This window comes from Cornus florida, unplaced genomic scaffold (genome assembly GCF_030987335.1).
Source record: "Cornus florida cultivar Cherokee Brave unplaced genomic scaffold, ASM3098733v1 CherokeeBrave_3.0.0_Hap2_Chr03, whole genome shotgun sequence".
Taxonomy (NCBI): Eukaryota; Viridiplantae; Streptophyta; class Magnoliopsida; order Cornales; family Cornaceae; genus Cornus; species Cornus florida.
In genome coordinates, this window is record NW_026775573.1 from 43,023,690 (window position 1) to 43,167,868 (window position 144,179).

Consider the following 144,179-nt stretch of genomic DNA (forward strand, 5'->3'; position numbering starts at 1 on the left):
ACTTTGTTCTTCATTTTTGACCCACCACACTTGAGAACTGGACTCCCATTAAAACATGATATACTTAGATCTTTGAGTTAGCTTTCCAAATCATTAAATGGTTTGTCATTTGGAGTTTAGAGCAAAGAGTTATGTCATTTTTACCCCAGGGTGTGCAATGCTGAAATTTATAGCCTAGCAGTAGTGAAGTTCGACTTTGTTTCTTCATTTTTGACCTACAAAACTTGATAATTGGACTTCTATTCAAACATGACATACTTAGATCTTTGAGTTAGCTTTCCAAATTATCAAACAGTTTCTCATTTGGAGTTTGGAGGAGGGAGTTAAGGCCTTTTTATCAAAGGTGCACAGAGTTGAGGAACAACCGCGGGCACCTGCAAGGAACCTGCGGGTGCCCGCTGTTTTGGGCAGAATCTTCGAGCTTCTGCGGGCACCCCCCTTGCGCATGCGGGCGCCCGCCACTTCGCAGACATGTGAGCATGGTCTGCATTGTTTCCTTCAAGGCTGTCCCTTGACTCATTTTGTGTGGTGCTGCACTCTCCTAAGGATTATGGACCACAAAATTGGAGTGGTTAGGAGCCTATGGTGGCATATAGAAAGGCTAGGAGGGTGGTATTTTGGGGGGATCTCATATCTCACATTTTGCAAGTTTTAGAGAGAGAAATATTGTGAGTTTAGAGGGTTTGTGTGTCTTGAAGCTCCTAGGTGCGAAAATGGAGGGTGAGACCACTTCTTCTCTTTCCTCCTTTGCATCCATGGGCAACTAACTCCCTATCTAGGGAGGTGATGAAACCCTCTCTAGTAAGCATGTTCTAGCTTTTGATTTATTTTGGGGAGAATGACGTACATATGTGATTGCTCCATAATTTAGAGCTTAAACTTGATGTAATGAACTGAATTTGATATAAATGATCATGTTAAATCTATTATCTTGTCTTAGAATGTATGTTCTCATGGTTGTATTGCTTGATTTTTCATAGTGACAATGAAAATAAGATTGTGGAATGGTTTTAATGGCATGTTGTATGAGAACCTTGTTAGTCCATGGCTTAGGATTTCCTTTTGATGGATTAATCTTGATTTTTAACTTCATCTCCTCTTATCATTTAATTAAACGCTTGATAATCTCTAGCTTAGTGAGCATGTCTAAGGCTACACCCTAGTTTAGGTAGTTAAAGCATGTAAACCTTTGATAGGTTATTCTTGCCTATCGATTTTATGAACTTCTTGAGGGTAATGTGGCAATTTTGTGTTGTTGCATTCCATGATTACATATATATATATTGTTTCCCCAAGTTAATATCAACTAGCATTTTAATAGGGTAGGTAATGGATTCACGTCCCTTGTCCTCTCTACCTAGATTTCTTTTCTCTAAATTTCTTACAAATTATTATTTTTATGCAATTTTAATTCCTAATTCTAGTGACAAACCAAACCAAAACTCTATACCCCTTTCATCAAACTAAAAGTGAATTTAAAGACCTTAGTTGCCATAAACTAGCAGTCCCAGTGGTTCGACTTACCTGTCTAATAGCTCTATTTTTCAATGATTTATGCTGTTGCAAAAGGTTGATTTATTATAGATCGAATCTTAATCGATCAATTTTTGGCACCGTTGCCGGGGATTGCAAACGGTTTTGTGACCGAGGTTTTAAAGATTACCTTTTGTTTGATTGTGAATATTTTGTTTTATGTATATTTTTTTTGTTTTTGTGTTTTTGTGTTTTGTGTGTTTCTGTGTGATCCTAGGAACTCAAAACTCGCTAAGGAGAAGCTGAAAATTTGAAATCTTAAGGACTCCGGGTAAGTGTGTGATGTTCTAGTTTTACATTCATTTTTGTGTTGTAAATATTTTATGTGAAGTTACCTTAATGTATCTAAGCAAGTGGCTGAATTAGTCCTAGATGGAGGGTAATTATCTTCCAACTCAATTTTACACACCACATGAGTTTTGTGCATTTTGTTCTAGTCATACACATCATAGAAGAGATTGTCCTCCACCGGGACAATTCTCAGATATTTATCTAGAGCAACCAACTGAAAATTTCTTTGAATCGGGTAATGATCCATACTTCAATGGTTATGACTCGGGTTGGGGAGATCATCAAAACTTCTTGTGGCATGACATAGGAAATTCAGCCCCACAATCTTATGGGTAACATTTTCAAGCCAATTTCCAACCCAATGATCATTATTTCCAGCCCTCTTCTTTTTTTCCACCGTCTCAATTGGATGAGTTTATTGCTGCCAACAAACAAATGATGGAGTTTATCAGCACGCAAATGATGGATTCTAACAAGCAAATGTTGGATGACACTGTTAACATGCAATCCACCACCTATTCTCATTCCTAATCTAAAGTTGAGCTAGATGACCAAATAGCCCAAATTCAATAAATGGTTAATGCTCAAAATCATAAAAAGGAAGAAGAATTTCCCATTGAACTTGTGGCCAATCCAAAAGAAAATTCTATGAATGATGAGATTACTTCCAGTAACTTTCATCATAAGAATAGTCAAATGGTTATCACATGTGAAAATGAAGAAATGGTGGTTGAAGATCAAATTGTTGCCACACAAAAAATTGAATAATTTGTGGTTCAAAATGAGGAAAATAATGATGAAGAGATTGTCTCCCCTAATCCAAATAGCCCTAAATAATCCTTTGCTTGATACACCTCCTTCAATGGAGGATCCTCTGAAAGTTTGCTTGGCTCATTTCAATTGTGAGGATTTTGATGTTGACAATTCTATTTGGGAGGTAAATTATTTGCTCGATATTCCTCCATCCATTCACTCTCCTCATTGGGCAACATTAAATGTATCTCTCTCTTGGGAGCTTGCACCTCCTCCCATCCTTCACTTGAGTTATCTCAAGATGTTGAGCCCGAACCACTGGATAAGTGTGAGGAGAATATTGAAAGTTTGAAGTATAACTTTTCGGGCAATCCCGTGCTAAATATGATCTTTCACAAACCTTTGCTTGATGTGCCCTCACTTGATCCACCTTCCCAAAATCCAAAACAACCCCATAATCTAAAGTTCTTCATTGAGGATGAAGAGTGGGTTGGGTCTTTCCGTTACCTCTTTTCAAATTTTATCTTCAAGCTCTTTTTCCTCCGCTTTTAAAAGAACTTTGTTATTTGGGGAAGTATAACTCTCTAGAGAGACTTGGTGTAGGGTAAACCCTACTTTAAGATTCGTCTAGCTATCGACGTTAAATTTAGCACTCATGGGAATCAATTCTTCCAATTTTCAAGCTTCCCTCCTTTAAGTTGCCTTGGCTAAGAATTTTTTGAAAATTCGCTAAGTATAGCCAAAATGTGACCTCTTACAGAATTGTCTCGAATTGCATTCCAAAAGTCACATGTGGTTTTCTTAGTTATTTTAAGGTCTCAGTGCCATTTTCGGAATTTTTCAAGGTCATTCCGGTAATTTTCTCAACAAATCTGAAAACCACGGGAAGTTCCGACCTAAAACATATCGCTTTTGTAAAATGAGTTTTGATTCTCGTTGCGAAGGTTCTATAAGGTATCTAGGGTCTATCAGAGTGTAAATTTCAAATTTGAGAATTTTTTGACCTCGACCCAGGCTCCGTTAGGCCAAAAATTCAATTCAGAAAGTTTTCTGCCCCAGCACTCGCGGGCGCCTGCCAAAATAGGCAGTAGACTTTTCAAGGTCACGGGGCCCCGCCAATCCTTGCGGGGGCTCGGTGAGTGCCCACGGGGCCAAGCCTGACAAGGCGCGGGTGCCCGCCGCCCTTCGTAGATTCATTAAAATGCGCCATTTCAAGCCCATTTTTAAATTCTAACTCTCCCCTTATCTCAACCTGCGACCCCAAACCCTTCAACCCTTCAATTCCATTCTTCCTCTCCTCTTTTTCTTCCTCACTTCTTCCTCTCCCTTATCCATCTCCATCATCTCTCATCCATATTCCTCATCATCCCATCCTTTTGCACCAACAAGGGAGCTTTTAGTTCTTCAACTTGGGGTAAGTCTTCTTCTCCCTTTCTTTCAATTTATGGATCAATGGAGGACGGGATTGATTATGTGGAGGATTTGTAATTGTTTGGGGTTATGTTTTGTTGATTGTAGGGTAAAATTTTTGGGTTTTCAAGTTTATAATCCACATTTGGCTCTCTTCCATTTTGTCTAGCACACCAGGTGTTCGACGAATTGCCTAAGCCAACTTTATCTCTCTAAATGGCACCACTTTTGGCATTATTTTGCTATCCGTTTTAAACTTATGGCTGATTTCGTTATATACGGATTTGTGTTTTATATGGATTTTTATCTTTCAATAAAATTCATGTTTGTGTTATTAATTCTGTTTTAGTTTTTCTTAAGAGACCTATGCTTTTATATGTGTATATTAGTTGTGTTTTGACAGGGCTTCATGTCCAAGTTTGGGGGAAGATCATTTTGGCATCTCTTCATGGGATTGTATGCGGCTCCAATGCCAGAGTTGCCCCACTCACTTGGTATTATTATTCCTTTTACCCCCTATGCTCTTTACTTATGCATCTTTGTCTTCACACATTGAGGATAATATGTCATTCAAGTTTGGGGGTATTGTGTGTTATATAGTGTTTGCATTTATATTGTGTATTGTATAGTGTGTGCATTGTGTAGTGTTTGCATTTGCTATTTTGTTTCAAATAGATTGGTATAAAACTGAAAAAAAAAAAAATGGAAGCAATGATTTTGTAGTCTTGGAATTTGTTGAGGGTTGAAGCGTGTATTGAATACTTTGTGTATAGAGGTAAATGATAGTTTTGAATTGAGAAAAATCTGAAATGAGTATGTGGATTCAAAATGGTTGTATAAATGCTTCAATTAGATTATCTTCGAGTATCATTTTCTTCTATGCTTCACACTTCACATATGCACACTGGAAACTTAATTGTGAGGCATGCAACCCGATTTACCATGACCATGACTTAGTTGATTTGAAATGATGACCCTAATGAATGGATATCTTTGGCATTGATCTAATATATATATATATATATATATATATATATATATATATATATATATATATATATATATGAATAAGGATAATGACTAGTTTAAGTTCATAGCCATGCTAACTCAAGTTATTAAGTCCTAGGAGTGTCTTTACACTTATCACTCTAAAGCCGTCCGATTTGGGAGTTGCTGGCCTGACGCTTGTTACATGGGTTGGTTAGAAAGCTTAAGGGACTTAGGCATTGCACGGTCATTCACAACAATAAAAATAAATAAATATGGTTCGCTAGAGTTCGTAGCCTTGCCAACTCGAGTTATTAAGCCCTTGGAGTGTCTTTACACTTAGCACTCTAAAGCCATCCGGTTTGGGAGTTGTTGGCCTAACACTTGCTATATGGGTCGGTTAAAAAGCTTAAGGGACTTCGGCATTGCACGACCATAATATGTATTTTTTTTTTATTTAAAAAAAAGCAACAAAAGTTGTGTTTTGAATAAAATCATACCTTGGAGACCTCATTTAAAAGGAAATTCAATGAATTGAAAACTTGTGTTCTTGAAATTGGAATAAGAGGGTAAAAGCTGCATATTGGGAATCTGGTTCACTTTAAATGAAGCTAAAGATGATTTCTATTATAGATATGACAATTGAAGTATTTATATAGACTATGATGTTAATACGTGAGAGTTAAAAGATGATTAGCCATTTTGTTCTTTCAATGCTTCATATACACAAGGTAATCTTCATAATGATTCCATCTCCAATGTTCTCTATGTTATAAGTTTGCAAATGAGCTTTGTGCATCTTCATGCACCTTGTTGATGTTTGTGGGTAACATTCCTATTAAACACTCACGAGACTTCCCTCGTCCTCTTGGGATGCCTAGGGGTTTAAAAAGCTTGTTGCATATGCTAAATGCAACCGTCACTCCAATGAAAGAGGAGAGTTGTTGTCATTTCATTAAGTAATTTCATTCTAGTTTTGCTATGGGACTAGCAAAATGTAAGTTTGGGGGTGTAATAAGCGCCGAATATTGCATATTCAAGCACCCTTATTTGCATCAGTTAGGTCCATTCATTGATCATATTATACATATTAGCTTCATTTGCATGTTTTTGTTCATTTTCAGGTTGGTGCCCCAAAGATAGATAAAAGCGCTGCTTTGTTGAGTTTTTGAAGAATCAAAGCATGCCGTTGCTGGGGACTTTCACTTTGGCCAAGCCAGTGACCCATTAATCTCATGTTTTCCTTGCAAAAAGCACTAAGGAGGACGCTTGCCAAAGCGGATCGAGCCCAAAAGCAACCTGGCAGCAGTGAAGTTTGACTTTATTCTTCATTTTTGACCCACCACACTTAAGAATTGGACTCCCATTAAAACATGATGTACTTATATCTTTGAGTTAGCTTTCCAAATCATTAAACGGTTCATCATTTGGAGTTTGGATCAAAGAGTTATGTCATTTTTACCCCAGGTGTGCAATGCTGAAATTTATAGCCTGACGGCAGTGAAGTTCGACTTTGTTCCTCATTTTTGACCCACCAAACTTGAGAATTGGACATCCATTAACATGACATACTTATATCTTTGAGTTAGATTTTCAAATCATCAAACGGTTCATCATTTGGAGTTCGGAGCAGGGAGTTATGGCCTTTTTACCAAAGGTACGTAGAGCTGAGGAACAACTGCGGGCACCCGCGGGGCTGAGGAACAACCGCGGGCGCCCGCAAGGAACCCGCGGGCACCCGCCGTTTTGGGTAGAATCTTCTAGCTTTCGCAGGCGCCCGCCTCTTAACAGACATGTGAGCATGGTCTGTATTATTTCTTTTAAGGCTGTCCCCTTGACCCATTTTATGTGGTGCTGCACTCTCCTAGGGATTATGGACCACAAAATTGGAGTGGTTAGGAGTCTATGGTGGCATATAGAAAGGCTAGGAGGGTGATATTTTGGGGGGATCTCATATCTCATATTTTGTAAGTTTTAGAGAGAGAAATACTGTGAGTTTAGAGGGTTTGTGTGTCTTGGAGCTCCTAGGTGTGAAAATGGAGGGTGAGACCACTTCTTCCCCTCCCTCCCTTGCATCCATGGGCAACTAACTCCCTATCTAAGGAGGTGATCAAACCCTCTCTAGTAAGCATGTTCTAGTTTTTGATTTATTTTGGGGAGAATGATGTATATATGTGATTGCTCCATAATTTAGAGCTTACACTTGATGTAATGAACTGAATTTGATATAAATGATCATGTTGAATCTATTATCTTGTCTTAGAATGTATGTTCTCATGGTTGTATTGCTTAATTTTTCATAGTGACAATGAAAATGAGATTGTGGAATGGTTTTAATGGCATGTTGTATGAGAACCTTGTTAGTCCATGGCTTAGGATTTCCCTTTGATGGATTAATCTTGATTTTTAATTTCATGTGCTCCTATCATTTAATTGAAGGCTTGATAATCTTTAGCTTAGTGAGCATGTTTAAGGCTACACCCTAGTTTAGGTAGTTAAAGTATGTAAACCTTTGATAGGTTATTCTTGCCTATCGATTTCATGAACTTCTTGAGGGTAATGTGGCAATTTTGTGTTGTTGTATTCCATGATTACATATATATATTGTTTCCCCAAGTTAATATCAACTAGCATGTTAATGGGGTAGGTAGTGGATTCACTTCCCTAGTCCTCTCTACCTAGATTTCTTTTCTCTAAATTTCTTGCAAATTATTGTTTTTATGCAATTTTAATTCCTAATTCTAGTGACAAACCAAACCAAAAGTCTATACCCTTTTCATCAAACTAAAAGTGAATTTAAAGACCTTAGTTGCCATAAACTAGCAGTCCCAGTGGTTCGACTTACCCGTCCAATAGCCCTATTTTACAATGATTTATGCTATTGCAAATGGTTGATTTATTATAGATCGAATCTTGACTGATTAATAGCATGTTTAATGTATACATTTGCACATGGGGGTGTTTTCATCATTTCTAGGGTCAAAGTGGACCCACCTTGACCAAGCCATATACATATGACCACATGACCACATTTTTTTTTTTTTTTTGTCACTTTTCTTCCTTCCTTCAACCAAAATAGGCTCTCCCTATATACTCTTTCTCTCTCTAAAATCATAGCTTTTAAGGCTTGATTTCATTTACTTCCTTCTTGAATTGAACTTTGCCATAAAAGGCAAAGTTTGCAACTTTGAAAAGGGTTATGATTTGATCAGAGCCGATTTTCAATTAGACAACCTTGGGATTTTCAAATTTGGGGCTAATTGGGGTTTTTTCCTCAATTATTGAGGTAGGGGTTTCTAAAGTCCATTATCTTTGATTTTTTATGAATCAATTTCTTATAATAATGCTTTACTTGTATAAATGTTGATTATGAAACCTGATAGTTATGGTAGTTATTGTAATAGTAGTATATATATGCCTTATGTGCCAAAATGTGTTGAATTTTATGCTTATGTGAACTATTGAGGGATTATGTGATTTATTGACATTGCTTTATGATTTATATGTTTAAGATGCCATGATCATGAAGTTGGTTGTGTTGGAATTATACTATCAATTTGTTGCCTAAGCTTGTGAGTATGATATAATGTATTGTGAACCTTATGTTGACATGATTATATAATGCATGACACCTTCATATACTTGGCATTGGGTGAGTTTGGAAATTATTTTTGAAAAGAGAAATTGATTTGGGAAGAGTTTTGAAAAGAAGTTTGCAAAAATTGGGTGGTCAGAAGTTACCTCAGGTCAGGGATAGTCTCCTCTCGTGGTGTCTGGGAGTCACCTCGGGTTGGGTTACATTAATGGTTTGACAGTTATAGTGTTGGACCGGTTTAAGGATTAAGTTGGTTTCTTCAACCACAAGTGGACCAAAGTGGTTTGTATTGAGTGTTAAGACATTATTATGGTCTTTAGTATGCCGTATTGGTCAAATAGACCATTTTACCTTTGGGTGGTTTCGGGTCGGGTCATGACCTAGTTAAAGTTTAGGTCATTACACAAATAAACCTTGTGGGATCATGATTTTTTAACAAGTTGTTCACCTACCATGTCTAGAATTTGCAAGCTCAATATTGTCACATAAGAGTTTACAATGTTCACAAAATTCTAAGTAATAGCAAGGTTACAAATACTTTAATTTCTCAAGATGTCCATTAACGTGAAAACACATCCACATAATGCTTTCATGATGAATTTCCAATTGGATGTTAAACTCACATATGATAGGATCATATCCCATTTAAAAAAAAATTCGAATTTATCGTACATATGTGTAATACCCCTATATTTTAAAGGATTTATTTTATTATATTTAATTAGTTTATTTATTTTATTTATAATTAATTAGCTTGTTTAATTTATGTTAGACCATGAGGGGAGGGGGGTGAATTGGTTTAAGTGAATTCCAATCCACTTTTCTTGATCCTTCTTCCCAATTCAAAGCATACTTAAGAACATAAAAATAGTCAAAACATAATTACACAATGTTTACAAGGAAAACTCTCTCAACAGGGAAAAACCTTGGTTCTTGGCCTCAGCCAATATAATTTTCACTAGTTGTATGCAAGTAGTTACACACTCAGCCTTTTCACACTCTGCACACATCCATGCATAAGTTAAAACCTTACTTTTCACAGCCTCTACACACACACTAGCTCAACACAATGCTCACAAGCAGTCCCTCTGTCTTAAGCACCATTGCTTGGACCCTATGAGCTCTCACAACTCATTCAATATAAAAATAAAGGTGTCAACATACCAAGTACATCCTACTTAAGCTGTTACACAAGATAAGAATGAATACACATCTCTAAGTGCAAAGAACTAGAACCCTAACTCACACTGCTCTGCAATCAATGGGATATAACTGTCAAACTTCAATGCATCTGCAATGATAGCTCAAACTAGGTTTCCACATCCTTGTCTTAACCTTATACATTTGCTTCAATGAAGTACATAATTAGATAAGGAAGGTAACACAATATTAGAACTCAATAGACTTAAAACACAAATATGAAGGTATAATAGTCACTTCATAATGTACTTCCAGTTCAGATTTGCAATTGACTTCCATGGGCTTGTATCACCAACATACATTTGCTCAGTTAATGAAGACAATTCAAATAGTAAGGTATAACAATACAAACACTGAAAAGGCTTAAATTCAACAAACCATAGATTTCAAAGAATCAAGGTGTCATTCTGCAATGTAGCTTCAAAGAGGAACCAAACTTTAATTTCACATTCTTCAATAGCCAAGATACACTTGCTCAAATGAAACTCATACTAAACTTAGCAAGGTACAACATTATAAGAATTCAACAAACTTGTATTCTGCCAAAAACCCTAGATTCAAGCTCTGAAGGGTAAAATTGGAAATTCACCTGAAACCTGAGCTAAACAAGGTTTCTCATAGACTTGATACAACAAAACATTCTTTCTTAAATGATGGTCAACATAAGTACAACAAGATATCAACATTTGATTTGTAAATCAATAGTACAAAGGCTAAAACCTTAGCTTTTAAGGTATTACAAACCCAGCCTTGGAATACTTCAAAATCTTCTCAATCAATGACTCTCACAACATCAAATCAATGAATTACACTTGCTCAGATGAATAGTTAAGATACACACGCAATGATGAAATAATGTAGCTCAAAACAGTAACCAATAGTATACAATAAGTTCTGTTTTGCTATAAGTGAAATATCACCGGTCTGAGGGTATAAAAGGAATTATTTAATATCTAAGGCCTAAACAATGCTCTCACAGTCTTGAATCATCATTATACACAAGCTCGGATGTCAAGCACAATTAGGGCTGCAAATGAACCGAGCTGTTCATGAACATCTCGGGCTCGGCTTGCTAAGGGCTCAGCTCGGGCTCATTGGTTAAGCAAATGAGCCGACCTTGAGTCAATTTATAGGCTCGTTTACTAAATGAGTTGAGCCCGAGTAGTGTTGAGCTCGGCTCGTATAGGCTCGTGAACATAAGCTCGTTTTAGGCTCGTTTGTGTTCGTGAACACAAGCTCATATAAGGCTCGTATACATTGTAAATTACTAACTCTTATGAATATATAGATTACTAAAAGCCATCAACTTATTTTTAAAACATAAAAAAAATAACAATATACAAGTCAAATTTGAAAGCCTTATCTTTAAAAAACCGTGCCACCTTATCTCTTTGTAATCTCTTTGCTATATCCTTATAATGACATGTGTCCATGTTTATTCCTACTTGGTAATCTAGCAAATGAAGCATCAAACTAACCCATCACTTTACCAACTTATCATAGAGACTTTCACATTCTCTCTCTCGTCTCTCTAGCCAAGACCAGTTGTTAGGGCAGTAAGCTTGGTATTTGGTAATGCCATGAGATCTCTCAATCACAGATCCACTTAATCTATGGGTGATTGATGCGATAAACTTGCTTCGACAACAACTCCTTCTTTGAGACATGTTTTCATCTTTCTCAACCATGTTTTTTTTTCTTCATACCCAATTTTTTTCTTCTTTTGATGGAGTTATGAGTCGGTGAAGAATATAGATTGGTTTATAGAGATGACGATGATAAAGTAAACTGATTTGTAGAGATGATTTGTAGAAATGACGATGATTAAGAAGAAAATTTCTAAAATGCGAGCTTGAACCGAGCCGAGCCTGAGCTCGTTCAAATATTGGCAAGCCAAGCTCGAGGTTACCTAAGTCAAGCTCGGATGAGCCTGAGCCGAGCCCGAACACCATTCTAAACTTGGCGAGCCCAGCCCGAGCAAGCCAAAGCTCGGCTCGGCTCGGCTCGGCTCAGTTCATTTGCACCCCTAAGCACAATGATGTAAACATAATATATAAGATTCACTTCACAAATCTCATAAATTAGGCTGAAAACCCTAATAAGTAAGGTTCACAATACCAAAAATTGAAATGGTCACTTTCTTGGTAAAGTCTCAAATTGATTAGCTTCAAATCATTAAATCAAACATGCTCAGATGATGGACAATCAATGTATAACATGATTCTAATATGATAAGCTCATATTTAAAGTCATAAACCAGAAAATCAAGTTTTAGTAGTTTTAAGACATTAAAACTTATTGCAGCTCACTTGTGAATATTAAAGTACCTTCTACAATTCTGAGATGGATAAATAAAATTGCTAAAACCTTGGTCTAGCTCCAGAATCAACCACTACAATTTTGGATCTCCAAAATCAGAAAATAACACCAAAAAACTATCTCAAATTAGCCTTTTTCTTGAATAGCTATGGGATATACTTTGTGACGTTTTCGATTTTTTTCTATTTTCTATTTTATGGGATTTTTTTGATTTTTTGAGAATTATTTTAGAATTTTCTCGTTTTGAGTGCCGGACATCGGGGGGTGTGGTGGGTGAGTTCTGAGAGTTGTTTGGAGCATTTCTTCTAGTCCAGAACTCTTAGAAATTCATTGTTGACCATTTTCGCATTTTTCAAATTTGCGGGCCGAGAAGTTCCAATTGGGACTCACAATTGGATTTATCGTGCACAGAATTATTTTCGGGATCGTTATATTTCTTATATCATTTTTTGATGCATATTTATGTGGCTACATGTTTAGCCATGTGTTTGTGGGCTGTTTAGTGTATTTATATGTGTGTAGGAGGCAAAAGAGATATTTTTGACTTGTGTGGGACCCACTATTGGAAATAGTGGTCATTATTAAGATCATTTCCTTCTTCCTTCAGCACGCAACTGTGACGGCCCAAGTTTTTCAACCCAGTGCGTCAGTGATAAACCAAAAGATGACTCGATAACGGATCCGAAATGTAGAAGCGAAACTAAAAACAAGGTCTATAGGGACCTTAATCATCCCTAAGACAGCCAAATGAACTTCCATGAATTCATGAAAATCAAAGAAACAACCGAAAGCGGAAACTAGAGTAAAAAGGTTAATTGGTACTCTATGGCACTAATGACAACCAAAGGAAAACAAACCTAGTTTAAACTAGACTACTTACACCATTAAATGGCTTGAACAAGACCAATAAGGTCAAGTGGAATAAGGTTACATCGTTAAGGCAACAAACCAAGGAAAACTCACAAGATAGCTCCATTTCAGTCGACCGAAATAGAGCTTCGGTCTGCCGAAATGGACTAGGAAAGAAGAGAGAGTGAGCCTTCATTTCGGTCGACCGAAATGACAAACCGGTCGACCGGTTTGAAGCTCGAGATGAAAAATGGATACTGGAATTGTGATTTTTACTGTGCAATTAAAATCTAAGGGCCATCGGTCGACCGAATCAAGCCATCAGTCAACCGAAACAGGTCGAAAATGTAAAAATGAACCTGCTATGCACCAAAATTAAGAAAAGACTCTAAGTCTTATTTGAATCCCCCATGGCATGATTAAACTTAATTATATGCTATTATACGATGATGTGAACATACACGCAAGTATAAAATGGTATTTTAAACATGTTACAATGGCCTGTGGCCTTATTACAATTCATTTACAACATTTGACATATCAAACCTCTAAGTAAGAAAAATTACATTTCAAAGGCAACTCAAACATGCGAACACTTGCATGTGAACAAGAATACATTTAAAGAGACCTCAAATCTACTAATCACCCAAGGTAAGTGCAATCTCCTGATCTTGAATCCTGTACCTGAAATATGCCCCAGTAACTTTGGGGTGAGCAACATAAACCTACTTGTAGGAAATGAGCATGTATTGACCTACGTTTTACAATTTTATCACCTTAAGGTGAAACATGTTAAAGGGGTTCATGCCGCCTAACGTCTATATCAAAATGAGACTCAGGGAGCATCCTAAGCTACCTTAAATCATTTCTAGCATAAATCACATCATTCATTCAATTTAAGCAACATGGGAGCATGCTATACAAAGCAACAAGATATAGATTCTCAAAACCATCAACTTGAAATCCAAAATACAAAAATGACAAAAGTGGGTCATGCCACCTAACGTCTATGTTCTAAATGAATCTATAAGATCATTCCTAAGCTACATTTGAACAATACAACATAATGTACTTAACAACATCAAGATTTACAATGATTCATTACAAATCATAAAACATGAATGTACTTGACAACATTAAATCGCCAATAACCAAAACAATAAGTCACAATTAAATATTGGTTGTCAACTTGGAATTGAATGCGAAAACAAATAGTGGAAGACTTGGACATTAAGCTCGGAATATCTGCCGAGACCTCAATGGTTATTCCGAGCATTAACCCACTGGGAAGACCACCCTAAGTGCGCACTATAAATGGAGAGAACTCATTGCACTAGAGCCAAACTCTAGCCATATCACATGTAACAACAATGTCCCAAGACTCCAAAATAAACCAAATAAGTTCACAACTTATACATAATTTATACAATGTACGAAATCACCTTCCATGCACAAGTAGATTGTAACCACACAATACATGCACTAAATCCACAACTACTATAGGATGACAATGTCGAATCTTCAGTGTGCGACTCGTTACACGGTATAATAATATAATCCAATATTGAAAACATAAACTCATAAATCTATTACAAGTTAAAAATCATGCTTTAAACTTACCATCAATGTCAAATACGTGATTTAATCAATAATGTAATAGACATGGAAATTAATTAAATAAACTAATTAAATTTCCTAGATTTCAAATCTCAATCAAATGGTCCCTAATTAACACATGTTAAACAACATAGCATGGTCATTGCATATACCAATTCAAAAACTTAATTAGGCCATTTGAACAATAAAAATGGAATTTAACTAAATCATGATAAACAAATCCCTAAACACTAAAACAACATCAAATGGTCCCAAATTTAACATATGCTAGTATACAAGTCCTAGTCATCCCAATTATCAAGTTAAAAACTTAATTAAGCCATCGGAACCATTAAATAGATTTTAATTAAGCCTTTTAATTAAAATCTCTAGATTTTCATACTCATCCAAATACTCTCAAATTAAAGTATGTTAAACAACATGTCAAGACATAATTTAAAAACATATCACAAGTTAATTTCGTACAAGGTACGACCATGGGAATTAATCTTTCACAAAAGAAAAATATTAAATAAAAGTGTAATTCTTATTCAATTAATCCCAATGTAATATATGTTAGCAAACATACAAAACATAATTTATCATCATGCCACAATTCAATTCAAAGCTATATACACCTCTGAAATTTAAATCTTATACAAAGAAGTAAATATGACTAACTTTTTAGATTTGATACAAGGCATGCAAATAAGTTGTATAATCATGCAATACACTTAATACAACACATAAAAAATCCTAAAACATCCCCTACCTCAATTTGAGATGAAAATCTCAAAAGCCACCAAAATGAAACGGCTCCGAATCCGACGATACTTCGGGGTTTTGTCGGGGACAACGCCGTGAACATTAATCCCAAGAAGCCTCATCAAAATCACAACTTAAATTCAAACCCGAACTCAAAAATTGGCCAAAAACGGATTCTAATAAAGGTGAAAGGTTGAGCACGTCGAGGGAAACAATAAACGTTAAGGTCGAAGACTTTTCATCAAGGAAAAGTGGATCAAAAGAGGAGAAAGAAGATTGCAGCCATGGCTACCATGGATTCCGGCCAGAAGAGAGGAGAGAGAGGGTGAGATCTGATTTTTCAATTAAAGACCCCCTATTTATAGAAAATCTTAAAAAGTGCCCCGAACGGGCCCCGCCGGGTCCAGAAAAGTGAAATTTGAGCAAACGCGCTCAAACGACAAAACTCAGTGAACAAAAAAGATTCAAAATGAGAAAAGATGAACAACGAAAGAAATACCGTTAAAAACTGAGTCTCGAACAAAAAGTTATGCCCCGAACAAGTTCAGCGGCAACCGGGTCTAAAAACCCTGAAACTGGATAAACACGACCAGAAGGGAATTCTAAGAGTACACGACTCGACAAAATGTGAAAATAAATCCTGTACGAGGATCCAGGCTCAAAATAAGGCATTTAGCAATAACTTTTATTCATTACACAATGGCCCCTCCAAAAAGTGAAAACTACGAAACTGCCCTAGAATGAAAATATCTTCCAAAAGATATTTTCTTAGATACTCCTGAAATAAAATATCTTTAAAAGATAATTATGAAAAACACTCTAAGAAATGGAAATGTTTCTGAAGAACTGTGCATCCATGCCCTTATGGACACCGGGAGCAACCAGAGTACCTTACTACAAAAGTAAAGATATGTATTTCGTGAAAACCACCAAGAATGAAGATACGTGAAGTCAAAAATCAACTCTGAACACAAGAAGTATGGTTATGCCAACAAAGTGACAAACGGGGAAAAGACAAAATAGGGAAAAGGATAAAATAGGGCATAGTGTCGAAAAATAAGAATGTGGAATTGACGCGGTCCTCAAAGGAAGTTGTCAATCCATGAAAAAAAGTCTAGGAACCCATTCCCGAGCACTCAAGATGACACTATGAGACGAGAAATCGAACTTAGAAAGGAAAAGATCAACGGGAAAAAAATATCCGTGAAAATCTAAGAGAAATAAAAGGAAGGAAATGACCGGGTCATTACAACCTTCCTACCTTAAAGGGATTTCATCCCCGAAATCCAGCCCCAACAAAACAGGATAACTACGGAGTACATCTCCGAGTATCCCACACAACATGCTATAGGAGCAATCCCAAATTGAAGGACAATGTACAAACCAATGTCATTCGCACCCATGTGTTCACAAAAGAACAATCTCTCAAAAGCAAAATGACCATATGGCCACACAACAAGTCCAAACTCGCACACAGAACCCAAGGTTAGACAAAGGAATGGAAGGCAACAACCGAAACGTCCCTTCGGATGAACCATCAAACGGATCCGAAAACAACCACAAAAAAAACTCCAAGATATCCACACATCGAATCAAGGTACCAAACAAAGATGACATGGCAGTACAAATTACGACCAGATGCCGCCCACGATGTACTCAAATGTGCGATAACATGATAGCGCCTTATGCCCGCCTATACTTACTCGTCAGTAAGGTAGCATCGACGGTAACTAGCACTCGCCTATAACACACAACTTGTATGGTAGTATGACAGTATAAGGTGCTAGTTTATAACCTGCCCCCCACTAGGTCTACCCATGAACCTCTTGATACCAATGACATCAGTGTCGCAAAACAATCATGGCCAAAAGCAACGTGGGAACCAGGTATCTGTGAGAGTTAGAATATAGTCCAAAGACGTTCCAGACCATCCTGGCCAATCCTAAACTCTCACAACAATGTCATAGGCACCATTATGCTTAAGGCCCCAAATCCTCAATACAATAAAACCATCAACTCTAACACCTCAAAATTCTCCTACTAACAGCATCAGTCAAGAATCCAAAGTCTGACAAGAAAATCAAAACCTCCAAAATCAAGATGAACCTCACTATAAGACATTTCATCAATGGTCCTACATATCTCCCTGAAACAGATCAACTACAAGATGACACCGTAATTAAACATCAGATCCACATCCCTATCATGGATAACTAAATCCTCAAAATACAAGTCCACCACGTGGTACACACATTAAAATCCTGAGAACCAAAGTCGCAAAATGAATCTCTCGAAACCGTACTTGACAACATCAATCTAAGTCAAAATTCCTCAATTTCCATCCATAAACAATCACTGGAACTGTAATTCCTCAAAACTATGCCTAGTCACAACTAGGACGAGAAAACTCCACAAGTAAGCCATATCTAACAACGATCCTCTAAACTCCTCCTAAGAGTCAACCACATCAAGATCTCCAAAACTGAAACAAGTCTCCAAAAGACATTCTCAAAAGAGCATCGAGCTCACCTCACGAATAAAACAGATCCTCAATGATATGGACACAAGTCCCCATAAAATGATCTCATACCAACCCACTCACTCTGAGCACCACAACCCGTCAACAACCACGGCAAAACTCTCCAAGGGAAGACACAAAAGAAAGGGAACCACCAGTCCTAAGAAGGACAACACCACGACTCTATCTCTGAAGTGAAAGACAACAAGGTCAAAAACTTCACCCCCTACACGGAAGTAAGTCGACCAAAATTTGTCAAATCCTCACCAAGGACTCAAGACAACAATGGTGATCCTCATGGACCAACTCCAAAACCGTGCACAACGTAACGAAGAGAAGAGACTCACTCCTTGTGAAGTTCTTAACACGAATCAAGAAGAAGAAGAAAAACCCTATTCCCCCACAAGTGTCAACATGACAAACAAGAAAAGGGAGCATTCTTCCCACCTTAGGGAAGTGGATAGCTCAAGACAACACAAGTGTGACAACTCCTCTACAAGGAATTTCACAACGAACCCTTGCGAAAACCCACATACATCTCACGTGCAACCGAAGGGGACAAAAGGGAAATCTAAACATGGAAGTCATGCAAATGACAATGAATGCAACTACCAAGTAAGTAAGTTTACCTACATAAGTAAAATCAAGGGCATATGCAGCACGTCTCCAAGTAAGCACAAAATCATGTCACTAAAACGCAGTAACAATATGGTATCTCTAAGCATATAAGAAAGGCATGCTAATGCCATACAACAAAAAGGCAAATGTGGATACACTTCTACCTACTCATGCATCGCAATAACATAAATCATACTACTAACATAGTAGTAAATAAAACTGTAGAAAATAAAAGTGATGCAATAATGAACCCTATGGACATCATGTCCTAGAGTGTCTAGGTAAAAAGGAAGGACCAGTCCTAACCATAACTATCTCCAAAAACCAATGCGACAACAACCTGTCTCAAAACAAACATGAGCCCTTACCACAATGGTAAGACTCTGACAATCCATCTCCAAATTTAGAGGTGACACTACAAGTGACACCAACAATGCAATGCTCTCTCTCTACCCGAAACATCAATCAATCGACTCGATCCCAAAAGCGTCATCATGCAAAGAGAACTCAAAGAAAATGGCAACTATAGCTATACCAACAACAACCAAATCAATCATTATGAATGATCCCCAAAACAACCATCACCATCATCGGTCAAAAGGACAACACCTATTAAAACAAAACTAACATTGATTCCATCCGAATTGCACTTGTAGCTAGCCAGTACGGTAGCATGACAGTGCCATGTACCCGCCCATAAACGTACCCGCCCACGAAAAAAAAAAATCCGAGAGGAATCATCCCGATCAACCAAGGATCCTAAGAGGTCCATAACCTCATCATGGCCCAAAACCAACAAATCCAACACTACAGCAACGCCAATTGACTCAACTCACGAGAGTCTAAACAAAAGGTGACTCACCACCAACCTCAAAACCAATGCTAGGTCGACTACAACCTATACTATCATAAAACCATGTGGACTATCACCAACAACCTCAAGGAAGAGTGCTTAAACAAAACAAAAGACACCAACCATTGCATTAAGTGAAAACTCACCAAACGTCTAAATCTCAACTCAACATCCCATGACTAATCCTAAGTCCTGCCAAATATACAACACAGTTATGCATATACAAATCAAATCTAGCATACATCATAAGTCATGCTCTTTATAATAGAATAAAATCTTGCTTAAACAATGGCATACCACATATAGCACATAAGTACATAAACATGTTATCAAACCAAAACATGTTATCATAAATCATATAAACACCTAGAGCATGGCAACACAAGCATGATATGCACCCAAAACCTATCGTCCTAAGGTTTTCAAACCTAGGAGCTCTAATACCAATTGTGACGGCCCAAGTTTTTCAACCCGGTGCCTCAGTGATGAACCAAAAGATGACCCGATAACGGATCCGAAATGCAGAAGTGAAACCAAAAACAAGGTCTATAGGGACCTCAATCATCCCTAAGACACCCAAATAAACTTCCATGAAGTCATGAAAATCAAAGAAACAACCGAAAGAGGAAATTAGAGTAAAAAGGTCAATTGGTACTCTATGGCATTGATAACAACCAAAGGAAAACAAACTTAGTTCAAACTAGACTCCTTACGCCATTAAATGGCTGGAACATGACCAACAAGGTCAAGTGGAAACAAGTGGAATAAGGTTACACCATCAAGGCAACAAACCAAGCAAAACTCACAAGGCAACTCTATTTCGGTTGACCAAAATGGAGCTTCGGTCTGCCGAAATGGACCAGGAAAGAAGAGAGAGTGAGCCTTCATTTCGGTCGACCGAAATTACAAACCGGTCGACCGGTTTGAAGCTCGAGATGAAAAATGGCTACTGGAATTGTGATTTGTACTGTGCAATTAAAATCTAAGGGCCATCGGTCGACCGAAACAGGTCGAAAATGTAAAAATGAACCTGCTATGCACCAAAATGAAGAAAAGACTCTAAGTCATATTTGAATCCCCCATGGCATGATCAAACTTAATTATATGCTATTATATGATGATGTGAACATGCACGCAAGTGTAAAATGGTATTTTAAACATGCTACAATGGCCTATGGCCTTCTTACAATTCATTTACAACATTTGACATATCAAACCTCCAAGTTAGAAAAATTACATTTCAAAGACAACTCAAACATGCGAACACTTGCATGTGAACAAGAATACATTTAAAGAGACCTTAAATCTATTAATCACCCAAGGTAAGTGTAATCTCCTGATCTTGAATCCTGTACCTGAAATATGCCCCAGTAACTTTGGGGTGAGCAACATAAAGCTACTTGTAGGAAATGAGCATGTATTGACCTGCGTTTTACAATTTCATCACCTTAAGGTGAAATATGTTAAATGGGTTCATGCCACCTAACGTCTATATCAAAATGAGACTCAGGAAGCATCCTAAGCTACCTTAAATCATTTCTAGCTTAAATCACATCATTCATGCAACTTAAGTAACATGGGAGCATGCTATACAAAGCAACAAGATATGGATTCTCAAAACCATCAACTTGAAATCCAAAATACAAAAATGAAAAAAGTGGGTCATGCCACCTAACGTCTATGTTCTAAATGAATATATAAGATCATTCCTAAGCTACATTTGAACAATACAACATAATATACTTAACAACATCAAGATTTACAATGATTCCTTACAAATCATAAAACATGAATGTTCTTGACAACATTAAAAGCATATTATGATTTATTCAAAACCATAATGCATAAATGTACTTAACAACATTAAATCGCCAATAACCAAAACAACAAGTCACAATTAAATATTGGTTGTCAACTTGGAATTGAATGCGAAAACAAATAGTGGAAGACTTGGACATTAAGCTCGGAATATCTGCCGAGACCTCAATGGTTATTCCGAGCATTAACCCACTGGGAAGACCACCCTAAGTGCGCACTATAAATGGAGAGAACTCATTGCACTAGAGCCAAACTCTAGCCATATCACATGTAACAACAATGTCCCAAGACTCCAAAATAAATCAAATAAGTTCACAACTTATACATAATTTATACAATGCACGAAATTACCTTCCATGCATAAGTAGATTGTAACCACCCAATACATGCGCTAAATCCACAACTACTATAGGATGACAATGTCGAATCTTTAGTGTGCAACTCGTTACACACTATAACAATATAATCTAATATTGAAAACATAAACTCATAAATCCATTACAAGTTAAAAATCATGCTTTAAACTTACCATCAATGTCAAATACATGATTTAATCAATAATGCAATAGAAATGAAAATTAATTAAATAAACTAATTAAATTCCCTAGGTTTCAAATCTCAATCAAATGGTCCCTAATTAACACATGTTAAACAACATAGCATGGTCATTGCATATACCAATTCAAAAACTTAATTAGGCCATTTGAACAATAAAAATGGAATTTAACTAAATCATGATAATCAAATCCCTAAACTCTAAAACAACATCAAATGGTTCCAAATTTAACATATGCTAGTATACAAGTCCTAGTCATCCCAATTATCAAGTTAAAAACTTAATTAAGCCATCGGAACCATTAAATAGATTTTAATTAAACCTTTTAATTAAAATCTCTAGATTTTCAAACTCATCCAAATATTCTTAAATTAAAGTATGTTAAACAACATGCCAAGACATAATTTAAAAACATATCATAAGTTAATTTCATGCAAGGTACGGCCATGGGAATTAATCGTTCACAAAATAAAAATATTAAATAAAAGTGCAATTCTTATTCAATTAATCCCAATTTAATGTATGTTAACAAACATACAAAAACATAATTTATCATCTTGCCACAATTTAATTCTAATCTATGTACACCTCTGAAATTTAAATCTTATACAAAGAAATAAATATGACTAACTTCTTAGATTTGATACAAGGCATGCAAATAAATTGTATAATCATGCAATACACTCAATACAATACATACAAAATCCTAAAACATTCCCTACCTCAATTTGAGATGAAAATCTCAAAAGCCACCAAAATGAAACGGCTCTGTATCCGACGATACTTCGGGGTTTTGTCGGGGACAACGCCGTGAACATTAACACTAAGAAGTCCCATCAAAATCACAACTTGAATTCAAATCTGAACTCAAAAATTGGCCAAAAAAGGATTCTAATAAGGGTGACAGGTAGAGCACGTTGAGGGAAACAATAAACGTTAAGGCCAAAGACTTTTCATTAAGGAAAAGTGGATCAAAAGAGGAGAGAGAAGATGGCAGCCATGGCTGCCATGGATTTTGGCCAGAAGAGAGGAGAGAGAGGGTGAGATCTGATTTTTTAATTAAAGAGCCCCTATTTATAGAAAATCTCAAAAAGTGCCCCAAACGGGCCCCGTCGGGTTCGGAAAAGTGAAATTTGAGTAAACGCGCTCAAACGACAAAACTCTGTGAACAAAAAAGATTCAAAATGAGAAAATATGAACAACTAAAGAAATGGTATCGAAAACTAAGTCTCGAATAGAAAGCTATGCCCCGAATAAGTTCGGCGGCAACTAGGTCCAGAAACCCTGAAACTGGAGAAACACGACCAGAAGAGAATTCTAAGAGTACACGACTCGATGAAATGTGAAAATGAATCTCGTACGAGGATTTAGGCTCAAAACAAGGCATTTAGTAATAACTTTCATTAATTGCACAATGTCCCCTCCAAAAAGTGAAAACTACGAAACTGCCCCAGAATGAAAATATCTTTCAAAAGATATTTTCTGAGATACCCCTGAAATAAAATATCTTCAAGTGATATTTATGAAAAACACCCTAAGAAATTGAAATGTTTCTGAAGAATTGTGCATCCATGCCCTTATGGACACCGGGAACAACTAGAGTACCTTACTGCAAAAGTAAAGATACGTATTTCGTGAAAACCACTAAGAATGAAGATACGTGAAGTCAAAAACCAACTCCGAACATAAGAAGTATGGTTATGCCAACAAAGTGACAAGCGGGGAAAAGATAAAATAGGGAAAAGGACGAAATATGGCGTAGTGTCAAAAAATAAGAATGTGGAATTGACGCGGTCCTCAAAGGAAGTTGTCAATCTATGAAAAAGAGTCTCGAAACCCATTCCCGAGCACTCAAGACGACATTATGAGATGAGAAACCGAACTCAAAAAGGAAAAGATTAACGAAAAAAAAATATCCGTGAAAATCCGAGAGAAAGAAAAGGAAGGAAATGACCGGGTCATTACAACCTTCCTACCTTAAAGGGATTTCATCCTCGAATTCCAGCCCCAATAAAACAGGATAACTACGGAGTACATCTTCGAGTATCCCACATAACATGCTACAGGAGCAATCCCAAACTGAAGGACAACGTACAAACCAATGTCATTCGCACCCATGTGTTTACAACAGAACAATCTCTCAAAAGCAAAATGACCACATAGCCACACAACAAGTCAAGAAATTTTTCTTAGATACCTCTAAAATAAAATATCTTCAAAAGATATTTATGAAAAACACCCTAAGAAAAGAAAAAGATTCTGAAGAATTGTGTATCCATGTCCCTATAGACACCGGGAGCAACCAGAATACTTTACTGCAAAAGTAAAGAGATGTATTTCGTGAAAACCACTTAGAATGAAGATACATGAAGTCCAAAACTAACTCCGAACAAAAGAAGTGTGGTTACGCGAACAAAGTGACAAATGGGGAAAAGACGAAAAGGGAAAATGACGAAAAATGAAAATGTGGAATTGACATGGTCCTCAAAGGAAGTTGTCAATCCAAAGAAAAGAGTCTCAGAAACTATTCTTGAGCACTCGAGATGGTACTATGTGACGAAAAACTGAACTCAGAAAGGAAAAGATCAACGGAAAAAAAATATCCGTGAAAATCTGAGAAAAGGAAAGGAAGGAAAATGACTGGGTCATTACATTAATTGCCAAATTTAAATGCAAATCGTTATGAAATTAAGCCCAGAATCATCGGGATATTACTTTTCTTCAGTGGCTTTCCACATAAAGATCCTTATAAGCATTTAGATGACTTCTTAGAAGTGTGTTACACTGTCAAAATCACTGGTTTACTGGAAGATGCTTTAAAATTAAAACTCTTTCCCTTTTCTCTTAAGGATAGAGCAAATGTTTGGTTTAATGCTCTTAGGGCAAATACCATTACTTCGTGGGATCACATGCAACAAGAGTTTTTTAAGAAACATTTCCCCGCAAGCAAAACCATTTAAATAAGAGCGGCTATCATTGGATTCACCCAAAATGATAGGGAACAATTCCATGAAGCTTGGGAAAGGTTGAATGATTTGTTAAGAAAATGTCCTCACCATGAATTACCAAAATAGTAATTGGTACACTATTTCTATGAAAGTCTCTCCTACACAAATAGGCAAATGATAGACATTTTGTGTGGGGGTACATTTTTGTTAAAACATGAAAATGAACTTTGGACACTTTTTGAAAACTTGGGTGAAAACTCAATGCATTGTGCTTTTTCTAACGATTCGGGTAGGCTGTTTTTGTTAAGGGGTAAAAAGTTAAAAATGTTCATTATCTTAATTGACAATTCTTTGGAAGTCACCGCGGAGGTAAAAACTCTCACTCAAAGACTTGACCAATTCTTAGTAGGTCAATCTTCGGCACCCCATTCAATCTCTCCTTATTCCACTCCAAATGAAGCTTGCACGATTTGGTCCAATCCCTACCAAATCTCTTGGGACTATCCCAATGGACAACCCATCCCACATGAACCTCAAGAGCAAGTAAATGCCATATTTTCTTGCCCAGGCAATAATCCATAATCAAACACCTATAATCGCTGGTGGCGAGATCATCCAAATTTCTTATAGAGAAATCAAAGTACAAGTGCAAATCCTTCCCAAGGAAAGTATATACGACCTCATCGAGCTCGTGGCCAAAATGTTTATACTCAATCTTCTCATCCACCTCAATATTTTTATCACCAAAATATGGGTCATCCTTCAAATTCATATAATCAAGCATCCCCCATTTTTAATCCACACTCTCATTTTTCTCAAGCTCCTTCAAGAAACCTCTTCTTTAAGGATAAAATGTTGACCACTTTGGGTAATCTCAAGGCTAATACTCAATTGTTTCTCACACATTCTGTGATACCCCTCAATTCTAGAGCCACAGGTGATCAAGTCCGAGTACAGATCCAAGGGATACCAAACAATTAATATGTAATTGAACATAGAATACAAAAGAATAATAGGAATTAAATAATAAACACTGAAAGAATTCTAAATTAAAAATCCTCAAAAACATAATTGAAATCCAATAATCCAAAACCTCCATTAATTAACAACTCGGGAATCCATCTGGTGGACCCCTAATAATGTCCCGAACTGAAACTGAAACAATTAAAATAAAAATCTAAAGCTAAACATAGAAAGCAGTTCTATGTAGTTGAAGGAATGAGTGACTATATCTGCTCAGCACGATCAAGCTCTAAGCCTAAAACTGATGGACACCTGAAACAAATTAGAGTGGGTCAGGCTCATATGCAAGTTCTATCCTACTACAATCCATACAGAAACCCGATACACAGTTACATCCTAGATAGCTCAACAATAACTAAAGTAGTCTATAAATGTATAAATACACATTATAGGACGCTCACTAGCCCAATAAGTCTGTCTCAGCCTGAGTAGAGATACCATGTAAATTGCACATAACGTGGTCATGTGTACCTAGACCTACCAAGGAACAACAACTATGTCCAGTTATTCTAGGCAATATACGCACCCTAACCATGATTATGAGACTCAAGGTCATATCATGGTACTATAATCATAAATTTATAAAGTCCGTATAAGCCTAATACAAAATATCATCCATCTGGTATAGTGGCCTGACATATGTATAAAAATCCATCCAGAAACCAAAGTATGTCATTCAATTGTTTATTGAACTGACACCAATATGAGTAGGACTTAACCTTTAGGGTTAATCCATACCTCAATCCAAAATAGGTAGGACTTAGTGTTTAAACTAATTCATCCCGAGTATGCCACTGTCCCATACTGGTGCATACAATCGTCCAAATAGCATAATTGATAAAACAGTAATAAATACTCATCAACCATACTCCAAGATATGCATAAATAAAGTTTAATACATATATGACCACATTAGGCAATCATTATAGGACCTAAAAACCAAGTTCCAATCCATTAAATTGCTAAAATAAAGCTAAGCATTTAAATCCTCCAAACAGTCCATAAATTGATGCAGTTTACAACATATTAAAAATATCAATTTAATCCAATGCAAGCACAGCTATTTTCAGATAATTCATTACACTTATAACACTATTGAAATATGATTAAATATTATTAAATCATATACAAAAGATTTGCTAAGTTTCAGTAAGCAAATAAATCAACAAAACAATAATCAACATGTAGGCTTTTTTTTAACTTCATGTTGCTCCATTCCTTAATACATTAATGTAATTGTAGTGACCCTGGATTTTATTCAACCCGGTACACCAGTGATGAATCGAAAATTGACTCGATAATGGATCTAGATGCGGAAGCAAGAAACAAAAAATTAGTTTCCCAAGGCACAACACACCTCTAAGACCCAAATATGGCCTTCCATGAGGTCATGGAACCCACAGGAACGAAATGTAAAGGCAAAGGATCGGAAAAATAACAGTTAAGCTCCTAAGGGCAAAGTGGTCATTTTAGAACTATGAATTCAAGTGCCACTGAGCACACCACTGGAAAGAAAATGAAAAACTAATCAAGATGGACTCAAGAATTGCATGATTCGGAGTCCAAACAAGGGAGAAACGATAATATGAAGAAAGACGAGTAAAACCTGTTATTCAAGGGCAAAATGGTCAATTTACAAATGAGAAGTGAGATTTGACTCTAAGCAAGTCAAATAAGGTCCATACAACCTAAACTAATCATTTCACAACATTCCAAGAGGTTCCAAGAACATTGGACAAGAATCCCACAAGAAGCCCTTTATCGGTTCAAACCAAATCCCGACACTACTTCATAAAAACATATATAACTCCTACTGTGATTTGAATTTGAGAATGGCATAGGTACCATTGGAAATCTGACTCAAAATCCTTGAGTTTAGGCCCAAGAATCACCCCATTTGATTTAGAAATGAAGGAGATATGGCCATTTGAAGTCGGAACAACAGTGCTGAAACAAAACTGAAGAGTGTTGTGTATGGAAGCTATTTAGGTCGACCGAAATAGCCATTTCGGTCGACCGAAATGACCAGAAAAGTTCCAAAACTCTTAAAATTGAAGAGAAATCACTTAGGTTAACCGAAATGATGAATCGGTCGACCGAAATGGACCTGAACAAGGCAAAAGCTACTGGAAAATGACTTTTCATTGTGCAGATGAAGCCCTAAAGGCTTCGGTCGACTGAAATGGCTCGAGAAAGTGCAAAAACGACCTTATGCACCCAAGGCTGAAAGTCTATTTGGAATCCCCCATGGCATGATCAATTTACATCATATGCTATTGTGTGATGATGTGAATGTACATGCAAGTGTAATATGACATTTTAAACGTGCTACAATGGCCTATGGCCTCATTACATTTCATTTACAAGATTTGACATGCCAAACCTCCAAAGTTGGAAAAAATACATTTTTAAACAAAATGAGGCGCCAAATGAGTACAAGTGCAAAAATAGGCATGCTTGGCCCTTGGCTTCATGTCATACACGTCAAATACATTACAAAAAGTGTACTTATGTGCACTTTACTTAAATGGAATCGAATATACACATTTTGACATATAAGACTATAGGTGGCATTTCAAGCCAATCTTTACAAGAATTAAAGATCTTCAAGTCTACAATCATCTAAGCAATGACGAACATCACGAACCAAGTCTTCGTACTTGATCAAAACCTCCAGTAACTTCGAGGTGAGTAAACAAGTTTACTCGTAGAGAATGAGCATGCATCGACTCGATTTCTTTCAGATTTTTAGACTAACATGATACAGTTTAAAAGGATCATGCCACCTAACGTCTATGTCAAAGGTGAGACTCAGGGAGCATCCTAAGCTACCTTAGAGTATAAATCAACAAGAATCATGATATACATACGTATATGAAACGAATCAAGGTTGGGATAATCCAAAGAACACGACAAGAATGATGCTTGAATATAGATCAACATGAATTGCATTTCCAATACAATTAAGCAAGGTTTGGAATAATCCATACAATATGACAAGCAGGGTACATGAAATCAGGGACAAGGCATGATATCTATGCAACGTAACAAAGTTGGAACATTCTATAAAACATGAAAGGATTCTTAAATCTTCATGGAATACAACACTTGACATTTAAGGAATGTAATCATAAATGAAGCATAAAATCTATGCAATGCAACAAGGATGGGATATTCCATAAAACACGAAAAGGATTGTACACGAAATCAAGGATAATGCATACTATCTATGCAATTAAACAAGAATGGAGTCTTCCCTACAACACGAAAAGAGTCTTAAATCTTCAAGGACTGTAACACTTGAAATTTAAGGAGTGAAATCACGAATGAAGCATAAAATCTATGCAATTAACAAGATTGGAGCATTTCACATAACACGATAAGTTTTAAATCTTCAAAGAATAGCAACTTGAAATTTAAAGAGTGAAATCAACCAATGTTGAAACTCGGATATCGCCCGGATTAAAACTATACTCTTGGGATCACTTCAGGGCTATTAACCCATGGGTACCTTCCCCTAGTGCGCACTATAGTTGTAGAGGGACAATCCCTCGTACTAGAACCAAGTCCTAGCCATGTCAATTCTTGATTGATATCCCAAGTCCCAAAATCAACAAGTTGTGCAACCAAGATTGTATCAAAATACAAGAAATGCATTAACCACGTTTCATGCACAACCAAGATTTTGGAACACACAAGTCATGCCCTAAGTTCTCAACTATGATGGCATGTGGAATGTCAAGAAATCACAGTGTGCATCTATATAGACTAGAACCAAGATATATAGCACAAGAAATCCATCGAAGCAAATATACCACAAGTATAAATACATGATTCAATTTTATACTAAACAACACATGTGTAATTAAACCATTCCAAGACAAATGTGTATGTTCATTAAGTACATTAATGAAACTACGATACAAAAGATCATGATGCTTGATAAAAAGATATGAGTCCATGATATACAAGTTCAACTCATACAAGATACAACCATGTGAATTAGATTCCATACAAAGAAAATAATTAAATACAAGCTTCAAAACTTATCTGATTATTCTTAATTTGATACACGTGAAGGAACTTGTCAAGAAAATTATGAATACTAAGTTAGAGACTTAAACATGCTCATAGAACCATTGAATGGATTTTCATTAATTCATTTAATTAAAATCTCTAGATTTTAAAATTCATCCAAATGATCTCAAATTAATATATGTTATACAACATGCCAAGACTTGATTTAAGAACATGATATGAGTACATTCCATGCAAGATATGGCCATGAGTATTAAACTTTAATACAAGAAAAATAATAAATGAAAGGTTTCAAAACCTAATCAAATATTCTAGATTTAATATATGTGAAACTATATGGCATGCACATTAAGATTATCAAATCGGAAATCCAATAAGATGAATAGTGCACTTGGAGCAAATTAACTAATTAATTTAATTAATTATCTCTAGATTTTAAAACACCTCCGATTACTCTCAAATTCACCTATGTTGAAGAGCATGCCAGGGCCCAATATAATATACTAACATATATTGATTTCAAGCTAATTAAGGCCACATGAATTAAATATTTATTAAAGATAAATATTAAATAAAATCTTCGTTACTTGTCCAAATGCTCTAAATTTAATATATGTCAATGACCACATCATGGAGTAATATAATATCACGTCACATGTTTTAAACAAGTATTAACCCACCGGGAAAATCAAATCTCATACAAGATAAATAAATAATAAAATATCTAGATTTTATATCCAAACATGTAAATAGGTTGTATATGCATCACAAGCATGCACTATAACAAGAAAGTAAATTATAACACCCCCTACCTTGATTTGAGATGGGCCACCGAAAGAAAAGTGCTCTGAATCCTACAATACCGAAGGGTTTTGTTGGGAACAACATGGTGAACATAACCCCCAAGGAAGCTCCATGAAAATCATAACTTGACTTCAAACCTGAACTCGAATAACGGTCAGAAATGGGTTCTAATAAGGGTGAAAGGTGCGCGTTGTCAAGGTGAGCAATAAACGCTAAGGTACTACAGCGTTTTACACGAGGGAAGTGGCCGAAAAAAGAAGAAGCATGGCAGCCCCTCGGCTGCCATGGCTGCCGGCCAAGAGAGAGGAGAGAGAGAAGAAAATCTGACTTTTTCTCTTTAAGTCCCCTATTTATAGAAAAACCCTAAAAGTGCCCCGTTGGGTCTGGAAAAGTGGAATTTGAGCAGAAATGTCAAACGGCAAAACTCCATGAACAAAAAAGATTCAAAATGAGAAAATATGAACAATGGAAGAAACAACGTCAAAAACCGACTCCCGAGCAGAGAGATATGTCCCAAACAAGTTCGGCAGCAACCGGGGTTAGAAACTCTGAAACTAGAGAGAAACGACTAGAAGGAAATTCTAAGAGTCCATGACTCGATGAAATGTGAAAATGAATCCCGTACGAGGATCTAAGCTCAAAATAGATACGTATTTCGTGAAAATGGACACCGGAAGCAACCAGAGTACTTTCTTGCAAAAGTAAAGATACGTATTTCATGGAAATCACTCAAGATGAAGGCACGTGAAGTTAGTGATGTTATGCTAAAAATTGACAAACAGAGATAAGACAAAAAGAGAAAGGACGAAATAGTGCATAGTGTCCGAAAAGTGAAAATGTGGAACTGACTCGGTCCTCAAAGGAAGTTGCCAATCCAAATGAAAGAGTCTCAGAAACCATTTCTAAGCACTCGAGATAACACTAAGTGGCGAGAAACAGAACTCAGAAAGGAAAATTAAACGGAAAAAATGTATCCGTAAAATTTTAGGAAAAAAAATAAAGGAAAATTACTGGGTCATTACAGTAATAATGCTTCTCAGGATTTTTATAGGTCCATAACAGTTATTTACAACATTTAGTGTAATTTAAACGGCTTAAGAATACCCCAGATAGCCCAAACAGGGCCCTAAACTAATTCTTGTGCGTTTTAGGGCGAGAGCAGGCTCTAAAAAATTGAGAGCCAACTCTCCCCTCATGAGAGCCGGCTCCCCACCCTTGGGAGCCGGTTCTAAGTAGTTGGGAGCCAGCTCCCTCCATGTGGGAGCTGGCTCTGACAATGAGGGAGCTGGCTCTCTCTCCCTTAAGAGCCGTAACTTGATTTTCATTCGTTTTCTTCGCCTCCGGCGATATTCAGAGCCTCTGTAATGTTTTTATTAAGCGTTCTAGGGTTCAATCAATGTCCCAAATTAATTATAAGACATTATTATGCATCAACGACATAAATTAAACCAATGACAGCCCGATTCAATTAGAAACTTCAATCAACCCCAAACCAGTTTAATTCAAAGCAATTAAATACAATTCAAACATGCATAAAAGATATGTTTTAACATTCATTTAAACCCTGGATTGTACCTAGGCATACACAGAACACAAATTTAAGGGAAGGAGTTAGAATAGGAACTTGCCTTCGGTTTCAGTTTTAAAACCTTAAACCGTTTGCTCTAGTAACTCCGGCAAACCAATTTGCTTTCACCGACCTCTATTGCTCTTGGTTCAACCCATGAGCAAGCATCAATTATCCCTCCTTGGTTCAATCTTTATTCGTAGCAAAAACCCCTAACTCTTTCGCTTTGTTTTTCCTCTCAAGCCCTCTCTGTTTCTCTCTACCTCCAGTTATGGGCAAAGGGTTCTAAAACCCTTGCAGACACAAAATGATATATATATATATATAGGCTTCTCTCATAACCTAATATTTAATTATACTTAGAGAAGGAAAACAAGACTAAAAAAATAAAATAATATAACCCTTTCTCTAAGTTGGCTAACCCATGATGTCATAAAACATAAAACCCTAATAGGCTTTTATACAATTAAACAATTAAGAAAACTACTCTAATAAAATAAACCAATAAATTCACTTAAATATAATAAATAATACAATTAAACCATTTAAACAATTAAAACAATTAGTTCAATTAAATAAAATAAAAAATACAATTAACTCAATTAAATAACAATTAACACAATTAAGCAAATAATCAAATAAAAATGCATTAAAAAAATAATTAAAATGCTGAGACTATCCTTTTAAAATTAGAGGTATTACACATTTCCAATCTATTGCAAATCTTGAAACCCAAATGGTCCAAATTGCAAACATATTGAGTGTAAGGGATAAAGGGAAACTTCCATGTCAACTTGAGCCAAACCAAACTACTCATTATATGGTAGAAGCCAATCCCTCATTGGAAACTTCTAATCATGAACAAGTCCAAGCCATCATAACCTTGAGAAGTACGAGAATTATAGATAATAAGATAAGGGAGATACCAAATGAAATAACTGAATTGGCGAGGGATGTAGAGTACACTTTACCTATTCTTCTATTTACTTCAAAAACCATTCCACCTCGTGAGAAAAAGAGTGAAAAAGAAGAGAATCCATCATTGTCATCATTGCCTCCACCTTTAGGGAAACCATACTAGCCAAAAGCTTCTTTCTCTCAAGCTTTAAAAGGACTTTCCTCCCTTTGGAAAATAATCGGAGAAAATAAACGACATGATTGAAGTTTTTAAACAAGTTAAAATAAATCTTCATTTTCTTAATGCTATTCGTTAAATTCCTCCTTATGCTAAATTTTTTAAAGATTTGTGCACTCAAAAGAAGAAATCAAGGGGCCAAATCCCTAATGAAGTGTTTTTAACCGAGCAAGTGAGCTCAATCATCCAACATTACACACCTTCAAAATTCAAAGATCCTGGTGCCCCCACAATTTCTTGCATTATTGGGGACCATGAAATCTATAAGGCTCTTTTGAATTTAGGAGCAAGTGTGAACCTTCTTCCATACTCGGTTTATTATCAATTGGGTTTAGGCGATCTCAAGTCTACATCGGTAGTTCTCTAACTCGCCGATAAGTTTACAAAAAAAACCTTGGGGAATCATTGGGGATATCTTTATCAAAGTGAATAAATTTCATTTCCGGATTAATTTTGTAGTCCTTGACACTAAAACGGTGCCCAATCCTACCAATAATATTCCATGATCTTAGGCCGACCATTCTCACCACTGCCAATGCCACAATCAATTGTCGGTCAGGTATCATGGACGTATCTTTTGGTAACATGATGGTCAAGTTGAATGTCTTCAATATGAGCCAGCATCCCATAGATAAAGGAAAGTGTTTCGTAGTTGATGTAATTCATGAGCTCGTCCAAGAATCTCTTCCTTCTATCCTTTTAAAATATCCATTAGAGGTATGTCTTGCTCATTTCAATATGGATACTTTGGACATTGATAATTCAATTTGTGAGGTAAATGCATTGTTAGATATCGTTGCCTTAATGGATTATCCTCTATGGAAATTTCTAAAAGAATAACTTCCTCCACTTTCAAGTACTCATCTGGTCCCATTTCTTGACTCTTTACCCACTCTCAAGCTCAAACCACTCTCATCTAATCTCAAATATGCCTTTCTTGGCCCAAAAGATACTCTCCCGGTCATCATAGCTTCCAATCTTTCAAATAACCAAAAGCATGATCTTTTAGATATGCTTAAAGATAATAAAAAAGCCATAAGATGGAGTATGGCCGACTTAAAGGGCATTAATCCTTCTATTTATATGCATCACATATATTTTGAAGAGGATGCCAAACCCTTTAGAGATGCTCAAAGAAGATTGAATCCAAATATGAAAGAGGTAGTCATGAATGAAGTGCTTAAGCGTTTAGATGCCAGAATCATTTATCCTATTTCCGATAGCAAGTGGCTGAGTCTTAAGTGGTTCTTAAGACGTTGAGAATCACGGCTGTAGAAAATTTCAAAGGTGTAATACCCCTAATTTTAAAAGGATAGTCTCGGTATTTATTTATTTGTTTTAATTGTATTTTTAATTATTTAATTGATTATTTGACTAATTGCTTATGGGTTTAATTGAATTAAGTATTACTTGAGTATTTGATTATATGTCTATGTGTTATTTGTATTTGTATATGTGTTAATTGTTTAATTAGATTATGTGCTTAAATGGTGTTTTAATTAATTGTAAATTAAATGTTTTCTTTTCTTTTATTATTTTATTTTATTTTTCTTTTATGGTTATGGTTAGTAGTAATGGGCTAACTAATTGGGTCCCATGGACTACTTGGATAGGAGGTTGGATGGGTACAGATTATTACCCATGGATAGTTGTGTATGTGTGTGTGTATATATATATATACACACACACACATATATAAAAGGAAAAGTAATTTATTAATAATTTTTATGGTAACTTGGGTAGTAATATTTAATCTGATGTATATGTTTTATATTTAAATAATAAAAATATACATAGATTTGATACGTGTTATGTTTTAAGTTACTTTATAATATTATGGTAACTTAAGTATTATTGGATAATCCATTAATAAATAATTGATAATTTATTAATTACTTTTATGGTAATTTGGGTAGTAATATTTAATCTGATATATATGTTTTATATTTAAATAATAAAAATATACATAGATTTGACACATGTTATGCTTTACGTTACTTTATAATATTATAGTAACTTTAGTATTATTAGATAATACATTAATAAATAATGGGTAATTTATTAATTACTTTTATGGTAACTTAGGTAGTAATATTTAATCTGATGTATATGTTTTATATTTAAATTATAAAAATATACATAGATTTGGTACGTGTTATGTTTAAGGTTACATTATAATATTATGGTAACTTAGGTATTATTGGATAATCCATTAATAAATAATGGGTTGTGTATAATTTATTTATTTAATAAAGTTATACATAAATTATATGCGAAACATATTTTACTTACTTTTTTAATATTTTAATATTTATTTATTTTTAAGTTGACTTGGATTGGGAAAAGGATTAGGGTTATTTTATTTAGCCTATAAATATACAGCTATTGTAAGAGGGGGACTAGAAATATTTACGTGATATATTTTAGAGAGAGAGTTAGAGAATGAAGGAAGAAAAGGAAGAAAGGAGGAGAAAAACCTTATATAGAGAAGATCAAGGAAGAAGAAGTTTAACTTTCGATCCGAAAGTTTAAGTCAAGTTCTTCTTTTATCTCTTTCCCTTTAATTCGTGTTTCTGTACATGCTTAGGAAATTCCAAAATTTATTAAATACATAAAATTAAATAATTATGCATGTTTAATTGGATTAGAACATAGGTTTTATGAAATTGGTTCATATCTGTTCTTGTGTTATGAATTTATAAATGCATAATTTTGATTTGATTTCTGGTGTGAATTTTTACATATTTAAATTATGTATTTTTCATATCTGTGAAATGATAGAACATAGAAATATACCTAGGATTCCTGAACATTAAATAGGGACTAGGTTTGGGTTTAAATAAATTTAAATAGACTCAATCATAATAATGCTTGCTATTTGAATGTTTTAAACAAACAAATGGATTTAATCTTTTAAAATGTTTTAGCAATTGAGATTAAATGTGTAGGTTGAATTGGATATGGAGAATGCTTATTTGACAGTATAATAAAATATCATCATATGTAAGATTCAGTTTGTGTAGGACATATGATATAGGAAACTTCAATAAATTATAAGTCATTCCTATTTTGTGATAACTTGATATCATATTATCATAGTTATTTCTGGATTATTTGATGTATTTCCTTAATCATTACATCAATTGTTGGATTGTGTGATTTAATGCATCGGTATGGGATGGTGGCATTCTAGGGACGGATTAATTTATCAGTTAAGTCCTACCTATTTTATATAAGGGAATGGATTAACTAAAATGTTAAGTCCTACTTATATTCAAGTCAGGTTAGCTGAAGAAATTGAATGACTTATGGAGGATTTATTTGTTATATAATGGAATGGATTAACTAAAATGTTAAGTCCTACTTATATTCAAGTTAGGCTAGCTGAATAAGTTAAATGACTTATGGAGGATTAATTTATACGGGATATGATGGTTACTAAATTATATATATATAAGTATGGTGCCATGATATGAGCTTGAGTCTCAAGATCAGTGGTTAGGGCGTATATATCGCTAGGGATGTGTTGCTAGATATAGTGTAGTTGTGTACCCTGGTAGGTCTAGGTACTTATGCCCACTATATGTGCGTTTTGCATATTGCCTACTATTCAGGTTGAGACAACCCTATAGTCTAGTGAGGTTCCTTTAGTGTGTGTGTGTGCGTGTATATATATATATATATATATATATATATATACAGACTACTAGTTATTGTTAGATTGACTAAGATGTATACGTTTATCGGATCTCTACTTGGACTGTAGTAGAGTAGAACTTGTTTGTGGGCCTGACCCACCATTATTTTTTAGGTGTTCGTCAGGAGTAGAGGTTGTTCGTGCTGAGCGGGGATCAGTCTACTTCATTCTTCTGATTCTACATAAGAGATTCTTTTATACTTCGTTCTTCAGTTGTAGACAGTTATTGCTGTCACTTGTTAAGATTGGTTTTTAGGGGTCCACACAGTGTGGATTCCCAAGTTGTATTAATGGAGAATATATTGTATCAAAATGATTTTATTATTAATGAAAATTTATTAAGAGTTTTTATTATTGGATTTTTCTTTTAGTTTTTTTTTTCAGAAAAATTATTTATTCCTATTTATTCTTTTGTACTCTGTGTTCATTTATTACTGATTTTGTTTTTGATATCCTCGGGTATTCGGGCATGGGCCTGGCCAACCCGCATTCAGAAATCCGGGAGTATCACAAAAGGTGAGTTGATTTCCAAACGCACTACCACCTTATGGCGTGTGTGCATTGATTATAGGAAGCTCGATTCTGCTACTAGAAAGGATCATTTCCTATTGCCTTTCATTGATCAAATTCTATAGCATTTGGTTGAACAAAGCCATTATTGCTTTTTTGATGGATACTTGTGTGATACCCATCGACTCCGAGACATGGAGGGGTATTATAACTCGGGGTATAATGAACTAGCTTTTGACCTTGCTAACTAAGAAAAAAATACCTTTACTTGTCCATTCGGTACTTTTGCATATAGACGAATGTCTTTGGGATTGTGCAATACTCCCGTTACTTTCCAAAGGTGTATGATATTAATATTCTCAGACATGGTAAAGAAGTTTCTTAAGGTCTTTATTAATGAATTTTATGTTTTTCGATCCACTTTTGAATCGTGACTTCATCATCTAAGCCTTGTGCCTAAAGTTGTCAAAAGACTAATCTCAATTTAAGTTGGGAAAAGAGCCATTTCATGGTTCAAGAAGGGGATAGTTTTAGGCCATATTGTAGCAAAAAGAGGATTAGAAGTCTACAAAGCCAAAGTGAAACTCATTTCCGAACTTCCTCCACTTTCTACCGCGAGGGAGATTAGATCATTCTTAGGACATGCCGTCTTTTTATCGTCGTTTCATCAAAGACTCAGCAAAATTGCTAGACCCTCATGCAATCTTCTTGCCAATGGGACACCATTTGTCTTTGATTATGTATGCCTTAAAGCTTTTCGAAAGCTTCGTGCTCTTCTTTCTTCCACCCCAATCATGAAGCCTCCCAATTGGTCCTTACCTTTTTGAGATTTTGTGCGATGAATCGGACTATGCCACGGTGTCACTTTTAGGGCAACGAGTAGATAAACTTCCAAATGTTATCCAATACGCTAGTAAAACTCTTTTCGGGGCCAAATTAAACTATTTAACCACCAAAAAAGAGTTGTTAATGGTCATTTTTGCCCTAAACAAGTTTCATTCTTACCTTTTAGGTTCTAAAGTGATAGTGTTTTCCAACCAAACTGCTTTAAGACATCTTTTGTCTAGAAAGGAGACTAAACCCCGCTTAATTCGATGGATACTCTTACTTCAAGAGTTTAGTTTTGATATCAAAGATAAGAAGGGCACTGAAAATGTTGTGGTACATTCCCGAGAGCGAAATTCCAAGTATTTTAGTCTTTTGCCAGACCTTAGCGTGTGGAGGGCACTTTAGTGCCAAGAAAACCGCTCTCAAAGTTCTTCAATGTGGTCTCTTTTGGCCAATAATTCATCAGGATACCTACAATTTCTGCAAAGTTTGTTTACGTTGTCAAAAGATCGACTCAATGTCAAAGAGAGACACGATGCCTTTGAATCCAATACTCATCGTTTAGATCTTCGATATGTGGGGCATAGATTTCATGAGATCGACCATTTCCTATGTCTTACGAAAATGAATATATCCTCCTTATAGTTGACTTTGTATCCAAATGGGTAAAGGCCATCGCGACCAAAACGAATGACCATTCCATTATGATTGACTTTGTCAAATCTAACATCTTTTGCCGGTTTAGGATGCCATGAGCTATGATTAGTGATGGAGGAAAACATTTTTGTAATCGCTTTATGAAACAATTGTTCCTAAATGATAGCCTTGCATTTGTGCTAATTTGGATATTGTTGATTTCTACCTTGAATGTTCTTTGTAATTGTGTTCAAAGATGGCCTTACATTTGTGCTAATTTGGATACACTTACTATTTGATTTGGTGGATTATACTCATTCATAATGAACTATTCCATAATGTTGAATAATTTGGTGGATAGTCCATTATTGAGGTTGATAATTCATATTTAATGAATGCATGTGTAACATTATTCTTTGTTGATGATGTGTGCTTGTAGCCATGTCTCTATTATGCAATGCAATATTCCCCTATTAGTTGAAGTCATTTGTGTAGTTGCATGAGCTAATCGGTAAAATCCATACCCTAAGTCTCTCTTTTTTGGTTCCATTACATTTAACTCTTGCACCATTCTAGTTGCTATTACACTTAGTTCAATTCTAGGATTAATTAACTCAAACAAACCATCGTTGTTACAATCAAATGTTCATTGATATTAAGTTTAATTCAAGACTATAGTCCTTGTGTTCGACCTTCACTGACACTACTTTACTTAGTTGTAGTAGGAGACTTGACTTTGAGATTGTTTGCCGCCGCACTTTACCATATTGCCGAACATATCTCAAATTGTTAAGCTTAGAAATATTAAAAGTTTACTTAACACTGAGAGAGGCGATCATGGAACTAAAACATGAATGTTGAACCAGCAAACTAAGCTTAATTTGCTTGCGATTCACCTTTACAACACTAATAAATGTAGAATTGTGGATATTTGTCGTTCTTCTACACCTTGTGCAAAAATAATAAAACATGCAAATACTAAACAAAAAATTGTATAGAATAAGCAGGCCGAGGTCAAACTACACATTCAAGATTCGAACTCTAAACTCAATTTCAAAACTAAAAATTTAAGGGAAGGAAAAAGAACTTTAATTTTTTTTTAAATGTTTGAATAATGAAAATAAAATTAGAATTGAAAGGTTGTAATCAAATACTAGAAAAATCTCAAGGAAAAAGAATCCACCACCACGGATCCATATAAATAAAATTTCTATATTTCTTATGTAAATTTTTCTCCGATAAGTAGAAAATGTCACCAGTCCAATTATAACTTGGATAGATGAAGGAAAATTATAGCGTTAAATAACACTTTTTCATATATGAGAGAATATATTTTTTACTTAATCTAATATATCTTTGGTAAATAGAAATATGCATTCTCTGAATTACTATTAATTGTCAAATATGAAGAATCCTCCCTTTAATTTTTTTTTTCAATCTAAGAACACATTATAGAAGAACAAAAATAATATTCTTAAGAGGAAAACTTACACAAGAAATAAAAGATAAAGCTATTTATATTCCAGCCATGGTAGTTTCATCTTTCCCTCGAGATGAGGTGTTTAAGCTAACATGTTAACAAGAGCTTAAAACATAAAAATAAAAATAAAAATGCTCTTCATTAAATAAAACAAAAGAATTATAAGAAAGAAATTCAAGACAAAAAAATCTCTAACTCTTTATTATTTTCTCTCACTAACTCTGTACCCTCCTCTCTACGTCCTTCTGACCTATTTATAAATTTTAGAATGGAACGATTGGGAGAGGTGTGAAAATAAAATAAAATAAAAAATATATAAAATCTTCCTCCTATTTCACTTGATACTTGCTGATTTGATGGAACGCCAATATTGACTTTGACTTTGACTGGCCGTGTAATAAATAAATAGACCAATTGTGCTTCACTCAAGTCTTGAATTCGAGACCTCTTTCAAAGTTGGTTAAGCAGTGGACTGTCTCTCCTACAAGGCTTCTGGTGTTCACATTTTTGCCATTTTTGCATCTTTTTTTCTCACTCTAAAATCAGCCCCCATAAAACATGAAAAGTAGGGATAAGAATATTTATTTAATAGATAATTAATTATTTATTTATTATTGAGTATAAAACAGCAAATTTTGTGCACTTATCAAGCATAATATACTTCTTAATTGAGTATGCATCAAATGTAGTGTAGCCTAACATACTGAGGAAATGACTACAATGCCCCTTGATCATACCAGAAGACTTAATCATGTAAGGACAAGCTTTTGACATTAAAAGAACAAACCTTGAAATGACACTAGGATCAATAATTTAATTATGTGCAAATTCTTTGTTTATTTATTTGATTATGTGACTTATGTACTTGAAGACACCCAATTTTACCCCTACCCATTTGAAGGGGTATTTCGGTAAAACTAGTTTGGCCAAGTTAGGAAAATTAGAAAATCAGACCACCAGATCATAAAATGGATGCCATCAATGGTTCCGGAAGGACTCGAAACATTAGAGTACACCTAAAGTCAAGTTCATAATGCGACTTCTAGCACTTGATCAAGGATGGGGCAAAATAGTAATTTTGCACCCCTAACCTGTTCAAGTTTAACTAAACTTGAAAAGATAGTATATAATTTAATTACCAAATAAAAAATGGACCTTGCCATTGTGTCCAAAATGCGTCAAAACCTTAGTGTTAAAAAAAAAGTTAATAAATATTAAATAAAGAAACTAATATAAAATAATAAATAATATAAAAATAAAAACTAAATAAATAAATAAATATTAACTCTTGTTAATTAATTGAAACCAACATATCACTGATGATCATTCAGCAAGGAGACCAAAAATATATATATATATATAATATTAATACAATAGAAATATAAAGAAGGAAAACATTATCATAAAACATTAACCTAAAAAAAAGGTTGTTACTGCTTGGTAGATATATATACCATATATATATATCCCAAATAACTAACCCAATAAAATAAAACGTTATCATTTTTTAAAATTCAACTAATAAAATAAAACATTATCATTTTTTAAATTCAAATAAAGTTGTTACGATTGATAACGTGATCTATTCTATCTTATCCCATGCTTAATTCTTCTATCTTGTGAGTCTATTTAAGGGTGCTGTTCATATTTCATGAAGGGGAACCCAATTACCAACTCTAAAAGAAACCCTACAAGCCGTCTCCAGGTGTGACCAGTGTATCCATGGGAGGCTGAGGGCACATACACAGCCATCCACCACTACACACCTTCCAGACATACAATATGCACACAGATAGACGCAGAAAAAATGCACAGATACAAACTCAAAGATCACTCTTTGTGAGATATTAAACGACTCTTCTCCATACTAAACCATCAGTCCCGTCCCCACTTCATAATAAGCATATTACAGCCATCAGTTTTTGGTGGGGAGCCCAACTGGAATTAAAACTTCGCTCGGTAGTCTGGGAAGAGCAAAGAAGAAAAGCTTAACAGCCAGTTGCTTATCAAAGGTATTCTTCTGAATTTTTCTTGTTTTACATCTCCTCATCTAATTTCTCTGTGTAGTAGACATTAATATATTTGCTGGGTTTTATCACATATTTATTTGTCCAAAAATAAAATATAAAAATAAAATAAATGAATGATTGTCATGCTAATTTAAAGTTTAATATTTTGTGTTACATGTATACATGCTATGAGTTATTACATATATGCATTCAGAATGAATGACTGCCATGTTCATTCAACCTATACTTGATTTATTATATCTATGCAATTAAAATGAATAACTGATAATGATTATTCTATCGGATTTATTATGCACATGTACTCAAAGTGAATGTCAGCCATGCTAGTTCAATTTCTATTAGATTGATTATATGTATGAATAACTGATATGTTTGTTCTATAAAATTTATTATATACATTCACTTAAAATGAACCAAGCTAGTGATAATCAAGTTGTAATATTTTAAAATAATTATCTTTTTACAAAATATTTCTCTAGATCACGTTTGGAAAAAAAAGTTTAAGAATTAATACTTTCTGGAAATCATATTTTCAAATAGTAATGTAGACTAGAATTGTTTTAGTTTGCCCTCGAACTACACCTTTTCTAAAGGAAATAAAAATCATATAAAAACCACGAGTTTCTTAATCTTTTATAAAGTGAAAAAATAAAATTTTTTGAGACCATATTTTTCAAATGACCATTTTCATTATTTTCTACAAAAATAAATATATAATCATTTGTTTTGCAATCATATATTAAATAATTAGGGTTCTTATTATCTAAAAAATAGGATTCTTTGGAAACTTTCGAAGTACCGATAATAATATTAATAATTTATTGGAAATCATATTTTCCCAATGAATCATTATTTTCTAACACATATCTAAAATAATATTGTTTAGAAATAACCACTCTGCCTTAGAGTCACATCCCTTTCTAAACATAACCATTTGTTTTAGAACTATAAATAATGTTTACCAGAATCACATTTCTAGAGTAGCCAAAACCTTTCCCAAACATTGTCCCTCCATTAAAATAAATTCCTTTTAATCAAGTGTAAATGCTTTCAAATCTAACAAATGATTTTTCTTTTAAAGGACATTCTTTACAGATTATATTTTCGGTTCTAGTATGCTTTCTTGAAAACCGTCTTCTCTCAAGTCATCGAAAAAAATATATAATAATAAAAATTTGCCAAAGATCCCTTCTTCTTAATATCACATTTCTTATTTTTTAAAAATATTATTTTTGTTAGAAATCATATTTTCTGATTGTTTTTTTTTTTTTTTCCTTTGGAAATGATATTTTCTAAATATCATTTTATTTAAAGGACGAGTTTTCTTAAATCATGTTTTACCTTAAAAATCGTATTTTCATCCTTAAAACTATGTTTTCTTCAATTATAATTTCCTAAAAATCATACATTTTCAAGGCCAAAAATAGAGCTTTCTCAAAAATTATTTTTCTTAAAATAAAGCTTTCCTAAAAAATAATCTTCTTAAAATTACAGTTTTTCCTAAAGTTAAAAATAAGGCTTCTCTCGTCAAAGCATTAAATTAATCACAAAATTTAAAGTTTCATATAGAGGTCTCATAATAACCTAAAAGTCAATTTTTTTTTTTTTTTGAAAATTAAACAATGATTTCTTTCCACTTTAATTTCCATAGAAATTATTTAAATTTATAAAACCCACTTTAAAAAAAAATGTATATTTTCTTGAACCCTTAAATTCCTATATTTTAGGTGTAGGTCCATAAAAATCACCTTTTAAATTTATATTTCATCTTCCCAAAATAAATTAAGTCGATTACATATTAGCTTCCCAAAATATGTACGAGTTTCCTTAGAAACATACATACATCTATATATATATATATATATATTCCTTAGAAACATACATACATCTATATATATATATATATATATATATATAGATATATATATATATATATTCTTAAATTATAAATTTCCTTAGATAAATATTTTAATATAGGTTTTCCCAGAAGCATATATGCATTATCCTAAACTACAAGAGAAATAAATATATTTTCAAATATAAGTTTCCCTTAGAAACATCTCCTTAATACTAGGTCTCCATAAAAATATTTTATTTATTATATATATATATATACTAGTAAAATGCACGTGCGATGTACGTGTTGAATGTTTTATCAACACTGTTTAGAATGTATTAATTGTCATCTCAATGAATTCCTAAGCTATAACTCTTTGAAAATAAAAGTATTCATATGAACAATGTTTAGAGAATAATAATTATCACTTCAATGAATTCCTAAACTACAACTCTTTGAAAATAAAAGTATTCATATAAACAATGTTTAGAGAGTAATAATTGTCACCTCAAAAGAAACAAAATAAGGTTTTCCATTAATGAATGAAGGAAAACTATAAACATTTAAAAATATATATGAAAATTAAAATTCTATAATTTACAAAACATTCATAAATAAATACTATATAAAAATTCTATATATTATAAAATCCGAAAGGGTACTAACAATGTTTAAATTATAATAATTGTCACCTTAAAAGAAACAAAATACATTAGAAAATCCAAAACTATAACTGTTTGAAAATAAAAGTATTCCTAAATTATTTATTTCTTAATCTTTATCTTTTTTGCATATCTCATTTCTTCATAAAATGAATCATTGTCAAGTGTTGCAATATGATCCATACTTCGCACTTTAATTATCATCATGAATCTGCACATGAATAAATACAAAGAATTATGTATTTGTAATATTATTAAACCATTGAAATAAATACAATAATAAGGTTTTAGGATATAATAATACTTTTGAATGCATTTTGGGTCTGTTGTGTTGCATCGAGGACAGTATACTCTATTTTTTTCAACTTTTATTTTCTTGTTGCATTTCTCACAGGCGTCGTACCACGGTTCGTGGTCATTAACAACATTTTCAATTATTGCTTCGAAACAATAATTTGTTTTCTGTAGATTGTGCAACAAAATATAACTTCTCAATATATAAATTGAAATAATTTAATAACTCAAAGGGCATTGTAGATTTTCCTATTATGTCTTGAAGTTTGACTTTTTCAGCACCATTGAATTTTTGATCTTTTATACTAGAAATCAAACTTCTTATATCTTTATTATTTATATTCTCTTTGGTCCTGTCCATATATAAATTATCTTGTAAAATATCTTGTAAAATAATTCAATAAATAAAATAGAAAAACATGTTTTCTTTCTACAAATAGTGTATATTTTGCACCAACAAGTCTGCAATATAAAAATATAAAAACAAATATCATCTGGCATATATGTTTAGTTATATATGAACATGCTCAAAGAAAAAGATTACATATAACTTTATGAATATATATATAAATAATGTAAAAGAAGTTGGAATAAACAACGAACCAATGCCTTAATGCTTTGACACTTTCAATATCCATATTGATTTGCAATGTAGATCCTTTTTTGCGTTTGAAGAGACAGACCTGGAATATAACATTATTATTTGTAAAAGTTTGTTATTACAGATTTACTTAATAATATATATAATGCAAATAATATCAATTTGTATGATAATTTACCTTTGTAGGTGTTGATTGTCACATGTGTCACTGTGATAATTGGTCTTTTTTGTATTAGTTCCGTGATAAAGTTTCCTTCATTCTCAGCAAGATCCTCCCATAACATCAAAGTAGTTGTCCTTGAACTGTAATAAAGATTAATTACTTTAGTCATTATATTATGTTGGCATAATTATGATACTATAAATAATATAGTAATGACGTACCTCATATCCATTATAATGACTTCCCGCTTTTTGGTTGTGCCTTTGTTGTTCTTCTTACATATGTTTAATGTAAGAGATACCTCAATAACAATTCCCAATGCATCTAACCAGATTAAAAATAAAATAAAAAATAAGAAATTTTAATTTTAATTTTATATGTGTACAATAGAGAACATATATATGGAGAGTTGAGAATTAAATGAAAACTAACCTATATATTCTTTTGCATCAGTGTACTTGTTCAGCTCCTTGAAGTCCACAAAATTAAAGTTTATTGTTTCTAAGCTTACTACTTCAAGCTCTTCAACTTCAATTGAGGTGTTATTAAGAAACTTCAATTCACACTCCTTATGCACATTCCTATATATAGGATTGACGTCTTTTACAGTTACATTTGATATTCTGTATGTCTTGTGAAGCAATAGTGAATCACTGAATTTGGTGACAAGCTCGTTAAATAAGATACCTTGAATTTGTGTCCCCTGAAAGAGTAAAAAAGATGTGTTTTTACAGTTACATTTGAAATTCTGTATGTCTTGTGAAGCAATAGTGAATCACTGAATTTGGTGACGAGCTCGTTAAATAAGATACCTTGAATTTGTCTTCCCTGAAAGAGTAAAAAAGATGTGTAAATGGATTACTAAGATCAGTAAATAACAATGTTGCCATATAAATATAGATGCATTTAATGAAACTAACAGAAATAGACGATGGTATACTTACATCATCATCCATTAGAACTACTTTCAACATTGTTCTTGATGTGTATTCCTCGATTGCTCTTCGAAGTACAACTACTTTTATTGTCGATTCTGTTTTTAAAGTAACAAGTGAATTTATTAACTCAAAGCTTTGGTGACCTTTCTTCATTTTCATGATTGTTTCTGCATGATAAAAAGAAAAAAAGAATTGAGGTTAAAGAAAATAAAACTAAAAAATAAAATTGTGAAATAAGAATGATCGAGTATCAAAATAGAAATGAAAAAAATATATATATACATCAACAGTAAGTTAAATCGAAGTTGACCTTTCGAACAATGCAAAATAATTTTGGAATGGGAAGACATGGATATTAATGTGGGTGTATCCTTACCTTTCAGACTAGAGAATCTCCTTATAGACAACTTTTTTAGTATATGTACCACCTCTAATACGATTTCCCATCAACGTCTGGGGAAAAACAAATTGACTAATTTGCCCAGCGTAGGAATTTTTGGAGTTCATCACTTATGGTGTGTTTGGGACTATTTTAATAACCTCTGTCTAAAATTAGCCCAATAAATTACTGGAAGGCATGATATTCAATAATATGGTAAATATGGATTCAATTAAATAAAAATTAATGGATGACATTAAACTAATTTAATCACATAATTGGATTTAAATAGTTTAATCATGTTGTGGAGATTTAATCAGTCTATTTGAGATGCATGTTAATTTCTAATATTGTAAATTAAATGCATGCTACTTAGAACTGTTTTATTGCTTATTTTTATGCAAGAATTATATATATGATTTTTATCATGTTTATGTTGGACTATTTTATGTATTTATATTTATTTGCATCATTGTATGAATGTAAAGCACCAGTATGGGATGGTGGCACTCTAAGGATGGATTAACTAAAAGGTTAAGTCCTATCTATTCGGATTTATAAGGGAACGGATTTACTAGAAAGTTAAATCCTACTTATTTTCATGTCGGAGCACTAATTAAATTGGATGACATAATAAATATTTATTTTAAAGTTTTAGACAGGTAGGATTTCCTATATGTTATTATATGTCATGATATGTATTTGAGTCTCAGGATTAGTGGTTAGAGCGCGTATATTGCTAGGGATGTGTAGCTAGATATAGTGTAGTTGTGTGCCCTGGTAGATCTAAGTACTTATGCCCACTATATGTGCATTTTGCATGTTGTCTATTATTTAGGTTGAGGCAACCCTATAGTCTAGTGAGGTTCCTTTAGTGCATCTGTGTGTATATATATATATGTATATATACGGACTATTAGATATTTTTGGGTAGACTAAGATGTATACGTGTATCGGGTATCTGATTGGATTGTAGTAGAGTACGTATAACTTGTTAGTGGGCCTGACCCACTATTATTTTTCAGGTGTTCTTCGGATTCAGGCTTAGGGATTATTTGTACTGAGCAGAGACAATCATCATCACTCTACCGACTTGACGTAGGGTTCTATCTATATTATCTTCCTTTCAGTTTTCTTTTAGTTAGTTTTATTAGGGGTCCACATGATGGATTCTCAAGTTATAATGGTATCAGAGGACTGGAATTGTTTTATGGAGGATTATTTTATTAATTCAAGGATTTATTATTTTTGTTTCTTTCAGCTTTATTTATTATTTCTTATTATTCTTCTTGTATTCAAATGCTTGTTAAATACTTTAATTATTTGATATCCCTTGGATCTGTGCTCGGATTTGATCACCCGTGGCCCTAAAATCAAGGGGTATCACACATTGCTCGATCTTTATGGTCATTCTAGTTGTTGAGTTGGGACATTCATCTCCATTTCTTAAGTATGCAACTTCAGTTTTGGTCGTACTACGTAACCACAACGAAGACGATAAATGGAGCGGTAACATTTAAGTCTGAGCTTTATTAAATATTGACATTGAAATAAATTGTCATACATTTTAAAGATAAAATATAGTTTTCAAAACATATTTTAATGAGTGTTAGTAGAGTTTTTTAACACTGTTTTCGAATTTTATTTTAAACCTATTTCTTCTTCTTATTTTCCCACATAAAATCAAATAAAGAAATTGCTCATACTTGGGCCACAAGTTTCCAAAAAATATGACCATGGACTAATTCTAGTTTTTTATTTTTTGCATTCTAGATCTCTAAGAAAAAGTCAGCCATCACAAGTAGTGTGATCATATGGATCCAATGGATTTGATGAACTTTAGCTTACTGTACTCAGGGAAAGTTTTGCCTTTTCTCTGTATGACTCGCTTTCTAAACTTGTGCCTCAAGCATTAACAATAATCATATAAAGTGACATAAAAAGTGGGAGTACGTGTTAAACTTTGACTAGTACTCCTATTGTATGCAATACTGATTGAACGATGCTTCAGTCATGTCCCACAAAGACGGATTATGTTATGCACACTAACGTGTCCCAATAAGAAGTAGACACCTCTTTTAAAATTAAAAAAAAAATACAAAACATGGGTTACCCATTTTTTATGGTTAAACCCGATAGATCTAATTTTTTTTCACAATCAACTTTGAACTCTAATTTTAATTAACTCATAGAAAATTGTCTTTCCTACCCTTTTCTTTTATTTTTAATTTTTTTTAAGATAGAAAACTATCCTTAAAAAAAATTAAACTAACCGTTTCTATTTCTCTCTTTTTAAAATCTTTCTCAACTGTTTTTTTTGCATGCTATATATGAAAGTTATTTTTTTTTTTCACTCAATTTTACGATTTCTACCTTATTTGTACAATGTATACTCAAATTAATAAAAATTTGAGTAATGACACTGGACTAAAAAAATTAGCCATGGAATGCAGTCTAGTGATTTGTCATAGACAAAGTGAGTGCATAAATACATAAATTGTTTGAAAGATGAACCGGCTTTTTTTGCATTGATTGTGCTTTGCCCCCAAGACAATAATAATCTGATTCAAAATAAATACAGATAAACAAAGAGTTCCACTGAAAGAGAAGCAATGACACAGAATAATAATTTGATTCACAAAAACCAAAGAAGTGACTTCTCTTCATCCTATCCAAAGTCACAAAAAAGCCTACTTCTTGGATACATAAAATTTAATAACCAGCTACAATCACAAAAAAATAAAATAAAATAACACATGCACACGTTGCTCAATCTCCAAACAATCCTTAGATTAATGGAGTATAAGGGATATTTTTTAGCTTGTTGTTTTCTTCTGCACTTTGTGGAAGGTTACTATAATGTTTCATTGATTCCTATAAGCATTAAAAAATAAAAATAATGAGAAAGTAGTTAATATAAATAAATCTATAACTTATTTTTCTTTAAGAGTATGAATAATAATGGTAGAAGGACAAGTTACCTGAAATAATTGAGTAAAAGTCATATCGGATAGCCAATTTGTGGTTTCTCCAAAAATTTCATTAGAGTTCACCCTCGACTGCATTACGGAAGGCATTCCATGGCCAATATGATAATAGTTCTGTGAGCACCAAATTTAAATGACAAATCATATTGTAGAAAAAAGGTATGGTAGGAAACTAGTATTATATGGAATAAGAAAACATAGAGAAAAACATATAATGGGAAATCAAAAGTGTATTACTTGAGTCAAATTATTAAATGTTTATTGAACAACTCCATGTCCAGTTTGTTGTTCTTGTAACTCGTAAGTACTGGAAACATGCTTCTATAGCATTTAGTGAAAATAAAAGAAAATAAGTACAACAAAAAATCACATATTTAATTAATATATAAGTTTCAAAGCAAACTTTTGTGGCCTTTTGTTGTCTTGTTGAAACTTTGGTGGTTTTGGCAATAGATTTTTGTCTTCGTCGTTCAAGTGCACCATTTAGTCGACTACGTGCGCGTCCAACCGTGGCTTTTCTTTTGACTCCTATGGGCACACAATTGTTAGTTGGAGCTATCATTTCAACTTGCTCATTTCGACGAATTGAACTTCCGTCACCACTTAAATTGTTCAAGTAAAGTTATTTCTTCATCTCCTCTAGGTCATTAAGCAACACAAGAGAATGTTCGTTTGCATATATATATAACTTCTCGTGTTCTGAAACTAAAGATGAAATTTCACGAAAATTTCGACACAAATGACTGTAACGCTTTCCCACAGACACCGTAGGACTGTCATTGGCTTCAATTCCATGATAGTTAGTGACAGTCCTTCCCTTTTGATAAGTGCACAAAAATTGTTATTTTATATAATAAATGATTAATTGATATTTTTTATTAGATTAATGTTCTTATCCCTACTTTTCATGTTTTATAGGGGCTAATATCAGAATTAGAATAAAAGAGGCAAAATAACAAGTTTATGAGATTATACGATCAGTCAAATTCAAATTTGACTTTTCATCAAATCAGCAAAGATCAAGCCAAATTGAAAATATATCCAGATAGATTGGAAAGCACGTCAAGTCAAAGATATCAAGCCAAATTGGAAAGTAGGAAGATTTTAAGAAGATTTTATTTTATTTTTACTTCTGTAATTAGAATTTTTTCCTCCCGATCGTTCCATTCTAAACTCTATAAATAGGGACATATATAGAGGAAGAGAGATGTACATTGTGAGTGATAGAAAATAATAAAAGTTAGAGAATTTTTGTGTTCAATTTATTTCTTATAATTTTTGTTATGAAGATTATTTTAATTTCCTCAAGGGAGTGAGGAAGCCACCATGGCTGAATATAAGTAAATTTAGTTTAATTCTTTTATGAAATTTCCTCTTTAGAGTATTATTTTACTCTTCTATTCTGTATTTTTATTTTATAAGATTAAGTAAAATATGTTCTCAAGCAATTATTATTATTTCACGCTATTATTTTCCTTCATCTTTCCAAGTTGTAATTGGACTGGTGGAGTGATTTGCTTACAATAAGAAAATTTATATACAGAGAAATATACAAATTTATTTATAATAAGCTGTGGTGGTGGATCTTTTCCTTGAGATTTTTCCTATTAGTTGATCAGAATTTATTTCATCTTATTTATTTATTTTATTTTTAGTTTATTAGTAATAAATCATTAAATTGTTTTAAAAGTTATTTTTCCTTAAATTTTGGTTTTAATTTTGATTTACGAGTTTAGATTTTGTATGATTTGACCTTACTTATTTTATATCATCTATAATTTAATTTTTGCAGGTTTTTCTTATTTTTGCTGTAAAAATACAACAGAATACATAATTATACATTCGTCAAATGGTGCCGTTGCCGCTTCAAGATTAAAATTTTTGGGAGCCCATCCAAACTTTCTATCCCTCCCTTGCCTTCTTTTAATTCTTATTTTTATTGTTATTTATTTTATTTGAGTAGGATTTTGTAAAAAAATAAAAATAAAAACAAAACAAAAAATGCATTCTCCGGTAATTCTTTTATATTATTTTCTTTTTCTTCCTAATTTTTCCTTTTCTCTTCTCTTCTCTCCAGGAAAGTGGCATGTAAAAGGCATTATTACCCATCTCCATCATCACAGCCGATCACCTTCAGCCACACCCCAATTAAAAAAAAAAAATAATAAAAAATAAAAAATTACTTTACCCCCATCATCTTCTTTGCCACACCAAAATCCCTCCATCACCACCATCCAAAACTACTGTGTAAAAGCAACCCAACACCCAAGCCCTCACCTTCCTCCTTCAATTACCAAGAACAGCCACCACCAATTCACAAAACCCAAAATCACCACCTTAAAACAACAACCGCCCATCAGCGTTTTACTCACCGTTCCGTCCTCCATCCTCGCCGTTATCGTCTCTGATTTTCGCCGGAGTTGCTGGTCTTTGTAGCCGGAATTGTGGATCCTTACCTGCCGTTAATTATCACCGGTTCAGTCCCGCCGGAATCCTTGTTGGTCGTCACGCTTTGCCGGATATCACCGTGCTCATCGTCGTGCAACCTCATCATCATCGTTGCGGAGTTTCTCTGTTTGGGACATGCCGTATCGATATATATACAGTACCATATTTGGTCTGTTTGGCTACAAGTGTAGCATTGTCCTCATTCAGGAACTGAACCAGATTCTAAACCAGTTTAACAATCTTGAGTTGTCAATCAGTTCTTTAAAAAAAAATGCTGAATCCGATTGGGTACTTATTTGGGAGCATTCAATATTTGGTTATTCTTATTGGAGTAAAAAGACAAATTTCCAGGTAAGTATCTCATTTGCACCAGGGTTTTTTTATTTTTTTATTTTTTTTAGATTAGGTAAACAAAGTTTTTTTTTAGGTGTATAATTTTTGCATGCGAACTCTAGGATAGAATAACTTAGAAATAACCCTAGTTTCACACTTTTTTTCATTTTATTTTTATTTTTACTTTTATTATTATTATTATTATTATTTTTTTATTTATCTTAAAAAAAAGAGAAGGAAGAAAATTTACACACTCCACTCCCTTTTTTCTTTTTATTGTTTGTTTTGCCTGTGCATATTTTAATTAGCATTTGCATAAGCTATTTAAGGGCAGAACCTCAACAAGATATGGTTGGGATTTCATCACCCGTCTCTGTGATCCATAAATCACAAAATTCGAGCATTTGTCAAATTCTCTGAATTTAATTAAAATTCATTTAAACATCACCCATTTCTAGGGTTACGAACTCATAGGCCCTCTGGGAAGGACGCGGTTGTTAGTAACTCCAGTGCGCAATTATCAAATTGATAAACGGTAGGCCAGACTAGGAGGGTGGACGAACCGTCATTAAGCAGGCCAAGAGCCTCTCCACTCTTTCCTAGGAACTACTCCGTTGTTAGGTTGATGGTCCTTAACTGGTAATCTCTCAACTTAAATCTGGAAAGGAGTAGGAGTTGTCTAATTAGGGAGAATTAATTTGGATACCATCCTATTAATTCTTTTTATGATTAGATTAAAAAATTCATCACCCTTGAATTTCAGCTCAAGATAAAAAGCCAATTTTTTTTTTGTATGGTTTGTGTGTTCTGTCCCATGTATAGCCCTCTTTTAGGATCTAACTTACTTGACTCATTCTCTAAAAAAATTAAAAAAAAAAAAAAAAAAAAACTGAATTGTCTGTGTGTTTATGCCCAAGTGGTTGTGGGGTAACAAACGTTTAATCCGTTGTTCTAGTGATCATTCACTCTTTGAGTTTGAGAAACCCCTTATGCTCTCTTCAACCACCCATCAATTTCCAATGGCTGAATCTAAGACTTTGAATGATTATTTTGCACCCATCACAGCCAACCCACCCAATTGCATAGTTCTCCTTGCAACTGAAGCACTCCAGTTTGAGATTAGACCTGCTACGATCCACCTTTTACCCAAATTTCATGGCTTTGATAGTGAGCAACCCTATATCCATTTAGGCAAGTTCTTAACTATTTGCAACACTTTCAAAAACCAGAATTTGAATGAAAAGGGTGTCAAATTGCGTGTCTTTCCTTTATCCTTAGAAGATAAGGCTACCTCATGGTTAAACTCCATTTCTCCAAATTCTATTTGATCATGGGATGAACTTGCAAAGAAATTCATGAACAAATTTTATCCCATGCAAAACACAGAGTCAATGAGAGATTCCATAAGCAATTTTAGAGGGGAAAATGAGGAACAATTTCACCAAACTTGGGAGCATTTTCATGATTTAATTCTTAAATGCCCACACCATGGCTTTGATAAAGCCCAGCTAGTTCAATTTTTTTGTAAGGGGCTTTCACCTTTGAACCGCACTATGATCGAGTCTATGCACCAAGATAAATTCAAGGCCCAAACCCCTAACCAAGCCTACACATTCTTAGAGGAACTAGCTGAGAATGCCCAAAATTGGAATTCGAATACTGATGAATTTTCTAGGAATGACCAAACCAATAAAACATCTTCTTGGTATGAGATTAAATCTGAGAATGAATTAAAATCTGTGATGCACAGTCTAACTGAAGGAGTAAAAGACTTGACAAAAAAATTTGATACTTTTGCACTCATGTCCACAAATGCGCAATGCAATGTGTGTTCTAGTTCATCTCATCCTACTGAAGCATATCCTGTCTATTCTACCTCTAAACCTTTAGATGCTCAAATGTGTGCCTTTAATACCTATAGAAGACTTACGGCTAATACCTTTAGCCAAACTTACCATCTTGATACTAGAAACCATCCTAATTTTTCTTGACGACAAAATTTGCCTCCCTAAAACTTAGGTGGCCAACCCAGTTTCTAAGGTAATTCCAATAGGCAACCTCAATCTCAAGGTTTGCTCGTTCCTCAAAGTCACTTCCCATCAAACACCCAACTGAGTAATAATCGTGATCTCGCACTTGATCCAATGAGCAATTATGTTCCTCCTGTCCCACAGAACTAACATGTTTCCAACTACGAGGACACTCTAAAAATGCTTGCCCTTAATCTCGACCAATCAAATAAGCAATCTAATTAGAGAATTCAAAAGCTAGAAAGTCACTTTGACCTTTTGACTCAGAACCAACTGCAATTCCAACAGTCCATGCAAAATCAGTTAAGTCAACTCACTTCAGTTTTGTCTGAACGACAAAGAGGTACCTTACCTAGCCAACCTGAAATCAACCCTTAAGCCAAAGGGGTTCATCACATTGAAACTTCCTCTTCCACTGACCAATCAAATGGTCATATGAATTCCATCATCACGCTTAGGTCAGGGAAACAAATTGATAATAAGGTTTAACTACCCACCCAACATGAACCTGAGCCATCAGAGTCTCGTCCATCAAACCCTCCAAAAGCCAAAAAGGACCAAGATTCTCAAATTGATAATCTTATTCTTTCACCATATGTTCCACCTGCACCTTTCCCTTCCCGACTGGTTAACAATAAAAAGGATTCACAATACAATGAGATCTCAGAAAATTTTCAAAATCTTCAAATTAATATTCCATTTCTCACTATCATTAAGCAAATTCTTTCTTATGCAAAGTTCATCAAAGACTTAGTCGAGAGGAAAACCAACATCTCGAAGGAAGCCTTCATAACCCAACATTGTTCCTCATTCTTACAAAACCAAGCTGTGGTCAAACATAAAGATCCTCGTAGTCCGACTATCACTTGTAGGATTGGCGAAACTTTTGCTGACCAGGCCCTGTTAGATTTAGGTGCTAGTGTGAACTTGTTACCTTGTTATGTGTACCAAGAGTTAGGATTAAACAATTTGAGGAAAACCGATGTTAGGATCCAATTAGCTGATCGATCAGTTAAGATTCCAAGGGGTATCATTGAGGATGTGATTATCAAAGTGGTAGATTTTTATTATCCAGTTGACTTCATTGTTCTAGACACCTAACCTACTCACAGTAAACAAATTCCCATCATTTTAGGTTGACCATTCTTAGGTACCGCTAATACATTGATCAATTGTCGAAATGGGAACATGACCCTAACCTTTGGAAATGTGAAAGTGGAAGTGAATGTGTTTAGTTTGATGAAACAACCCCCCGACTCATATTCTGTTGAAGAAGTTTGTCTCGTTAAGTCATTGACCGCTAAAACCATTGAGCAATCCTACCCTGAGGATCCACTCCACCAGTGTCTAGCATATTTTGGTGCTGATTTTGATGAGGATAATTATATTGGTGAGGTCAATGCCTTGTTAGATTCCACTCCAATCTTTGATACACCCAAGTACCGACTCCACTTTGAATCATTGTCTTCACCAAATAACCCTAAATTTGAAACAGTGAAAGAGTCCCCTAAGGTTGAATTAAAGCCTCTCCCTGAGACTTTAAAATACTCTTACCTAGGTGAATCTAATACTTTTCCTGTGGTGATCGCATCTGACCTAACCAATCACCAAGAGACCCAGCTACTTGAGGTGCTTAGGGCGAATAAAGAAGCAATAGGTTGGTCTATTGATGATATCAAAGGCATTAGTCCTTTAGTGGTGCAACATCATATTCATTTGGAGAACGATGCTAAAACCTGTAGGCAACCCCAGAGGAGACTGAATCCTAACTTGAAGGAAGTTGTTCGTACTGAAGTTATCAAACTTCTTGATGCCGGTATCATATATCCAATCTCTGATAGCCAGTGGGTAAGTCCAGTCCAAGTGGTTCCTAAGAAGTTCGACATTACTGTCATTCCTAATGATCGCAATGAGTTAGTTCATACTCGTGTCCAACAGGGTGGCGAGTTTGCATTGACTATCGAAAGCTCAATAGTGTAACTCGGAAGGATCATTTTCCTTTACCATTTATTGACCAAATGTTAGAGAAATTGGCCTGTTAGTCATTCTATTGCTTCTTAGATGGTTACTCTGGCTATAATCAAATCCCTGTGTACCTTGATGACTAACACAAGACTACTTTCACTTGCTCATGCGCGTAGTCAAGGTGAGCATAAAACATTAAGGCATTACACCTTTTTACTAAAGGGAAGTGGCCGGAAAAGAAGAGAGAAGGGTGGCAGCCCCTTGGCTGCCGGCCAAGAGAGAGGAAAGAGAGAGAAAAATATAACTTTTTCTCTTAAGACTTCATATTTATAGAAAAACCCTAAAAGTGCCCCGAAAGGGCCCTACCAGGTCCGGAAAAGTGGATTTCGAGCAGATGCGCTCAAACGACAAAACTCCGTTAACGAAAAAGAACCAAAATGAGAAAAGATGAACAACGGAAGAAACAGCGTCGAAAACCGAGTCCCAAGCAGAGAGATATGCCCCAAATAAGTTTGGCAGCAACTCGGGCCAGAAACTCTGAAACGAGAGAAAAATGACCAGAAGGAAATTCTAAGAGTATGCAACTCGACGAAAAGTGACAATGAATCTCGTACGGGGATCCAGGCTCAAAACAAGGCATTTAGCAATAACTTTCATTAATTGCACAATGGCCCCTTCAAAAAGTAAAAATTGCGAAACTGCCCCAGAATGAAAATATCTTCCAAAAAGATATTTTCTTAAAAATCCCTAAAATAAATATCTTCAAAAGATATTTATGAAAATCACCCCCAAGAAATAAGAATATTTATAAAGAACTGTGCATTTGGACACCGGGAGTAACCAGAGTACCTTTCTACAAAAGTAAAAATACGTATTTCGTGAAAACCACATAGAATGAAGATGCGTAAAGTAAAAAACCAACTTAGAACACAGGAAGTGTGGTTATGCCAACAAGGTGACAAATAGGGAAAAGACAAAATAGGAAAAATGACGAAGTAGGAAAAATGACGAAAAACGAATAATATCCGAAAAGTGAAAATATGGAAATGACTCGGTCCTCAAAGGAAGTTGTCAATCTAAATAAAAGAGTCTCAGAAATTATTTCTGAGCACTCGAGACGACACTAAGTGGTCTGAAACCGAACTCGGAAAAGAAAAGACAACGGAAAAAAAATATCTGTGAAAATCTGAGAAAAAGGAAAGGAAGGAAAATGATAGGGTCATTACAGTTTTGGGGCGTTAGGTTTGGTAGGAGCATTTTTGGAAGAGTAAAAGGGTAAAATGGGTATTATATTAATTGATGGGTGGTTTTTGCACACCTTTTTAAATAGGGGTAAAAATGCTATGAAATGTATACTTCAGGGGTGTTTTTTGCACTTTACCCCAAAATAAAAAGGAAAGATTGACTATCATCCACTGTTTATACTAACAAAAATCAGCCATCAAGGGGAGGATCTTGATCACTTCATAATATTTAAATATATAATAAGAATGTAAAGTTAAATATAATCTTATAAAAAATAAAAATAAAAAGAAAAACGGAAGTATAAAGCATCTTTCTTACCCACAACTCAATGAAAACAAAATTTCTAATTTGCAAATTACATGTGTTTTATCCCATTATTTTTGAACAAATGGAAAGATGACATATGGTGAGTTCTAGCGAACTTGCCACACTAGATTATTGCCTAATTACTTAAAAAAGGAAGTTTTATTGTGGCATCATTGAAGTTGATTTTATGTTATATTACCATATAGACTTAAGTGTAAGATAAGGATCAAGAGAGGGACTATCTACTAATAAGAAGGAAACATGTGGCAAGTTCTAACACTGGATCACAATTCTGCAAGCTTGGAAAGGAAGGTCATATTGAAGCATTAAAGCACATATGTGACTTCACGTAGTAATCCAAAGCAAGGACCAATAACCCAATCGTATTCCATCACATGGGGTTTTTTAAGTTAAGTATATGGTGACTATTGTAAGACTTGCCACACTAGATTAATGGCCCACACTTTCCTAAAGATGTGGAAAATAAAGATTGCATAGAAATACTATTATACATACAACCTTACTCAATTATTCAAGACAAGACTCATATAACCAATTAGCTTTCGCCACATAGAGTCTATGAGATAATGGTGTTTGTAAACCAATAAGAGAGTGACACATGGCGAGTTCTATGGAGCTTACCATGGTATATCAATTCTTTCAAGAATTAGAGTTATAGAAGGTTTTGGACAAACTATGCGTTGTCAAAATCCTTAAGTAGATGGAGATTTCCCAAAATATGGCAAGACTAAGTTTACCAAGTAAAGAAAAAGGTGAACGTGGTGCTGAATTTTCTCCTATTTTGTAGGAAAATCCCAATAATTATTCAGCCATTATTTATGCCAAGTCAACACAAGGTTGCTAAAGATAAGGGACGTGGGTGATCATCCATAAAATGGGGAAGTGTCTATATATATATATATATATATATCAAACATATACATGTAAAGAAGAAATTGATAAAATTATGGGGCGCACGATGCCATGGAAGCAAACCAGAAGAAAATTCCAACTAAAAGAAGTTACCAAAGTTGAGGAGACAGACATATATATGCATGATATATATAGAATTATATAAGAAAAAGGACTTTGTTCAAGGAAAGGATTATCAGAAACGTGGGACACTTGGCCAAATACTAACACATCAGATGAAGGTTGGTAGTTTTTCATGCTATTACTACCACGAATTAAAAAAAATGGTTGAAGATAATGGATAACATGGCTGAATCTATGGAATCATGTGTCTGAAATAAAGGGAGAGTCCATGCACGAATTTGAATAACAAGAGAAACGTGGGACAAATAGAATCCTATGGAAAGGCCAGGTGAAAAGATCGACCTTAAAACTACCCACAACTCATAATCGTGGAGGATTCAAAGGACATAGTTGAAGTCATGCGTCAGAATAACTCTGGAGGAACAAGAAGATGTAAGAAGGTGGATGCAAAAATAAAGGATAACTGCCAAGAATCTGGGACACTTGATAGTCCGAAGATAAGCCAAGTGGAAGCTGCTGGAACTGCCACACATCAATTGCCGCATAGAAGAGCTCTATAAATATGGCACTTAGGATTAGCATACAAATCATGTTCAACACACACAAACAATACAACATCTTTACTTATCAATATGATTTCATGTATCTTTACATTCCAGTAATGTATTTTAATTACATCTAATTTAAGTCTAGCACTTTCTTTTCCTACTTTCCAGCAAGTAGTCCATAACACTTTTAATTCAAAATCCTACACTTTTAATACCATCTTTCTTTCCACTAGCTATAGAACAATCCCGAAGTCTTGTTTCAAGGCAAAAAGAACATTTAAAGGTGGTCGTTCCAGTCCTTCATACAATCGCCTAATCCTAAACTCCAACCAAAATATTGTGTAATACCTCTTGATTCCAGAATACGAGTTGATCAGGTCAACGCACGATGCCAAGGGAGTATCAAACAATTAAGGTAATAAACAAATACGGAATACAAAAGATAATAAAAGAATAAATAATAAAGATGAAAAGAAACTAATAATAAATCCTCCAATAAATATCCAAATACTTTGATGCCAATAATCCTCTAGATTATAACTCGGGAATCCATAACGTGGACCCTTAATGAAAATCCCAATGGAAATAAAAACTAAAAACTAAAAACTAAGTCCAAAGTCTGAAACATAAAGAAAAATCCTACGTAGATAATCGGAAGAATGATGTAAACTGGTCTCTGCTTAGTATGAACAATCTTTACACCTGACGAACACCTAAAAAATAATAGTGGGTTAGATCCACGAATAAGTTTTATTTTACTACATCCCAAACAGAGACTCGATACACATATACATCCTAGTCAACTCATGCAATAACTACATAGTTCGTATATATATAGATACACACTAAAGTACTTTCACTGGGCTATAGGGCAGCCTCAACCTGAATAGTAAGCAACATACAAAACGTACAAATAGTGGGCATGAGTACCATAATCTACCAAGGCACACAACTATCCACTATATCCAGCTATGCATTCAAGGCAATATACGTGCCCTAACCACTGATCTTGAGGACTCAAGCTCATATCATGACACATATCCATCTATATATATATATATATATATATATATATAAATCTATCCTATCCATAGCATAAAAGTAAACTATCCGCCATAGTCTTTCAATGGCATATCATTCACATGGTTCCGTGACTTGATACGAATAGATGTGACTTAACTTATTAGCCAGTCCATCAAATAATATGTCCCCATATCTTAATAATGGTGCATTCATCCATATCATAACCAAATAAACGTTTTCATATCCATACAAAGATGCAAGCATGTATTCACATCAATTAATATAGAAATAATAATGATATAAATCATATAATATCTATTGTATTTATTTAAGCAATATTAACAATTTAACTAGCATGTAATTAATTTACAGTACAAGTAATTAACTTATATCTCAGTTAAATTATATAATCCTCCATGCACATGATTAAAATCATTTAAGCATTAACTCAATTGTTAAAACAATTTAAATTCATGAAATTATCTATTAAACAACATAGAAGATTCTTAAAATTCCATATTATCCAATTCCTTAGCATATTACAATATATTATGTATAGCAGTCCGTATCGAGTCTATTATAGCCTTTTTAAAAATCATAAAACCGACCCGAAAAACTTCCAGTATAAAAGATCCCTAAAACTCTCTTCACATTACCAAATCGGTCGATCGAAACAACAACCGGTCATCCGATTTCCTCAAATCGGTCAACCAATGTTCAACTGGTCGTTCGTTTGAGCCAATTCGGTCAACCTATACTCCAAACCGGTCGACCGGTTGCTGCGACAGATCATCTTCCTCTTCTCTGGCAACTTCTGTTCCTTTCAACCTCCATTGTTAAAGGTCCTATGCATCAATATTACGTCCCAGAGTGTCCCAATATTGATTTTAAGGTCATTAAACATTATTACATCAATTTAAATCACAAACCAAACATCAAATCATTAAATCATGTATTATATATATATACCCATATATAGATACACAAACACTATTTTAATTCGATTTCAACATGCAAAGAGGTTTATTAATTTAAATTAAACATCCTGGAATTGATCTAGACATGTACAAAATACGTAGTCAAAGAGGAAGAGTAGAAAAAAAAAAAAAAAAAAACTTGCCTTAAGGTTTTTATATTGAAAACCCAAATGTCCTTCTCTATTTTCTTCTCTGATTTCGGCGACCCTTGGGTAAAGTTCCATCATTGTTTGAGAAATAAAGTTCCATCATTTATTTGTATTACCAAATGCAAATAAAGTTCTATCATTGTTTGAGAAATCCATTTAGTCCAAGACTCTATCCTGCCGTATTCCCTTATCACCGAATATGTTATGGCAATAGTATCCTCATAGACACAAGAAAGACATCGTATGGAAAAATTGGTGATAACTCATCTCCCTTCATTTTCATGAAGACCCTAAACTTCCCCTTACCCTATAAAGAGCAGTTTTATTTTATTTTTACGATTTTGTGAAGATCAATAGAGATGAACCAGAGAGAGATTTGATCTTGTGGACATAGGTGGAGATAGAGATGAGAAACTAACCAGAGAACGGTGTGATCTTGTCAATATAGGTGCAGACTAGTAACTATGCCAATGAGTGATTGCGGAGAGAGGATAACTCGTTTGGGGTTGCTGTTGGAATAGAAAACCGATCCACTATGTTTAAAACAAAGTACACTGAACTTTGACTCGGGCTCACACCCTATCATTCTACCAAAAACCAATACTTGACGATTCTCTGGCTTTGTGACATCCTGTCCAACAACAACTTGACTTCAGGCTTATGTGTAATCTTTGTAGAAGAGTAGCAGGTAGATCAAATAACACACCACGAATGTTTTGACCCTTTGAAAGTGTTATCGCTTTTACTTTTGTTCTTTAATATCTGAATTCGATGTAGAAGTAAATCTGTTTTTCTCTGATCAATGTAGATGCAACTGTACGATCACGATTAGGATTTTGAACAACACAACTCCAAACTCACTATGTGTTTATATGTATGTTCTAGAAAGACCAGTAGATAAATCTCTTGAATTTTCTACAAAAATAATCTTCCTAAAGCTTTTAAAAATAATGAAGTTATAGTGCTAAAACCATTAATAAACCTAGATGAATAACAAGGTTAATATGGAGTTTAGAATGTGCTAGTCCCTCTAAAAATATGGAAAATTTCGTGCATAGGACTTGGTGCACTTCTAAACCAAATAGGCTAGAATTCTGAAACAGGAAACTAAAATCAGCATCTGAATAGGACTTTTTGAACCGGTTCAAGGGCGTTGAACCAGTTCAAGAATGGCAGCATTTAATTTTGAAGCTAACTTGAGGCCTTGAATCGGTTCAAGGATGCTAAACCGGTTCAAGTGTGCCAGACTTGAATTTTTGGTTCAATAAGGCTGAAAACACTGTTTTTGGTAAGTCTAAAACATATACCAAGCGTAGAATGTGTCCTAACCTTTTTAGAATCATTCCGAATGTGTTGTTCTAACCTCTTTCGAATGGATTTAGTCATGGTCACTTTAAACAACTTTTTAATTTAGCAGTCGCTGTAGATTCCAATATAGTAACTTGAATTACAACTCGACTAGGACTTGTTTTGTTTCCGATAATTACCAATTACAAAATAATATCTCACAAAAATGACCATACTACACCCCCTATTTATATCAAATTCATCTTGCACACACTATAAAGGATGGAATATCATAGTAATGGACCTGTGAGTTCACTTTTGACATTTAAAGAACAAGCCTTAATATAAGGCTGGGACCAACATTTTTGCAGTGAGAAAAGAACTTCTCAAAATTCTCAGAATTCTGATTTTAATGTGACCATGAATTTTGAGAATGAATTTTTTGGATGTGTGACATTTCCGATTTTTTTCTATTTGTTATTTTATGGGATTTTTTTTTTTTTTTTTTCTAATTTTTCAAGATTTATTTTAGAATTTCCTAATTTTGTGTGCCGGACACCGTGGAGTGTGCCGGGTAAGTTTCGATAGTTGTTTGGGGCATTTCTTCGAGTTCAGGACTCTTAGAAATACATTATTGGCCATTTCGGCATTTTTCAGTTTTTCGGGTTGGAAGGTCCCTGGCGAGACCCGCACCCAGATTTTTCATGCACGAGATTATGTTGCGGCATCATGGCACTTCAAATATTTTTATTTGGAGTATATTTGTGTGACCGAGTGTATGATTTAATTAATTGTAGCATGTATATGTATATATGTATACATAAAGGGGACAAATGAGATATTTTTAAAGGAAGTGGGACCCATGGTTGATAATGCTTATACAAAGACCTCATCTTCATTTTTTTTGGTCATTCTTTCCTCTTATTTCTACCGAGAGTCACTTTCTATCTTTACACTTCTCTTTCTCTCTTTTATTTTCCTCTCTTCCTTCTCTCTAAAATTCATCAAGTTAGAAGAAGATTAGGTTTATGCCATAGTAAGCAAAGTTATAGATCATTGCATGGGCTACATTTTGCTACTGATATTACAAGCTTTTGGTGAAATTTTGAGTTTGGGCTTGGAGCTTTAGGTTGCCATCTTAAGGTAAGGAAAGTTTAAATTACAAAGTTTTAGTGAGTTTCTATATACTTTCTTAAATGGAAATTTTGATGTTGTGAGACATGCTTAGTTTGTAAATTTTGGTTGTGATGTTAAGCATGAGAATGTGTTGATTTAATTGTTGTGGATTAAGAATATGATGGTTTCTTGTATTTGTGCCAAGCATGCTATTTTCTATGAGAAAATGTGAAAGTATGATTTATGTGATCAATTTTTATGTTTGGATGTTTTAATATAATTATGATATAAATCATGACTTGTATATTGATGAATGGTAGTTTGACATACATAATCTTGGCATGGGGTGAGTTGAGAGGATGAAGGTTTGATGTGGGAGAGAAGATTAGGAAGTGAGGTGATGATTTGTGTTGTAAGTTAAGGTGAAGGTTATGAAGGTTTTGGTGAGGTTGGGTTGGAAAGGAAGAAGAGGGCATTTGCATTTCATGTGTAATAGATTGGTTTGTGAATTTGTGAAATTCATGTATGATGACATGACTTATATTTCCATGATACCTTTTCTTTGATCTCCTCTTCTTTGGTTGTGGCTCACGGAATTTGTAGGAATGTATTTAGACTTTTTCTACTGAGTTGTTGAGCTCACTTATCATTATTAAGATTTTCAGGAACTTCAAAGATGAGCCGGTGTATGATATGCATCCATGGGTATTAATGTAGTTAGGATTTCATTTTTTTTAAATCCATGTAATTTTGGCCATAGAGGCCTCATTCCTTGTATTTAATTCTTGGAAATTGTATAAAATGAGATTTGTGTAATTCGGTCATTAAACGGTGTATTAGACTTGTATTCGGTTTAACTGAAGGCATGGGAGTTTAATTATATTTTATATAGTATCAAATGTATGATTTAGGACAAGATTAGACTTTAAATAAAGTCATCAAGGGACCAAGGATGTAACCATGTACACAAGTGCTTGAAATTAGACCTTTTTTTGGGCATTTTTAAGGTTCTGGTCTTCTGGAACCGGTATAACTTTCATAGAACCAGTTCAAAGGTGTTTTTGGTTCATGTCTGGGCATTCTACCCATGTAGAACCAGTACTAAGAATTGGGAACCGGTTCAAGTCCTCCAGTAGGCTTTTTCCCCTTCACAGTTTTATCAGCTTTGATCACTTAATTTCGGACGGTCATAACTTCTTTGTTCTAAATCCAAATAGCATTCTTGAGTCCATTTTCAAGAATTTTGAGTTAGCTTTCCAATGAGACCAACCTTATCTTCAAATTCTATTCATGTTGTGAGTTATGAAATTTCTAATGGAATAGTGTTAGAATTTCTCTTGAACCAAGTAAGGTTATTTTTGGGAATTCATAACCGATGACTGTAGAACCTCACCGAGTATCATAGAATGACTGGAATAATTGTTTTAAACGTCATTTGATTAGTTTAAGGATGGATTATCCTCTCATATTGTAAAATGACCATTTTACCCCTAGTATGTCCTCAGGTTTAGTTAAGGACCCGGTTAGTGATTCGGATACCCAGGTTCGGGTCATTACAAAATTGGTATCAGAGCTTTAGGTTCAAAAACCTAAGGACGACGGGTAGGGTTGGCCCAGGATAAGTTAGAATTGGGTTCGACGTGATTGCACGCTTATGTTGTTGTTTGTTTAGTTCGAAAGCATGATTAATTGTTATGTGATTGCATATGAGTTGATTTTATAATTTATGAAATCACGAATGAAATAAAGCATGCTAAATAATACTAAATAATAATGTGTTATTATTATTAAGTTTATTGTTTAGTGAATGTGAAAGCGTGATTATTTGTTAAATGTTTATGTGTAGCTGATTATATGATTAAGTTGCCTAATACATGCTTAAATTGTTACATACTTAATTGTTAATTGTTTACTGTTGATGCAAGCATACTTAATTGATTATGTATTTAATGATTAAGTATTTATTTCTTATGAAAGCAATAATTATATGGTGTGATGACGTTTATTTGAGCACGATAGTTATGACCCTATTTTGGGATGTAGTTGCACGTTTAGGTTTACGTTGTGGTTGTCCATCTACTAGGGAATGGATGTATGTATGACTAGCGCGTTTCGTTATTAATGAGTCTGAGGTTTCGTGGTAGTGTTGTGTTGGGTTACGAAGGGTTCTGACCCATGTATGTGAGGAACTTGATCATTCCTATGTCTTTAAATGTTTTAGTTCCTATCGAACGGATAGTGTGATCACCGTAGCTCATGGATTGAGCTGCTTCATGTATCCTTGTTTTGATCGTTTAATTACTTTTGTAGTACCGCGCTTAAAGACTACGTCAAGTGATGGATCCGGATGAAGTTGGGGAGTGAGCAGGTGAAGGGCTATCCCAGCTGGATAGGGTTTCACTGGGACAGGGCCGAGTTGGAGAGGTGGATGATAATCCATAAGTACCGGAGGATGATGTTCTATTAGCAAGGGCTGTAGCCTCAGCCTTTCAAAATTTAATGAGTACTACAGCTCCTCAAGTGGTACCACGACCGGCTATTCAGCCACAGGAGATAGAAATGGAGAGGAATCTTAGGTACCTGATTTAGTTTGACAAACTCATGAAAGTAGCATTGGAAGGAGGTCCGTTGGTAGCGGACAATTGGTTTGATGAAGTTGAAAAGCATTTCAGAGCAATAGCTGTACACGATGATCGGTTGAAGATCACCTTAGCCACGTATAAATTTGTTAGCAACGCGACAGTATGGTGGAAGACCATGACTAGCGCGCATGATATTGACAGTATTAGTTGGGATGCATTTAAGAGTCTTTTCCTTGATAAGTATTTCCCGCAGATTAAGAGACGGGAATTGAGGACGTAGTTTGACGGGCTTGAACAAAGTGACATGTCAGTGACATAACATGAGAATATGTTCACTTCTCTTTCACGTTTCGCTACAAATGTGTTAGGGAACGAAAAAGAAAAGACATGGCGATTTATGTATGGTCTAAATTGTTTTATTAAGCCGGGGGTAACACTTTTGGGATTAAAGAATTATTCGGAAGCGGTTACGAGAGCATTGATGGGGGAAGCCGAAGTCAAAGATTGACAAGAAAGGAGTGGTATTGTGGGTTCTCAGGAACGAGGTACGAGTGTGGGTATTTCTTCCGGGAGCCAGGACAGGAAGAGGCACAGAGGAACTTCATTGTTTTCTCAAGAGCAGTGAATGGTAGGTGCTACTCCTACTGTTGGTATGTCTTCAGAATCCTCAAGGACGAGTGTGGTGTGTTGTCACTATAGACAGCCAGGACACTGTAAGGCGAAGTGTCCTCTCGATAAACCTAGCTCCGGAGTTGTTTTCAGTGTGATTAGCTGGGCCACATAAAGAGGGATTGTCCATAGAAGAGATGAGATATTACTGTGATTGATTATGATATAACGGGAGGTTACCTGTGATTGTAATATAATGGGGGGTTACCTGTGACTGTGTAATGGCCAATACCTATGAGTTTTGTAATGGGGGCTACCTGTGAGTTGTGTTGTGTTGTAACGGGGGATATCTGTGAGTCATGTCGTGTTGTAGTGGGGGCTACCTGTGAGTTGTGTTATGTTGTAACGGGGGACACCTGTGAGTCATGTCGTGTTATAATGGGGGATACCTGTGAGTCGTGTTGCACTATTGTCTATGAGTCATGTTGTACGATTGTCTGTGAGTCGTGTTGCATAGTTATTTGGGAGTCATGTCGTACTATCATATGTGCGTCTTGTCATATTGTTGCCGGTGCGTCGTGTCGTATTGTAACGGGGGATACCTGTGAATCGTGCTGTGTCATAACAGGAGATACCTATGAGTCTGGTGCAATAACGGGGGTTATCTATGACTGTGTAATAGGGGATATCTGTGAGTTTTGTAACGGGGGATACCTGTGAGATTGGGTGTGATAGGAGATGCCTGCACACTGTTGTTCTAGTAACGGTGGCGACCCTTGAGTTTGGGCAGATGCTTATGCATTTTGTGCAGCGTCGAGTTCATCTGTACCTGGATGGTGGACATATCCCGTAGTGTGGTTCCAGATTAGGTGATGTTGATGATGCTTAGTGCGAGCCCTTAGGGTGAGATATAGTTTGAGATAATTTGTATGCGTTCCAAGTTGTAATGATGTACCATTTATAACCATTATGTATTAAAGTAATGATGTATTTGTAAGACTATGTGAGTATTCATAGACAGTTTCATTAGATGATGATGTGAATTTTGTGAACAGTTAAGCTCTCATATAATGGTTTTAATAATGGGTTAAAGGTTATTGATGAGGTCGTCACGTAGTTTTTTCTATGAATGGAAGGTCTAGATTATTGCTTGTAATGTTATTCTTTGGGCAGGATGGGATGCGATGTCTTACGATTCATTGTCTAGCTTCGGCATTTTTGGAAGGGGCATTATTCTTTTTTACATATGGATATTAGGAGTATGAGTTACAGATCGAGCTGTTTCGTCTCCGTATCGTTCCCCTTTCTTAATATTTCGTATGCAAGGTATCGATAGGTGTGTGTTCAGTTTGGTTGCGGGAGAGGGACTTACTCTTCCTTCTTCTTGTTTCAGTCCTTATAAGGACATTGTTGCCTGTGAGTTAGTACCTCCACATAGGAGTTGTGTATGTCAACAGATGGACGGATTTTTACAGTGTCCTCTCTTTTATTAGGGATCCTGAGTGGGGGTTTGATCTTGATCATTCGGCTTACCTCCACGGTAGGAGGTGAAGTTCTTGGTTTTGTGGGATTCGTTTAGAGAGGTTATGATCGATACAGCGTGAGACGCGACTTGTTGACCGTTACGTATGTTTTCTTAGACTCTTGGTGTTAACTGTGGTATCTAGTAGTTATGGTGTGACTCGTGTGTTGAGGATGGTTAGATCGTGTGTCATGAACCGTGTGTCTAAAGTTAGACGTAGAGATTGATATGTATGTATGCTTGAGGAATGGACCTAAGGACGAGAATGACGTTGGTGTTAAGGTTGGATTGACGACGAGAATGGCTTGGCCAACCATTTCTCTGAGTTAGTCTTTTCTTAACATAATGTCGGGTCAAAGGTCAACGATCATTGCTTTTAGTGTGCTTAGAAACAGTCAGAGTACGGTGTTGTGCATTATGTACATGTGGTAGGACGAACCAATTTTAGAATAAAGACTCGCTTGGGATTGATGGTATTCTTTGTACGTGTTCATATGACTTGTTGTGGGTGGTAGTGTACTTGGTATGGGACTACGTGTCCAAGAAGTTTGAGTTGTTGGATCAGTTGATCCTTGAGCTATGTGGATAGGTTGTTTTCCACGGTACCTGATGGTATATTTGACAGGCCGGATGGTTCTCTCGATTATAGTCATAGGTTTGTTGATCAGTTTTGTAACCACTGTTTTGTGGGCTTTAGGGTGTTTAGCGCGGATTATGTGAGGCATTACTGGTTGGACCTACTATGTATAGGATCTAACAGCTATCTGGCAAGATGTCTCGTGTGGACCGCGTTAGTGCAATTTTATGAATCGGATTGGTTTTAACCTAAGTCTAGTGTTTTCCCTTAATCTCATGTGCGGGAGTAGATGATTGAGTGTTATGATGACTTAGATTGAAGGATTCTTTTCTTGATTTATGTCTTCGTGGGGGTTGACTGAAGTCGTTGTTTGTGGATTCAGTATCGACTAGTGGTACGTACTGGTTAGAAGATGACAATCCTAATGGTTCTCAATGGCCAGGATTCAGTGGAGTCACTGAGTTAGTTGGGGGCTTGTACCTCGTGTGCTTGGTATGTGGTGATAGAGAATTTTGTTCGGTATAGGGTGTGCCCTTATGCCCATTTAGTGTTGTAGGGGAAAGGTTACATGTGATTGTGCACACTGTTCAGTCGTTGTGGCGTTAGGTCACAAGCACAGGGTTGCGAGTGACATGGGACGTGGGATCCGTTGTGTTGAGATGTCTAGTGTAGCGTGATATGTGGGGTACTTGGAGATTTACTCTGTTGTTGTATCCTTTCATTCTTTCCTTGTGAGGCGGGTTGATTTTGGGGACGAAATTTTTTAAAGTTGGGGAGATTGTGACGTTTTCGATTTTTTTTCTATTTTCTATTTTGTGGGATTTTTTTTTTCTAATTTTTCAAGATTTATTTTAGAATTTTCTCGTTTTGCGTGCTAGACATGAAGGAGGTAGTCAAGAAAGAAGTGGTCAAACTTTTAGATGCCGGGATTATTTACCTAATCTCAGATAGCAAATGGGTGTGTCCAACTCAAGTGGTTCCCAAGAAGTCGGGGATTACGGTGGTAGAAAATGCAAAAGGTGAGGAAATCTCTAAGCGTACCGCCAATTCATGGCTTTTATACATTGATTACCGCAAATTAAATGCCGCCACTAAAAAAGATCACTTCCCTTTGCCATTCATTGATCAAATTCTAGAGAGATTGGTTGGGTAACAATATTATTACTTTCTTGATAGCTATTCGGGTTATAATCAAGTAACCCTTGACCCCTTGGACCAAGAGAAAACCACCTTTACTTGTCCGTTTGGCACATTTGCTTATAGACGGATGCCTTTTGGTTTGTGCAATGCCCCAGCCACATTCCAAAGGTGTATGATGTCAATCTTCTTGAACATGATAGAAGAGTATTTAGAGGTCTTCATGGATGATTTTTTTGTCTTCGGGTCTTCATTTGATACATGCCTCAAAAATCTAGATTTGGTGCTTAAAAGATGTTGTGAAACAAACCTTTTCCTTAGTTAGGAAAAGAGCCATTTCATGGTTCAAGAAGGTATTTTTTGGGGTCATGTCATCTCAAGGAGGGGAATTAAGGTAGATAAGGCGAAAGTTGAGCTTAATTCTGAATTGCCTCCATCTTTAACGGTGAGAGAAGTTCGTTCCTTTGTAGGTCTCTATCCCCGTTTCATCAAAGACTTTAGCAAAATTACTTGACCCTTGTGCAATCTTCTTGCCAAGGAAACTCCTTTTGTCTTTAATCAAGCATGCCTAGACACCTTCCATAAATTGCGTGCCTTATTGTCATCCGCCCCTATCATGCAACCTCCCAATTGGTCATTACCATTTGAAATTATGTGTGATGCTTTAGATTATGCCATGGGAGTAGTTTTGGGATAAAGAGTAGGAAAGCTTCCATGTGCCATATACTATGCAAGCAAAACTTTCTCGGGAGCTCAATTGAACTACTTCACTACTGAGAAAGAGTTACTTGCCGTAGTATATGCCCTTGATAAATTTCGGTCCTATCTCTTAGGGTTTAAGGTTGTTGTCTATTCTGATCATGCTACTTTGAGACATCTTTTGACAAAGAAAGAAACAAAACCTAGATTGATTAGATGGATTTTGCTTCTTCAGGAATTTGATTTTGAAATCAAGGACAAGAAAGGCACCGAAAATGTGGTTGCCGATTATCTTTCAAGGTTATTGATAGAACCTTCCCCTAGCCTACCAATTCATGATTCTTTTCCGAATGAACAGCTCTTCCAAATTTCCAATGGACAAATGCCTTGGTTTGCCGACATTGTGAATTATTTGGCAATTGGAAAACTTCCGAATTCTTAGTCAAAGAACGAGAAGAATTGTTTCTTTGCCAACATCCGGAATTATTATTAGGAAGACCCTGTCTTGTACCGTTATTGTCCAGATCAAATTGTGAGGAGATGCATTCCGGAAAGCGAAATTCCAAATGTTCTTGTGTTTTGTCATACGCTTGCATGTGGGGGACATTTTAGTGCAAAGAAGACAGCCTTGAAGGTTCTTTAACGTGGGCGTTTTTGGCCCACTATCCATAGAGATGCTTACAACTTTTGCAAGTCGTGTGAGAGATGTCAAAATATGGGATCAATGTCAAGAAGAGATATGATGCCTTTGACCAATATCCTTGTTCTAGAAATCTTTGACATATGGGGCATTGATTTTATGGGTCCATTTCCTATGTCCTATGGTTTTCAATATATTCTCCTTGCCGTTGATTATGTTTCCAAGTGGGTGGAAGCTTGTGCTACCAAAACAAATAACCATTCCGTGGTTCTTCAATTCATCAAATCCAATATCTTTGCTCGTTTTGGTATGCCTAGGGCTATGATAAGTGACGAAGAAAAGCATTTTTGCAACCAATTCTTAAGGCATTTATTTCTTAAGTACTCCGTTACTCATAAAATGGCCACTCCTTACCACCCTCAAACAAGTGGGCAAGTAGAAGTGTCTAACCGAGAAATCAAGCATATTCTTGAGAAAACGGTTAACACTACCCGAAAAGATTGGTCACGAAAGTTAAATGATGCTTTGTGGGCTTACTGGACGGCATATAAGACTCCCATTGGCATGTCTCCCTATAGACTTGTATATGGAAAGCCTTGCCATCTTCCGGTTGAGTTGGAACACAAAGCCTTGTAGGCGGTTAAAAAGCTCAATCTTGACCTTGATAAAGCCGGGGAGAACCGGTTATTACAATTGAGTGAGTTGAAAGAGTTGAGACATAATGCTTATGATAATGCCAAACTCTACAAAGAGAGAATTAAAGCTTTTCATGATAAGCACATTATAAAGAAGTCTTTTGAACCCAGTCAAAAAGTTTGGCTCTTCAACTCTAGATTGAAACTCTTTCCTGGGAAGTTGATAACCAAATGGGAAGGTCCTTATGAAGTCATCTCTGTTGCCCCTCATGGGGCGGTTGAAATTCAAAGTTTGAAAAAGGGGAACATTTTCAAGGTTAATGGACAGAGATTAAAACCCTACATTGAGGGGCAGATCTTCCAAAGACATTTGGAAGCTGCACATCTAATAAACCCTGTTTATGAAGATATCTAGGGTTGCAATGGAAAATGGACGAATTTTTACCTTTTTGATTAATCTCAATGAAGGTTCGATCGATCTGCAATCTCAACACTTAGAAAAATTTTGACCTGCATCCAGACTGCATCCAAAGAGCTCTCTGTCCCATCGTTCAAAATTTTTCCTAGATCGATCTTTAGTTCTTAAATCGATCCAACTTCTTCTTCAATCGATCTGTAATCTCAACACTTAGAAATTTTTTGACTTGCATCCAGCTTGCATCTAAAGACCTCTCTGTCCCATCGTTCGAACATATCTGCAGGTTTATACATGTTCGATCGATCGAAAAGCTTTTGAGATCGATCTGAACTTGATTGATCTGAGCATCTTTGGTTTGACTTTTTTTCTTCCCTTTTTGAATCTTGAGCTTATTTATTCAAAGCAGCATTCCGTCTAGCTAGAGATGTTAAACTTAGCAATCATTGTTCATATTTCCTTCCATTTTTGTTTAAAAAAAAAAAAAATTTATTTTTCATTTTTCATTATTTTGTTCTTGCATCCTTTCTTACTTTTTGTTTTTCATTTCTTGCATTGTACATATTCTTTCATTGTATTTTTCCTTCTTTATTTTTCTTTTTGCACTTTGTTCATGCATTTTATTCTTTATTTTTCTTGTATTTTGTATATACTTACTTTCATAAAAAGAAAAATATAAAAACTTTTCACCATTGTGCCCTTTTGTGTAGTCATACATACTTTACGCTTTAGTTAGGGCTTGATCTCATATCTCTCTTTCATTTTGTGTTATATTGCCTTAGAATGCATGATTTGATTATTTTTATCCCATTTGATATTTGATATGAGTTTGCTAGTGTGGTTATTCAAATAGGTTATTGATTCCAAGTTTGGGGGAGACGTCTTTCAAATTGGATCATTACCGAACTTCATGCTTTCGCCACCATAGTATACTCTTTCCATTTTTTTTCATTGTTCTCATTGCACATTAAGGACAATGTGCGGTTTAAGTTTGGGGGTAAGGTGTCTTTGTTGCATTCTACTTAAGTTTGAGCTTCAATTGCATGATTGAGATTTGAGATTGATGTTTATGATAATTTTGATCTTTTGATAACTATATTGCTTAAAATTTAAAAATTGCTTGACTTGAGAGTCCAATACTCCTTGTATGCCTTGTGAATGCCATTTAGGAGTAAATTTTTCGAAAGATTGATATCTTGCTTGCACTTGTGGTCCACATCATCCTGATTTTGTGGTTGTTTTGAGATTCACTCTAGGATTCTACACTAGCACAGACGTACACTAACATTCATTTGTGGGGTACATGCTTTGTTGATTATTGAATTAGTTATATCCTAATTGGGTTAGTAGTGCATTGAAAGTTTTCATTTTGACAAGGTGGATAACAAACCCTTTTTATTGAGTAGCCGAGATTCTAGCCTCATCAAGCATTGAATTTCTCGCGCCGAAATGTGGAGGGCCCAAACTCTAGGATCATAATTGAAAAAAAAAAAAAAAAAAAATGAAAAAAAAAGTTGTTGCAAAAGCAAATAAAAGTGAGGATTTCTCCCAAAAGGTGAGAAGTGGAAAATGATTACATGGAGGTTGTCTTGATTTGTAACATAGTTGATTTGAGCTTGTAAGTCCGTAGGGGTGTTTGAACGCCTAATGCCCTAAAGCCATCCGGTTTGGGAGTCATTGACCTAACGCTCGACCTCATGGATCACTAGAAAGCTTAATAGATCAACATATTGCACCATGCTTCCATCTTTGATCCTAAGGATAGCAAAAAATAAAAAATAAAAAAATAAAAAATAAAATTTTGAGTGGAAAGAATAAGTGCACCTAGAGCAATAAAGTTTTAATAAAAGGTCCACTCTTTGTTTTGATGATCGGTACTAGATTTGTGTGCTAGTTTGAGGTTAAGGATGTGATCATTTCTTTAGTTGGCTTAGATAATAACACACTTAATTCCGGTCCATTCAAAAAGGATTCTAGAGTTGTTTCGATTTGCATGATCATTTTATTGATGTGTGGTGGACCATATTTGCTTGCTTGATGTTGAAATTTTGAGAGATTACTTGGAAATGTTTAAAAAATTGCATACTTGCGGTAGTTTTCTCCCAAAGCTTGTTTGCAATATTGGTGCCTCTCTTGTGATATTGAGCTTCATGTTTGTGGGTATCATTTCTGGAAACCCTCATGAGACTTCACTTGTCTATTAGGGGTAACCTAGGGGTTTAAAGGCTTGTTGCATATGCTAAATTTAATCGTATTCTCTACAAAAGTGGCGTTATTCATTTATTACTTTCTAGATTCATATTTGTATAGTTGTTCATTTCATTCCTTTACTTTGTAGTTCATTGCTGGGGACTAGCAATATTTAAGTTTGGGAGTGTGATGAGCGCTGAAAAGTGCGCATTTAAATCCGTTAAGCTTGAACATTTTAGGACCTTTATCTATCTTATTTTTCTGCTTTAGACTAATTTCGTGTTATTATCCTTTTCAGGTACTTATCCCTAAAATAAGCTAACTCAGCCAAATAAGAGCATAATTGAAGCAATCTTGAGATGAATCAAAGAAAGGAGTAAAGTGTGAGCAAAAGGAAGTAAGTGGTGCAAATTCAGCAAGTCCGATCGATCTCAGTAACGGCTTGATCGATCGAAAGTTCATCGATCTCTACACTTCAAGATGGATCTGAGCTCTGTTGTCCTTATCCAAAGATCCTACAATGTTCGATCGATCCAACTTTTCTTCAGATCGATTGAAAAGATTTCATCTTATCTAGTTGTACCACCCCACCTACCACTTTTGTCTCTTTCCCAAAAATATCTCCAAAATATCTTAGATTTGTCTTTATCCAAAAAGGCGCCACCATAGAAGATCAATTTAGCTTATATTCGATAGATCTCAGCCATGTTCGATTGATCTCACCACAAGTTCGATTGATCTCACCACAAGTTCGATCGATTAAACCTCTCCAAATCTGAGAAAATGCAATTTCCAGCTTATTAAAAGTTGTCTCATATCCAATCATTGGGAAGGAATCTTGGAGCACGAGCCTAGATATTTGGGGGTGCCATTTGACCTACCTATATAAGGAATATGAGCCACTTTTACCACATATGTTAGCGAGACACTAGAGGCTACACTAGAGACTAGATACAATTTCCATATCCTTAGTGAGGAAGAAAAGAAGAGAGGAGGCTGGAGACACAAGCTTGGAGTTCTTCCATCAACCAAGAAGATGAGCAATCTCTACCATGGAGTTAGCCCTTGAGGGTTGGGAAACACCATCCATGAGTGGCTAAACATCCTCTTGGGGTAGAGTTAGCCCTAAGCATGCTTTCTACATCTTGATTTATGTATTTTTAAGGGGATTTGTATTGTGATACTTGTTTTGACATGTTTATATACATAGATCTTGTTGCTTCAATGATTTGTGTGGTTTAATGTTTTTAAGTGACCATTTCATTCTATCCATATGTCTATGTATGCTAGAATAGATGTTCATGTGCTTATATCTATTTCTTGTGTTGTTGATGCATGTCTATGTGTCTATGTGTATTAATGCTATAGATCTAGAGATTATCAAGACATAGTGCTTAATAGACTGCTCTTGTGGTTTATTTGATGGTTCATTCTCATTTCTTGATGGATTGTACTTCTCCCTTAGTTTAATTTCATGTCATTAGCTTAATAGTAATGTAGTTGTAGTTTAGATATTAAGTGGGAGGACAATCCATGCTTGTTGTTTGATGTTCCATACTTATGAATGCAAGTAACATATTCCTCTAATTTTGTGATGTGTTTGGATTGTGAGCTTAAAGAGGAATTAATGGCTTAGTTTGATATATTGTGCTATTCATTGTGTTGTCTAGACAATATATACTTAATTGGTCATCCATGCTTATTGAAACAACCACACACACACTATTGTTGCAATACATGTTTTTCCCTCACTAATCATTCATTAAAGGTATAGAAAAGATATGTTTAGTGGTGATCTCTAAACCCCAAGATCTCCCTCTCTCTTATTTTACCTCTATTGCATTTAATTGTTTACTTTAGTCTAAATTGCATCTTAGTGTAATTCAACCACCAACCAATCTTTTGATCACTTGACTTACTAACCCTAATCTCGATTCCATAACCTAATACGACCCTCCAATCCATTGGGACGATCCCTACTTGCCCTAACTATATTTTTTTTAGTGAAAGGTAGTAGTGACAATTTATAAATGTAGAACTTGACCACACTCATCTTAGTCCACTTTGCACAAATTTAGTTGCATCGCGACGAGCACACCAAGGAGTATTCTTCAGCATTTCGAGCCAAGTATGGCCAGAAATAGCCCTGAGTTAGGACCTTATGTGCTAAGGACCTACCACCGGAGTAATTACCCCAGTCCCCATCATGGATTTGCTTCAGAATCGTGAGGGCCTCGGTGGGACTTAAACACTTCAGGTAGGGGCCTGAGAATGACTTCTGATATAATTGATTATTGATGATAGAATACTTGGCTATAGTAAGCCTGAGTTTCTGTGCCTTGGCCTTCTGGTTCGAAAGAGTTCCGTCCTTGAGATAAGCTTCTAATGGATCCATCTAGCATGGTTCGTGTGGACTATCTGGGATCACCATTATTTCTTGCCAATGGCTTATACTAGGTTCATCCAAGATGTCAACTGGTACAATTCGGACCAAATCTTTGTCCGAAGAAGATGCTGCAACAGCCAACTGGTCTGCCTCGAAATTCTCCTCCCGAGGTACTTGATGGAATTCGATTTAATCGAATCCTCGTGTGGCGCTTTCCACAGCTTCCTTGTAGGCTTTCATTCTATCCTCCTTGGGCTGATACTGTCCTGTTACCTGATTTAAACACTAAAAACCTTTAAACACTTTACTTGGAACTGGTTTACTAACCAAATCCCGGCAAGCAGGGACTCATACTCCACCTCATTGTTAGTAGCAGGAAAAGTCAGACGAATTGATTGCTATAGCTTGGTGCCTTCGGAGGTCGTAATAACGATTCCGGCCTCGACACTAACTAGGTTCGAGGAACCATCCACCCGAAGCTCCCATTGTGGCTCAGGAGGGCCTGGTTCTTCAGGCTTATCCTCATACTCTAAGAGGAAGTCAGCTAGTGCTTGCCCTTTATGTGACACCTTTGGTTCGTAGGATATATCGAATGAACTGAGCTCGATTGCCCATTTAAATATTCTCCTGGATAAGTCTGGCTTAGAAATAATGACTCGCATGGGGTAGTTGGTAAGGACTTTGATACTGTCTGATTCGAAGTAGTGCCGAAGCTTTCTCTTCACATACACCAGTGCTAGTATGATCTTCTTGATTTTGCTGTATCGTGTTTCTGCATCTATCATTATCTTACTAGTGTAGAAGACTGGATACTGATTCTTCCCTTCTTCTCTAATCAGCACCGCACTCGTGGCTATACAGGAGATTGCTAAGTACATGACAAGAATTTCACCAAGCTTCGGAGCTGATAGAATTGGGGGTTTAGCCATGTAACACTTCAATTGACTGAGAGCCGCTTGTTGCTGAGGTCCCCATATGTCTTTGCTTTTGGATCTTATTGCGCTAAAGAATAGCTTGCACTTATTTGATAATCGAGAGATGAATCGACTAAGAGCTGCGATTCGACCAGTCAAAACCTGCACTTCCCGGCGGGTTTTTGGTTCTTAATTCTGTATAAGGGCATGAGCCTGAGCTGGACTTACCTCAATTCTCCTTTTATTCATAACATGGCCGAGGAACTGCCCTAAAGACACCACAAAAGAGCACTTCGACGGGTTCAACCTCATACCATACCTTCTCAGGGTGTCGAAGACCTCGTAAAGGTACTTGGGATGTTCTTCCTTCTTCACACTCTTGACTACCTTGTCTTTGATGTAGGCCTCGACTGTCTTGCCCAGCATCTCGTCGAAGATCTTGTTCACCAGGCGCTGGTAAGTTGCCCCAGCATTCTTGAATCCTAAGGGCATGACTCTATAGCAGTAGATGCCCTTCTCTGTTATGAAGGCAGTTTTCTCTTCATCTTCTGGATTCATAGGGATTTGGTTATAACCGGAGTACGCATCAAGAAATGTGAGTCTCTCGAAACCAGTGGTAGCATCGACCATCTGATCTATTTTAGGTAGTGGAAAGCTATCTTTAGGATAGGCTTGGTTGAGATTGGTAAAATCTATGCACACGCTCCATTTTCCATTCTTCTTTTGAACTACCACCACGTTAGAGAGCCACTATGGGTAGTGTACTTCTCGGATGAAGCCTGCCCGAAGCAATTTGTTTACTTCTTCTACTATAATTCGATTGCGCTCAAGAGCAAACCTTTTGTGCCTCTGCTTGACCAGCTTGAATGACGGATCTACCTTCAAGCTTTGGTATAAGACTACAGGATTAATCCCCACTATGTTTGAGTGATCCCAAGCAAATGCATCTGCGTTCCGTCGAATGATGTTAATTAATGTTCTATTTTCTTTGACTGTGGGGAAAGTACCCATATAGGTGACCTTTTGTGGATCACCGAGGATTACCTCAACAGCCTCCAGAGACTTCTCAGTGGGCTTTATAGCTTCTGCTTCACCTCTGCTTTTAAATACCTGGGCAGAGGGTTCTGTAATTGTTATTTGGACGTGCTTCCTGGAGGTACGATTGGTTGGGGCTATTTTGCTACCTTCTTTGTTTCGTTCAGTGTCAGCATGTAGCATTCTTTTGCAACGATCTGATCTCCCCAAAGATTGATTACCACCTTACCATCCGGAGATAAGCATCGCATTACCTGATAGAGGGTAGATGGAACCCCATTCATTCGGTGAATCCAGCCTCTTCCCATAGTGAGATTATAGGAATGATGGATCTCTGTTAAAATGAAGATCTCCTTTAGCGTCCTTTTTACCGAAGTGACAGATAAATCTATTACCCCAAGGGGGTCCACCTTCGTACCATCAAACCCCATCAAGGGACTAGAGGTGGGCCGTATTGATGGTGACAGAATCTCCAGCTGCTTAAAGATCGTCTTTGTAATGATATTAGCATTACTGCCTGGATCTATCAAAACCCTTTTGATTATGCAATTTGCCACCAAAAGACTGATGACGAGTGGATCCTCATGGGGGAATGATAAGCACCGAATATTGCATACTCAAACGCCCTTATTTGCATTAGTTGGTCCATTAGTGGTTAAATTGTATAGATTTTCTCCAAGTTTCGTGTTTCTATGTATTTTCAGGTTTGTCTTCCAAATTAGAAATAAGATGGAAGTTTTTAAAGCTTTCTGTAAAGATTAAGTCATTCCGGGTTGTTACATCTGGAGATTTCTAAGAAGAATCTACTAAAGGAGGTCCATGAAGCCTTCTACGATGAAAAAGAGGGCATAAGATTCTTAATGGGCCAGTACTAATTCCAAAAAGAAGAAGTCCAAAGCAGAAGGAGCAGAAGATGCAATCCGAGGCATCTTCGAGCGCTCGTAGCACCACCTATGAGCGCTTATCCAGCATCCAAGTGTGTTATTCCATGTCACATGAGCGCTCGTAACACCTACGAGCGCTCCAAATCAAGGCAGAATGGTCTAAGGCATCTTCGAGTGCTCCTACTTCAGCTTCAAGCGCTCCAAATTAAGTCAGTATGAATTCAAGTAGCTACGAGCGCTTGTAACTCCTTCTTCAATCACTCGTCCATGGTCTCGAATAAGAAGAATTTTCCCTAAGGCAGCTACGAGCGCTCGTAGCTTTACTTACGAGCGCTCGTAGGAACATGGCAGACCCACTTGGCTCCTTGAACCTTTCAATTGGTTTTCCTCCTTTATGGGGTGGTTAGAAATGTTCTTTTGGGGAGGATGAACCTCGGTTTTTGGGGGGCTTGGTAGACATCTTGTCTACAAAAGAGAGGAGGAAGCTTGTATGAAGATACACACATTTTTGGCTAAGTTCTAGGGAGAAAAAGAGTGAGTCTTGAGGCTTTAGAGTTTTAGCTTGCTTGAGCACAAAAATGGAGGGTGGATTTGCTTCTTCTTCTTCATTCCTTGCTCTTAAGGGTAACTAAATCCTTCTCTAGGGAGGTGATGAAGCTTTCCCTTGTAATCATGTTCTAGATTAGGCTCTATTTTGGGGATAATAATGTATAACTTTTGGTCTTTTCATAATCTAGAGCATATTCCTTCTTGTAATGAATTCTAATGTTTATAAATAATTATTGTAAGTTAATTATCTTGTCTTAGATGGTTTCTTATATTAATTATAATGCTTGTATTTTCATGGTGATAATGGAAATAAGATTATGAATGGTTTTCAAGGCATGTTGATAGAGAAACTTGATAGTCCATTGCTTAGGAATTCCCTTTGATGGTTTATACTTAATTCCTAGCTTCATGTACTTTATCATTTGATCAATGGCTTGATAATCTTTTACTTAAGATAGTATGCTTGATACTACACCCTAGTTTAGGTAGTTCAAATGTATAAACTTTTGATGGATCATTCTTGTTTGGATTTAATGAACTTCTTGATGATTATAGGGCAATCATGTGTTGCTATATAATTCTTGACCATAAGTTATTTATTGTCTACCCCCAATTTAGTCTTGATCTAGCATGTATTTAGGGTTTAGTGCGGATTCACTTCCCTAATCCCTTATTTAATTGTCTTTGCCTCTTTACTTCCTAGCATTTTTGTTTTATGCAGTTTTCAATCCATAACTTTAGTGACAAACCAACAAATCTTAATACCCCTTTATCATTCTAAAAATGATTTTAGACACCTAGGTTGCCATAAACTAGTAGTCCAAGTGGTTCGACTTACCTGACCAATAGCCCTATTTTACAATGATTTGTGTTATTGCAAAGGTTGATGTATACTTGTCATACAGATTAATTTTTGGCGCCGTTGCCGGGGACTGCAAACGGTTTAGCAACCGAGGTTTTAGGATTACCTTTGGTTTGATTGTTAATATTGTGTCTTGTGAATATTTTTTTGTGTGGTTTTGATCATTTTGACATTTTACGTGTTTGTGTGATTCTAGGTATTCAAGGCTTGCTGAGGAAAGCTATCCAATTTGTAAGTCTAGACGACTTCAGGTAAGTTTTCGAAGCTCTAGTTTCAAAGTTGTGGATATCTTGCATGTGTTTAGAATAGATTTAGTTAAGTTATGAAGCCCTTATCGAGGCTATTTATTGTTCTTTTCAATTGCAAGCATTGGTCCTTGTCGTAGCCATTTACATTTCTGTCTTGATAATTGAGGAGAACGGGAACATCGTATGTGGATGTGATGGTGAAGGGATATTATGTTTGTTGTGAATTGTGTTGTTGATGTTGGGCCGTAGATCGCTATCCTTGCCTACTCTTGAAGGGCCAATTGATATAAATTCCCTTGAAAGAACTCTTAGAAGAACCCTTAGGGAATCAGAAAATTTAAGAGGACTTGACCTTGAGATTAATACAGTGGCCAACAATGGGGGGAATGGCGGGGATGAGGGGATCCATAATGATAGGGCTGAAGTTCCTAATGCCCCTATGACTCTGAGGGACCATTTCACCCCTACAACTTATGCCTCTCCTTCTTGCATAGTGATGCCAAACATCGATGCAGCCCAATATGAAATCAAATCTAGTACAATTCAAATGCTCCCCTTTTTTCATGGCTTTGAAAATGAGGACCCCTATAAGCACCTTGATGAATTCCTCGAAATATGTTCTACCATTAAACTGAGGGGCTTCCCTGACAATGCTCTCCATTTGCATCACTTTCCATTCTCCTTAAAAGAAAGGGCCAAACATTGGTTGAACTCCATTGCTACAAACTCCATAACTTCATGGGCTCAATTGCGACAAGAATTCTTAAAAAAATATTATCTAGTGAGCAAAACCAACCTAATGAGGCGTTCCATTCTTAGCTTTTCACAAAGCGAGGGGGAACAACTCCATGAGACTTGGGAAAGACTACAAGATCTCCTTAGGAAATGTCCGCACCACCTAATTCCAAAATGGCAATTGGTGCAAGCCTTTTATGCTGGTTTAACAAATACCCATAGATTTATGGTTGACTCATCATGTGGAGGGATGTTCATGTCCAAAAGTGCAGATGAGGTATAGACCCTACTTGAGAATCTGAGTGAAAACTCACTGCAACATAATTCTCGTAGGACTCCAGGCTCAACCAATGCTAAGAACACAAACTCTTGTCAACCAAAAACAATGTTGGAAGAATCATCTCATGTGGATGCCATAGCTCACAAATTTTATCAATTGATGGCACCACACCTTTCTCCTTTATTGTCTCAAAATTCTGCAAGTGTTGTGTTTGCATCATGCACTAGTCATTTCCATCTCTCGGAAGATTATCCCACACCGGAACAATTTCTTAATCCCAATCAAGAGCAAGCAAATGCAATGTTCTCAAGGCCTGGAAATAATCCATACTCCAATACCTACAATCCAAACTTTCAGAATCAAGGGCATCAAAATCAGCCCCCTTCTCAATTCCAAAATTTCAGGCCTCGTCAAGTTACCGTCCCCCTTATAGTCCAAATGTCTCTAATCAACCTCCTGCGTTTCCAACTGATGAGATTTTGGCTGTAAACAAGCAAATGATTGAATCTTTAAACAAGTAAATGATGCAATCCAATAAGCAACTCTTGACATCATTGTAGCCCACTCTCCAAATAGTTCATTCTCATACTCAGTCTATCGCTAAACTTGAAAATCAAGTGGGCTAAATAGCCACTTCAATGAACCAACTTCTTCAAAGAGACAAGGGGAAGCTTACCACTCAACATGTGAGAATCCTAGAGGGATTCATGTGATTGATCAAACCCCTCCTCCGAGTGGGCCAACTCATGAACAAGTCCAAGCAATCACTACCCTTCGGAGTGGTCGAGTGGTGGATAACAAGGTTGATGGAAGTAGCACTGACAAGGTTCTACCTCTCAAAAATCCAAATCTCTTATCTTCTAATCCAAATCTCACTCCTGAAATCCCAAAGTCTAATACTGAAAATTCCAAGCTTGTTGCCCCAAATGTGGAGACTTCTTATGAGCCTAAGGCTCCGTTTCCTTAACGTCTCCAAGAGTTAACACATTTTGGGAACAAAAATTGTAAAATTCAAGACATGCGGGAAGTCTTCAAGCAAGTAAAGATCAAGTTGTCTCTCTTGGATGCTATCAAACAAATCCCTCCCTATGTAAAATTCCTCAAGGATTTGTGCACTCAAAAGCGCAATTCTAAAAATCATTTGCCAAAAAAGATAAGGTTGACTGAAAATGTGAGTGCAATCATTCAACACAGTGCTCCTCCAAAGTATAAGGATCCGGGTGCCCCAACTATCTCGTCTGTCATTGGCGACAACAAGATAGAAAGGGCCCTCCTTGACTTAGGAGCTAGTGTAAATTTGATTCCATATTCAATTTACTTACAGCTTGGGTTGGGAGACTTAAAGCCAACATCCGTGGTCTTACAGCTTGCCGACAGATCGGTCAAGCATCCACGGGGCATTATTGAAGATGTCATCATCAAAGTGGACAAATTCTACTTCCCGGTAGACTTTGTGGTTCTTGACACGGAACCGGTCCATGACCCAAAGAAGCACATTCCTGTGATCCTTGGTAGGCCATTCTTAGCCACGGCTAATGCTTCAATTAATTGCCGAACCAGGGTGATGGATATCGCCTTTAGAAATATGCAAGTCAAACTCCACATTTTCCATACCATTCAACATCCGTACGAAGAGGATGATTGTTTCCTTTTTGATATGGTCGATGAAGTGGTTGAAGAATTCATCCCCTTCATTCTAAACAAAGATCCTTTGGAAACTTGCATGTCTTATTTTGACCTCTCAAACTTTGATATTGCCTAAGCCATCCAAGAAGTGAATTCGTTGCTTGACATAGGCGCTATCATGGATTTTCCTCCTTAGAAAATGCCAAAAGAACCACTTCCCCAACTCTCTATTACTCCTCCAGTCCCTTCCTTGAAATCTCCACCACAACTTGAGTTAAAACCGCTCCTGGCCCACCTCAAGTATGTGTTTTTTGGTGTCAATCAAACTCTTCCTGTCATTATTGCATCAGACCTTTTAAAAGACTAAGAAAATAGCCTTTTAGCGGTGCGTCAATAGCACAAAGAAGCTATTGGCTGGCCAATGGATGATTTGAAAGGAATCGATCCTTCTATTTGTATGCACCGCATTCATTTGGAGGACGACGGTAAACCTTTTAAAGAGGTGCAGTGCCGGTTGAATTACAACATGAAAGAAGTGGTCATGAAAGAAGTGATCAAATTACTAGGTGCGGGAATCATCTACCCCATTTCTGATAGTAAGTGGGTAAGCCCTACTCAAGTGGTCCCCAAGAAATCCAGCCTTACCGTGATTGAAAACTCAACGGGTGAGCTCGTGCCACAACAAACCACCACCGGGTGGCGTGTGTGCATTGACTACCGAAAACTCAATTCTACTACTAGGAAGGATCATTTTCCACTCCCATTCATTGATCAAATCCTAGAGAGGTTAGCCGGCCAAAGCTTCTATTGTTTCCTTGATGGTTATTCCGGCTATAACCAAGTGACAATTGATTCGCAAGATCAAGAGAAGACCACATTCACATGTCCCTTTGGAACCTTTGCTTATAGACGCATGCCTTTTGGGCTATGCAATGCACCAGCTACGTTCCAAAGGTACATGATGTCCATATTTTCTGATATGGTTGAAAAATTCTTAGAGGTGTTCATGGACGATTTTTCTGTCTTTGGATCCTCCTTTGACTCATGTCTCCACAATCTATCTTTTGTACTTCAAAGGTGCAAGGAAACCAATCTCATTCTAAGTTGGGAGAAAAGTCACTTTATGGTCCAAGAAGGCATTGTTTTAGGACATGTCATTTCAAAAAGGGGAATTGAGGTTGATAAAGCCAAAGTTGAGTTAATCTCCAACCTCTCTCCTCCACACTCGGTCCGTCAAATCCATTCATTCCTTGGACATGCCGGTTTCTATCGTTGCTTCATCATATTAGCAAAATCTCTTGGCCCTTGTGTAATCTTCTTGCCAAGGATGTCCCGTTCAATTTTGATGAGGCTTGTATGGAAGCTTTCGTGAAACTTCACAATCTTCTTTCATCCGCCCCAATCATGAAACTGGCTAATTAGTCTTTTCCATTTGAAATCATGTTTGATGCACCCGATTTTGCATTAGGTGCGGTTTTGGGCCAGTGTGTAGATAAACTTCCACATGTCATCTATTACGCTAGCAAAACTCTCTCTAATGCTCAGTTAAATTACACCACTGAGAAAGAATTGCTAACTGTGTGTATGCCTTGGATAAATTCCGCTCTTACCTTCTTGGATCCAAGGTCATTGTCTTTTCGGATCATACTGCCCTTAGGCACTTGCTCGCTCAAAAAGAGACCAAACCTCGCCTAATTCGATGGATACTCTTACTCTAAGAGTTTGACATTAAAATTCAGGACAAAAAAGGGACCGACAATGTTGTCGCAAACCATCTATCTTGCTTACTCATTGAGAAATCCTCTGAATTTGCTGCAGTCCGTGATTCCTTTCCGGATGCGCAACTTTTTCATATTTCCAATTCAAGTCTTCCTTGGTTTGCGGATATTGTCAACTATCTAGCGATAACAAAATTCCATCTAATTGGTTCAAACAAGAGAAAGACCGGTTCTTCTCCCAAGTCAAATATTTATTTTGGAAAGATCCAGAGTTGTTCAAATATTACCCGGATCAAATCATCCAGCGATGCATTCCTGAAACCGAATCCACAAGTTTCCTAAATTTCTGCCACACTCTTGCTTGTGGAGGCCACTTTAGTGCCAAAAAGACTGCTGACAAAGTCCTTCAAAGCAGATTCTATTGGCCCTCCTTGTTTCAGGATGCTTACAATTTCTGTAAATCTTGTGAGCGTTGTCAAAGGCTCGGATCCATGTCCCGGAGAGACATGATGCCCCTCACTCCCATCTTAATAATATAAATTTTTGATGTGTGGGGGATCGACTTCATGGGACCATTTCCATCTTCTTATGGCTATGAGTATATCTTTGTAGCGGTGGATTATGTTTCCAAATGGGTTGAAGCAGAGGCTACTAGAACCAATGATCATAAAGTCGTGATCAAGTTCATTCAATCCAACATTTTTAGTTGCTTTGGTATGCCCTGAGAAATCATCAGTGACGATGGATCTCATTTCTGAAATCGTTACCTTAAATCCGTCCCCTCCAAGTACTCTGTCATTCATAAGGTTGCCACACCTTACCATCCTCAAACGAGTGGTCAAGTGGAAGTATCTAATTGGGGATTAAGCATATCTTGGAAAAAACGGTTCAACTGGACCGCAAAGATTGGTCATTAAGACTAAACGATGCGCTTTGGGTTTACCGGACAGCTTACAAGACGCCCATTGGCATGTCGCCATATCGGCTTGTCTTTGGAAAAGCTTATCATCTCCCAGTTGAATTAGAGCACCATGCTTATTGGGCCATAAAAAGGCTCAACTTCGATCTCAAACAAGCCGACTCTAATCGCAAATTGCAGCTTAATGAGCTTGAGGAAATTCGCAATGATGCTTATGAAAATGCCAAAATCTATAAGGCTAAGACTAAAGCATTTCATGAAAAGCACATTGTCAACAAGTCTTTTGCCCATGGACAAAAAGTTTAGCTTTTCAATTCTAGATTGAGACTCTTTCCTGGTAAACTCCATTCACGGTGGGATGGTCCTTATGTCATTACATCTGTCTTTCTTCATGGTGCAGTTGAACTCCAAGATCCTACCGATGGATCTCTGTTTAAGGTTAATGGCCAACGGCTTAAGCCTTATGTTGACGGCATAGTCCCTATTCGCAAAGTTGAGAAAGTCCTACTGATGGACCCAATTTACGAGGACTAATGCATGATCTTGCTTTGTCTAGCTATCGACTTTAAATTTAGCACTCAAAGGAAGAAATTCTTTCCACTTCCATGCTTCCCTATTTTTAATTGCCTGGGCCTTGAATTTTCCTGGAATGTGCTAAGGAAAGCAAAAATTTGACCTTCTCTGGAAATATTGTAAATTGCGTTCCAAAAGTTCATACTAGGTTTTCTTAGGCCTTCTGTAGCTTTTGCTTTCGTTCTCGGAAGTTTTTCAGCTCTATCCGGCAATTTTCTCGGACCTTCGAAATGGCACTCTTGCGCATGAGCTTCTATTTTTAATGCGCCCGTGCTTCGAGGTTTTCCAAACTCATGAGAACACTTAAGTTCTACTTTGGCACTCTCTGACCTTGTTGCCAATGCCGTTCAGCAAAGATTGAAATCCAAGTACTCATAGGACTCAGAAAAATTTTGCACTGTAGTCACGAGCGCTCGTGAGTTCCCTTCAAACACTCGTAAGTCCCCAAATGTTCACTTCTGAGTTTTCAAGAGCTCGTAACCTCTTTTACGAGTGCTCGTGCGTTGAACCATAACCTCCTCGCCTATCCCAATGCCTCATGAGCGCTCGTGAAGTCACCTTCGATCGCTCAAAAAACCCAAAAACCTCACTGTCTCATTTTCGAGCGCTCATTAGCATCAAAGCTTCACTCTCCCAAACCTCACTGCCCCATTTACGAGAGCTAGTGATGACCTCTACAAGCGCTCGTGTTGTTCCCTATCTCTTAAAACCAACTCCCTCTCTCCCACTTTTTCATTTTTTTTTTCAAATTCATTCCTTCCCCCCTCCCCCCCAACCCCCACCATCCACCTAACTCCCATAACCTTCCCCCTCCTCATTCGTCCTTCTTTCCCTCCCCTTTTCCTATAAATACTTACCTCCTCCAACCCTCCCTTCTCATTCCTGGGCATTCCTTTACTTCTCATCCCAAGGTAAGCACTATTTCCTTCTTCTTCTTTCTTTTCTTTTTCTTTTCATTTCAAGGAGTATGGGCATTGATTTTTTTTGGAGGATTAGACATTGATAGTGATGTTGATGCTTGGCTAGAGTCTATTTTAACAAAAAAAATTGGGTTTTCTCCTCCATAGATACCCTTCTTACCTTTTCTATTTCTTTCTATACACCAGGTGTTCGTTGAAAGTCCCCATCCACTTCTCCGTCTCCAAATGACTCGTGGGGAATCCTCTCGACATCCTAGGCCCTCTGCGGATGCTCCTCCTATGGACCGAGAGCACCCATGGGCACCTTGGTTCACCAAAGAGCTCAACTACGAACTCCTCTTCCAACTTGAGGGTGTCTTTGTCGCTCTTTGTACAACTTCTTGGGCTGTTACTGAATTAACCAACAGGCGCCTCCAGGGTATTTGTCAACCGGTTGCTAAGGTTGTCTACCCCTGCGTGGTACGCCTCTTTTACCAAAATCTCAATTGCTCGGAAGAGTCACCTAATACTCTCACCACTTCAATCGATGGCACTCTCTATTCATTCACTCTTGCTGACATCATGGCTGTATCCGGCTGTCCTCTGGACTGCCCTGATGATCTCTTGAATCATGAGGGTCGTCCATTGTATGAGGAAGCTGATAATCTAACTGTGGAGCAAGTTATTGTCGCCATTTGCAATGTTTCTGACCCATATCGGCCCCGCAGTTAGTTTTTTGATTCAGTTCTTAAGCATAATATGTGCCCTTTGGTACACAGCATTGAGCGTTGCTGGTTGATGTTAAATGCTCTGTATGCCCTGGACCAAGGCTTTTGGATTTCTATTCCGAAGTTGATTTGGAGCCAGTTCATGAGATTTTGGGACGAATGCATAAATCTAAGGCATCAACAAGCCCAAACCTGGGCTTTACCATTCCCATTCTTCATCACCAAGCTCCTGAAGCACAAAGGCTTCATCATTCCTCCCCGTGAAGCAAAGGGCAAAAAGATTTAGCCTTTTTCTATCAAGCGATGGAATAATGTGCTCGGCCATCTCCCAACCAACTCGGAACTGCTGCTATTCCTCCACGTGAACCATCTCCTCCCATCTAAGAGGATGATCCAATGGCCGAAGATTTTGATCGAAAAGAGCCCCCTGTTGCACCTCTGCATGACCATGCTTTTCTTCGGGCTAGCTTTGCTGGTATCCATGCTCGGCTGGACACCTTTGAAACCGCCCTCGCTGACTACAATAGGAACGTGCGGGAAGACAACCTTGCTGCCGCCGAAGACCATCGGGTTATTGTAGAAGACCGCCATACTGCGGTGGAGTAGCGTCGGGTGGCTCAAGAAGACAGGCGTGAAACTCGCTCCCTCCTGACTGCACTCCTTGCCCGTTTCCTCCTCTGTAATACCCCTAGTTTTCAAAAGGATAATAGTGAAATTTCAAATTTTATTTTATGTGCTTAGGTGTCAAATTGTATTTAAATTAATTATTTTATTTAAATTAATTGCTTTAATTATTGTATTTAAATTGTGTGGTTTGTTTAATGGTGTTATTTAAGTGTATTTTTATTTCTTTTAATTGAATTATTTGTTTTAATTGTTTTAAATTGTTTTATGTGCTTAGGTGTCAAATTGTATTTAAATTATTTGTTTTAATTATTGTATTTAAATTGTGTGGTTTGTTTAATGATGTTATTTAAGTGTATTTTTATTTCTTTTAATTGAATTACTTGTTTTAATTGTTTTAAACTGTTTATTGGTTTATTGGTTTTTTTTTAAATGAATTAATTGGATTAAATTAGAGTTATTGATTATAATGTGAACCTAGGGTTATATTCTTTTAGGAATTACGGTTTGGTCGACTGGGGTTAATTAGGGTTTCTGTCTCTAATTACAATTGTACCTAGGTTTTAGTATTTCCTATATATATATTGTTATAAGTCTGTATGAGGGTGGTAGAACTTTGTTCACGAACAGTGAGTTTTTGAGAGAAAACAGAGAGAAGGAGAATTAGGGTTTCAGCCAAGAACCAAGGCTGAACCAAGGAGAGGAAGAAGAGGTGTTGCTCGTGGGTTGAACCTAGGGCAACAAAGGAGTAGACGACAGTCTAGAGGTCGCCGGAAAGTCTAGACAGAGCACGGTTAAAGGTTTCAAACCAAAACTACAGAAGCAAGTTCTATTCTGTCTCTTTCCCTTTGCCTGTGTTCTGTGCATCGTTAGATGATCTCTAGGATTGTAATTGAATATTAATTGAATCTTATATGCTTGGTGTATGTTAATTAGATCATTTGTATATGTGCATATTGTCTGAAAAAAATATACTTGAAACTCTGTTCTTCGTTGTTTTTTTCAAAGTAAACAAATTTGGTGTTGATTTAAATCACTGTATTAATTCTTACTGTGTAAGCTAAGGACTTGGGATTGATATTGGATGTTTATTAAACTGTTAAGACCAATTTTAAGGAAGAATAAAAGGGTAGGAACGGACCAGAGACGGAGTGGATGATCGGAAACGAAGCTGGAAGGGTACTGGGCTCTCAAGGAAGGAGAGAGTCGGCTCTAGGAAATTGGGAGCTGGTTCCCTATTTCATTGAGCCGGCTCCCCCCTTCATTGAGCCGGCTCTAAGGGCAAGGGAGCTGGCTTTAAGGTGTTTTAGAGCCTGCTCAATTTTTTTAGAGCAGGCTCAATCGGTTAGTCTTCGTTTGGTTGCAATCCGGAACAGTTTTGGGCACTTTCGGGTACTGTTTAGGTCCAAATTTGGTTTTCTAAACTGTGTTGGAGTGGTGAGAGGTTTTTAAATATTAATTCATGAGGTTCTAATGCCCTTGTATGCAACAAATTAGTTATGCTAATGTTTTCTTAAAACGACATGTAAAATTTAAAACAAGTCGCATGTTGTTCACGGATGTAACGGATAGAGAGGATTTAATTGTTTCAACTGGGTCTAGGAATTCAATGGATTGTACCATGGATCCCAAACATTAGATTATGCTAAAATTGAACCCACAATGCATAATTTATCTCTATATGTTAATAATATTCACCGTGTGGAAGTTTTAAACAAATGTCGCACACGGTTGACGGTTGTAAAGTATTTAGTTGCTTACATTGGTTTTGCAACCTAAATAACTGGAGTAGGATTTTAAAGGTTGTTTTGGATGCATAGTTGGACCTTATACATATTGGATTCCATTATGTTTTTCCTGGATTGAATTGAAGAGTTAGTTATATAATTTCTGTCAATTTACATGGATGTTGGTCTAGTTTTAATTACAGAATAGATAAATTACATTTTGTTAGTTACGTGGATATATATTAGACTTTGAATTGATAAATTTAGTATATCTTGTCTCATCAATTACTTGGATGGATACTGGATAATTAACTTGATGAACTGTTAGACCTTGTCTTGTTAGTTACGTGGATGGATTCTGGATTATAGATGATGAACTGTTTAGATTCTGTTTATTATCTATTTGGATTATATGGATGTGTTTGATGTACTATATAAAATGTTGCATCATTTATGGATCATTTGCATTATGTGTACCGGTATGGGACAGTGACATATCAGGGATGGATTAGATCAAAAAGCTAAGTCCTACCCCTTCATACATACGGAATGGATTAACTAAAACAGTTAACTCCTACATGGATGCGTGTCCTGTCAACTAAAATAGTTGAACGACATAACGGATGGTTGTTTATATTTTTTGTAGTAAAATGGATAGGGATTTAACTAAAACACTTAAATCCTAATTTTATGTTGTGTCATGGCAACAAACTGTTGAGCGGCACTACGTTGGTTTGGATGGAATTTACATATATAAATTATGGTACCGTGATCTGAGCTTGAGTCTCATAGTCGACGGTTAGGGTGTGTTTATGCAGTAGGATGCGTAGCTAGCTATGTTGGTTGAGGTATACCTTGTTAGGCTTAGGTAGTCATGCTTATTCGGGTGCGTATTACATGTTGCCTTCTATTCAGGTTGAGACCCTCAGCATAGTTCAGTGAGAGTCCTGTAGTGTGGATATATATTTATCTATTACGGACTATATAGATATGGTTGAGACATCTAGAATGTATCTGCGTATCGGGTGTCTGTTTGGATTGTAGTTAGGATAGAACTTGTTCGTGGGCCTGACCCATTATTATTTTTCAAGTAACGGATGGTTCCAGGTCTTAGATCTTGGTCATGCTGAGCAGAGACGGCTTCTCATTCTTCCGACGACGTAGAAGCTTCTTCATGTTTTAGCAGTGGATTTCTTCAGCTGATGATTTCAGTGTTGGAGTTTGTAAGGGTCCACCAGATGGATTCCCAAGTTGTATTAGAAATGGAGAATTTGGATGTATCAGAATAATTCTTTATTAATTTAATTTTACTATGAGGTTTCAGTATTTGGATTATCATTCTAGTTTCTTTTCAGCAAATTTTTATTTATTCCTATTCCCTTATTTGTATTCTGTTTTCGTTTATTGCTAATTAGTTTGATATCCTCGGGTAATCGGGTGTTGGCTTGGCTAACCTGTATCCGGAAATCCGGGTGTATCATAGTTGGTATCAGAGCACTCCAGGTTCTATTGTCCTTAGGAGTGTTTTCGTTATAAGACTTCCGCGTTGCGTCTCTTAAAACTTAGAGCCATGTTAGGATTCGTTGTACTCTATTTGCAGTTCGTTAGGAGGAGTTGATGTCAATTGAATTATGTGGAAACAGAATGGTTGACACTAGGAGGAGGATGGGGTTCACGGCGAAAGCGATACGGACCCAACGGCGTGAAGGAGTACGTTGTCGAGTTCTTTGGCAGAAATAGAACTTGGGAAATAAGGTAGTTTTGAGGTTGGCATTGCTTGGGAAGTATACGCTAAGAACTGATTAAGGTGTAGGTGTTAGGTCAGCGCATAACAGGGCCAACACAACTTCAGTTGTTCTCAAAAAGGAGGTAAGCGAAGAGTAGGATTCTGAAGAAGATCCTAAAGGAGGAGATATCAGCGTCTCCAAGAAAGGGGATATTGAAGCTTAAAGATAAAGGATCGTACGAAGGTGCTCACATTCACCAATAGTATAGTGAATGGTACCAGTGGAGTTGGTGTGAACCAATCTATATATAGTTAATGTTTCGTAACATCTCTCTGGGAGTTATTTGCGAAGTACTCTTTAGGAGTTTGGGAATCGGATAGAATTCTTACCAGAACAAAGACATGATTTTATAACACAATTCGGAGAGTATGGGGATTAGGTTGTGACATTCTAACTTGGTTTATAAAGCCATGATAGATGGTTTACATTCCGCATATTAGGAGGAGAGGGTTAAGCCTTTGGATATTTGTTTAAGCAAACGATTGTGCAGTTAAGCTACGGTTAATGGATAAGTTTCAAGGTTGGATAATTACCAATGAAACTTTGGAATGAACTTTTGCGAACTTGAGTTCAAAGGAGGTTTTCTTCTCTGGAATGGAATATGTCTTAAGTGGAGTTATATTTTGGTTGTTTTGTGTATTGTGTGTATTACGTGTTTCATCTTTGATTGTTATGTGTTTCAGTTTTGTTCTTTCGTGTTTCATTTTTGTTAATTAGTCCAGATTGGGAGTATGGATTGGTTGGGAACACAAGTATGTGATCAACCAACAATTATGTTGATGACATGGGTAGTAACGCTATGTACGTTAGGATTTGTGAAAGTATGGTCATAAGATTGGGTAGAAATACAAACTTCTAGCCAATCTAATAGATCTGGATATGAGGGTGGTAGAACTCTATTTCACGAACAGTGAGTTTTTGAGAGAAAATAGAGAGAAGGAGAATTAGGGTTTCGGCCAAGAACCAAGGTTGAACCAAGGAGAGGAAGAAAAGGTGTTGCTCGTGGGTTGAACTTGGGGCAACAAAGGAGTAGACGACAGTCGAGAGGTCGCCGGAAAGTCAGGACAGAGGACGGTTAAAGGTTTCAAACCAAAACTACAGAGGTAAGTTCTATTCTGTCTCTCTCCCTTTGCCTATGTTCTGTGCATCGTTAGATGATCTCTAGGATTGTAATTGAATATTTATTGAATCTTATATGATTGGTATATGTTAATTGGATCATCTGTATATGTGCATATTGTCTGAAAAAAAATATACTTGAAAATCTGTTCTTCGTTGTCTGTTTCAAAGTAAACAAATTTGGTGTTGATTTAAATCATTGTATTAATTCTTACTGTGAAAGCTAAGGACTTGGGATTGATATTGGATGTTTATTAAACTATTAAGACCAATTTTAAGGAAGAATAGAAGGGTAGGAACGAACCGGAGACGGAGTGGATGATCGAAAACGAAGCTGGAAGGGTACTGGGCTCTCAAGGAAAGAGAGAGCCTGCTCCAGGAAGTTGGGAGCTAGCTCCCCCCTTCATTGAGCCGGCTCCAAGGGCAAGGGAGCTGGCTCTAAGGTGTTTTAGAGCCTGCTCAATTTTTTTAGAGCAGGCTCAATTGGTTAGTCTTCGTTTGGTTGCAATCCGGAACAGTTTTGGGAACTTTCAGGCACTGTTTGGGTCCAATTTTGGTTTTCTAAACTGTGTTGGAGTGGGGAGAGGTTTTTAAATATTAATTCATGAGGTTCTAATGCCCTAGTATGCAACAAATTAGTTATGCTATTGTTTTCTTAAAACGACATGTAAAATTTAAAACAAGTCGCATGCTGTTCACAGATGTAACGGATAGAGTGGATTTAATTGGTTCAACTGGGTCTAGGAATTCAATGGATTGTACCATGGATCCCAAACATTAGATTATGCTAAAATTGAACCCACAATGCATAATTTATCTCTATATGTTAATAATATTCACCGTATGGAAGTTTTAAGCAAATGTTTCTCACGGTTGACGGTTGTAAAGTATTTAACTGCTTACATTGGTTTTGCAACCTAAATAACTGGAGTAGGATTTTAAAGGTTGTTTTGGATGCATAGTAGGACCTTATACATATTCGATTCCATTATGTTTTTCCTGGATTGAATTGAAGAGTTAATTATATAATTTCTGTCAATTTACATGGATGTTGGTCTAGTTTTAATTACAGAATAGGTAAATTACATTCTGTTAGTTACGTGGATATATACTAGACTTTGAATTGATGAATTTATTATATCTTGTCTCATCAGTTACTTGGATGGATACTGGATAATTAACTTGATGAACTGTTAGACCTTGTCTTGTTAGTTACGTGGATGGATTCTGGATTATAGATGATGAACTGTTTAGATTCTGTTTATTATCTATTTGGATTATATGGATGTGTTTGATGTACTATATAAAATGTTGCATCATTTGTGGATCATTTGCATTATATATACCTGTATGGGACGGTGACATATTAGGGATGGATTAGATCAAAAAGCTAAGTCCTACCCCTTCATACATACGAAATGGATTAACTAAAACAGTTAACTCCTACATGGATGCGTGTCATGTCAACTAAAACAGTTGAATGACATAACGGATGGTTGTTTATATTTTCTGTAGTAAAATGGATAGGGATTTAACTAAAACACTTAAATCCTAATTTTATGTTGTGTCATGGCAACAAACTATTGAGCGGCACTGCGTTGGTTTGGATGGAATTTATATATATAAATTATGGTACCGTGATCTGAGCTTGAGTCTCATAGTCGACGGTTAGGGTGCGTATATGCAGTAGGATGCGTAGCTAGCTATGTTGGTTGAGGTATACCCTGTTAGGCTTAGGCAGTCATGCCCTCTTAGGTGCGTATTGCATATTGTCTTCTATTCAGGTTGAGACCCTGTACATAATTCAGTGAGAGTCCTGTAGTGTGGATATATATTTATCTATTACGGACTATATAGATATGGTTGAGACATCAAGGATGTATCTGCGTATTGGATCTCTGTTTGGATTGTAGTTGGAATAGAACTTGTTCTTGGGCCTGACCCACTATTATTTTTCAGGTAATGGACGGTTCCAGGTCTTAGATCTTGTTCATGCTGAGCAGAGACGGCTTCTCATTCTTCCGACGATGTAAGAGCTTTTTCATGTTTTAGCAGTGGGGTTCTTCAGTTGATGATTTTAGTGTTGGAGTTTGTAGGGGTCTACTAGATGGATTCCCAAGTTGTATTAGAAATGGAGATTTTGGATGTCTCAGAATAATTCTTTATTAATTTAATTTTATTATGAGGTTTCAGTATTTGGATTATCATTCTAGTTTCTTTTCAACAAATTTTTATTTATTCCTGTTTCCTTATTTGTATTCTGTGTTCATTTATTACTAATTGGTTTGATATCCTCAGGTAATCAGGTATGGTCCTGGCCAACCCACATTCGAAAATCCGGAGGTATCACATCCTCACCCTTAGCTCGCTTGCCATGTTCTGGTCTCTGTTCTATGTTCTGCATTTTGTGGTTCTTCTTATTTCTAGGATCTTTTTATGATGTTTTGTGGAACTTTGCTCTACCTTATTCGGTTGACCATTTTGGCGTTTCATTCCCTATTGTAAACATGTCAACCTGATTTTCAATGGAAATTCCTATTTTTATTTTCTTCCTAACTGTTTATCTGTATTGCATATTTCATTGTTATTTCTGTCTTTTGTATCTTTTTCCATCTATTTCTCCCAGCCTTCCCTTTGCAGGTTATACATTTCAAGTTTGGGGGCCTGTTTTTCTTGGACTTTGCACCGGAGCATTTTGTCACATCACCATGCAATTTCCTCCTATTCTTGGTATTTTTGTTCTTGTTACCCTCTCTAATTTTTAGTAACCGTTCGTTGTCTTCCCACATTGCGGACAATGTGCCATTCAAGTTTGGGGGTGCAATATTGCATTTTTGGTACTACATTTTTGGTTGCATAATTTAGCTTGGTTCATATAAAGTAATAAAATCATTTTTTGTAAAGCAATGATAATGTAATCTTGAAGCTTGTTGGAGATGCAGCATATGTTTAATACCTTGTGTATAGAAGCAATTGTTAAGTTTTGAAAATAAAGAAAAATTTGAAAAGATCACGTGAATTCGAATTAGTCTGTATAAATGTTTCAATTAGATTCTCGTTGGATTTTATACTCTTTTATGCTTCACATTGCACAGATGCACACTGGAAACTTAACTGTGAGGCATGCAACTTGATTGACCTTGACCTTGACTTAGTTGATTTGAATTAATGAACCTAATGGACGAATATCTTTGGCATGTAAGTTCAAAAAAAAAAAAAAAAAAAAAAAAAAACAAAGCTATTAATGACAATGACCGGTTTGAGTTTGTAACCTTTTCAACTTAAGTTCTTAAGCCCTAGGAGTGTCTCTACACTTAACACCCTAAAGCCATCTGGTTTGGGAGTTGTTGGCCTAACGCTTGTTATGTGAGTTGTTTAGAAAGCTTAAAAAACTTAGACATTGCACGATCATTAAAAAAAATAATAAACATAGTCCGTTGGAGTTCGTAACCTTTCCAACTTAAGTTATTAAGCCCTAGGAGTGTCTCTACACTTAACACCCTAAAGCCATCTGGTTTGGAAGTTGTTGGCCTAACACTTGCTACATGAGTTGGTTAGAAAGCTTAAGGGACTTCGGCATTACACAAGCATAATATGTATCATCTTGAGTTATAATAAATTTTCAGCAAGCAGCAAAAGTTGTATTGTAAATAAATTCATGCCTTAGTGACTTCATTTAAAAGGGAATTCAATGATGTGAAGACTTGTGTCTTGAAATTGGAAAGAAAAGGTTAAAGCCACATGTTGGGAAATCCGGTTCACTTTCACTGAAGTTAGAGTTGATTTTTATTCCAGAGATAGCAATTGAGTTATTTATATAGACTGTGATGTTGTTGCATGGATGTTGAAATATATTTAACCATTTATTTTTGTATCAAGGCTTCATATATGCAAGGTAGTCTGCCTAAAGATCCCGTCTCCTATCTTCTATCTGTTTCAAGTTATATTTGAGCTATGCATGTAATCTATTTCACCATGGTTGATATTTTTGGGAAGCATTCCATTAGTTGTCATTTCATTGAGTGTTTCATTTTGGTTTTTACTATGGGACTAGCAAAATATAAGTTTGGGGGTGTGATAAGCGCCAAATATTGCATATTCAGGCGCCCTTATTTGCATTAGTTAGGTCCATTAGTGGTTAAATTGTATAGTTTTTCTCTAAGTTCTGTGTTTCTATGTATTTTCAGGTTTCTCTTCCAAATTGGAAATAAGATGGAAGTTTTTGAAGCTTTTTGTAAAGATCAAGCCATTCTGGGTTGTTGCATCTGGAGATTTCTGAGAAGAATCTACTAAAGGAGGTCCATGAAGCCTTTTACGATGAAAAAGAGGGCATATGATTCTCAATGGGCCAGTACCAATTCCAAAAAGAAGAAGTCTAAAGCAGAAGGAGCAGAAGATGCAATTTGAGGCATCTTCGAGGGCTCGTAGCACCACCTACGAGCGCTCGTCCGGCATCCAAGTGTGTTATTCCGTGTCTCACGAGCACTCGTAACACCTACGAGCGCTCCAAATCAAGGCAAAATGGTTTAAGGCATTTCGAGTGCTCTTATTTCAGCTTCGAGCGCTCCAAATCAAGGCAGTATGAATTTAAGCAGCTACGAGCGCTCATAACTCCTTTTTTGAGTGCTCGTCCATAGTCTCGAATAAGAAGAATTTTCCCTAAGGCAACTACGAGCGCTCGTAGCTCCACTTACGAGCGCTTGTAGGAACATGGCAGACCCACTTGGCTCCTTAAACCTTTCAATTGGTTTCCCTCCTTTATGGGGTGGTTGGAAATGTTCTTTTGGGGAGCATGAACCTCGGTTTTTGGGGGGTTTGGTAGACATCTTGTCTACAAAAGAGAGGAGGAAGCTTGTATGAAGATACACACATTTTTGGCTAAGTTCTAGGGAGAAAAAGAGTGAGTCTTGAGGCTTTGGAGTTCTAGCTTGCTTGAGCACGAAAATGGAGGGTGGATTTCCTTCTTCTCCTTCATTCCTTGCTCTTATGGGTAACTAAATCCTTCTCTAGGGAGGTGATGAAGCTTTCCCTTGTAATCATGTTCTAGATTAGGCTCTATTTTGGGGATAATAATGTATAACTTTTGGTCTTTTCATAATCTAGAACATATTCCTTCTTGTAATGAATTCTAATGTTTATAAATGATTATTGTAAGTTAATTATCTTGTCTTAGATGGTTTCTTATATTAATCATAATGCTTGCATATTCATAGTGACAATGGAAATAAGATTATGAATGGTTTTCAAGGTATGTTGATAGAGAAAGTTGATAGTCCATTGCTTAGGAATTCCCTTTGATGGTTTATACTTGATTCCCAGCTTCATGTGCTTTATCATTTGATCAATGGCTTGATGATCTTTTGCTTAAGATAGTATATTTGATACTACACCCTAGTTTAGGTAGTTCAAATGTATAAACTTTTGATGGATCATTCTTGTTTGGATTTAATGAACTTCTTGATGATTATAGGCCAATCATGTGTTGCTATATAATTCTTGACCATCAGTTATTTATTGTCAATCCCCAATTTAGTCTTGATCTAGCATGTATTTAGGGTTTAGCGTAGATTCACTTCCCTAGTCCCCTATTTAATTGTCTTTGCCTCTTTACTTCCTAGCATTTGTGTTTTATGCATTTTTTAATCCATAACTTTAGTGACAAACCAACAAATCTCAATACCCCTTCATCATTCTAAAAATGATTTTAGACACCTAGGTTGCCATAAACTAGCAGTCCCAGTGATTCGACTTACCCAACCAATAGCCCTATTTTACAATAATTTGTGCTATTACAAAAGTTGATGTATAATTGTCATACCAATCAGGGAGCTAAACTCTAGATAAATCTCCATTACCGAACCCAATACTGATACTACCTGAAGTGATAGTATTTACCAAGGACAATCTCCTTAACTTGTGGGCAGTCCTTAGCTTGGATCGGTATACCTTCTCTGATTCCTGATCATCTTCTGACCTCCCATGTATCACATGGATTATTTTCACTTGGGTTCCCTTGACTTTCCAAAGTTTGGTTTCCCTCAGCCTTACTGGTTCGTTTGGTGAGAGGTAGTCCTTTTGCTCGCCCTTGGCTATCATGTTCTCCACTTGTCGCCTTAGGGATCTGCAATCGTTGGTTGTATGCCCGTAATCCCTATGATAAGCGCAGTGCTTGCTCTTCTCCCTTTGCTCTAAGGGTTGTTTCATCGACTGAGGAGCTGTGAACCTCAGTTTGTTTTCTTGGACTAGCTGAGCTAAGGTAATGTGGAGAGGGGTAAACCTTTCTTCTGTCCTTTGCCTCTTCTCAGGTACCTGAACGGCTGGTGCTGAGGCATGCTGGTTCTTTTGACTTTTTGTGCTTGATACTTTTTCCCAAGGCTTATTTTCCATTGTGATAAGGGTGGCATGCTGTGCTCGGTAAGCCACGTTCTCCTCAAGCTAGATGTAGACTTGCACCCTAGCATTGAAAGTTTATATATCCGGAAGAGAATACTTTACTAAAGAAGTATGGAACTTAGTTCTCTGAATCATTCCGAGCATAAATGTTTCTATTGTTGTTGTAGGATGACAGTCTGCTATTTCCGAGGCTTCTATGTTAAACCTGGACAAGAACTCGTGCAAGGTTTCTTTTCTTTTCTGCCTTATGGTAAATAGACTAGCAATGGTCTTCTTCTGCTTCTTGTTTCCGTAATATTGTGCTAAGAACACAGCACACAAGGTTTCGTAATCCGGGATGGATTTGTGGGGCCTATTCCTAAACCATTCTAATTCAGCTCCTGTTAGACTGGTTGGGAAAACTTTACATATGAATAGATCATTATGATCGTCTAGAGCCATCTTCTGCACGTAATGGTCGAGGGGATGAGAAGGATCTCCTGTACCATCGAATTAAGTAAAGGACGGCATAGAGAATTTCTTAGGTCTGTCAACAAAGTATATGTCATTAGTGAACGGAGTTCTCACCAAAGATTTCTTATACTCTTTGGCCATTTCAGCGGGGGTCTGAATCCTCAAGAGCCTCTTCTCGTCGAATGCATCTTGGACGCCTGCTTCACTCAGAATGCCATTAGTCCATACCGTAAGCTTATGGCTGGACTTAACCTGTTCGTCCTGCGTACGGCAAGGATGACTGTCCGAAGCAATAACCTCGGTCCCTATCTTCTGATCTTGCCGAACTTCATTAGGCCAAACCTCGATGGTCCGCGCCCCACTGGCTTGAGGCTCGTTAATCAGAGGAATGTTTTGATTAGGGGGAGGTGCTACCGTATCACCTGGTGGAGGCTGCGGTGCCAACTGAGTCATTGCCGTTTGAAGGGTATCGTTCTGTTGTTAAAGTAATGCAATCTGGGCTACACTAGCTTCGTTCGCCTGACGAAGCGTCTCGAACTAGTGTAAGAATTCCTCTCGCATCTTTTACATCAACTCTATCTATTGACCATCTGTTGCTGAAGGTCCTCCGTTTGACATTTTGGATCGTAACAAAAGAATTAATCCGAGACAAAGGGGGGAGTATATTTCTATACGTTTCCTACAGACGGCGCCAAAGTGTTGGTGCAAAATTTCTCTCAACTAATCATAATTAAAAGAAAAATACAACTCACTCAAAAATTAATAATAATAAACAACAACTGTGTCTAGAGGATCGTAGAATTGCTCGATCCCTTTATTGGAGGTCTATGCCTCTATTTATATACAACAATGTGGTAGAATTATGGTAGGACTCGCACTGCTTGTCCTCCAATTCTTACTATATACAACATTCTTTACAAATGGAGTTCTTTCCTTTGTCTAATTCTTTCCATGTCAAAGTTTCCTTGCATAGAACCTTCCTTCTGCGTTGAGTCCTTTGCTTAATAGGACTGGACAATATTTAACTGTACTTGGGCTGGATGCAACTTGATTTAAATGACTTGACCAATGGGCCAGAACTTCAACTGTAGTGACGTTGGGCTGATTAATGTCACTACCCGGTCTTGGAGGTCCAATATAAATGATATTGGATTAAGGAGCAATGTAATTTGGGCTTGATCCAGATGGGCTTCTTAAATTTACTAAGGGTAAATTTACATAGTGATGACGTGTTCAATTCTCATTGGAGGGGATTTTTTTTTCCCTCCACACTTAGCACACAAGAAAAAATAAAAATTACATAAAAGTTTGGGATCAACATTATGGAGACATAAATCTATTTCATAGGAGGAATGTTGAACATGATAAAGTAACTTTTTTGTTTCTTCAATTAACTTGACAACTAACATTACACTCGTAATAATCCAAAAAAATAGAAGTGCAATAACAGTGCATTTAGTCAACATTCAAAAATATAAAAGACACACATTGAATTCATAAAATAAATAATAATAATAACAAGGAGGAGAAGGAGGAGGAGGAGGAGGAGAGAAAATAAGAGAACTTGATTGGAAGAAAATAGGATTTGATTGAAAAAGGAGATTATAACTTTTTTCTTCTAAAAAAATCAAAGGAATTTGAATGGTAAAAATGAAATGAAAGCGAAAATTAAGATTGTTCCAGCAATTGAAAATTTTAGGGAGACATTATGTAAAAAAAAAATTATAGATATATGTACATAGAAAAAGGGCATACATGCATTTACCAGACGAGGCCTGGGCTGGGAGAGCGGAAGGAAATGCCCCCAGTATGATTTGGAACTTATTTTAATACTCGTAGTTCATACGCATATAAGTGAAATAGAAAAATAAAAAGCAAACAAATAAAAAAAATCATTATAGTAGCAATAATTAATAAAGCAATAATTAATTGATATAACTTTCATGAGTAATGTGATGTGAATGTGTCAGACCCGAACTTCGACATACAAGTTATAACATAGTTCAAGGTTGGTTAACCATTATACTACATCATTTAACATCAAATGTAAGATCTTGTCCCATGTTAAATTAACATGTTTGTAAGGAACTTAACCCCTCCAATTAGCTTTGATACGAGTTGTTAGGGCAGAGACACAACAACCATAATCTCTGATACTGATTGTTAGAAATTCAGTCACAACATATGCATACAATCATTACATCATGAATCATACATAACATGGAGATACAATCATACAACACTCAAGCTTAGGACGCAATAATTTTACATGATTCACCCAACCTTTAGGCTATATCCATGGAAATCTCCAATATGTATTTATTTTTTTTATTATTATTTTTTTTCCTGATGAGCAAGACAGAGAACATAAGGAATGGGGAGGATTAACCTGATTAGCTTTAGTGGTAATTTGACAAAAAATTTTACATATCTCTAGGTGCTCACGGTTTTTTTCAAAAAATGTCTACACAAGATGGAGCCAGTCATAACATATGGATTAAGACCCAATCCCCAGCTAAAAATGGGAGAGTGTAAACAAGCCTATGAGGGTCACATCATCGAGGATGCTAGGTCCCAAGAGGGAGTAATTGTGACGTCCTATGTCGCCAAGGGGAAGAGCTTTGATGACACTTATATGTGTAGACCTACTAATTGTGTATATGCGTGTTGAAAAACATGAGCACGAAAAAGGTGCAAAACGAATAATATTTACAAAGGGTGAGTGAGTCGTGAGAGAATTTCACTTGAAGATTTGAAACTTGAAATGTTATGTTGGTTTAATTATTATACTTAGAAACTTGAAATGCTAATGTGGCTTGATTACTAGATTTCTTCAAAATATATATACACATATAATGTAGTACAATCATTAATGAAATAGTGAATTTCAGATTTGAAAATCAAATTGCACATAGATATATAAATTACCGGGTTTGGTGTTTTACCGTCACCACCATGTTTTTTTTCCTGATATTGGATTTCCTTCAATATCATCATAGACAACTTGGATGGAAATAATTTCCGTTGTGGAGTGTATAATTAGTTCCCTCACCGTACTGTAGGTTCCATCATCCCAGTGTAGCCCACTAACACCTCTAAATGGACTAAAAGGTGTTGTGGCATGGATTTGGTGGGATGGTTTTGTTAGGATTTATATGCCCTAGCATAGCAAATTCCTATTTAGATTAAAGTGACATATGTTCCTGACATATCTGAAATATTTATGATTTATATAATTGGTGAATTCAATGTATTATGTTTCGATTCATTATGGAATTGATAGTGTCCACTTGATTACAAGAGATATTTATATATGTATGTGATGGTGATCAATACATGAATATAAATAGTAATCATAAATTGTTCATAGTCGGTAATTATGGATGGAGAACTGAATTTGCATCAGGTTAAGATATATTGCGAGAGCCGTCGTATGCAATTGCTCCCTATTACTGTAATGGCATTTGACTCCTAAGCATGATAAATGTATATACTCTTTTATTGATAAGTAATTACTTTAATTTATTCGGTGGAATCTTTGGAATACATAGACCGTCACTTTGGATAATTATGTAATTAATAGTTAGAGGGTTATATTTTCAATATTTGCATCATTGCTACTTGTATTTATTTTGTATTGATTATGGTTGGTCACAAAATAAATTCGAAGACCTTCATGTGTTTTTAGACAAAATAATTTATTATATATTTAAATTATTATTTTTGTCAAACAAATGTTTTATTGTAATCGAGCCGGAAATAATCAAAGGTACCAAAATAAATATATTAATTAAGTAATCAGATTTATAGCTTTATTTATCCGATAACTAATTATACATAGAAGGGTCAAAATGCAACATTGACTTAGATGTTATTTATTATTTAATTGGAGTTTAATTAATTTCTTTTAGTGGACTAGAAATTAATTAATGAATTAATTCAATTGGGTCCATGACCGGTCCAAAGGATTTTCACTCATAGCCCAACATGATATTGGAAACCTATTAGATTTGAGATATCACGTTAGAGATTGAGAAAAATATAATGTCTTTAATTATTATTATTATTATTTTTATGTTGCCTATATATACATGGAGTCCATGTATATTTTAGATTACGCTTTGTAAAATAATTTTAGAAGACAAGAAAATATTTTCTCTATCTAAAATTTTAGGGTTAGTGTTCTCATCTAATGGAAGCTCCCATAAGCTTAGCTCTCCAAGGTCATTCATGAAGGCTTATGGGTGATTCCTAAAGGTAAGATCATTACCAAGAAGATGGAGATCCAAGGAGGAGGCATCTAGGAAATGGATCTATAATAAGTGAGAACATTCACTTTAGAGGAAAGATCTAAAGTTTACTCAAACCTTGATGTAAGTTTTCTATCCTTAAATTGAATAGATCATCGTATTCTTCATGCATAAAACTTGTCTTAAAACTTCCGTTTCCCCAGTAGGCTTAAGGTATACTCCAATCGAATCCAAAAGACTAGCATTACGTCCAAAAAGTCCAACAACCTTGGCAGCAGCTACCGGGGTTGTAAAACGTGTTCCTTCTTCTTTGCCATACGGTCCATATTGCATCATATTGCTCTGGATTGTAAGGGATTTCACTATAAGATATTGTTTAGCATTGTACCCATAATGCCCTGATATTGAAAGGATGTACTCAGTAGGATAGCGTAATTCCACCTGTAAGATTTCAATTAACAAGTGGTATATACTTAAGTATTGTGACAAATACGGCAAACCACAAACACAATAAAAAATGACAAAAAACACATAATGTTCAAGGTGAATTTTTTTTTTTTTTTTTCCCAGATTAGTTAATAAATATGCAAAAAATAATAGAGATTACAAGTTTTCAAGCCCCCAATCTTTCTTCTGATTCTCTATTTTGTCTTTCAGTGTTTCTTATTTGACACAAAAAAACTCGGTTACAATAGAGACTAGGATTGGGGTCCACGTAAAAAAATAAATAAATAAAATAAAATTGTGTGAAAAAAAAATATACATTGAAGGCAAAGCCCAAGAATAGGATTAAAACTAGGTTGCAACAGGACATGAATCAAAACAAAATTTGGGTTACAAATTTGCAGATTTCTATATTATGATATGTATATATAGTTTGTATGCTTCATAATATAGATGGTGGAGTCTTAAGATATGCGTATATCATTTATAGGATAAGATTTGAATCTTTTCTTTAAGACAGTATATTTACATATACCTTCAATGATTAAAATAACCAATTGTAGAAGCAACAAATTAAACAAATATCTATATATATATGTTTTACCTTGTTCAGTGTTCCTCCATCACCACCATGCCTTTTCCCCAATACAGGCTCTCCTTCAATATCATCATAGACGACTTGGATGGAAATAATTTCTGATTCTGATTGTATAGTTAATTCTCTTATTGTGTTGTAGGTTTCGTCGTCCCACTGCTGTCCTCCTCCACCACCATATGGTCCAGAAAGAACAACTTGCTCTTTTGCCATGGAGTCCTTAAAACTCTAGATATAGAAGTGTAAATAATACTTAAGTTTGCATGAGAAAGTAATTAGATCAAAAATTGTATATTATATGTATGCAAGCATGCAATTCATTAAAATGTAGAAAGGCATAATTCTTTTATGATGTATATGAATTTTTAATTAATAAACACACACTCATTATCCACAATATATTCGCTCCTTATCAGACATAAACCTTGTTAACTTCTCGCTAACTTTTCACAAAATGACACTTAAGAATAGAATAGTGCGTAAAGATTATGGAATAAAAAGCTAAAATGAAAGACAAGATCACTCAAGAATATTATTGGTGGAGAATTATTTATTGCAGGTGTGACTATGAACAACAATTAGTTACTCTTTTCTGGCTATAAAATTGCTGCTGATAAGTAAATATTTTTGAGGATCAATATAGAAAAATAAAACAAAAATAGAAAAGAAAAAGGTTGCAGAATGTAATAGCCAAAAAGATGAAAAACAATTACATACCAAAAAAGGAAGAGATTGGAAAGGACAGAGATGAAATGAAAGGGACATGGCATGGGTATATATAGTCAATGATCATAAGTGGCGAAGCTAAGCCCCTAAAAAGTTTCAAATTTCGTCTTTAAGCCTCCAAAAAAATGGTCCCAAATCTTATAATTTTTTTATTATTATTTTTAATATGAAGATTTATTCAATCACATGATATGATATTATCCGTTTTGGATCCGAACTTACATAAATTTATTATTGGGTTTTACTGGCCTCATACCAATTGGAGTGATTCGCCTACATATATAACATTTTCCCTTTTCCACACCTAGACGATATGAGATTGTGCACTTGTAACTCACCCCATGCTGTAATGTGCCAGTGCCTCTTGATTAAAAAAAAAAAAATTTAATAAATTCAAAACACTTATTTATTTGCTTGAATAAAATGAGTTTAGAAATAAGTATAACTTGTGCCCCCACAAAACTTATAAATTTTTTCAATTTGAATTTTTTCAAATTACTCTTAAAAGTTCCAATCTTGTCAAATAAAAATATGTTACAGTAGTTCTTTTATATATACAAACTTATAATTTTCAATATTCAACATATAAAATCAAATCAGATAAATAAAAATTACATTAATAGATCCTTATAATTAATTAAAATACATGAACTTTCTTTGCCAGCCATTCGTTTAACAATGTTTACACAAAAAAAAAAAAAAAAAAAAAAAAAAAAAAAAAAAAAAAAAAAATCATCTAAAATTCTATACCAATTTCTATGGTCGAGTCTTGGGAGCATTGGAAGGTACAAAAATTAAAATATCATTAGACCAAGATGACAAGAATGCCAATAACAATAATATTTTATATATTAATATTTTTAGTTATCACATGTTAGATGACAAATTATATATATTAAAAACACCAATTCAGTTATAATGTTACATATTTTCTCTTAATCTTTTATTATGATAATAATGAAATATATTTCTCAAAGTAGAATCAAAGTAATAAAAAATAATAATTCGAAAATTGAATTTTTGAAAAATTTAAAAATTGTTTGATAAATTTAATTATTGAATAATGCTTTTCTTTACAACTTCGTTACCTGTAATTTATTGCCTCCTTTTTCTTTTTCTTTTTCATAATTAGATCTCATCACTTCTGATCTTTCAAAATCAGCAGAGTGAATCTCTATGATGCTGTTCTAAACGTATTAATTAAAGAATTTAAAATTTTCTAGGCTTTCAATAACTACAACGAACTTAAGTGAATTTTAATTTCACATTGCCAGAAGTAAGGTGGAACAAAGAAGATTTCGTTTCTACATTTTTTTATTCTAAAAAACTTTATCGATCCCATTTCAGTGCAGTTATTATTATTATTTTTTTCTCAATATTTTAATTGGGTTTGTTTTAAATTTTTTATTTGGCTCATTGATTAGAAGCCCACAACTTCCAACTTAAAGAAAGAATCACCAACCACCTTAATTTGTATTTAACAAACAAAAGCATCAATTATTAACAAATTGTCCCTAGCGAGAATCTTTTTAATTTTTTAACATTCACGTGGATGATTTTTTATTATTTATTTTTTTAAAAAAAAATTAATAAAGAAATTAAGTACCAATATTTGCAGAGTTAAAGAAAGGATCAAAAAGCCAAACAAGACATGACATCCTACATTCAAAGAACACGGAGGTCCAACACAAGCCATTTCCTTACCGCATAATATTATTTGTGGTTAATTTCACCTACATCCTTTGATCTTTGCCAATATTTCACTCACATCCTCTTTACGTTTTATAATTTCAACTACACCTCCTGAGCCGTCATTCAATTTACTAATAGAAATGTGTGCTCTTACGATATTGCCCATAAATTATATATTGATATTTATAAAAATTTGTAACTGAATCAAAAAGGCAAAAATACCATTCTTACTTCTCTCTTTCTTATTTTGTCTCTATATGCACACAGGTGGACAAAGTACCCTCTTCCATCTCTCTCTCTACAGACTTCCAGTCCTTCATCTTCTTCCCTTACACCCATTTCCTTAGTTTTCTCCGACTTCATGGCCTCTCCATAAACAATCTTCTCTCTCTAAAATTAATCTTTTGTCTAGATAGACAAAGAGAAAAAGGTTAAATAATTTATAAATCCGCCATACTCACTCACCATCATCTATATATATATATATATATATATATATATTTCTTTTTCTTTTTCTTTTTGCGATTTCTTTCTATACGTTAATCTGTAATTTTTTGTGGGGACTATAAGATTTTTCTTCCATTGGCAACCACCAATATATAGTGGGGGAGAGGCTACAGATATATATATACCCACATATACAGAGAGTGGCGACAGACACATAGAGATGCTATATATATATTATATTTTGAATTTTTGATAGAGAGATGGTGTGTATATTCTGAGTTTTAGATTGAGAGATAGTGGGCTTGTCTGTGTGTGTATATATATACATAGAGAGAGAGAGAGTGTGTGTGTGTGTGTGTGCAGTTTAAGGATTTTTGGGAAATTAGGTGGTGTTTGGGTGTATGTGATTGGGTGTTACAAAAAAAAATTCATTGGGCATTCAAATCAAAGTTGTTGCATATTCTAACAAATAATCATGATTTTTCAATTCAAACCAAGGAGGTTTCATATACAAATTGAGCCAAAAATGAAGGTACAGTGAGCCAAACAGAAATTAAAAATCAGAGAGGTCCAAAACCTTGATCTAAATAGTAAACTTCATCAGGGCTTGCTAAATATGAAATTCATTTAGAGAACACAAGTCAACGTGGTTATTAAAGATCAGTGGGAGGCGCTGAAACTCCATGGAAACAACTGAGAGCTTCACCTTTACAAACGTAACGATGGCTATACTTGGATCGGCGTCGATGAGGGCCTTCGCGATGGCCATCCTCTTGATTATTGTTGTTGAGTTTACTGCTCGGTAGCAATCTGGAGCAACCGGTTTTGCCGGAGGCAGATGTGGCACAGGTCTTATTTCTAAGTTTTTTTTTTCTCTAGTAGTGACGATGTGAGAGGAAGACAATGATATATATATATATATGCTTAAGGGAATGATTCAAGGGAAGGGTATTGTTGTCCTTTTGATTTTATAAGTCAATGGTAGTTTTGTAAATTTGTGTTGGTTATTAAGGTTAAAGATGTCATTTTAAACATTAAAAGGGCAAAATTGACCTTGCATCAATTTTTTCTTGATGACATCACCACACATCGTGAGTTTTTTAGCGTTAGGGGGCGATTTGTTACCCAGATCAAACCTTAGGGGAGGTAGCTGGAATTATGAAACGTAGAAGGGGTGTAGGTGGAATTAACCCTATTATTTATTATCAACAAGTTTCGAGTTATCACACTTTCTCATTTTAATTTATAAAAAAAACTTAGAGCATCTCCAGCAGTCTATTAAAATATTTTTTTATGTAAAATTTACACTGTCACATATAATGTGTAATTTTATTTTATTTTTATTTTTTATTTTTTTTTTTATCTTCAGTAGTCTATTAAGATATACTACCACATCACAACGGTGTAAAATTATTGTATATTTTACACAACCTTACAGCCACATCAGGATATTTTCTTTCTTATTCCATTAACAAATTAATGTGATTTTAATCATGTCCATGGCTGTTTGTATGATCTAATATGTGATCTATCTCTATGGTTATGAGGGACCATTGTCAAGATATGGTTTTAGTATTGTATTAATATAGATGGACTGGCTATTAAATTGGATTCTTGTTTATTTATACCATTGTCAGGATATGACTATACTGTTTTATTATGTTATTATCGGGATATGATTACAATATATTTTATGTGCCTATGCCATTGTCAGGATATGGTTACGATAGTTTTACGTGGTTGTGCCATTGTTAGGATGTGGCTAGATAGATATATATTATTAGGTATGCCATGATACGAGTTTGAGGTCTCGTATCAGTGGTTAGGATTGAGACATATATTGCTGGTTAAGATTGGTAGCTGGATATAGAGATGTATGTGCTCTGGTAGAAAGAGGACTCATGACCACCTTGTGTGTGCTTTGCATGAGATACTCACTATCCGGTTGAGTTTGTCTTTAGTTTAGTGAGAGTTTTTAGTGTGTGTATATATCTATTGACTATGTAGATATTGCATGATGTTAACCCCAAGACTAATTTTGACGATCATAAAACATTAATTGTGTTCTAAGGACTAACATTTGCCTTGAGAACATATAACAGGTTTGTCATTTGAAGTCTAAGTGAAGTGGAAAACAAAGAAAGGTAAAGCCAAGCAAAATACATTCTATGCATTCCAAAGACAAAAGAAAATGAGTTATTCACTACCAAACTTCAAAAGTGAAACACGGAGAAGAAAAGTAATCAAGTCTGGCAATTCAAATGAGGTAGATAGGTTTGGTGAGTGCCATAGATTCAAATGTTAAAGTAATGTATGAATGTCATGAAGCTCACACATCCTAGGATCATGATTTGAACGGCATCATATATTGTCCATATATTTTTTAAAGCCTAGAAATAGAGTAGAAGGATAGAGGTTTACATTCAAAGATCTATCAGCCGACTGATGAATGTGCCCATTATGTGCCAGCCAGCTAACAAAGAAAACAACGAGTTTGGTTTGGCCAAAAGACGTTTCGGTCGACCGAACATGAAGGTTCAGCCGACCGATAAGGGTTTTACAAAAATTATATGTACATCAGCCAACCGAAGAATACTTATCAATCGATTGATAAGAAGCTTTCATGAGAAGCCGAGAGTAGTGACTTTTAACCATCGTTTCGGCTGACCGATGATTGGGGATTAGCCGGCTGACAAAAGCCTTTTGGCTAACCGATGATACTCCATCAGCTGACCGATACATAGTTAATTTCAAATCAAACGACTACCTGCGTACTTGGACTATTCACACCTTATCTCCAATAGCTATATTTTAACCTCCTCTCTCTATAAATAAGAGCTGCAACTTATGTTACAACATACTACTATTGATAGCAATTTGAAGAATATTCAAGAGCTTCATTCTAGAGTATTCAAGGCTATTACTTGATCATTCATTCCCTCATATCATCTTAAAGATTTGAGCTTCATTCCATTCATATACTTACTCTAGTTGTAAGCTTACAATTGTAAATATATCTTGAGAGAGATTCAATCTTGTATTTTACATACCTAGGAGAAGGGTGTTCTCCTAGCAAGAAAGAGAAACAAGGGCTTGCTTTATGTGAAGGTTTGCTCTCCACCATTAAGGAGAATCTCTAGTGGATTGGGAAGTCTCAAGAGGGATCTTGAGCCGAGGAGTATGAGTTTTTGAACCTCGCTAAAATCTTCGTGTCATTGTTTGCAATTTCTTATCCCTATCTTTCTTACATTTATGTTTTGAATTATGATCTACTTTAATTGATTATTTCATAATTGTTAATCTCTAGTTGAAGTTGCAAATTTGAAAAATTGGCCATTGACTCTATTCACCCCCCTAGAGTCAATTAGTGTTTAATAATTGGTATTAGAGCCTAATCTCTAATTAAAGATCTAATCATCTTAGAGAACGATCATGGCCAATTTTCATCAATAAGGTCAATCTAGCAATAGACCTCCTTGGTTTGATGGAAATTATTATAACTATTGGAAATTCAAAATGAGAGCATTTCTAAGAGGTTTAGACATCGATGCTTGGAAAGCCACCGAACACGTTGTTGATAGTCAAAGAGTTCCTAAAACCGATGATGAGTGGACTCAAAATGAGCGTAAGCTTGTTCAATGTAATGTCATGGCTATCACAAATCTCTATTGTCCTCTAAGTAAAGACGAATTCAATAGAGTTTCAAATTGTGAAACGGCCAAAAAGATTTAGTATAAACTTGAAATTACATGTGTTGGCACTATTCATGTTAAGGAATCTAAAATGAACATGCTTGTCCATAAATATGAATTAGTTACCATAAACAACAAAGAAACAATTAATGAAATGTATTCTCGCTTTACTAACATTGTCAATCCTTTGAAGGCTCTTGGAAAGTCATATACATCATCCGAAAATGTGAGAAAAATTCTTAGGTCTTTGCCTAAGAATTGGGAAGCTAAGAAGACCGCTATTTAAGAAGCTAAAAACTCAACACACTTCTTATTGATGAGTTCATTGGTTCCTTGATGGCATATGAGCTAGAGATGAATGATGGAGATGACAACAAAGAAACTCACAAGAAAGATCTAGCCCTTTAAGCCACCACCAAAAAGGTTAAAGTTGAGAAAGCTCTTGATAATGAAGAAGAAGAAGAAATTGCACTCATCACCAAAACCATGAGAAGAGTCCTTCAAATGAAGAAGTACCAAAAGAGCAACAATCTCAAAAGAAGTGGTTCCACAAGTAAGAAAGGAAAAAGAAAAGCACCTACTTGTTTTCATTGTGGAAAACCGGGGCACTTCAAATCGGATTGTTATGCATACAAAAATGAAAAGGAACGAAAAAAGAAAGCCTAAGCCATGCGTACTACATGTGAGGATGATGATTCAAATGGATCTAGAAGTGATGATGAACTCAATGAATTGGTCAATTTTTGCCTCATGGTTGATGAAGATGAGGTAAACTCCAACCATAACTCATTCGATTTAGAAACTACTTATGATGAATTAGTTGATGCTCATAATTACTTGCTTGATACTTTTAAAGAAATGCATGACGAATTAGGCAAGAGAAAAATATATTATCTCTCAAAAGCTTGAAAAATATCTTCTTGAAAATGAAGTATTGAAAAAGGAAAAAGAATGCGAGTTAGCTAAAGAATTAGCCTCTATTGATTTAGTCTCCGAAAATAAGTCCTTGAAAGTCATAATTGAGGATCAAATTGAGACTTTAGCCAAGTTCACAAATGGTAGAGAGAATTTAATCTTATGCTTGGTAAGCAAAGAAGTGCTTATGCTAAGGATGGGCTTGGATATGATCCTCACAACAAAGATTCTTGTTTAATAAAAAAGAGAAAATCTTTGAACGAATACTTTGTTAAAAATTCCTCTCAAAGTCTAAAATGCAATTATTATAAAAGGGTAGGACGTAAGATTAATCATTATCCCATTAGGCTATGTAAGACAAAAGAAATTTGGCCTATTGAAGGAACATATATGCCTCTTCCTAACTCTCATAGACCTAAGAAAATGTGGGTACCAAAAGAAGATTACTTAAATTCCTTTTGTAGGTTTTCTTGAAGACTTCATCATCATCCAAGGACAAGTGGTTCCTTGATAGTGGATGCTCAAGACATATGACGAGAGATCATTCAAAATTTCTCTCTATCAAGCCTCACAAAGGAGGAAGCGTCACGTTTGGAGACAACTCAGAAGGCAAGGTCATTGGCATTGGATCCATTGGTATCTCTTTTTCCCTATCTATTGATGATGTGTTACTTGTCAAAGGCTTAAAACATAACTTGCTTAGCATTAGTCAACTATGTGATAAGGATATGATGTGTTATTTAAATCGGATAAATGCATTGTTAAAAAGAATAACAATGAAGTGTTTCATGCTCTTAGAAATGGTAATGTGTATGCTTTACTTTTATGTGAATTGCATGATCAAGATGTTAAGTGCCTTGTATCTTCAAATGAAAATAATTGATTGTGACATAGAAGATTAGGTCATGCTAGCATGGAATTGATTTCAAAATTATCTAAGCATGAGTTAGTCAAAGGCCTCCCAAAGACTAACTTCTCAAAAGATAAAACTTGTAGTGCATGCCAAATAGTCAAGCAAATCAAGTCATCATTCAAAAGAAAAAAGGATATAATGACTATAAGACCACTTGAATTAATTCATATGGACTTATTTGGTCCAGAGATAGTAGCTAGTCTTGGTGGAAAACTCTATGCTTTTGTCATAGTTAATGACTACTCTAGATACACTTGGGTATTTTTCCTTACACACAAAAATGAGACTTATACAATTTTCTCTAATTTTTGTAAAAGAGTTGAGAACGAAAAGGAGTGTAAGATTAAAATCATTAGAAGTGATAGAGGTAGAGAATTTGAAAACCAAGACGTTGAAAGATTTTACGATGAAAATGGATATAATCATAATCTTTCGGCTCCTAGAACTCCTCAACAAAATGGAGTTGTTGAAAGGAAAAATAGGTCACTCCAAGAAATGGCTAGGACTATGTTGAATGAACATAAGTCTCCTAGATCTCTATAGGCCAAAGCCATTAGTACCTCATGCTATGTCATAAATAGAGTCATCATTAGAAAATTTCTCAATAAAACCCTTTATGAACTTTGGAGCAAAAGAAAGCCTAACATTGGTTATTTTAAAGTTTTTGAATGTAAATGCTTTATATTAAATGATAAAGATATTCTAGAGAAATTTAAACCTAAATCGGATGAAAGAATTTTCCTAGGATATTCTTCTCGTAGCAAAGCTTTTAGAGTGTTCAACAAAAAAACACTTGTTGTTATGGAATCCATACATATTGTATTTGATGAGTCACAATTGCCCCCTCCTACATGTTCATTGGATAATAATGAGGATGTAATTGAGATTGAAAAGAATTTTGAGAATCATGATCCATACAATTCATCTCTTGAAGATCTTCCCAAAGGTAATCCAAAAGAAAGTCATCCTCTTAAAGACACACTTCCTAAGGATTGGAAGTAAGTGCCTAATCAACCAATAAATCAAATTATTGGTGATCTATTCAAAGGAGTAAGTACTAGATCTGAAATTAATGATATATGCAATTATGTGGCTTTTGTTTCCCAACTTGAACCAAAAAATATTTATGAAGCCAAAAATGATGAGTTTTGGATCTTGGCCATGCAATAAGAACTTAACTAATTTGAAAGAAATAAAGTTTGGGAATTGGTTCCTAGACCTAAAGATAAGACTATCATTGGAACAAAATGGGTATTTAGGAACAAAAAGGATGAATCGGGAACAATTGTAAGAAACAAAGCTAGGCTTGTTGCTCAAGGGTATAATCAAGAAGAGGGAATTGACTATGATGAAACCTTTGCTCCCATAGCTAGGCTTGAAGCCATTAGAATGCTCCTTGCCTTTGCATCCCATAAAAACTTTAAGTTATATCAAATTGATGTAAAGAGTGCCTTCTTAAATGGTTTCATTAAGGAAGAAGTGCATGTAGAACAATCACCGGGATTTGAAAGTTATGATAGTCCCAACGATGTTTACAAAATTTCAAAAGCATTGTATGGTTTAAAACAAGCTCCAAGAGCTTGGTATGAAAGACTAAGTGGATTTCTTCTTAAAAATGGTTTTATTAAAGGAAAAATTGACAACACTCTTTTTACTAAAACCATTGATGGAAACCTATTGATTATTCAAATATACATCGATGATATCATTTTCGGATCATCTAATAGTGTGCTTTGTGAAAAGTTCGCTTCGTGCATGCAAAATGAGTTTGAAATGAGCATGATGGGTGAACTTGCCTTCTTTCTAGGATTGCAAATTAACAAGCACTTGATGGCATTTTCATTTGTCAATCTAAGTATATTAAAGATTTGCTAAAGAAATTTGGCTTGGAGGAAGTCAAACATGCCAAAACTCCCATGAGTTTATCTTTGAAACTTGATAAAGATGAGAAAAGCAAACATGTAGATATCAAGAAGTATAGAGGCATGATTGGTAATCTTTTATATTTAACCACAAGTAGACTGGACATAATTTTTAGTGTATGCATATGTGCTAGATTTCAATCTTGTCCTAAAGAATCTCATTTATGTGCCGTTAAACGTATTTTTCGCTACTTATGTGGTATAATAAATTTGGGTTTTTGGTTTCCTAGAAATACTACTTTCAATCTTGTTAACTATTCGGATGCTGACTTTGCCGGATGTAGGGTTGATAGAAAAAGTACTAGTGGCACTTGTCACTTCCTCGTTCAATCACTAGTATATTGGTCTTGTAAAAAGCAAAATTCCGAGGCTTTGTCAACGACGGAAGCCGAATATGTGGTGGCCGGAAGTAGTTGTGCCCAAACGCTTTACATTAAGCAACAACTTGAAGACTTCGGACTTAAATTTGACCACATTCCCATAAAATGTGATAATACGAGTGCCATTTGTATTTCAAAGAACCCTATTTTTCACTCAAGAACGAAACACATTGAGATACGATATCACTTCATTAGAGATCATGTTTCAAAGGGCAACATTGAATTAATCTTTATAAGCACCGATAAGCAACTAACGGATATTTTTACCAAACCACTTCAAGAGGATACTTTTTACCTCATCAAAAGAGAGCTTGGAATGGCATATGAGAAGGATGTCTTTTCTAGTGGTTAAGATTGTGATAAAGGACACTTCAACTGGCCGAAAATCACTTATCAGCCGACTGAAAGTCATAGGTTCGGCCGACCGATGATGTCTTGTCAGGCAATCGAAAATTAGATCTACGATTTTATAATTAGGGTTTTAAGCCACTCTTTAGTCATTTCATTTCAAGGTTTTTCTCTCTTCCTCGCCGCTGGCTCATCTCTTCTCTCCCCAAGCCATTCATTAAATCTCAATCTCATCAAATCATCAAATTCATCTTCCTTGGTAAGTACATCTCTCCTTAATCATCCATTCACTTTCATAATCCATTATATATATATGTGAACTCATCATGAATGTGTCAAGTACAAATTCTAAGTTTATATTGTGAGTTGGCTTTCTGAAATTCTAAATCTCATCCTTTGTGTCAATCTCAGGGTTTATTATTTCCACAATCTCATATCTACTAAACCTTAGATTAATCGTGTCAAATCTGTGCGAACTGATTGTAAGCATGAATTATTGATTTCATTGTTTTATCCCTTGGTTTGATTCATGCAAAATATTGTGGGTTTGTATTAGGTGTCATCTTGCCATGGCTTCATCCTGTCAAACCCTAGAATTTTGCTGCACCAAAATTAAGGCTTTTTCAATATTCAAATGAAATTAAGGTTTTCATTAATGCACTCATTCAAACCTTTCTAAAAATCTCTGTGTGGACTATATTTTCTTGTTGGTTCTTTATCAAAATACATTTGGGAATTCAGATCATTTTCAGATCAAATTGGTGTGGGATTTCTGTCAAAATTGATTTGTGTTTGGGATTTTCGATTGGTTTTCTGTCAAAAGGAATTTTACAAAACCTCACCAAATCATGTTATCCTCTTAGCCTAGGAGAAACCCCACTCGCTCTCAAAGCAAATGGAAGAAAACTAGTCACATTGAGCAAGCTGAAGCTAGCAACATCGAGTCCCTGCCCGTTTCAAACCTAACTCTTTTCAAAAACCCAGCCATAAAAAATCTTTATGACACTAAGTTCCTTTATAGGAAAGTTGCCTTTGGGAAAGTCTTGTCAAAATCTAAATGTGAGGCCCTTCATCTCAATACTTATGACCTATTTTGTCGTGACCTGAGTTTTTTAACCCTGTGCGTCAGTGATGACTCGAAAGTTGACCCGGATCCGAAATGCAGAAACAAAAGATAGACCAAGGCCTTGAGAGATATAAATCATCTCTAGGACACCAATGTGACCTTCCATGAGTCACGAAACTTAAAGAAAGTGAAAGGAGGAAAAAGGAGTCAAAACAGACAAGATTCGTCAATCAAGGGCAAAATGGTCAATTTATAATCAAGAGGAGAAATTTGACTCCAAGCAAGTCAAATGAGGTCTATACAACCTAAACTAATCATTTCATAACATTTCAAGAGGTTCTAAGAACTTTGGACAAAAAATCATACAAAACACCCTTTCCCGGTTTAAGCAAAAACTGATACTATCTCACTAAAACATGAATAACTCCCACTATGATTTTAATCTGAGAATGCAATTGGTACCATTGGAAATTTGACTCAAAATTCTTGAGTTTTGGCTCAATAATCACTCCATTTGGGTTAGGAATGAAGGAGTTATGACCATTTGAAGTTGGAACATCAATGCTGAAACATAATAGAAGGGCTGTGTGAATACAAGCTATTTAGGTCGACCGAAACGACCAGAAACTTTACTGAAAACATTTTTTGAAGGGAGCTCATTTCGGTAGACTGAAATAAGGCATTGGTTGACCGAAATAGCCCTCAATAGTGAAAATGGCTACTGGAATGGATGTTTTACTGTGCAATGGAATTCCCAAAAGCCATCGGTTGACCGAAATGGTATTTTGGTCTTCCGAAATGACTCGCAAAGGTGCTGAAATGTTAGGAAAAGGTCCAATTCTAAGGTGAAACATACATCCCATATGATCCGAACACGTTTAAAAACATTCCCTAATCTTAAAAGAACATCCATAACATGCTAAAATAAAAGGGAACATAAAACATACTCCAATGCATGAATTTTTTTATAAAAATTCATAATTTATCCATAAATGATTCAAAAGTCAAAACTTAAGAGTTTTGTGAGATGTGAGCATGCACGCAAACATAAAATGATGTAGTAGAAGCATTATAATGGCCTACGGCCTCATGGCATGTCATATGCAAAATATGACCCTTCAACCCTTGAAATCCTATATACTCCACAAACAAACTATGAAGTTAAACTAGTATACATGTCATGTAAGTGTCCTTGGCCCTTGGCCTTATTACATATACATCCAAAGAGTATCAAAAGGTGCACTTAAGTGTACATTACATAGTTTGAACATTAAATACATGTTTTGTCAAAATAGACCAAAATGGAGCATAATTTGCTAACAAGTGCATATTGTAACATAAAAAAAATACTCCAAGAAGTCAAGCAAGTCTAAGATTGTTGTGCATCCCACATTAATGCTTCTTTACCTGAAAAGCACCCGGTAACTTTGGGGTGAGTAAACAAGTTTACTCGTAGGGAATGAGCATGCATAGGTTTATGTTTAGACAAAGTTTGCAATCAATACAATTTAATCCATGCTATTAAAGTGACATTGGAACTTTCAATATAGCACAATGAGATGCAATTTCACAAAGTTATTAACTTGGAAATTAAAGTGCAAAATCAAACCAATGTGGATACTTGGATATTGTCCGGATTAACCCGTGGGTACCTTCCCCTAGTGTGCACTATAGTGTAAGGAGCTCTCTATCTCCCCGTACTAGAACCAAGTCTTAGCTGAGTTATGTTCTTGATAATATCCCAAGTTTCCAAAATCAACAAGTTGAGCAACAAATTATGATATGTGACAAAACATAATAAAGCTCTATGAATTACATGACTAAATCATTAGATTAATAAAATATAAATTAAGTAGACTAACTAGTTACTTTCTTTAGATTTCAAAAGTTGTTCAAATGATTCCAATTTAATATATAACAAGAAGTAAGTTATGGCCATGCCATATATCAAGTCTAAATTGGAAGACAAGTATGGTGCAAATAAGTAGAATTAAAATCTATAATGACTCGGTCATTTCCTTCCTTTTCTTTCTCTCAAATTTTCACGGATATTTTTTTTCTGTTGATCTTTTCCTTTCTGAGTTCGGTTTCTCGTTTCATAGTGTCGTTTTGAGTGCTCTGGAATGGTTTCCGAGACTCTTTTCCTAGGATTGACAACTTCTTGTGAGGACCGCGTCAATTCCATATTTTCATGTTTTAACACTATTCCCTATTTCGTCATTTTCCCTACTTTGTCTTTTCTCCGTTTGTCACTTTGTTGGCATAACCTCACTTTTCATGTTCAGAGTTGGTTTTTGACTCCACGTATCTTCGTTCTAAGTGGTTTCCATGAAATAAGTATCTTTACTTTTGCAGTAAAGTACTCTGGTTGCTCCTGGTGTCCATAGGGGCATAGATGCACAATTTTTCAGAAACTTATTCTTTTCTTGGGGTATTTTTCATAAATATCTTTTGAAGATATTTTATTTCAGGGGTCTCTAAGAAAATATCTTTTGGAAGATATTTTCATTCTAGGACAGTTTTGCAGTTTTCACTTTTTGGAGGGGCCATTATGCAATTAATGAAAGTTATTACTAAATGCCTCATTTTGAGCCTGAATCCTTATACGGGATTCATTTTCACTTTTCATTGAGTTGCGTACTCTTAGAATATCCTTCTGGTTGTTTTTCTCTAGTTTCGAGGTTTCTGACCCCGGTTGCCGCCAAACTTTTTTGGCGCATAACTCTCTGCTCGGGAATCAGTTTTCAACGCCGTTTCTTCCATTTTTCATCTTTTCTCATTTTAGTTCTTTTTCGTTCACGAATTTTTTCTGTTTACGCGCGTCTGCTCAAATTCCACTTTTCTGGACCCGGCGAGGCCCGTTCTGGATACTTTTAGGGTTTTTCTATAAATAGGGGACTTAAAGAAGAAAAATCAAATTTTCTCTTCTTCTTCCTCTCTTGGCCGGTAGCCATGGAAGACCATGGGGCTGCCACCTTCTCGCTTTTCCTTTGAACCACTTTTCCTTGGTGAAAAGTCTTCGGCCTTAACGTTTATTGTTCGCCTTGTCGTGCTCTACCTTTCCTCCTTTTTATAATCTATTTTTGGCCATTTCTTGAGTTCGGGTTTGAAGTCAAGTTGTGATTTTGATGGGGCTTCCTTGGGATTCTTGTTCGCCGTGTTGTCCCCGACAAAACCCCGAAGTTTCGTCGGATTCGGAGCACTTTCATTACGGTGGGGATTTCAGATTTCATCTCAAATGGAGGTAGGGGATGTTTTAAGATTTTGTATGTGTTGTATTGAGTGTTTTTCATGATTATACAACTTGTTTGCATGCCTTGTGTCAAGTCTAGAATATTAGTAATATTTATTTTTTTGCATGAGATTTAATTTACAATGATGTATATAGCTTAGAATTGAAATGTGGCATGATGATAAATCATGCTTTGATATGTTAGTTAACATATATTAAATAAGAATTATTTGAACAAGAATTGCACTTTTTATTTAATAATTATCTTTTGTGAAAGTTTAATTATCATAGATGTTCCTTGCATGAAATTAACTTGTGATTTGCTTTTAAATTAAGTCGTGGCATGTTCTTTAACATACTTTAATTTGAGAGCATTTGGATGAGTTTGAAAATCTAGAGACTTTGATTAAGAGAATTAATTAAAATCTATTTTATGGTTTCATTGGTCTAATTAGAATTTTGAATGAATATATGTAATAACCATGCTATGTCCTTTAACATATATTAAATTGAGGCCATTTAGAAATGATTTGAAATCTAGAGAATTTAATTATTTTTATTTAATTAAATTATATCTTGTTGCTCCATGGATTTAATTTTGTTGTAGAAGTTGTTTCTATGCATAAATCATGGATTTAGACTTTTGTGTATTCATTTGGTTGTGTTTTGAGCAGTGGATAACATTGTTGTTATATTTATATTCATGAGAATATGTTTTCTTTATCGAATATATTGTTGCCTTGTGTAATGAATTGCACACTTTGTAATTGACATTATATATGCCATTTTAGAATCTAAACTCTAAGGCATGGATTGTGTGATTTTGACCTACTTATGCATGGAAGGTGATTTTGTGCATTATATAAATTATGTATAAGTTGTGAACTTATTTGATTTATTTTGGAGTCTTGGGACATTTTTGTTACAAGGGATATGGCTAGAGTTTGGCTCTAGTATGGGAGGTATGAGTTCTCCCTATTTTATAGTGCACACTAGGGTGGTCTTTCAAGCAGGTTAATGCCCGGAATAACCATTTTGTTCTTGGTTTAGTCCGAGACATGATGTCCAAGTCTTTCACTATCTGATTTTGCATTCAATTCTAAGTTGACAATCATATTTAATTGTGACTTGTGGTTTTGGCTATTGGCGATTTAGATGTTGTTAAGTACATCTATGCATTATGATTTTGAATGAATCATAATATGCTTTTAATGTTGTTAAGTACATTGATGTTTTATGATCTTTGATGAATCATCGTAAACTTGATGTTGTTAAGTACATTATGTTTAAATTGTTTAAATGTAGCTTAGGAATGATCCTATAGATTCATTTGGAACATAAACGTTAGGTGGCATGACCCACTTTAGTTGTTTTCGTATTTTAGATTTCAAGTTGATGCCTTTGAGAATCTATATCATGTTGCTTTGTATAGCATGCTTCTATGTGGATTGAATTGCATGGATGATGTGATTTATGCTAGAGATGATCTAGGGTAGCTTAGGATACTCCCTGAGTCTCATCATTGACATAGACATTAGGTGGCATGAGCCCTTTAACATGTTTCACCTTAAGGTGATATAATTATAAAATGCTAAGTCGATGCATGCTCATTTCCTACGAGTAGCTTTATATTGCTTACCCTAAAGTTACTGGGGTATATTTCAGATACAGGGATCAAGGTTGGAATTCACATTATGCTTGGATGATTTGTGGACTTGAAAACTTCCATTCTTATAAAGGTTGGCTTGAAAAGCCATTTGTAGCCTTATGTGTCAAAATGTGTATATTTGATTCTAAACATGTAAAGTGTACATAAGCATACTCTTTGCTATGTATTTGATATGTATGACAAGAGGCCAAGGGCCAAGTATGTTTAATTTTGTACTTGTCCTCATTAGGCACCATATTCTATTTGAATATGTATTTTTACCAACTTTGGAGATTTGGCATGTCAAATTTTGTAAATGTTCTGTAATAAGGCTATGGGCCATTGTAACATGTTTCAATGTATAAAGTACACTTGCAAGCATGCTTGTATAGCTTAAAATCATGTTTTTAGTTCAATTTCATGTTGGGGTTTGAGGCTTGGGTGAAGCCTCAACTTTTCACACTCATAACAGGTCATTTAGCAGCTTTTCGAGGAGTTTCGGTCGACCGAAACTCCTATTCGGTCAACTGATGGCCCAAATCAGTCTATCAAACCAAAATCACTTCAAAAATCAAAATTCCAGTAACTCTCTATGAGTTTCAATCGACCGAACTCTATTTCGGTCGACCAAAATAGCTTGTACATGCCCAGCTCCTTTGTTGTGTTCCAGCACTGATGTTCTAATTTCAAATGGTTATATCTCCTTCATTTCTAATCCAAATGGGGTGATTCTTGAGCCTAAATTCATGTATTTTGAGTCAACTTTCTAATGTTACCAATTCCATTCTTAGATTCAAATCAAAGTGGGATTTATTCATATTTTAGTGAGGTAGTGTCGGTTTTTGCTTAAACCGGGGATGGGCATTTCGTGGGATTCTTGTCCAAAGTTCCTAGAACTTCTTAGAATGTTGTGAAATGATTAGATTAGGTTGTACTCACCATGTTTTACTTATTTAGAGTCAAGTTCCTCCTTTTGTTTGTCAATAACCATTTTGCCCCTTGGTTAATAGATTTTGCCCGTTTTGACATTTGTTTCCGTTTTTACTTTCTTTGAGTTCCGTGACTTCATGGAAGGTCACATTGGTGTCTTGGGGATGATTTTTATCTCTATAAACTTTGGTTTCATCTTTTACTTCCGCATTTTAGACCCGTTATTGGATCAACTTTCGGGTCATCACTGACGCACCGGGTTGAAAAACTCAGGTCACGACAAAATCAATTTAAATTACTCAAGTCTCTAGATTTAAAAGTTCATTTAAATCATGCCAATTCAATATACAACACAGATCAAGTCATGGCCATGCCATATATCAAGTCTAAAATGAGTTATATGCAAGCTACCATTAATCATTAGTTTCTTAATTTAATACGATCATGCATACGACTTATACATCATTATAAAAACAATAATTGACTTGAAGAATAAACTAGAACACCCCCTACCTCACAAGAGGATTGTTCCTCTTGAATCCAATGGAAGGAAGGAAATTTCAAGTTTTCCTTCTAGGGTTATAAAGAGGAAAATGGGAAGGCTTTTGTATTCCAAGCTTAAGAATCTAAGGTGAGTGGAAAAAGGTCAAAAATGAAGTCAAAGCCTTAAACCAAGCTTTGTCTTCAATGGTGGTTAGGTTAGGGTTCTTGAGAGGAAAGAGATGAATGAAAAAGATAAAATGAAAAATAGTGAGTGGAGGATCTAGAAATCCTCCACTCACTAGGTGCTCTTACACTACCTCTCTCACACACAATGTAAGACTAAATTGTGAGCCCACATTTGTCACAAATCCATGACTCTTTCCTAGGCTTAATTCCACACTTACACTTGTTAACTATCCAAGCCAACAAGTGCACCTATCCTAGGCCAACAAGTGTGTGAATCTCCACCCTCCACATGTCACAAGATTAAGCTCCCAAGTGGTTCCACCACGATGTCAACAAGTGGCATCATAGGAATGTGACACTTGTTATATTTTTCAGAAATTACAAAAAGGTCCTTTTTAAAAATATCTTCCAAATTAAATTGAAAAATGGTCCCTAAGATGAAAAATAATTACTTTATTTAATTACACTAAAACCCCAAAAGTCAAGAATATTTTCAAGAAGTTATGCATCCATGCCTTTTACACGAAAAGTAAACATCTAGCATGCTTTTCTACAAAAGTAAAAATATAGATATCATGAAAATTAACTATCATGGATGCATGCAAAGCCAGAATCAAGTCCAAGCACAAAAACTGAGGTTTTACAAGGAAAAATAATAAACGAAAAAAAGATGAAATAGGGAAAAAGACGGAAAAAGAAATTACTAAAAAAAGAAAAGAAGGAAAATGACCGGGTCATTACAACCTACCCTCCTTAAAAGGATTTCATCCCCAAAAATCGAATCGTATTTGAAAGAGAGAATAGATGGGGATACCTGGAGCGAACCTCTTGCTCGAGCTCCCAGGTAGCCTTCTCAATGCTATGATGTCTCCATAAAACCTTAACCAATGGAATGGTCTTGGTCCGCAAGACCTACTCCCGTGAATCAAGAATCTGGACTGGACCTTCCTCGTAGGTCACGTCCTTATCAACAACAACATTCATCCATCGTAAAACATGTGATGGATCCGGCTCGTACTTCCTCAGCATAGAAACATAAAAGACGTCGTGAACCCTATCCAGGTCTGGTGGCAATGCCAAACGATAAGCAACTTCACCGACGCGCTCCAATATCTCAAATGGTCTAATGAACCTAGGAGACAACTTGCCCATCTGTTGAAATCTCAGAAGTCCCTTATGCGGAGAAATCTTAAGAAAGACATAGTCCCCAACCTCAAAAGATAAGGATCGTCTCCTCCTGTCAACGTAACTCTTCTGTCTGCTCTGTGCGGTAGCCAACCGTTGCCAAATTAACTTAATTTTCTCTGTAGTCTCAATGACAATGTAGGGACCCAAGGCAACGGTATCACCGACCTCGGTCTAATAAACTAGAGATCTGCAAGGTCTGCCATATAATACCTCAAAAGGTGCAATGTCAATAATGGTCTGGTAACTATTATTGTAGGCAAACTTAACCAAAGGCAAGTAGTCCTCCAAACTACCCCCAAAATCCAAGATGCAAGCTCGTAACATATCCTCCAATATCTGAATGGTGCACTCCGACTGACCATCAGTCTAAGGATGGAATGTCGTGCTAAAATGAAGCGCCACCCCACATCAAGAGCCTCCTAAAAACTTTGCCAAAAGTGAGACGTGAACTGCGGAGCCCTATCCGAAACAATGGATACTGAAACCCAATGAAGCCTGACGATCTGCCTCACATACAGTCCACTTAGTTTCTCTGCATTGTCTGTCACTACCATGGGCAAGAAGTGAGTCGTCTTAGTCAACTTGTCAACTATGACCCAAACAACATCATTCCCTACCTGAGACCTCGGAAGTCCCGTTACGATATCCATAGTGATATGCTCCCATTTCCACTCAGCTACTGGTAATGGTTGCAACAATCCTGCTGGTTGCTGATGCTTTGCCTTCACTTGTTGACAAGTAAGGCATCGAGCCACAAATTATGAAACATCCCATTCCATGCCCTACCACCAAAACTGTCGCCGCAGATTGTGATACATCTTTGTACCACCAGGATGAACTACGAGCTGAGAGTGGTGAAAATCCCAAAGAACGTCTTTACGACAAGGCAAAGGAACAAACATCATCCCCTTGTACCTGAGACCACTTTCTGAATGTAAGGTCCAACCCTCTATATTCTCGCCCCCTGAAATCCGAACATGGATGGCCTTCATCTCACCATCCTCCAACTGTGCCTCAATAACTCTACTAACTAGAGCCGGTTAAGCCACAAGGCTAACTAAAATAGCCGGTGAAACATCCTCATAAGACTGTAAACCAAGATCTGTAAACTTTTCTAATATCTTCCATCTGTGAATGGAAATGCTAGCAAGAGTCCCCCGTGACGTCATACTCAATGCATCGACTACCACATTGGCCTTTCCCAGATGGTATTGCAACTCAAAGTCATAGTTTTCCATGAACTTGACCCATCTGCACTACCTCAAGTTCAGATCTTTCTGAGAGAACAGATACTTGAGACTCCTATGATCGGAGGAAACCTCAAACTTTTCCTCGTACAAATAGTGTCTCTACCCTTTCAGGGCAAAGATAACTGCTGCCAGCTTCAAATCATGTGTCGGATAGTTCAACTCATGAGTCTTCAACTGTCGAGACCCATAAGCAACCACCCGTTTTGTCTGCATCAAGACGCAACCCAAACCTTCCCGCGAAGCATCACAAAAGATTACATAACCCAAACCACGTTCAGGAATGATCAAAACTAGAACAGATGTCAACCTGACCTTCAACTCCTAAAAAGCAAACTCACATGCCTCGTTCCATACGAACTTAACCCCCTTGCGGGTAAGTCGAGTCATAGGTGCCGCTAAACGAGAGAAATCCCAAACAAATCTCCAGTAGTAACCAGCCAGGCCAAGAAAACTCTGAATCTCAAACACTGTCTTCGGACGCTCCCAATCCATCACAGACTCAATCTTTGACAGATCCACTGCAACACCGCCCCTTGATACCATATGTCTAAGGAACTTCACTTTTGGCAGCCAAAATTCGCATTTCTCAAACTTTGCATACAACTAATTATCCCTAAGGATCTATAACACTGTCCTCAAATGATACTTATGTTCCTCCACCGAAGTTGAGTACACAAGAATGTCATCAATGAACACCACCATGAATCTATCAAGATAGTCACTGAATACACGGTTCATCAAATCCATGAAAGCTGCTGGAGCATTGGTCAAACCAAATGGCATCACCAGAAATTCATAATGGCCATATCGTGTATAGAAAACGGTCTTGGATATATCATCATCCTTAACCCTCAACTGATAGTAACCCGATCTTAAATCAATCTTCGAAAAACAAGTGGCTCCCTTCAACTAATCAAACAAATCATCAATCCTAGGTAAGGGATACCTGTTCTTGATCGTAACATGGTTTAGCTTGAGATAATCAATGCAAAGTCTCAAAGACCCATCCTTTTTCTTCGCAAAAAGAACCGGTGCTCCCCATGGTGAAACACTAGGACGAATAAAGCCTTTAGCTTTTAAATCATCCAATTGAGCTTTCAGCTTATACAACTTTGCTGGTGCCATATGGTATGGTGCCACAGAGATCAGCGTAATACCGGGAATGACGTTGATGGCAAAGATAACCTCCCGAAGAGGAGGAAGCTCCGTCAACTCCTCCGAAAAGACATCCAAAAACTCTACAACAACTACCAAAAAAACACAGCCCCAACTGCTATCCTCATCAACTAATAGGCTAGCCAAGTAGGACCTGTGGCGACTCCAATCACTGATACTGAAAACAATCACCGGGTGGGAATTGCTCCGATCTCCCACGAAGTGAAAACAATCTCCATTAGGAGTGCAAATGGACACCCTCCCATAGAAGTAATCGATCGTAGCCCGAAAGAAAGATAACCACTCCATCCCAAGAATGATGTCAAAGCCCGTCATGTCAAGGACAATGAAATTAAACTCTAAAGTCCGTTTTGCAATCTCGATAGCACAACCCCGACAAACACGATCTAAAGATACTGAACCCCCAACTGGCGTGTCAACACAGAGAAAACGGTCCCGGAGTGTGACCTCCAGACCCAATGAATGTGCAAATAAAGCAGATATGAATGAATGTGGTGCACCTGTGTCAACAAGAACTCTAGCCCAAGAACTGAAAACTAGAAAGATACCTTGAATTGTAGAAGTCCCTTCTGAGGTATCGGCCTGTGGCAATGCGTAAGCTCATCCCTGAGCCCCAGACTGCTGTGAATTGCCCTGCTGAGCTGACTGATGTCCGAAAGTAGCAGGCGTAGAACCTCTACCCGGATACGAACTAATTGGTGCAACTGGCTGTGGTGCTTGAGGCACCTTGAAACCTGACTGTACAACTATTGACTGTGCTAGCCTGGGAACCTGCGCCACCCTGTGCCCTACTCCGTGGATGAGGGCAATCCTTCCTCATGTGACCAGGTTGCTTGCAGTAGTTGCAAGTCCCCTGAAACCTCTTCGTCGAAGCTGTAGGCTTACTAGCCTGTGACTAACTGGCTTGTGGCTGAAGCTGTGGGCAGTAAGGCTTGATATGCCCCGGCTGCTGACAGTGGTGACAAATCACTCCTCGGGCTGACCCCGAAGATACTGGAACTACAGATGTAGACCGAGTCTGCTGTGACTGTCCCTGAATGCGTGAATTGTTCCTGGCCTTAGCCTTCTTCCACTGACCCCTAACAAATACTGATGGAGCCTCTCCACGCGGCTGCTTATACGAACCCTTAATCCTGTGCTGGTCTCGATCCTCTGCCTCAACCATCATAGCCCTCTGGACCACCTCTCCGTAGGTGCTTAAATCCAACACTGAAATCCATGGCCTAATATCAAGATGTAACCTATCCTGAAACTTTTTTGCTCTAAGCTCATCGGTGTCTACCATCTCCGGTGCATAACGAGAAAGAGAAGTGAAGCGTGTCTCATACTCAATGACACTCATCCTGCCTTGATAGAGACCTATGAACTACACTGTCATGTCCTGCCTCATAGCCCTCGAAAAGAAGCGGTCAAAGAATAACGTCCTAAACTCCTCCCAAGTCATCACCTCCACATTGTGGATATTGGTCATAGACCTCCACCAAATATCGGCATCTCCTATGAACATAGAGGCTGTCAAGGAGATCCTCAATCGGTCTGTAGGTACTGCCATTCTATCGAGCTTGCGTACCATGAGATCAAACCATGCCTTTGAAGCAAGCAGATCCATACTCCCTGCAAATTGGTCAATCTTAACCCTTGAAGTAGTCCAATACCTTATTAGCAATTGGTGCCGGTGCTAGTACCGGTACCAGAATCTGCATTCCTGCAATATGCTGATGAAACATCTGCTTAATGGACTCTGATATCCCATGAGCCACTCCCTGTGCGATCTGCTCCTTATAAGTCGGCGCTCATAATGGATTAGGACCCATACCACAGACTGGAATCCTAGGCCTTCCCGGACCCCTCATAAACTCGGTGTCATCTACCTGCTCCTCAATGCCCTAACGTGAAGACTCTCTACGCGTGACAACCATGATGCTAAACACACAAAAAGAAAGAGGTCAGCAATAACACAAGTTATTATGACCGAATGCAACTCACTCTATAAATGTATGAAGCAAGAAGCATGTCAATGTATGTAACATACGGTCATGCTAAAGCAAATAAGCATATATAACATGCTAAAATAGATACTGAAAACTTTTAGGTACTTAAACATGTAAGCACATAGGCATGTTATCAAACCAAGCATAAAAGCAAATCAACGAAAGCATGATATGCACCTAAAACTCGTCATCCTAAGGTTTTCGAACCAAGGAGCTCTAATACCACTTGTCATGACCCGAGTTTTTTAACCCGGTGCGTCAGTGATGACCCGAAAGTTGATTAGGTAACGGATCTGAAATGTGGAAGCAAAAGATGGACCAAGGCATCTAGAGATATAAATCATCCCTAGGACACCGGTGTGACCTTCCATGAGTCACAAAACTTAAAGAAAGCGAAAGGAAGAAAAAGGAGTCAAAACGGACAAAATTCGTTAATTAAGGGAAAAATGGTCAATTTATAATCAAGAGGATAAATTTGACTCCAAGCAAGTCAAATGACATCTATAAAACCTAAACTAATCATTTCACAACATTCCAAGAGGTTCTAAGAACTTTGTACAAGAATCCCACAAAACACCCTTTTTCGGTTTAAGCAAAAACTGATACTATCTCACTAAAACATGAATAACTCCCACTGTGATTTGATTCTTAGAATGGAATTGGTACCATTTGAAAGCTGACTCAAAATCCTTGAGTTTAGGCTCAATAATAACCCTATTTGGATTAGAAATGAAAGAGTTATGACCATTTGAAGTTAGAACATCAGTGCTGAAACATAACAGATGGGCTGTGTGAATGCAAGCTATTTAGGTCGACCGAAATGGAGTTTTGGCCAACCAAAATGACTAGAAACTTTACTAAAAACATGTTTTTGACAGGAGCTCATTTTAGTAGACCAAAATAAGGCATCGGTCGACTGAAATAGCCTTAAATAGTGAAAATGGCTACTGGAATGGATGTTTTACTGTGCAATGGAATTCCCAAAAGCCATCGGTCGACCGAAACGACTCGTAAAGGTGCTGAAATGTTAGGAAAAGGTCCTTGGTCCAATTCTAAGGTGGTGCATGCATCCCATATGATCTGAACACGCTTAAAAACATTCCCTAATCTCAAAAGAGCATCCATAACATGCTAAAATAAAAGAGAACTTAAAACATACTCCAATGCATGAATTTTTTTTATAAAAATTCATAATTTATCCATAAATGGTTCAAAAGCCAAAACTTAAGAGTTTTGTGGGATGTGAGCATGCACGTAAACGTAAAATAATGTAGTAGATGTGTTACAATGGCCTACGGCCTTATGGCATGTCATATGCAAAATATGACCCTTCAACACCTGAAATCCTATATACTCCACAAACAAACTATGAAGTTAAACTAGCATACATGTCATGTAAATGTCCTGGCCCTTGGCCTTATTACATATACATCCAAAGAGTGTCAAAAGGTGCACTTAAGTACACATTATATAGTTTGAACATTAAATACATGTTTTGTCAAAATGGACCAAAATGGAGTATGATATGTTAACAAGTGCATATTGTAACATAACAAAAATACTCCAAGTAGTCAAGCAAGCCTAAGATTGTTGTGCATCCCACATTAATGCTTCTTTACCTGAAAAACACCCGGTAACTTTGGGGTGAGTAAACAAGTTTAGTCGTAGGGAATGACTATGCATAGGCTTATCTTTACACAAAGTTTGCAATTCAATACAATTTAATCCATGCTATTAAAGTGACATTGGAACTTTCAATATAGCACAATGAGATGCAATTTCACAAATTTATCAACTTGGAAATTAAAGTGCAAAATCAAACCAATGTGGATACTTGGATATTGTCCGGATTAAAATCGTACTCTTATGATCACTTTAGGGCTATTAACCCATGGGTAGCTTCCCCTATAGTGTAAAAAGCTCTTTATCTCCCATATTAGAACCAATTCCTAACCAAGTCATGTTCTTGATAATATCCCAAGTTTCCAAAATTAACAAGTTGAGCAACAAATCATGATATGTGACAAAACACAATAAAGCTCCATGAATTACATGACTAAATCATTAGATCAATAAAATAGAAATTAAGTAGACTAACTAGTTAATTTCTCTAGATTTTAAGACTTGTTCAAATGATTCCAATTTAATATTTAATAAGAAGTAAGTTATGGCCATGCCATATATCAAATCTAAATTGGAATACAAGTATGGTGCAAATAAGTAGAATTAAAATCAATTTAAATTACTTAAGTCTTAAGATTTAAAAGCTCATTTAAATCATGCCAATTTAATATACAACACAGATCAAGTCATGGCTATGCCATATATCAAGTCTAAAATGAGTTATATGCAAGCTACCATTAATCATTAGTTTCTCAATTTAATACGATCATGCATACGACTTATACATCATTATAAAAACAATAATTGACTTAAATAGTAAACTAGAACACCCCCTACTTCACAAGAGGATTGTTCCTCTTGAATCCAAGGGAAGCAAATGAATTTCAAGTTTTCCTTCTAGGGTTATGAAGAGGAAGATGAGGCAAGGCTTTTGTATTCAAAGCTCAAGGATCTTAGGTGAGTGGAAGGAGGTCAAAAATGAAGTCAAAGCCTTAAACCAAGTTTTGTCTTCAATGGTGGCTAGGTTAGGGTTCTTGAGAGAAAAGCGATGAATGAAAAAGATAAAGTGAAAAATGGTGAGTGGAGGATCTAGAAATCCTCCATTCACTAGGTGCTCTTACACTACCTCTCACACACACACAATGTAAGACTAAATTATGAGCCTACACTTGTCACAAATCTATGGCTCTTTCCTAAGCTTAATCCTACACCTATACTTGTCAACCATCCAAGCCAGCAAGTGCACCTATCCTAGGCTAACAAGTGGGTGAATCTCCACCCTTCACATGTCACAAGATTCAGCTCCCCAGTGGTTCTACCACAATGTCAACAAGTGGCACCATAAAAATGTGACACTTGTCATATTTTTCAGAAATTGCAAAAAGGTCATTTTTAAAAATATCTTCTAAATTAAATTACAAAATGGTCCCTAAGATGAAAAATAATTACTTTATTTAATTACACTAAAACCTCAAAAGTCAAGAATATTTCTAAGAAGTTATGCATCTATGCCCTTTATAAGAAAAGTAAACATTTAGCATGCTTTTCTACAAAAGTTAAAATGTAGATATCATGAAAATTAAATATCATGGATGCATGCAAAGCCGGAATCAAATCCAAGCACAAAAAGTGAGGTTTTACAAGTAAAAATGATAAACGAGAAAAAGACGAAATAGGGAAAAAGACGAAAAAAGAAATTACCAAAAAAAGAAAAGAAGGAAAATGACTGGGTCATTACATATTTGATGCTATAGGGTTGGGAAAATTTGTATTTATAGATGTCCTATTCTACCCTCGCTTAGTTCATCTCTTTTATACACATCTTGAAAGAATTCCACACTCTCTGAAAATGGAGTCTTTTGTTGGGGGTACGTCCTTCACCCTAGATATCCCTACTCTTCGCACAATCCTTAACTTACCTAAGTGTTCCATCAAATATTTCTGGACATTCACCTGGTACCAAGGGGAGGGGTTCAATGAGCTTGAAGCTGTATGCCAAATGAGCTATAATAAACGAATTACCAATACTCAAAAAGTTCTTGCAAAACAGCTCACTTTGGAAGCCCGAGTCATTTACAACATCATCATGTATGCAATTCTTCCAAAATCCAGAGGCCACTTGGATGTCTCATACATGGAGGCATTTCTCATTTGGTGCTTTCTTAATGGTAAAGATTTCGATCTTGCATTCCTTATGTTTCACCATATTCTTGACTGCCAATGAAGTGAAGATAAACACCTCTTTTATGCCATGCCTTTAAGTTATATTTTTTATGCTATGGGGGTATCAGTTGGAAGAGAGGTGAAAAAGGATCAAGGACTTCGAAGCAAACTTAAATCCACCACTCTTGGGTTAATAGGGTTCAAGATGGACCGTGACGGGCATTGGTACAATCCTATTGAGAAGGCTTGGAATGAGGCTTTAGAAAGGGGAGAACTTTGAGACAATGGGGAATTTCTTATCCCTACTAATATTCCAGCCCCTGCTATCCATGAGGATGATGATTATGATTACCCTCCTCCAGTTGATCCTCCTATCCCTATACCTCCTCCATAGAGTGATCCGGCTATTCTCGAGCTCTTCAAGCAGCAAAATGCTCATCTCCATGAGCATATCAGCATCTCTCGTCGGATTGAAGCTAAAGTCAATGATATAGTTGGTCGTCTAAACACTATTGAGGGTGATGTCGACGGCATCAAAAAGAATCTCTTGGAGCTGCGTATGGGTGCCGATCTTCCTCCTTATTGAGGATTTCAATGCTTTACTCTCCTTTATTTTTCAGTTTTTATTTTGCCTCTCTATGCTATATTTTCTTTTTGAGGATGCCAAAAGGGGGAGAAGCTGTGTTGATGTGTTGATAGATGTGTTGATGTGTTGAAAGTTGATAATGGTTCATAGTTTCTAATGGTTGACACATAGTCATTTTGTATAGACTCTTTATTTTGCTGACATAGTTCATGACTATATTGTACTCATTTTCCAAATGTCAATGTTTAGTCTCTATATGATACTTTGGATATGACTACTTGACAATTTTATATACAATGCATAAAAATAGGGGGAGACAAATATGAAAATTGCCTACTCTCAGTTACAAACTTAAATTGTCTTTAAATTGCCTGCTATGAAGTACAAATAAGCATAATGATAGGGGGAGTATTTTTTAATGCTACTCCACGAATTTCTAAAACACATCAACATTTTGTCATCATCAAAAAGGGGGAGATTGTTAACCCTAAGACTAATTTTGACGATCACAAAACATTAATTGTGTTTTAAGGACTAACATTTGCCTTGAGAACATATAACAAGTTTGTCATTTGAAGTCTAAAAGTGAAGTGGAAAACAAGGAAAAGTAAAGCCAAGTAAGATACATTCTATGCACTCCAAAGACAAAAGAAAACGAGTCATTCGCTTCCTAACTTCAAAGGTGAAACACGGAGAAGAAAAGTAATCAAGTTTGGCAATTCAAACGGGGTAGATAAGTGTGGTGAGTGCCATAGATTCAAATGTTAAAGTAATGTATGCATGTCATAAAGCTCACACATCCTAGGATCATGATTTAAATGGCATCATATGTTGTCCAAATATCTTTTAAAGCCTAGAAACAGAGAAGAAAGATGGAGGTTTACATTCAAAGATCCATCAGTTGACCGATGAATGTGCCCATTATGTGCCAGCCGGCTGACAAAGAAAACAGTGAGTTTGGTTTGGCTAAAAGACGTTTCGGCTGACCGAACATGAAGGTTCAACCGATCAATAAGGGTTTTACAAAAATTATATATGTATCACCCGACCGAAAAATACTCATCAACCGACCGACAAGAAGCTTTCATGAGAAGCCGAGAGTAGTGACTTTTAACCATCGTTTCGACCAACCGATGATTGGGGATCAACAGACTGACAAAAGCTTTTCAGCCGACCGATGATACTCCATCAGTCGACCGATACATAGTCAATTTCAACTCAAACTACTACTTACGAACTTGGACTATTCACACCTCATCTCCAACAGCTATATTGACCTCCAATAGCTATATTGACCTTCTCTCTTTATAAATAGGAGTTACAACTTGTGTTCCAACATACTACTATTGAGAGCAATTTAAAGAGTATTCAAGAGCTTCATTCTAGAGCATTCAAGGCTATTACTTGATCCTTCATTCCCTCATATCATCTTAGAGATTTGAGCTTCATTCCATCCATATACTTACTTTAGTTATGAGCTTACAATTGTAAATCTATCTTGTGAGAGATTCAATCTTGTATTTCAATTACATACTTTGCTACAAACTTGTAAAGGTTGGTGTGGGGGAAAAAATCTCCCCTTCTAATTAAGACAAGACACATCAGCACATAAGGGGACCACCACAAATACTGAGACTATTCAACTTTCATATTGGGCTTCTACAAGAAGTTGGGGCCGGGTCAACTAATCATAATGTGCTGAACTCATTAAGAGGGCCCGAGATGATGAGACCCCGAGCCCAGGTACGAGTATATTACTAAACTCATTTTAGTAATAGTTCTATTAGAAGAAGAATTATAATTTATGGAAACCAAATAATGTAAATCCTTGTTATAAAGAAAATATGATGTAATTAAGATTCTTAAGGGACAAGCAATGCGAGTCCTAAAAGGAATCCATTAAGGTTTTTCCTATAAAAAGGGCTTAGGAACCTCAATAAGGGGACAGAGAGAAAAAAGCGCAAAGCCCCCAAAAATAGAAATCCAATTCTCATTGCCAGAACTACGTTCCGACCTGATTCCCACGCTTCATGCGGGATACGTAGGCAATCTAAGTAATCTTAGGTTCGGTCATATCATCAAAATACCCCCGTATCTCTATATAATTTCTCTAATTCATTGTTTGTTCTATATTATTATTTTGGGTGTAGTAATTATAAAGAATTCGTTAACTTGTCAAAGTTGAGCGAATTTTTGCACCTTCACTTTAGCGCTGTCTGTGGAAAATGTATAGAAATATATCCCCACGAAAGTTACAACACTTCAAAAAAAATCTCCAAGTCCAGCAACGTGACTTGAAATAAAAATCTTCAAGTCCAGGATTTGAACCCAAATCCTCTCCAACAACGACTTTCACGGCCGAAGGTCTCCATGTAACATGCGCAGACATCCGGACCACCCACAATGTTGCTCAATACGCTTTCGGACAATAATGCATGATAATGCGTAGCAAGACTGATGAATGGAAAGCCCAAGAGGCATCACGCGTGTTTGCCCTAGTAATTAAATATCCATCTGAACCCAAAAAGCCATAAACAATCAGATAAGTGTTCTGATCTTGATTTCCTGATAATATTGATTATATATATATATACATATTCTTGATCGAACACACCCATCTCTCTCTCTCTCTAAAACTCTCAGTTGGGAGTTTCTCTCTCTAAGCTTGAGATCTAGCAACCATGGCAGCACCAGACCTGTTGTTCGGTCTCTGAAACAACTTCTACGTAGGAGCATATCAGGTGGCGATTAACAACAGTGACGTCCCAAATCTTTCTCAAGAAGACTCCGTTGAGAGAGACTGCCTCGTTTACAAATCTTACATTGCCCTTGGAAACTACCAGCTTGTTATCAATGAGATCGACTCGTCGGGGGCGGCCCCTCTTCAGGCTGTGAAATTGTTCACTTTGTATCTCTCGAGTCCTGACAAGAAGGCGGCTACAATTTCGAGTCTCTTGGAGTGGTTGGGAGATCCAGCGATAGGAAACAATCCAATCTTACTGCTTATTGCTGGGATTATATTCATGCACGAGCAGGATTATAATGAAGCTTTGAAACACACCAATACCGGAGGGACTATTGAGCTGCATGCATTGAATGTTCATATATTCCTTACGATGCACAGATCAGATTATGCAGAAAAACAATTGAGGATCATGGACCAGATTGACGTGGACCATACTTCAACTCAACTGGCAATTAAATGCATGGCAAAACTTGGCTGTGGGTGGTTCCAAGATACAGGAATCATATCTTATCTTCCAAGATTTCTGTGAGAAGTACCAGATGACGGGCTTGATTCTGAATGGAAAAGATGTTTGCTGCATGCATATGGGGAACTTTGATGAAGGTGAAACATTGTTACTTGAAGCGCTAAACAAGAAAAATCAATGACCCATTTTTCTGGTACGCAACTGCCCAATCACTGAGACTTTTAATCACATAAAAATAGCTCTCTCTTAGCAACGAAATCAACCATCTTCACCCATCACCGGCTGCACATTAATCCCACCGTGAGTTCAGACGAAGTTCGCCGTCTTCACGGCCGGAACAGAATTCATCCGAGCCGGCTGCCATCATCCTAGCCACAGCCGCTGCCCATCGCCGTCCTTCTCACCGGCCGAGTTCAACCGAGTTACCGTCTCTGCACCGCCATCAGGCCCTTGCTTGATCGTCGCAAGTCGCCCTCATATGAGCTGGACCGTCGCCCACAGTTGCACAAGCCGCCATCGCCCAAGCGGCCTAGACCGTCACTACCGGTCAAGCCTGCCGGTGCACCGCTGAGAGTTCACAGCCGCTTCCTCATGACCGGACTGGAGCTCATCCAAACCGAACCACCTGTCTGCACCGTAGGTCCTCACCAAGCTCGCGGATCTGTCTCGCCGGTGGTTTTCATCTCACCAGCCGTCCATCTCTGCCCCGAGCTCGCCGCCTAACTTCATCCTCGCCAAGCCGTCGCCCACAGGCGGAACAGCCCGCCGTCCACCACATCTGAGCTTCTCCTTGCTCGCCTCCTCTATTGATCTACTGGTTTAGGCTGATTGATCTATTGGTTTATTTGCAATCTTACACTTGCTGCCATGAAAAATGAAAGATTTCTCTAGGTGAACTCACGCTTCATACGGTGATCTCACTCCATCTCTTTCCTTATTTCAATATTTACTCCTCTTACAAATATTTGTTATATACACCTTATTACTTGTGTTGTGCGGATCTTGACATCTAACAACACTACTATATCGCTGCTTGCATTCACTCAAATCACAATCATTTTATACACACACACACACATATATATATATATATATATATATTGCTGGCCCACTTCATGCTATATCTAGTATTTAATATTCTTTTTATTGTTACATGAGACAAAAATATTAGCCGGAGGCCTACGGTTTCTCTCTTCGCCAGTTCAATAAATTAGGCAATACAGATAAAATAATTTGGCCTATCTACGTATGTATATATATTCAGCTGCTACATATTGTACCAATGGATAGATTGAAAGCAGATATTGAATTTGCATTTTGGAATCCCATGCAATTATGCATGACTCAAATATGCATGTGTGAAGTTTAATTCATACAATTTTACTTTCTGACCCATCAAATCTTAGAGCAGGAATCTTGATTTTTTTTTTTATTACATATCAAATTACTTTATCCAGCATGTGTATACATGTGGTTGTACATATATATATATATATATATATATATTCTGATTGATTCCTTAATTCAATCATGTAATACTGTACGTATTACTAGGGTCCCTCTTGACTCTCCACTAAAATGTGATGATCTATTATTCAAAGTTCTGAACCTGTAGCAATAGCATGCCTTAAATAATTATTAGAAGTGCCAAATACTATATGTAGTAAACGAATAAATGCTAACTGATTAGTTAGAACTCCCGGAACTCCCAATTTTAATCAGTTGGCATATGTTGCGTGTCCTCCTTTTGCATGCTTTTGGCAATTTTCTACACATGAAATTCTTGACATTCTTTCCTTGAAGTAATGTACAAGTGCTTTTGGAGCTTTACTTTTTAAACATTTATTTTTATATATTTAAACTTCAGTTCTTACCGCTTTTTTCCTATTGAGGATTGCTCTAGTTTGCACGAAATTCTTTCTTTGAGTGCTTTGATCCATCAAAGATGGGTTGCCGCTCAACGTTATAAACTTCAGCAGACTTATCGGCTAGGAAAGCCCGATCCCCAAATGAAGTGGCAAATAGCCCAACTATGCAGCTATGCTATTTGTGGCGTCAGAATGCCCAAAAAAAAAAAAAGGTGTGGCAGTAGCACCAAGAGTCGGACGTCAAGCATTTTGACGATTTTTTCAAGTGAAGTATCCGATCCATCTCAATCGCCATTTTCACACAACAGCTTTTCATCATTAGGCAATGCTTTACAAGCGCTTACACTGGAAAAGCAGATAGCACAGACCGCTAGTTTCTACAACCACCAGTATAAATTCAGATGGTGTTGAAAAAGTGTAAACAAAGGCTAACACCAAAATCGCAAATTAAGGATCGCCAAAGGAGTAGTCCCAGACAATTTTGCAGCAAATATCCAAAGGACTTCAAAGGTATTCCAATGGTTTAATCTTCGATCAAGGTACTATCGCCTCTTTAATTAATGTTTTCTTCTTAATTTCTATTATTGAATCAAAACACATGAGCCATGATTAGGGCCAAGATTTTTCTTGTAGACATTAAGAAGATGCAGAATAAAAAATAAAAATAAAAAAAGAAAAGAAAAAAGAACAAGAACGAGACTATTTTTCTTTCCTTAATGGGGGCAATACCTTCTATAATGGGGCAAGATGAGCAGTCCTAAAGAGATATTAAGAAAAGAAAATATATTTTCTCTTTTTCTTTCTTTAGACATCGATAAAGTACAACTTTATTGACTCCTTTAAGATAAGGAAACATTCAGACATCGCAAAGCGGGCCTATTGGTAACAAAGGCGGCCCATGAGCCATCTCCAAGGCCTATGTCCAAAGGATCTCGAGAGTCTGAGGACTTCAAATTCGTCTAAGGCACGAAGAACTGCCTAGGAATAAAATTCGTCTTCGGATCTTAAGAGTCCGAGGATTTCAAATTCTTTTAAGACACAAAGAGCTGCCTAGGAATAAAATTTATCTTCGGACCTCAAGAATCCGAGGACTTCAAATTTCTCTAAGGCACGAAGAACTGCCAAGGAATAAAATTTCTTCTTCAGATCTTAAGACTCCGAAGATTTTAAATTCCTCAAAGGCACAAAGAGCTGCCTAGGAATAAAATTCATCTTCGGACCTCAAGAGTCCGATAATTTCAAATTCCTCTAAGGCATGAAGAACTGTCGAGGAATAAAATTTCGTCTTTAGATCTCAAAAGTCTGAGGACTTCAAATTCCTCTAAGGCATGAAGAATTGCCTAGGAATAAAATTCATCTTCGGATCTCAAGAGTCCGAGGATTTTAAATTCCTTTAAGGCACAAAGAGCTGCCTAGGAATAAAATTCATCTTCGAGCCTCAAGAGTCCGAGAACTTCAAATTCCTCTAAGGCACGAAAAACTGCCGATCGAGGAATAAAATTCGTCTTCGGATCTCAAGAGTCCGAGGATTTCAAATTCCTTTAAGGCACAAAGAGCTACCTAGGAATAAAATTCATCTTCGGACCTCAAGAGTCCGAGGACTTCAAATTCCTCTAAGGCACGAAAAACTGCCTAACAATAAAATTCGTCTTCAGATCTCAAGAGTCCGAGGACTTCAAATTCCTCTAAGGCATGAAAAATTGCCGAGGAATAAAAATTTCATCTTTGGATCACAAGAATCTGACAACTTCAAATTCCTCTAAGGCATGAAGAACTGCCGAGGAATAAAATTTCGTCTTCAGATCTCAAGAGTCCGAGGACTTCAAATTCCTCTAAGGCACGAAGAACTGCCGAGGAATAAAATTTTGTCTTCGGATCTCAAGAGTCCGAGGACTTTAATTTTCCTCTAAGGCACGAAATAGTGCCGAAGAAACAAATTACATGAAAGTTAACTCGAAGAGTCGAAGGTTAAATTTTCATATAAAATCCTCTGAGGCACAAAATAGTGCCAAGGAGTGAACTTACATGATAGTTACCTACATCACCGCCATCAAGGTATGTTATCCCAGCTTTTTCAAGTGACATAAACTTTTGGTTCACTACGGTTAATCAATACAATTCGTTACACTAGATCCGATTAATCCCCTCTAGTTATGATTCCCAAATCAAACTAAAAGGGGCAAACTATGGGGGCAAAAATCTCCCCTTCCAATTAAGACAAAACACATCAGCATATAAGGGGACCACCACAAATAGTGAGACTATTCAACTTTCATATTAGGGTTCTACAAGAAGCTTAGGCCGGGTCAACTAATCATAATGTGCTGAACTCATTAAGAGGGCCCGAGATGATGAAACCCCGAGCCCAGGTACGAGTATATTACTAAACCCATTTTAGTAATTGTTCTATTAGAAGAAGAATTATAATTTATGGAAACCAAATAATGTAAATCCTTGTTATAAAGAAAATATGATGTAATTAAGATTCTTAAGGGACAAGCAATGCGAGTCCTAAAAGGAATCCATTAAGGTTTTTCCTATAAAAAGGGCTCAGGACCCTCAATAAGGGAACAGAGAGAAAAAATCACAAAGCCCCCAAAAATAGAGATCCAATTCTCATTGCCAAAACTACGTTCCGACCTGATTCCCATGCTCTATGCTGGATACGTAGGCAATCTAGGTAATCCTAGGTTCGGTCATATCATTAAAATACCCCTGCATCTCTATATAATTTCTCCAGTTCATTGTTTGTTCTATATTATTATTTTGGGTGTAGTAATTGCAAAGAATTCGTTGACTTGTCAAAGTTGAGCGAATTTCTGCACCTACAATTGGTGTGACCCTAAAGAAGCCTAGGAGAAGGGTGTTCTCCTAGCAAGAAAAAGAAGCAAGGGCTTGCTTCATGTGAAGGTTTTCTCTCAACCATTAAGGAGAATCTCTAGTGGATTGGGAAGTCTCAAGAGGGATCTTGAGCTGAGGAGTAGGAGTTTCCGAACCTTGCTAAAATCTTCATGTCATTGTTTGTAATTTCTTATCCCTATCTTTCTTACATTTATGTTTTGAATTATTATCTACTTTAATTGATTATTGCATAATTGTTAATCTCTAGTTGAAGTTGCAAATTTGAAAAATTGGCTATTGACTCTA

General features: G+C 36.1%; 1 long non-coding RNA gene, 1 other non-coding gene and 1 pseudogene across 2 annotated transcripts; 2 read left to right on the forward strand and 1 right to left on the reverse strand.

The window, feature by feature from the left end:
- Window positions 1-24,619: 24,619 nt before the first annotated feature.
- LOC132301868 (small nucleolar RNA R71) lies at window positions 24,620-24,725 on the reverse strand. The gene has a single exon (XR_009480662.1). It is a non-coding gene; the product is annotated as a small nucleolar RNA R71 (small nucleolar RNA).
- Window positions 24,726-52,227: 27,502 nt separating this feature from the next.
- On the forward strand, window positions 52,228-100,373 carry LOC132300379 (uncharacterized). Its single transcript, XR_009480410.1, has 5 exons — window positions 52,228-53,017; window positions 82,474-82,528; window positions 97,220-97,289; window positions 97,559-97,990; window positions 99,448-100,373. It is a non-coding gene; the product is annotated as an uncharacterized LOC132300379 (long non-coding RNA).
- Window positions 100,374-138,630: 38,257 nt separating this feature from the next.
- LOC132301523 (coatomer subunit epsilon-1-like) lies at window positions 138,631-139,345 on the forward strand (annotated as a pseudogene).
- Window positions 139,346-144,179: the final 4,834 nt, after the last annotated feature.